This window comes from Hippopotamus amphibius, chromosome 4 (genome assembly GCF_030028045.1).
Source record: "Hippopotamus amphibius kiboko isolate mHipAmp2 chromosome 4, mHipAmp2.hap2, whole genome shotgun sequence".
NCBI lineage: Eukaryota > Metazoa > Chordata > Mammalia > Artiodactyla > Hippopotamidae > Hippopotamus > Hippopotamus amphibius.
In genome coordinates this window covers 132,371,778-132,486,244 of record NC_080189.1, presented here as the reverse complement: position 1 = coordinate 132,486,244, position 114,467 = coordinate 132,371,778, and the positions used below count along the sequence as shown (strand labels likewise).

The window sequence follows — 114,467 nt, the reverse complement described above, 5'->3', positions numbered from 1 at the left end:
TCCATTTGCATGAAATATCTTTTTCCATCCCCTATCTTTCAGTCTATATGTTTCCCTTGGTCTGAAGTGGGTTTCTTGTAGACAGCATATGTAAGGGTCTTGTTTTTGTATCCATTCAACCAGTCTGTGTCTTTTGTTTGAAGCATTTAACCCATTTACATTTAAGGTGGTTATTGACATGTGTGTCCCTATTACCATTTTCTTAATTGTTTTGGGTTTGTTTTTGTAGGTCTTTTCCTCCTCTTGTATTTCCTACTTAGAAAAGTTCCTTTAGCAATTGTAAGGCTGGTTTGGTGGTGCTGAATTCTCTTAACTTTTGCTTGTCTGGAAAGCTTTTGATTTCTCCGTCAAATCTGAATGAGATTCTGGCTGGGTAGAGTATTCTTGGCTGTAGGTTTTTCTCTTTCAGGGCTTTCAGTATATCCTGCCACTCCCTTCTGGCCTGCAGAGTTTCTGCAGAAAGATCAGCTGTTATCCTTATGGGTTTTCCCTTATATGTTATTTGTTGCCTTTCTGTTGCTGCTTTTAATATTTTTTCTTTGTGCTTAATTTTTGTTAGTCTGATTAATATGTGCCTCAATATTTCTCCTTGGGTTTATTCTGTATGGGACTCTCTGTGCTTCTTGGACTTGATTATTTCTTTTCCCATGTTGGGGAAGTTTTCCACTATAAATAGTTTTCCACTCTTCAAATATTTTCTCAGACTCTTCTTTTTTTCTTCTTCTTCTTCTGGGGTGCCTATGATTCGAATGTTGGTGCACTTAATGTTGTCACCAGGGTCTCTGAGACTGTCTTCCATTCTTTTTATTTTATTTTTTCTTTTTCCTGCTCTGTGGCAGTTATTTCCCCCATTCTATCTTCCAACTCACTTATTCATTCTTCTGTCTCAGTTATTCTGCTGTTTATACCATCTAGAGTATTTTTAATTTTGGTTATTTTGTTATTTATTACTGTTTGTTTACTCTTTAGTTCTTCTGAGTCTTTATTAACTGTTTCTTGTATTTTCTCTATTTTCTTATCGAGATTTTGTATCATCTTTACTATCATTACTCTGAATTCTTTTTCAGGCAATTTTCCTATTTCCTCTTCATTTATTTGGTCTTGTGTATTTTTACCTTGTTCCTTCATCTGTGACATATTTTTTTGTCATCTCATTTTCCCCTCACTTTGGATGGGCGTAATTGGCCTAAGGTTTCAAGCACTGGAGTTTGTAGGCTGTTGAGTATAGCTGGGTGTTGGTGTCGAGGTGAGAACCACTGGGAGACCTCACTCTGATGCATATTCCCTGGGATCTGGGTTTCCCTGTTAGTCCAATGTTTTGGACTCAGAGTTCTCACCTCAGGAGCTCAGGCCTGACCATGGGCTTGTGAATCAAGATCCCACACGCTGTGTGGGGCAGTAAAATGAAAAAATTAAATAAAAAAAAAAAAAGATGGAGCAACAACTGGAAGGTAAAACAACTGCAATGGCTGAAGTGAGGAGGTGGGAAGAAAAGAAAAAAAAAAAAAAAGCCAGAAAAGGCATTGGCTCTGGGGTTGGGGCTTAGACAAGGGGGGGTGGGGTTAGGCAGTTGGCAGGGCCTACTCTTAGAAAAGGCCCTGGGGGCGGTGGGGAATGGGGCTTAGGCCAATGAGGCTGAGTGGCCCAGGAATGCCTCTGGTCCTCGGGGCAAAGGACAAGTTCGAGGTACCCAGCAGGCTCCCCTGGCCCGAGTTGGTGGGAGAACTGCTAGGCACCTCCCCTAGTCCTCCAGTCTCAGAGGGTCTCTCCCTCTTGGGTTCTCTTCTTCCTCACCCCCTCCCTCTTATTCCCCTAGGACCCTCACAGCTGCAGGGAGCACTGGAAGGCAGGAGACCAGACTCTGACACCCAGCTGGCTTCCCAGGGCCAACTGGGCTAGGGTAACGCCTGCAGCACTTCCCCAGATCTCCCAGTCTCGTAGGGTCCCTGTCTGCCTCTCCTCCTCTCCCCCGTCCCCACACTCTACTAGGTCCCAAGCAGCTGGAGGGGGCCCTGGAGTGTGAAAGACCAGGTCCGTGAGCCTAGCAGGCTTCCCAGGGCTAGTGGGCAGGGGAAATACTTTCCCTGCCTCCCTTGATCCTCCAATTCCAGAAGGCCCCCTCCCCTGCCCTCCTCTCCTCTTCTCCCCTGCTTTCCTTCTACATCCCCAGGACCAGTGAGACCTAGAGGGGCCCCTGGAGGACTGAAGACCAGGCCTTGGGTGGTGCCAAGTGGGTAGGGAGAGTTCCCGCAGCGTCTCCCCTGATCCTCTGGTCCTGCCAGGTCCCCCCCACCTCTGTCTGCCTCTCTTCCTCTTCTCCTCTCCTCCCTCCTTTCCACGCCTGTAGGACCCACTGAGCCGGAGAGACCCAGGGACCAGACTCAGGAGCCCAGCAGGCCCACCGGGCCCAAGCCGGCAGGGGAAAGGTCCTCCACACCTCCTCTGGTCCTCTGCTCCTGGAACGTCCCACCACCAGTCTGCCTCTCTTCCTCTTCTCCTGTCACAATCCAACGTCCCGAGGACCCACGCATCTGGGAGGGGACCCTGGAGAGTTGGAGACCAGGCCCGGGAGCCCAGCAGACTTCCTGGGCCAGTGGGCAGTGGAAATGCCTTCCCCTCCTCCCCCCATCCTCTGATCGCAGGGGGTCCCTCCCCACTTCCGCCTCCCTTCTTTTCCCCCCACCTCCTCCCTCCTGTACTCCTAGGACCAACGGCCCAGAGGGGCCTTGGAAGGTGGAGGACCCACCCAGAAGAAATATCAGGCGGCGCCTCCCCTATTCTTCTGACCTGGAGAGATCCCTTCCCACTCCCACTGTCTGCCCCTCCCATCCCTCCCCCTCGCTGCCGCGCCCCCAGGATCCTCCGGCCAGAGGGGGGCCCAGAGAGTGAAGGACCAGGCCCCGGAGCCCAGTCGGCCTCCCTGGCCAAGAGGTCAGGCGAAACGCCCTCTCACCTCCCCGTCCCCCAGTCTCAAAGCCCCCACCCCCACCAGTCCGCCTCTCCACCTCCTCGCCCCACCTCCCTCCCTCCCACACCCCCAGGACCCAGGCAGCCCGGAGGGGGCCTTGGAGGGGGGAGGACCCCGCTGGGGAGCCCAGCAGGCCTCCTGGCCTCCCGGGTGGGAGAAACCCAGTTGCGGTTTCCCGATCTCCCCAGCCCCCAACGGTCCTCCAGGCGGGAACCTCCCCCCTCAGCCAGCCACCCCCCAGGGGCGCTGGTCAGTCCCGCTTCCCCTTCCCTGCCCCCTGACTTCCCCAGGTCCTACCCGGTTGCTCCGGGGTTCCTACCGTCTCCTTGGGCCTCAGGTCCCCCGCCGGCCTCCGGCAACCCATCTGTTTGTGGGGAGACGCGATCTCCGCGTCTTCCCCCGCCGCCATCTTGACTCCGCCCCCTAGATTTTTTATTTTACTTCTGGAATGACAGCTTGAACGTCCTCTTGGCTTTGACCCTGTCTGGGTTTAACATGCGGTCCTTGACATAACAGTTCACACTAGGGAACTGGACCCACTGTGTTACACTCTCACACTGGTGAAGAATTATGGCAAGAAAGTCAGTTATTAAGCATGTAAAATATATCGTGTGTGGTAAGCAGAGTCATGACCCTCCAGAGATGTCCTCGTGCTAATCCCAGAACCTGTGAATATGTTACCTTACATGCATAAAGGGATTTTGCAGATGTGATTAAGGTTAAGGACCTTAAAACAGGAGATTAAACTGGATTATCTGAGTGAACGCAGTCTAATTCCATAAACCCTTAAAAGTTCAGACCCTTTCCTGGCTGTGGTCAGAGAGAGAGCGAGAGATGTGACAGCAAAACTAGGATCAGAGAGATGCAGGTTCATGTAGGTGTATGAGAATTGACCCAAAGAGCGTTTGACTCCTGATTATCGCCAAATTATTACCAAGTAAAATAATTAAGCCAATGGTAATGACCACCCCCTATTCCTCTGACTTAAAGAGGAAATAAGTCAGTTTAAGCTGATGTGATAGCTTTAGAGGGGTGGACTGAAGTTGAAGTCTTCATTTGCTCTGTGAATGAATGAAGTTCCAGCTGAGAGGGCAGATGGCCTTCTGGAGGGTCAAGAGAGTGGAGGTGGAGGGAGCTGGGTAGGAACAGGAAGCAGGATGCTGAGCTCTGCTGAGGATACAGCGGAGGTGGGAAACCATAGATATGAGATGTGTTGACGTCAGTCAGGACAGAAAACGGTTCTACTCAGCCTCACGGTTCTGAGGCATGTGACAACTGTGGATATGTTACAGATATGATGAAACTTTGACATACAGTAGTCCTGATGGCCTAGAAATTGCTGCTGATTTACTTAGTACTCTTCTGAGCCTTTTGGTACCTCCTTGATGAGTGTCACCAAGGTTTTACAATACAAAACTGGGCCACAACTACAGAAATGATTGAAGCCCTGAGGCTAGCCTGTTGGAAAGGATATTTACATGAAATTTCCAAGGACAATGTCTAGAGTAGGGGTAGAGGTGATCAGGAATCTAGGAATGAGGGAAGTGGCACAGTATAGTCAGATGGTATGGGTCTCCATAGTGTGTGATTTTTTTTTTTTCCCCACCAGGGTGTAATAGGGAGCTGGGAGATGTTTATTGTTTGCTGGCCCCTTGATATAAGGAACGGTGGAAGAGAATAAATGTTTATTTAATTGTTAGTGAGTCAGAGAGAAAGGAATGCTCTTTGGCGGTTCTCTTTAGCTTCTAAAGAAGTGTCATAATTTCTCCCTGCACTAAGTAGCTTTTTGCTAAGTCAAGAGCCTCAACGATGTAGTATATGGCAGAGAAAGTGAGACACGGGTGAGACGGATTATTCCGTGGGCCCGGGAGGCCATAAAACACATGCTTCCCAGAATTTGCAGAAATCATGGGGAGAGTGTTCAATATTAAGCAAACCTGTGACCCAGAGTTATAGTTTATGCTGAGCTTAATCAACCGAGTGGACGACCTCAGTGGACCCCTGGGTTACTGTCTAAAAGCAGTACATTTTCCATTTGGTAGTTTATTTCTATTCCCGTTCGCATAAATAACCAAGCAGTCCCTCTCTCGCTTTTTCTGCTTCTCTGGTAGAATCTACGCCAGATCATTTTTTCTGTCTTTTAGACAGCGTTTGTCCTCAGAGGTTATCAGATACAGTGTATATATTTTTCTTCATCCTGATGTTTCCCTTTTGATATTGTTTTATGTCATTTCTTTATGTTTTTGTATTTTTATAGTGGGTATGTCTCTCAGCCTATAGTTTAAGGTGTATCAGAAAGTGTTTTCTTTTTTTTTTTTAGCAACTTAATTTTTTGTTTGAGATCCATCCTTTCTGAGTTGTAAATTGCAGCCATTTTTAGGGTTGTGTCAAGGTTCCTGGGGCTCGTTACAAAGTGTAAAGGCTTTGGGTGGAGTCTGACTGGTCTTCAAGCCACTGGTCCACACAGGGTGCCCTGAGGTCCACTGCGTCCCCAGGTGTGTTTTCAGTCCTGGTGCTCTCTGAAGATGTTTGTGCCTCACCTGCACCCAAGACTCGTGTGGGGTGGCCTTGGGTCCTGTCTGCCCAGATGCAGCCTACAGCCACGTGTCTTGAAGATTACTGCCTCTCTGTCCTGCTGTCAGGAATGGGGTCCCAGATGCCCTCTGCTCTCATCCCCCAGCCTGGAGAAATACTGTTCTTTTTTTTTTTAATTTTATTTTTTTAATTGAAGTGTAGTTGATTTACAATGTTGTGTCAATCTCTGCTGTACAGCAAAGTGACTCATATAGACTTTTTTTTTTAAGAAAACTTTATTTATTGGGTTTTTGATGTTTTTTTTTTTGGCTGCCTTGGGTCTTTGTTGCTGGGAGTGGGCTGTCTCTAGTTGCAGAGAGCAGGGACTACTCTTTGGTGGCTTCTCTTGTTGTGGAGCACGGGCTCTAGGCTTGCAGGCTTTCAGTAGTTGCAACTCACTCTAGAACGCAGGCTCAGTAATTGTGGCGCACGGGCTTAGTTGCTCCGCGGCATGTGGGATCTTCCCAGACCAGGGATTGAACCCATGTCCCCTGCATTGGCAGGTGGATTCTCAACTACTGTGCCACCAGGGAAGTCTTCCCTCTCTTTTCTGTATCTCTTTTGTGACTATGGACCTTTAAAGTTCAATAGGTTATCATCCATAACTTTAATTCCTTTTTTTTCTTTCTGTTTCTTTCTTTTTTTTTTTTTTCTCAAATTGTCTCAGATTTGGCTTCTGGCATCTCCTTCAAACTGACTTCTATGTCCCTTTGACATTACCTCATTGGTCTTTTAATCCTTCTCTATTTGGGGAACAAGATTTTGATGTTTCATGTTACCTTGGACTTTCCCTGACTTGGGTTTTGAAATCAGCCAGAGGATTCCAAATTTCCAAAGATCCCGAATTATTTTCAGTGGGCAATGGTATTTAGAAACCAAGAACTAGACGTTAGATATGTTCAGTGTTCTGAAATGTTGTTGTTTTTAGACGCTTTCTATCGACAGAGCTGGGAAATGACACACACATGATCGTGAATGTATACCGACCCACCATTCACACCTTATAGACAGGGGTCTCCTTCACTTTTCCCATTTCATGTCCAGGTACATGAAGGAGTTTAGTTAGTGACAAAGATAGCACTTCAAATCAGTGACGAAGATGTGGTTCATTCCATACGTTGTTTGGGGGACATTTGGGTATCACTTTGAAAACAAACAAGCAAATCCCTACCTAACACAAAACAAATTCCAGAAGAGTTGGTAAAATGAGTATAGAAATATTAGAGAAAGTACTGGAGAAAAAAAACGTATAATCTTGGGAAAGAAAGCCCTTCTTCAGAAAGATGAAACCCAGAAGTCATAAAGGAAAGGCTGACAGGCCTGAGGGTGAAATACCCTGCACAATATTCATGTCTGTGGAGGAAGTGGGATCACTGGGTCGCACTCCTTGTGAGTTTCCGATTTTGAGAGATATTGTCACGTTGGCCGTCTGCAAGTCAGGAAGAAAGCCCTCCCTAGAACCATCCTGGCACCCTGATCTCAGACTTCCAGCCTCCAGAGCCATAAGAAAATCAATGTCTGTTGTATAAGCCATCCAGTCTGTGGTCATTTGTTATGGTGGCCTGAGATGACAAAGACATATGGGATATCTAGGTAGTCAAATTCATAGAGATGGAGAGTAGAAGAGTGGTCACCAGGATTCGGGGGGACCGAGAATGGGAGCTCCTGTTTGATTGGTACAGAGTTTCCGTTTAGGAAGATGAAAAAGTTCTGGAGTTGGATAGTGGTGATGGATGCACCATGTGAATGTCCTTCATGCCACTGAACTGTATGCTTAAAAATTATGAAAACGGTAAATGTTGTCATGTATATGTTACCGCAATTAAAAAAGCAAACAATTTTTAAAATAGGAGGGAAATCTCTAACAACCCTAACAAGTAAAGAAGCTAAGGGGCCTCTTGTGGCCTTTCTAAAACCCTGATTCTACATGATCATCTGAGGCCAAGATGCCATCTCTCCCACGGCCATGGACACAGTGAAGGTGCCCCCCTACCAGGGCCTTTGCAAGGCACACAGCTCAGCAGATAACAAACTGGAGAACATTTCAGATTCTTTCTGAATGGGCTCTGGAGCTCTGCTGTCACTGAACTGAAAAGTCTTTTGCCCAAGAGGGAAAGAAAAATCGAGAAGAAAAATATGTTTGCAGCTGGAGCCTGAATTAGCAGTTTTGTCTCCAAAGACCGGAAGACACCTGGTCCCAGCAGACTTTCTATTGAATTTTATATGGCTTTCAAAAATAGACACATTCTGAGCTGACTGGCAAGATTTCGTTCTGTTTGGTTGTCTAACACAATTTTATCTAAGCTCAAGCAATCACACAACATTTTTTTTATTTTTTAGCAGGGAGAAGACTATACAAAATTACGGTCATAGCTTTCCTAGATCGAGTCGTCGTTTTGAGAACTCAGGAAGCTTAGAACAGCAAAGCACATAGTATCAGAGAACACAGGAGTCAGGGGTACAACTGACCAACACTGCAAACCAGGGAACCCTGCTTCTTTGAGCAGGATCTGGGACTGGCAACATTTGCATATTCTCAGAGCTTGTTGGAAATGCAGGACCTTCCACCACACCAGAATGTGCATTTCAACAAATTCCTAGGAATGCACGTTAAAGTTTGAGAAGCACTGGTACAGAGCACTGCTCCTCAGTGCTCTTCAGACCTCCCTCAGCCAAATTGCCTTGGAATATTTATTAAAAACACATCTTCTGTATACCCGGACAAAACTCTAATTTGAAAAGATCCATGCACCCCAATGCTCACAGCAGCACTATTCACAATATCGAAGACATGGAAACAACCTAAATGTCCATTGACAGATGAGTAGATAAAGAAGATGTGGTACATATATACAATGGAATACTACTCGGGCATAAAAAAGAATGAAATAATGCCATTTGCAGCAACATGGCTGGACCTAGAGATGATCACACTAAGTGAAGTAAGTCAGAGAAAGACAAATATCATGTGATATCACTTATATGTGGAATCTAAAATATGACACAAGTGAACGTATCTACAAAATAGACTCATCCAGAACACTTGTAGTTGTCAAGGGGGAGGGGGTTGGGGGAGGGGAGGCGTGGGAGTTTGGGATGAGCAGATGCAAACTATTATATGTAGGATGGATAAACAACAAGGTCCTGCTTGTAGAGCACAGGGAACTATACTCAATATCCTGTGATCAACCATAATGGAAAAGAATATGAAAAAGAATATATACAATATAACTGAGTCCCTTTGCTGTACAGCAGAGATTGGCGCAACATTGTAAATCAACTATACTTCAATAAAAAAAAAAATGTGTTTTGCATGCATCTTCCTGGGTCCTGCCCAAGACCTGGGAGGATCACTCCCTATGATCCTCAGGCAAAGAAGCACAAGAACTGTTGCTGTAGTTCTCCCCCCAAAAGTAGCTTAGAAACCAGGTCCGGCGATTGGGCTTCCCCTTCTCCCAGCCCAGCCCTCTCCTCTGGGAACCGAGGTGCTAGAATGTGAGGTCTCCCCAGAATCATGGGGCAGGGGGCGGCGGGGACAGAAGGGAAACTCTCTGTGCCAGCGGGATTCCAGGTGGCTCTGACTCTACACACCCAGTTTGGATGGATTTTTAAGGACATTTCTATCTTTCTCATTTCATTCTGAAGGTCTTCTTCACATGCATGTACAAACACACACACACACACACACACACACACACACACACGAGTCACAGCAGTGTTGAGATAAGAAAGGGAGTCGGGAGAGACCTTTGCACTCCAGTCTTTGAGGGATAAACCGTCGTGAGGCTCAGACCTTCCACCCGCTTATCTCCGAGTTGCCGCCTGTGGTCCCCGGGCCCAGGTGTGGCTGTAACCGCGGCCTCCTGCCCGCTTTCTGCAGTGATGGTGTTACTGGCCTGGCAGCTGCTTCCTCAGAGGGTTGGCTTGGAGTAAAGACAAGTGTGTGGTGAGACCTAAGGGGTCCGGAAGGACCTCCCACAGCAGGCAATGGTGTCCGCACTGCCCCGCCGGTAGCGCACCTCGTCGCTGCTCCACGCTGGGCATGTGCAAATGTACTGGGGCCTCCACTGCACAGGCGGCCTAAGCCCCGGCTGCAGAGTGGGCTGGTCCCTTGGGTCCTCTGGGCTGGGCACTACCTGAGAGCGTGATCCTACTGGCTCGAGAGAAAGGCCGGGAGCCTGGGGTTCAGGGAGAGCCTGTGGATAAAGGGGAAAGGAGACAAGGACAGATGCCACTTACCCGGTGGATTCTGAAGACCCACCTTGGTGGGCTTGGATGAAAGCACATCCTGGACCAACTCGCACGCCACCACCCCAGCCACCGCGGGGCCTGGATGACGGTGACGAGAGTGACCTGAACTGGATGCCGGAGCTGGAGCAGTCTCCCTGAGCCCAGGGTGCTGTGGGAGTGTATGGGAGGAGGTCATGGAGAGGACGTGACCGCCAGGTGACCTGCAAGTGGACCGGACAATCGGAGGCCCCTTGCGCCTCGCCTGTCCCAGGACTGTGCCTTCCGCCTCCTCTTCCCCCTTGAGCAGCCGTCTGGAGGAGGCAGCCCTGAGAGAGTAAGGTGGTGTTGAGACCATTTGGCCTGAAAGCATGACTGAATCCCCTTAAGGCCCGGGGATAAACTTTTCAGATTCTGGTGGGTGGGCGTGGAGATCTATTTGACTTTCTACTTGGCTCCAAGACAAGCCTCTATGTAAGCTGTCTTCTTATTGCACCTGATGTCTACCAGTCTAGAGCGGTTGCCTCTTGCTCCGCTTCCACATGTAGCTGATGGAGCCGGTCCCACTTAAAGAAGCAAGGATGTAAAATGTGTGCTTACCAAGTGGGAGACTTACATTTTTTACAACTTTGTAACTTAAAATGTTGAAATAATTTTGTAATTGCAAAAAATTGTGCAAAGAATTCCTAGAGACTCCCTACGCAGATTTCCCAAATGTTAACACTATATACATCTAATCATAGTACAATTATCAAAACAAGGACTTTTTTTTTCTTTTCTGTGCAGTGCTGCATGGCTTGTGGGATCTTAGTTTCCCCACCAGGGATCAAACCCAGGCCCGCTGCTTTGGGAGCAGGGAGTCTTAGCCACTGGACCACCAGGGAAGTCCCCAGAATGTGCATTTTTATCAGAGAGCCAGGGACTCTGATGCAAGTGGTCGGATGGAGGGCCAGACTTTGAGAAACATGCCCGGGTGAGGCTGGCACAACTTCAGTCAACATGTGCTGTGCGATCTCTCCTTCTACAAGGACAAACTGCCTCTATTTCTTAAAAACATTTTCTGAAGCGTTACATTGACTTGGCGCGTGTCTAGAGACAGTGTAGACCAGCTTCCCACCCCTACCCCCTTTCATCACACAAGTGCCAGCATGTTCTGCACTTGGCATTGTCACCTTTCCTTTTCCACATTTTCTGGGCAGTTCTGGGTTCGCTCTTTTGCAAAGTTTGCCACAAGGGGGCACCAGTGACCTCCTCCCAGTGCCAATATAATCATAGTGCTCATTAAAGCTGCCAAATTAGCAAACAATTAGCAAGTGTTTGAAGAAAGAGTCCTAGGATATCTTATCAGCCAGACTTTACCACTATGGCCTCAGCAATCTGGATCTTCTCGCTTTTGGTGGCATTAGGATGAATCCAGAACCACTTGCTTTGGGCCAACTCTCCATTGATAGTAATTAGAGAGATTTATTTGCATAGAGTTGTGGGGTGTGCAAGCCTGGTTTGGATTGCAGGGGCTTGGTCTGGGCTGTCCTGGGCAGTAAGGACACTGAGTAGTGCAGCAGTTGTGTAGAGGCTGAAACACAGAATTGCAGGTTTGACATACTCCCCATCAGGTTCTCGTGACCTTTTTTTTAAATATTTATTTATTTGGCTGTGCCAGGTCTTAGTTGCATCACGCAGGATCTTTAGTTGCGTCATGCGGGATCTTTTGTTGCAGCATGCGGGATCTTTTGTTGCGGCAAGTGGGATCTAGTTCCCAGACCAGGGATTGAACCCCAGGCCCCCTGCACTGGGAGAGCAGAGTCTCAGCCACTGGACCACCAAGGAAGTCCCCCTCGTGATCTTTTTTTACATTCTTTTCTCCTTGGGGCCAGTGGCAGAAGTAAAGCTCTTCACATGCCTCTATACTGACCCTCATTATCCCTAGCACTGAGCCGGTGGTGAGTTTATTGTTCTGTGGCAGACAGGACTCAGAGCCACATCTATGTGAGCCTAGTGGTGGCTGGTAAATGTTCAGCAACCAGCACTCCAAACAAACAACAATTTTTAGCGTTTCCCAATTGCTGTGGGGGTACATACTCCCAACATGGCCAGTTTCAAGCTATCAACATGATACCATTAAACGTTGAGCTGGGAAGTGATGTGCAGATGCCCAGCTGCACGTAGTAGGTCTACCTCATACGCGTAGTAGAAGTAACCTCAGGAGCATAGACTAGACAGAGCAAAGTAACTAGGAAATGATGAGGTCTGAGTGTTTATTATCTTTGATTTTTAAAAAATGTTGTGATAAAACACACGATATAAAATTTACCATCTTAACCATTTTAAGTGTGTATTTCAGTAGTGTTAAGTATATTTACATTGCTGTGCAAGCCTCAGAACTGTTCTCATCTTGTAAAAACCCAGCCTGTGTACCCAAGAAAGAATATCTCCCCATGTCCCCCCTCCCACGCCCCTGACAACCATCATTCTACTTTCTGTTTCTGTGAGCTTAAATACTTTGGGTACTCTACGTAAGTGGAATCATGCTGTATCTTTTTGTGGCTGGTTTATTTCACTTAGCACAATGTCCTCAAGATTCATCCATATTGTAGCGTGTGACAGGATTTCCTACTTTCTAAAGGCTGAATAGTATTTCATTGTATGTATATAGCACGTCTTCTTTATGCATTCATCTGTCGATGAACACGTAGTTTCCACCTCTTGGCTATCGTGAATAATGCTGCTATAAACATGGGTGTACAAATAGCTCTTCTAGACCCTGTTTTCCATTTTTTATACATATATACCCAGAAGTAGAATTGCTGGATCCTATGGTAATTCTATTTTTAATTTTTGGAGGAACTATCTTACTGTTCTCCTTTAGCAGCTGCACCATTTTATATTACCATCAACAGTGCACAAAGTTTCCAATTCCTCCACGTCCTCACCAACACTTATTTTCTGTTTGTTTTTTTTAAAATAGTCATTATTTTAATGAGTGTGAGATGGTATCTCATTGTGGTTTTGGCTTGCATCTCTCATGGTTTGGCATGTTGAGCATCTTTTCATATGCTTGTGGCTATTTGTAATCTTTGGAGAAGTGTCTATTCAAATCATTTACCCATTTTTTTTTTATTGGGTTGTTTTGTTGTTGTTAAATTATAGGAGTTCTTTATATATTCTTTTGTTTAAAAAATTTTTAATTGAAGTATAGTTGTTTTTACAATGTGTTAGTTTCAGGTGTACAGCAAAGCGATTCAGATATATACATATATAGATAGACAGATATGTAAAAATTATGTTTTCAGATTCTTTGCCCATATAGTTTATTACAAAATATTGAGTAGAGTTCCCTGTGCTATACAGAGGTCCTCATTGTTTTCCTATTTTATATATAGTAGTGTGTATATTTTAATCCCAAATTCCTAATTTATCCCTTCCACCTCCGACTTTCTCCTTTGGTAACCACAAGTTTGTTTTCAATGTATGAGTCTGTTACTGTTTTGTAAATAAGTTCATTTGTATCATTTTTTTAGATTCTACATATAAATGATATCATATGATGTTTGTCTTTCTCTGACTTGTTTCACTCAGTATGATAATCTCTAGGTCCACCTATGTTGCTGTAAATGGCATTCTTTCATTCTTTTTATGGTTAATATTGCATTATACACACACACACACACACACCACATCTTCTTTATTCATTCATCTGTCGTTGGACATTTAGGTTGCTTCCATGTTTTGGCTATTGTGAATAGTGCTGCAATTGACACTGGGGTGCATATATCTTTACGAATTATGGTTTTCTCCAGATATATGCCAAGGAGTGCATATATGGTTGCAGGATCATATAGCTTTGAGGTAAGCTTTGAAATCAGGAAGTGTGAGACCTCCAACTTTGTTCAAGATAGTTTTGGCTCTTCAGGGTTCCTTGAGATTCTATATGAATTTTAGGATGGATTTTTCTATTTCTGCAAAAATTGCCATTGGAATTTTGACAAGGATTGCACTGAATCTGTAGATCGTTTGGGGTTGAACTGACATCTTAACAATATTAAGTCTTCCAATCCATGAACACAGGCTCTCTTTCCATTTATTGATGTCTTTCATTTTTTTCAGCAATGTTTTGTAGTTTTCAGTGTATGTCTTTGTTTAGGTTTATTCCTAAGTGTTTTATTCTTTTTGATATTATTGTAAATAGAATTATTTTTTTCAATCTCCTTTTCATATGGTTCATTGTTGGTGTATAAAAACACTACCTATTTTTGTGTTTTGATCTTGTATCATGCAACTTTGCTACTTTTATTAGTTCCAACAGGTTTTTTCTTTCTTTTTGAGAAATTTTTATAGGTTCGTATATATAAGGTCATGTCGTCTGTGAACAGAGATAGTTTTACTATTTCTTTTCCAATTTGCATGTTCCAATTTACTATGTTGAATAGAAGTGGTGAAAGCAGGCGTCCTTGTTGTTTTTGACCTTAGAGGAAAAGCTTGCAGTCTTTCACAACTGAGTATGATGTTAGCTGTGAGATTGTCCTATAGGCCTTTATTATGTTGAGATAGTTTTCTTCTATCCCTAACTTATTGAGTGTTTTTATCATGAAAAGGTGTCAAATTTTGTCAAATACTTTTTCTGCATCAATTGAGATGATCGTGTGGGTTTCTTCTGTCATTTGATTAATGTGGTGCATTATATTGATTGTTTTTTGTACATTAAACCATCATTGCATTTCAGGAATAAATCTCACTTGGTCACAGTGTATAATTCTTTACATGTGCTATTGAATTCTGTTTGCTAGTATTTTGTTGAAGATTTTGCATTAATATTCATCAGGGATATTGCTCTGTAGTTTTCTTGTAGTAGTATCTTTGTTTTTATTCACTTGTAAGTTTGTTTTTGTTCACTTGTAAGTTTATATAATTTACTTTTTAATAATGGCTGTTTAACAACCAGTTCATAAAATTCCCCAAAATTTAACAATTGATTGTCATGAGTATGTGACCTGGCTCCACCATATTACTGTCCAGATTTCTCATGTGTCTTTTCCTTTAGCAATTTGGGCCACAGTAAGTTGAGAAACTTAATTTCTCATAATGATTGGAAGGGCAAGAAACAAAGGGTAGATCTGTGTGTCAACTTATTTGGCAAAAAACCGAAACCAAAACCAAAAAAAAACCCAGAACAAGTATTAAACTGTGAGTTATTTTCCCAGTTCCCACCTGACTGCATCATCTTGACAAAATGGAATTTAATTCTTTTTAGGATAAGGCACTAAATTCTTTTTTTTTTTTTTTAAACATTGGCCTGAGTGAGTACTGTACTTGCAGGCTCTCATTTAAGTCTCCCAACAATGTAGGTGCTATTATTTTCCTCGTTTTAGAGATGAAGACGCTAAAGCCTAAAGAGGTTAAGTAACTTACACAATGTCACACAGTTAGTTAGGGGTACAGCCAGAATTTGAACCAGAGCTGCCTGGGCTTCGGTTGTCATCTGATCACACACTGGCACATGCTAGGATATACACTGCCCCCTCTGATCCTTGGCTGCAGACACATAACTGTGTTCCTTGTCTTCCAGTGCAGAGGCTCTAAGCTCTGGCTCCATCTAAGCTCTATCCACCTCCTTAGAAGCGTGCGGTAAACTTCAGCTGCTTTACGATGCCACTCCTGAACCATGGGAAACTCTGTATCTCAGGCATTAGTCATCTAGATATGCCACACAGTCGTTTTTGATTCTTACTGGTCATGATGTCATATCATTTGCATATATTGTTGCGATTGGCTTGCTAAAACATTTTAAGCATTTTTTTGCATCAATGTTCATGAGACATTAACCTGTAGTTTTGTTGTAGGTTTTTTTTGTTTTTGGGGTTTTTGTTTTTTTTTTTTTTTTGGTTTGGTGTTTTTTCTTTTTTAATCCATTTCTTCTGGAGAGAGTTTTGGTATTTGTGTCTTTTAAGGGATTTCTCCATTTCACCGATGTCAAATTTATTGGCATATAGTTTTAAATATTTCCTTGTATTTTAATTTCAGTAGAATCTGTAGTAATGTTTCCTCTTATACTCCTGATATTGGTAAATTGTATCTTCTTTTTATTCTAATTAGTCTTGCTAGAGATTTATCAATCTTATTGATCTACTCAGAGAACCAGCTTCTGGTTTCATTGGTTTTCTCTATTTCACTCTTTAAATTTCTCTTCCGTTCTGACCTTCATCGTTTCCTCCCGTCTGCTTTAGGTTTAATTTGCACTTATTCTAATTTTGTAAGGAGGTAGTTTAGGTTATTGATTTATTTCTTAATTTTTGGTATAAATTTCCTTTAAGCACTGATTTAGCTAAATCTCACAACTTTCGATACGTGTACTTCCATTTTCCATAGTGTTCCAGCGTCCATAGTTCAAAATATGCTCTAATGTCACTTTTGATTTCTGCTTTGACATATGACATTTAGAAGTTTGTTTTTAGGTTCCAAATATTTAAGGTTTTTCTAGGTCTTTCTGTTAATACTAATTGAATTCTATTGTAGTCAGAGCAAATACGTTGTATGATTTAAATCCTTTTAAATTTATTGAGATTTGCTTTATGGCCTGCAGTATGGTGTATCTTGCTAAACGTGTCATGTGCACTTGAGGCAAATGTGTATTCTGAATTTGTTGGATAGTGTTCTAAAAATGTTAATTAGGGCAACTTAGTTGATGTTGTTCAAGTCCTCACTGATTTTCTGTCTACTGACAAGGGGATACTGAAATCTCTAATTTTAATTGTATATTTCTCCTTTCAATTCCATCTTGTTTATTTCATGTATTTTTGAATTTCTGTAATTAGATGGGTAAATGTTTAGAATGTATGTCTTCTTGATAAAGTGATCCTTTTATCACTATGAAGTGACCTTTTAAAATTCCTGTTAATATTCTTTGCTCTGAAATGTACTGCCTGATATTAATACAGCCACTCTAGATTTCTTATGATGAGTGTTAACATGGTATATCCTTCTCCATCCTTTTACTTTTGTCCTATTTGTGTCTTGAGATTTGCAGTGAGTTTCTTGAAGGCAGCATATAGACAGGTTTTCTTTTTTTTTTTTGTAATACCATCTGACAATCTTTGCCTTTCACTTGGGTTGTTTAGAACATTAGCATTTAATATTATTACTGATGTGGTTTGGTTTAAATCTACCTTGTTCATGTTTGTTTTCTATTTGTCCTGTTTCCTTTTCTTTTTCTGTTTTCTTTTGGGTCAATACAATATTCTGATATTACTTAATTTTCTTTCCTGCTTATTAGGAGTACCTCTTTGTTTTGTTATTTTAGTGGTTGCTTTAGGATTTACAGTATACATCTTTAACTTAGCATAGTCTACCTTCAAGGGATGTTATACCATTTTGAGTATAGGATCAGGCTCTTAGGCCCTCTTCCTCCCTTGACATTTGTGCCCGTTCTCATATATATTCTTTCTCCTTGTATTATAATGCAAAAATACTCATTATTATTGCTTCAAAAAGCCAATTATAGGGCTTCCTAGGTGGCGCAGTGGTTGGGAATCCGCCTGCCAATGCAGAGGACATGAGTGCAATCCCTGCTCCAGGAAGATCCCACATGCCATGGAGCAACTAAGCCTGTGCGCCAAAAAAAAAAAAAAAAAAAAAGCCGATTATATTTTGAAGACTTAAAAAATCAGGAAAAACTTTTTTATACATACGTACATACCATTTCTGATGTCCTTTGTATACATCCAGGTTTCTACCTGATACAGTTTTCATCTGCTTCAAGGTCTTCCTTTAACATTTCTGGTATTGGACATCTGCTTGTGATGAATTCTTTCAGCTTTTGTATGTCTGAAGAAATAGTCTGCCTTCATTTTATTTATTTATTTAATTTATTGGCTGCGTTGAGTCTCCATTGCTGTACACGGGCTTTCTCTAGTTGTGGCAAGCAGGGGCTCCTGTTTGTTGTGATGCTTGGTCTTCTCCTTGCAGTGGCTTCTCTTGTGGAGCACAGGCTCTAGGTGTGTGGGTTTCAGTAGTTGTGGCATATGGGCTCAATAGTTGTGGCTCACAGGCTTAGTTGCTCCGTGACATGTGGAATCTTCCTGAACCAGAGCTCAAACCCATGTGCCCTGCATTGGCAGGCAGACTCTTAGCCACTGTGCCACCAAGGAAGTCCCTTGCCTTCATTTTTCAAAAATAATGTTGCTAGGCTTAGAATTCTAGGTTGGTAGTTTTTTGTTCAGTAAGGATATTGCTCCACTGCCTTTTAGCTTGCACGTCTTCCAATGAATATCTGCTGTCATTCTTATTTTTCTGTTATGTGCCTTTTTAAAAATTATTAAAAGATAGATAAAAATTTCTCTTTATCATTGATATTTAGCAATTTGATTATATGCTTTAACGAACTTTCTTTATGTGTGGGCTTGTGGTTCATTGATTTCCTTAGGTCCATCTACATCATGTCTGGAGAAATTTTGGTCCTTTAAGTGTGTTCTGAACACCAAAGCCAGAGTAAGCCTGTTCTGATCACATCACTCCTCTGCTTCAAAATCCAAAGTCCTCAGAGTCACCCAACAGGCCCCCCACAAGCAGGCTCCCAATGCCCTCTGACCTACCTTCCTCTCCTCTTTGCCTGTGCACCAGCCGCACTGCTGTTCCTTCAGCAAACCAGGCACACCCCACCCTTGTACGTACCCTCTCCGCTTCCCCCCACCCTACTGGAAACTGTAACCCTGCCTCATGCTGGCACTGCTTCTCCCCCTGCCTTGCTCTACTTTCCCCCCAGTACTTACCGTACAATTTAAATTTTACATATTCTTTCTGTTTTTATCAGTCAATGAAATTGTGAATTCCATGAGGGCAGGAATTTTTTCACTGTTTGTAGGACCCAAAACAGTCCCAAGCACAGTAGGGAATCTTTCAACAAGTAACTGCTGAAACACTGAAAAGTAATTGCTCACATTCCCAAGACACCCCTCCCCCACCCACTGAATGATTTTAATTAAAGTCACACAAAAGTTCTTGGGTTGAAAATAAAAGCAAAAGACCACCACACATTAGTTTGTCAACATGTAATGCCCTGGGTTTATTTTGTGAGAATTCTATCACAATTTTTCCAGGTGGGATTAAAAACCTTAAGGATAATGTATGCCATTGGACTGGGCATTCAGACTTCGGTACTGACAAAGCACTAGTAGTAGTCTGTTAAGTACCATTCTCTTCACAGAAGAGAGGTCAAATATTTCCAAAGGAAGGCACCCGATATTTGTGGTTCTGGCCTCGCAGCCTTCTGGAGAATCTTAAAAGGAAAAAAGCTGGCTGGCTGTTTTTAGAAACTGGAATGATGATACACGTACAGCAATTACTGCATTCTTCTCCCTTATATCCTTTTTGTAAGAACAAGTAAAGAATGAAGTCTTTCAAACAATTCGACAATAAAAAAAGTACAATTTTTTTCTTGTGCTAAAAAAAGGGCAAGACAACATAAACTCCAGTTGTAAGGACTCCATTTGCATACTTGATTTAACACTTTTTGGTGTGGAAGGAAATGGGACTACTGGGCTGTTTGCAGAGCAGCAACAGAACATTAGTGCTTTAAGTACCAGAAACTGCCCACAGCTCTGCGGGCAGGTGGGGATGGGAGGATTCAAGAGACTTCATTTTTAGCTTGTTACTTGTCCTAATGATAGTAGACCAGGAAGATCCCCATTTAACAGTACATTCCCCGTTTTTAAAAAACTGATGCCTTTTTTTTTTTTTTTTTTTTTTTGTAAAATTCTGTATGTATGTCACCATTTTTTTTCACATGATACACAGAAAACTCAGGGACCCAGAGGGGAACCAAGTTATGTTATACCATTTACAAAATACCAAGGAGTCCACAGCTACCTAACACATTTACTACAGCACAGGAACCAATGAAGGTACAGTGTACAAAACTGTAAACACGGCACAATAAATAGATAAAACAGCAGGTTCTGCACCATGCACATGATGTGATGACACTTCATCTCTACACACTCTCACATCTCACACTCTTTGTTGCAATTTATTTCCCTCCCACCCCCCACCCCCAAGTGCAAAGCATCACAAATGAACATTTCTGTATTCAAGTAACATATATACAAGGGTATTACAAATATGCAGTACTGTACAGATAATTGCTGTATTCTTAATTTACAGATGTTGATTTTTTTCCTATTAACAGTAAGAAAAGAAAAATTGAAGCATGAGAGATGAGCATTGCTGTCAAGTCCCCACAGCTGCCACAGAAACGCATGTGCTGCATTCCACCATCCCTTGCATTCAGAACGCTACTGATGCATAGCACCGAGTCAAGTCCCCAGGCCGCGGCTCCGCTCCTGCGGGCGCTACGTCACCTCCATCGCTACTGTGTTGTCTGCTATGTTGTTCAGTGCTGGCTTTTCTGATTCATGATTTTCCCTGTGGGAAAAAAGTTCAATCAATTACTCACCTGCAATACACTTAACAAACCAAGATGATCTTCCCAATAATAAGTTCAAATGTTTTTACTAATAGAAAGAGATCTGAGTCTTTTGGGACAGGAGAGCAAGTAGAGGAATATGAACCTTTTCGGTTTATTATCAGGAACACACGACCGGAAGTCAGGCTTGTGTCTGCTACACAGTCCATGGTCAACTACACTACCCACAAAACTGTGGTAGCACCCATGCAACCCAGATGCTACAACCCATAAAGATCACCATGCTCTAGTTAATAGTTTCAATTTCCTCCTCTATCAGACCTTTCCTAAGAGTTTTAAAAAGGAACAACGGAAGGGTCACTCATGTCAGGACTTTAAGTCGGGGTTCTTTCTCTGCATGGAGCTGAGCCATCAGAAGACCGGGGTCTTAGCTGCTCCAGGCCCGCGGCTGCTGATATGCTTGGAGAGCTCAGTTAGCTCCTCTGGATCTTGGTTTCCTCACCTTTAAACAAAAGGGCTAAAATCAGTGATATCAAAGTCTTCCATACATGCCAAGTGTTCCGTGGTTATATAATTCTACAGCAATGAAAACCACATATCATATATTTAAGTAAGAGCCATACTTGAGTGACTAGCGATGCTAGACCCAGAACACTAAGAATGGATGAGCACGGAGCAGATGACAACTGCTAATTAAGTGCAGAAGGGATACACGGGTCCAGAAACTGACAGCCACAGTCTGTTGCTACACTCTCTGCTCTCTGCCCTGGGCCACTCCCAGCTGAGGAAGGCTACACATCAGTCTGGTATCCAAGACGTCCCAAAGTCTGGCTTCCTTCTACCACTCCAACTTCTACTACTACTATTCCCAAATCTCTAGGCAAACTAGTTTACTTGTTAACCTCTGAACACATATGTATTTCCCCAACTCTTTCTCTTTCTCCTCTCTGCACACTCAAGGTGAAATCTGATCTTTTCTGTAGAACATTCCCAGAATATCCCTGGTGTGAAAATACTTCTTATACTGAAATTATAGCCACAATCTATACAGCTAATGTGACAAGCATATAATGCTTTGTGATACCTCTAGAACAATTTTTACCTATTATTTACAGTTAACATCATTTAACTTTCACACTTTCATGCTCATGTTCTAGCTAAACTGACAGCTCCTTGTCTTTCTCATTTTGTTCCCTCTGAAGCAGACAAGAGGATTTAAATTATCATTCATAGTCAAAACAGAATAGAGCCTGAGCAAACATTCTAAATCATCTATTGAAACCTAAGAAAATAAGTTAGCAGAGAAAATAATGGTTTGATTAAAAGCTGACCTGGCATGAATACTGTAACCCTTTACATTACTTACATCATTAAGAGCGGATTAGCATACTAGCCATGGTGGGTTTTATCAATTCTGTCTACATGAGAAGCTGTGGAAGAAATTATAAGCAAAAGAAACATTCTAAAGAGAACTCCTTCGATCCAAAGGTAGAATAAAAAGTGAGAATATAAGCTCTTATTATACTAAGAAAGTGATGTCCCGATCACAGATGCAAGATTCACTATACCCCTTTAAAGTTCAAATTCTCAGCAATTTTGAATTACAACATTTATCTGTTTAGTTCTTACATAAATAAGGAATTCTCATGTATACATTTTTAACGTATATAAGGAACAGAGCAAAAAACACAAAGAAACAAGCAGAGCAACGCCAGAGAATTTAAGTTAGATCTCATATTTTCCTAACATTTTGGGCTTAAATAACTACTCACCGTGGAACTGAATCTACAGAGGACGAAGACGGGACCTTGGAAACTTGACAGTTTGCTGCAGCGGCCAGCTTTAAGGCAGACGATGGGACAGCACTTAAAGTCCTAGGTATGTGTCGTGCATTTATGGGGGCAAGAGAGTTTACAGTGGCGACTGATGAAGGTACAGTTAATCGAATGTTGTTCCCAATCAGAACCTGAGTTGTTGCAGAATTGGCAGCAGTCACCGGGTGACTCGGTGCACCGTGGGAACCCGCCGTCTGGGTCACGTTCGCAGGCTGTAGCAAAGCCGGCCCTGCTGTCGACGGACTCGTGTGGACAAGTGCTGTGGGTGTAGTACTACTGAGGTGTAAGCCCTTGTATACTCCTAGGGAAAAGGAAAGAAGCTTCTAAACAACTGCACCTGTGCTCTTTATTATGGACATACGTTACAAATATTATCAAAGCAAGTTAACCGTCTTTCTCCCTACCTGAGGCTGGAAGGACGCCATTCACCCCAATTCCGAGCACCACATCCTCCTTCATCTTGAATCCCATCAGTTGTTCTGATGTCACCAAAGCAGAAGCAGCAAACTGAGCACTAGCGGAATCCAAAGTCTTGGAAACAAAACCCTAAAAAGAAAATACAAAGCAAATCTAATCAGCATCACTCAGTCTCAAATTAGTATTAAAGCTTACACAGGTTACCAAAATCAATCTGAATATAAATGAAAGTCACAAACCACTGAAATATCTTCATCTCTTCTGACAGTCATAAATTTGATTAATGTTCAAATCATATCATCTTATAACTCAAGCGTTATGAATTTGCATCTTATGTGACAACATGTAATATGGAAGTACCAAAACAAACCTTTCAGAATGTGGAAACAGTAAACATCCAACACAAAGTGTTGGACAAGAGAGTAAATGACAGGTGTCAATGGTAAACATTTCAGTGATTTGCCATGAATCAATGAATGAATTCACATAATTTCAACAAGTACGCTTGTAAAATTTCCTTCATCTAACTTACACATATACACATGTGACCAAAGGCACCTTTGGGACAGTAAGATAACTGTCCCTTCAGAACAGAAGGAATCAAACATCACATCCTAATTCAGCCTAGAAATTAAGAAGCCTCTTAAATTTTTAAAATGGATTTTTCCTCTAAGATGCTTAGAGACACAAATCTTAGCCTTTAATTAAGCCTTAAATGTGTTTAAATGGCAAACATTTATCATGCTTTAAGTTCAAAAGGGATTTCTTTTCATAGCAAAAGAGGGTATTTCAGTATAATTTCTAATACATTTTAATAATAATTAAAATTCTCCATATAATGAGCTGGATGAGGTTGTATATTAAAGAAGTACATTCACAGACTACAGATCAGACTTGAAGACAAGGTCTCCATCTCATTTAACTATGCTTTTTAGTTTTACTTTTTAAAATAGGGAGCAGAGGGCAACAGGTTCTATACTCACCTGTATTGTTCTTTCTAAACCCTGTATAGAATGGCTATGATGCAGATTCAGGTGAAAGCCACTTTTCTGCTGGTTAGATGCAAGGTTCTATGACAACAGTTGGTAATTAGAGATGAACTCTGGTGGGAAACAATGAGGGATAATCATAAGACAGACAAATCCCTCACCTGTGACGTGGTGGTGGAGGAATTACTACTCGCTTGCTGTTGCTGAATTTGTGCAAGCTGCTGTTTCTGCATGAGTGCCAGCTGCTGTTGATGTTGCTGGTATTGTTCGGCTGTAAATGCTGAACATAAAAACGAGAAAACACTTTATAAAAATGCGCAGACATCACACACATCTTACAATACACTAAAACACACTTAAGAAAAAATTTGTGCAAAATTAAAGCATTTTAGCATCCTGTTAAAGATCACTTCCGAATGAAAATTTCAGCATTTTTATAACCACACTTAGCGAGAGTGGCTTGAGTTTAACGAAAAACAAAATGAAACTGTCTGAGTTGCACATAGGAAAGAGAAGGGCTCACTTCCCAAGTCTCAAAACCATTATTTTTGGTAAGCTGTGATACTTGTGCTAGACAGTGTAAAAGGTAATATCAGCTTTTTTCATTTGCATATTGGAAATTCAACTTTGCACTGAGCTTGAGAAGAAATCTGATAATTACCATTTGGTTTCTAGTTTATTTATAATACTACTGTCCCAATGCATTCAGATGAACCTAGCAGTTCTGTGCAGAAATACTAATTATTCTACATATTTTCTAATTTTAGTCATTACAAAAATTTCCTCTATATGAAATATAAGGTTGTTGGTTTATTATCTTTTTTCTTTCTTTTTTTTTTTTAAAGAACCCATTCTTGAAGTTTAACAGGAAGAAAAGAGGCTCCAAAGGTTAATTAATTTTCCCCACCCAATTAACCCACCTGGAAAAAATCCAGTCAATAAGAACGGAGATGTTTATGTTGGTTTACTGTACAGAATGATGTCTGAGGAAAGACACTGTGTTATGCTACTTATGTTTGTCTATGGAGAGCTCAGTTCTAAAAAAAACAAACAAAAAAATGTTCATTTATTACCCCCCCAAAAGTGTGTGCAGTTTTTAAAAAGGAAACCTTTTTCTTTTTTTCTTTTCTTTTTTTTTTTTTGGTGCTGATTTAAAAAAAAAAAAAGAAAGAAAAAAGAAAAAAAAAAGCACATACAATCACAACATCTGACTTTAAGGCTTCTTTAAGAAACCTGTGATGTTTGGGTAAGAAGTATTTAAAACAGAAAAAAAAGGCTTATCATGCATCCCTGGGTACTAGGGAATCTATAAATCATACATATTTCCTCAATCTAAAGTTTAATGTTTTCAAAATACTGTCAGCTAATTTGTTGTTGTTTTTAGTTAAAGACATTTTGATAGTTTAGTTAGAACATTACTTCATCAAGTTTTGCAATTTTCACTTATACCTCATAAGAATCTTTATCCTCCAGGATATAGCTTTTGCCTAGGACAACTACAAAATTCTTAGATAGATGTTTGGTAGAAGTTCTACCATATTTTGAATGAATCAGAGAACCGTGAAATAATATTTAAGAAAACCTCAGAAGTTGTTAGTATTTCCACAGGCTTTTATACTTGAGCTGAACTAATTTCTTGGGTTACAAAGGCAAAATGTAACTTCTTGTTGAAAAAATTGTACTATTCATTTTCTTCTTTGGGGTGTTACAAATCTGTTTAGCTGATATATGTCCTTTCCTACTATGTTTGTAATCCTTAGATCTGAAAAAGCCTTTATTGATAATAGGATAATCTGGGAAATACTGACATAAAAGTAGCTTTCTGTCAACATGACCATTTCCATATAACAGAAATGTGTTAAATCAGAACTTGAAGAAAATTAAAAAATAATAATAATGCTGCCCTGCATGATTATAATTAAAATAATATTTATCTTTATGTTTAAAAAAATCCATACAAAGCAATTGTTTAAAACTAAAGATCCTTGATTTGTTAGATAGGTTTAATATGTTTTTGTGATTGCTACTTTAATTTCCGAAGCTTGAGTGAGTTGCTTAAATCTTCAATTTCCTGGTAGGAGATATTTAATAAACTTGAAAAAAAAAAAAAAAAAAAAAAAAAAGGACCATTTCTGGAAGGTCATGTCATTACACATATAGAAAACAATAATTTAGCATTCACTGTAAAGACCTATATACAAAACTCCATTTATATGAATGAAAATATTCTTTTGCAGAACGTTGCTGGTGTTTGTATGTTTTAATTTAACATTAGCAATATTAAATTGGAAATCGATTTGAATAAAAGTTCCAAATATTTTTGCCCTATTTAAATCAACCTTTCAGTCCTTAGTCTCTGAAGGTTTTGTGAATTTCACTTTTTAAACAACTGTTAACTTCCTCCTAATACAGATTCAGAAATAAAAATGCAACCGACATTTTAGATCACTAATGCTCATCGAGATTTTAAATCCCTATGTTAGCCTATTTCTTACATATCTCTATACTCCAGAGTCTATTATAAAAATTTCCCTGGACATTCTTCATAAATGTTCTAGAAGAGATGCACAGAGTAACATATAAGCTAGAAGTGATGTTAATAAAAACCATGGGTCTAGGGGCCAAGAGATCTTGATTTTTCTTTCATTCTCAGCTCTGTCATAACCAGCTAAGTATACCTGAGCAAGTTACTTAATCTTTGGGGGCTCAGTATGTTCATCTAAAACACACAAGAGACTAAATTAGGTGATCATTAAAGTCCTTTTCATGTCATGAGATGCTAAGATTTTATATTTCTTCTGAGAAATAAAATTCCAATCCAAAGGGGTGTATGAATGAGTAGGAAAGCCTCGGACAAAAGTAAGGCAGTAAATTTGGGCAAATAAAATCTGAACTGGGTTTTATACAATTACTTACACAGGAAACTGAGAAGACCTTGGATGTCATTATAATTCAAAGTGTAACCAAATGCTAAGTGGAAATAAACAAAAATGACCATATTTCCCTAGAGCTCTATTGAGGTCAAGTTTTTAGGTTGTATGTCTACCTCCAGATATGGTGTGGTAGCCAAGTGTGCAATTCACATAAAGATGGACAAGATGGTTTTGTGGACAGATCACCAAACCTAGAATCAGAATCATTTCAGAGAACCAAAAAATTTTAGATCAGGAGGGATTCTTGGTGATTTCCTCCTATAACCTCCTAGTAGAGATGAAGAAACTTTCATCTGAGGTCACAAAGATATTTAGTAGTGGAAGGGGAAACAAAACTACCCCCAAACCAATGAGATTTTAAATGTAAAAAGAAACAGATAAAACTTTGTTTTAGATTTAATATTATTTACAAAAAATAATAAAACGTTTTATGTACGAACAGTGTGCGTGGTGCTTTAAAAGAAATCTCATGTATAGAGCACCTGAGTCATGGGAGGGACAGGATTAAAAGCAGAGAACAGGGAAGAAGCGCGACAGGACTTCAAATATTTGGAGGATGCTATGCTGCTGGGAAGCTAGAAAACTTACTCAGTGAGCTTCCAGGGGCAAACGGGACCTGTGCATTTCAATGTAAGGAGGAAGCTTTTGCTGAACATACGGACAAACTTTCTAAACAAGACTCCCAACTGTAGAATAACCTGATCTAGAAAGTTGCTGAATTTTAATCTGCCCCTGGAGGTGTCGAGGCAGAGGCCAGAAACCACCACTGTTTGGGTAGCTTCTAACAATTCTCTGGGGTAGGAATTTAGATGGGATAATCTAAACTTTACGAGTCCACGTCTTATGCAAGGAACCACCATGTGGTCGGTACACCAGTACTGGGAATGGCCTCGTGTTCAGGCTGCTGGTCTTTATGTTACATTCCTGTGGCTGGAGCAGGTCAATGCAATGATCAAGGGAGGAGAGGGAGGGCGGGAGTGGGGCAGTGACAAGCACTTAAGAGAAAGGAAAACAATTTGAAAATTCAGGGACGTCCCTAGTGACACACTGGTTAAGAATCCGCCTGCCAGTGCAGGGGACAAGGGTTTGATCCCTGGTCCAGGAAGATCCCACATGCCATGGAGCAACAAAGCTCGTGTGCCACAACTACTGAGCCCATGTGCTGCAACTACTGAAGCCTGTGTGCCTAGAGCCCATGCTCTGCAACAAGAGAGGCCACTGCAATGAGAAGCCCATGCACCGCAATGAAGAGTAGCCCCGCTCACCACAACTAGAGAAAGCCTGCACACAGCAACGAAGACTCAATGTGGCCAATCAATCAATCAATCAATAAATAACTTAATAAAAAAGAAAATTCAGTTTGAGAAGATGGATTCTAGATTACCAAAATGTATATATATTTAAAAAAAAAACAAAACAACAAACCCAAACATCTTTTTTAAAAGATACCCCTCATTAGAAATTTCTTTGAGTAGTACACAGGCAGAAAATTATTTTAACACAGGAAAAAAGGGTAACTATAAAGAAAGAAACATACACTGAAATGACTCCAGACAGTGTTACAGGATGACCCCCTAATCAGCAGGCTTGAATTGATAGTCTCGAGGTTCATGAGTATTTATCAGTTACCTAAACTATCCAATCTGAAAACAGGATATATGTATATGTACAACTGAATCACTTTGCTGTACAGCAGAGACTAACACAACACTGTAAATCAACTATATTCCAATAAAAACTAAAAAAAAAAATTACGCTGCAAATAGAAGTCAACTGCCCTGTTGAGCAAGCTACAGATATCGAGACTTAGAACCTATCATTCTAGCTACAATTTCCTACTGACTCAGGAAAATAAACCAAGTCTATACCGTAGCTATGAGAGTTTAGAAAAATGACTTAAAATGTTGATGAAATTTCACTGGGAACTAGGAATTCAAATCCTGAACATATAATAGTTTAAAAATCACTTTTCTGTTTTCAGTCTTTCTGAATTAGAGTCCTTCCTAATTATGAAAAAAAAAAAGGTATTAATTCTGCATCTGATACTCCCTTAAACACATGCAAATGAATACTTAGTCACTGAACAAACACTAAGCTTTCAAAGTTTTTTTTTTTTATAAAGTTTTGTTTTTTTTCTTTTTTCTTTTCCTTTTGGCTGTACCATCCTGCTTGTGCGATTTTAGTTCTCTGACCAGGGAATGAACCCAGGCCCTCAGCAGTGAGAGAGCACAACGTCCTAACCACTGGACTGCCAGGGAATTCCCCAAACATATTTTTGTGGATAAAAAAAATTAGAAAAATGAATTTGGAAACTGTCCAAATCACACATTAACTAAAGATTATTTAAAATACACAATTCACCCTTAAGGACTACAATCTGGTCCTAGAAATTCTAACACTGCGCCATCCTGCTGTGCGGCATCCAGAGGTCCAAGCACGCCAGCCCCGACCAACCAGGCTACCCGGCTGGCCACACCACTGTGCAAAATGGCCACGACTGGGAAGCGAGCAAAAAAGACCCTGAGCAGCTGACACGGAGGCTACGAAAGCAGATGTGTTAGAGCTCATGCCCTTTACCAAAACAATGGCTCCCGACAGCCTCATTTAGAATGTCCTATTTGAGAGTCAGAATAGGCCTTTATAGAGGATTACTTAGAAAAGGGATCATCAGTCCAGAGGGCATCACTATGTCACAGAATACATATAAATATTAATATTTAAAATAATGATAGATTAATAAAAAATGGCTAAATCAAAACCCACATATTTGGCTTAAGCAGCAAGCAAGTGTATCCCCTGACTCGTCTGTCATATAACGACTGGTTAAGTTCCAAAGTCAGTGTGGTAAAAATCAAGCCTTAAAACTTCCTTTAGTGTGTACCACGATGGGTCCATCTCATTCTTTCAATAAGCCCAGTACAGCCCGTTTTTCCTCTGGCATCAGACTAGGTCAGGGTTTCTGTGGCCGAAGACCAGATGGAGTAGTTTGGTTTGTATTTGGGAGCTATGCCAAATGAAGAAAAAAAACATCTTCAAAACTACAATTCCATCAACCAAGGTGAGATGCTTAACACAGCGAAGCAGCAATGCAGGCAATGATGCTGCAAGAGGAACAACAAGAGACTCACATCTCCTGTCCCCAAAGTGGCTCACTCTTAGTTCAGCTGTATTTAGAATCCTGCGTAACATCTGAACTGCTAAAATTTTAACTTTTTCTCCAGGGGCCTATAGTTGAGCTCACTTAAGTTAAAGGTACGCATGATATGAGTCCACCGTTATATACTTTATAGAGCATGAAGAGAAAAGCTTTAGGTTTCTGGAATATTCACAAACATGAAAGAATGAAGCGTTACTCTAAAGCAACCTGCAGGTATCTCTTTTGTATGTATACAGGAAGATCTAGTAAAATTTAAGGGAAAATTGAAAACAATTAAGTGCAACAGAAAAAAATGGGTAGGCCCGTTTAATTTGATCACACATATAGGGGAAGGAAATGATTAAAGAGAAAATTATATAGTTATTAAAGATTTTTTTTCAGCTAAACTTTTGGTAACATTACTGTTCCATGTTCACCTTTTAATACTCTTTGGTGAACACAAATCAAGGAAGCTTTACAACATCCAAGCTGACTTAGGTAGCGCAGTAAAACAGCTCATACAAAACAGACCACTGTAAGATCCTTGGGATAGTTATACAGCTTTAAGAGATGCAGGAGATGAGGAATTGATAGAACAAGCCAATTTTCTAAGTCCAGTCTCAAAGAATTTTAAACGACTTAAAAATCTTTACCAGGGAAACATATTACAAGTTTATACTATTAAAATTTCTACACTCACACCATATAAGTCCTCCTTCATAATGAAAAATTCTTCATTTTGATTTTTAAGACCATAAAAGCAGAGAGAAACTGACTCATCGTGATACAGACTCTGAAATTAACAGGATTGTAAATAATCTGTTAGGTAGGCCTCAGAATATTTTAGATTATCTTCTACTTGATTTCTGAAATGATTATTTTTCTTATGAGCTGAGAGACTTCTGTTTCATAGAAGTACTTTATTTCTAACCACAAGGTAAATTGATTTATGAAATCTTCTCTGAATGTCTTTAAGAATAAGAAGCACATTTTCATATTTATTAGGTTTAACTAGCCTTACCAGATAATTAGGGGGACAGAATAAATATCTTTATAAAAATCTGTAGTAACAATTTTAACAGTGAATTTCTATAACCTATATGCCTCAAACAACAGATATTTGCTTTAAAATAGAAAACTAAAATTTGAGGAATATTTTAAGTAGATAACTTTTATTTTAGACACATTTCACAATGTAGGCATAATACTAAAGAAGGTTTTAACTGAAAATATTTCCAAAATTATTAAAATAATCCTTAAACTTAAATGCTTTTCTTTGAAAAAGTAAGTTTCTCTCTTACAAATTATTCTGAATTCTTGTGTAAGCAGAGAAAGCTCGTATATCTATCAACTTGCTGGCCTACTCTAAAGCAGTCTAAGTAAAAGACCAGAAAAGCGTCCAAATATAAAACACTATCAATTTATGGTCCATTTTCTTTCCATATTATTCGAAAACATAACAGCTGAATCTTGGTGGTTCACGAGGTATATCCAGGAAACAAATGTCACACATTAAATAGCAATAAACGTCTTAATGTATGTGGAAATGTTTAAATGAAGACACATGTATAATCAGGACTCAAATACTTAAACCCAGATTTTAAAAAAATACTATTTTAAGAGAAAAGGACTTTTAGCTGTGAGTATAACACACCACATACGCCAAAAATTGATGAACCTGATGCTTGTACAGAAACACACATCATAGCAAGTGAACATACCAAAGTGTGCTGAACCACTGCTGCTTTTGCTCTGCGTAGAGGTACTGCATGTCTGGGTCCCGGGCTGTGCTGTTCCTGTTCGATTTATACTCCTACATAAGTTCCTACAGGAGAGTTCATCACTGTCACTGTCATGTAGGGATGGTGTCCGAGGCCTAAAATGCCGCCATCTACATGATTTGATATTGACTAGTATCTGACTGAGGTCTTTAGAGAAAGATTTGTCCGAGGTATTTGTTTCTGAGGTATTGGCAAACTGATTGACTGGAGAATGTTGTGGTGAGGAAAGCATTTCCAAATCCAGATGGCGAAACATGCTGTCATAGTCCGAGTGAGCTCTGTCCAGTAAGACCCTATTAAAAACAAGGCAGAAACATATATGTAAAATAGCTACTCCCCCAAGCCCCCAAAAGCCATCTCATACTGAATATTTAAAAGCTATAAATTTGATTATTTCAGTGTTTGGCTCTATGGGCTAAAATCTCAATTTCTGTTAAGTTCTTTGACTTTATAATGATTCGATTACAGAAGAAAGTAATCAGCCGTAAATAAGAAGGTGTACTATCCATTTTACAACAGCAAGAGTCTTCTAACAGTTCTACAGTTGGCCTAACAGTATATTCCAAAACATTTATGAAGTATTGCTAACATCTGTTCTTTAAGCAAAAACTTTTTTTTTTTTTTGGAAGGGGTAGGTAGGAGAAAAGCAGTAAAAGGTGTGTGATCTTTGGATATTTTACACTATTAAAATTTTTTATAGACAAAATGTTTGAAGCCACCACTCAAGAAGATGTATTTTCACTTTTTAATATAAACTTTATAAATGACTCCATCCTAAAATGGTAAAACTGATTAATGCTAGTATAGAATAAAATATAGCCAACATAGAGAATTTTCACTACTATGATGTAGACATAATGACAGGGTTGAAAAAGCACTCCATAAAATGTATTTTAGTGGCTGGATAATTCTAAACTAATGATTAAGTGATAATAACTGCAATTAAGATTCAAAAATGAAAGAAACGTGTATAAGTCATTAATTTACCGTAAATTACACCCTTAGGTTTCTTGCTCAAAGCACCTTGATGGTTTATCTGTTTTGCCTTTTATTTTTCTTAACTAATATTATACACGAGTGTCTTTCTTTTGCTTTTGTGTGTTTTGCAATCCCCCCTCCCTGCCCCCGCACCCCTCCCCCCCAACAACTTCTCATATCAACCCATCTAGACTATGAAGGGCTCCATCAGGTCTAAACAAAGGCAGGCGTCCTGACAAGCTGATGTCAAGATCAGGTCCTGCATGGACCCTGGAGCCTTTCTGCTGCCAAGTTAACTCAGTGTACTAGTTAGTTATATGACATTTCTTAGCCTATTTAATCCTTTTCCTCAATATCTCCCAGAACTCCTAAAACAATTTTTTGTAGTCTCTTTACTGTAATATAATTCATGTAATCCTGATTTACACTTGCCCTCATCTATCTCTGAGGTGTTCAGTCTTGGGAAGAAAAGCAGATTCATTAGGGAACCATTAGCTGTGCATTAAAAGCTGTGGTTGTATAAGAAACAGGTCACAGAGCGGTGAAGTATCTCAGCCAAAAAAATCAGTTAAGAACAGCAGGTGGGAACAAGCGAGCTCTTTGGAAGGATCACCTCCCTTTAAACTTTAGATTCCATCGCCCACCATCTGAAACACCCTCTGCTAGGAACACAGTAACGCCTTACCTTCCACCGCGCCCAACCCGTCTTCGTGCAAATCCAATACACCTCTGGGGCACGGTCAGGGTGGTTAAGCAGTAGCGGTATCGCACATCCCCTAATCCTCCATCGCTAGGACTAGTCCAAGGCCAGTTGCCAGTTTGGTCTAAGTGAGGCTAAAAAGAAAAATCTGAATTATTTTTTTTTGTCAGCTAGAGGTAAACAGTTTGTTATTTAAAAAGAGAACCCGAAACTTACAGCATAGTACTGACAGCCTGCCTTCCTACGGAAGGCAAAAGGACCATCGGGGTCATTCTCTTCCTCAGCTTCCGAAGAGCCAGACAGAACCTTTAAATAAAGGAGGTGAGTCAGAACAGGAGCCTTCCTATGCTTCTCGTCTGTGTTCACGAGAAGCCCTCACACTCACCTGGGAGAGAGGCTCTTCGTCCGAGCTGGGAAAGTCATACTGGTTCAGGTCTTTAGCGTTGAAGACCGGCAGCGCGGCAGGGCTGGCCTGCTGAGGAGCAGCAGCAGCAGCAGACGAAGGTAAGACTTTGGGCTTCTTTTCGTATTTACGTTTAGGTCGGATAAGATCGGCCTTATCTTGCTGCAATACAGTCATGAATTAAACACCAGAAACCATGTGCAACGAACTGAAAGTTTGGGGGAAGTTTTAAAAATAAGTTTACTGTTAAAATGAGGGCATTCCTACTCATAAGAGATACAAGACCCTTATATTCTGTCATCTACTGTAAAGTCTTAGAGGCTGGTCTCTATGAAAACATGAATATGTTCCTACAACCTAAAAACAATTATAGTCAAGTAAAAGAACAGAAGTTCTCCAGCTTCTGAAATCCCTTAACTACAATTAGTATTCACTGCTGGCTCCTGTATCTTTTTCTATGAAAATTCTAGGAGAGAATTTTTAAAAAGGGACGTCTAGTCTTTATTCTAAAGGATTAACAAATCAATACTGGGAACGTAATAATGAAAACATATACACAAAGCAAACTTCAGATAATTGTTCACATAGTGAGAAATAAATCCATAATGCTGAGGTATTAAAAAAATAAAGAGTAGTAAGGACTTGCTAGCTAAACAATGAAAGCAAATTGTGAGCAGTTTTAGATAAAGATATGAAATCATCAAACAGGGAAACGACACAGGAATAAAACACAGAGGCAAGAGTGGCAGAGCGATGAACACAGTGCAAGCTAGCAGTGGCGTGGCAGGCAGGGCAGAGGCTAGGAGAGGTATGAACTTGGGGTGCAGGCAACAGGCAAGAAAGGTCAGAGGCAGAGATGATATTCGTCAGGAAGGAAAAGATCATGGCAAGTATCACGGTTGTGTAAATATGCTAAATATTTATATCAAGTTTTATGCAGTTTACAGCATTATGGTTTTTAAAGAAAAGTTAATTATTAAACTATAAGGTATCTCTCTTTACAATTTCTACTGCTGTATCTACAAGCCAGTCTTAAATCAAAAGTTGGCTTTCATGGTAGGGTTTATATATATGTTTTTTCTTTTTCACTCTGATTCTAATGATAAAATACCACTCCACATTTTTAGCTACTACCATCACAAAACTTTTTATCACCTTATTAACTTTAAACTCCTTCACATCCATGGCTTCCTGGTGTTTGAACTGCCCGCTGTTGGCGAGGGGGGCAATGGGGATGGAGTAGGTGGGCTTCACGGGCTGCCTCTGCGCCATGACCTCAGACATGATCTCCCCACTGTAGTCACCCAGACTATACCTGAAACGGTGCAGAAAGGAGGTTGAAGCAGTTAGTTCTCTAAGTACTCAACCTCATGACGGCTAATAACTAACTGAGCTGTAACTAGAAACCCTGATTAGGCCTCAGGTAAGATGAAAGGAACCTATTTGCTGAATGCTCATTAAAACTAATGATGACATAATTCCTATTGTTTCTTCCTTGTGCTTTTTGGCTTATAGCTTTATCTTGGCACCATTAATAGATAACTGTGGGAAAGAAACCAAAGGTTTACATTTTAACATAGCAATTCTGGTAAAAGATTTGATGGAGACATTGAAATTCATGCCTAAAATGGTGCTTAGGAACCTTCTGCTAATTTGAGTTGCCTGTGCTATAACACTAATTTTTCTGAAATGAGTCACAATACATTGAACAGTGGTTTTCTTTGGGAACAGGGACTAGGAAATAGGGGAGTGAGGCCTGACGTGTTCACTGTGCTCCCTGATGAAGGATTACTTGAGTATTAAGATTACGCCTGCCCCCGCCGTTTATACTGCTCTGTTAAAAAGCTCAGTAAGTGTTAAGAAAAAATTCAGTGTCATCTAGTAAATAAAATAAAAACTTTAGAAGTGTCAAATGTTCTCTCCCTCACAGCCCTGTACACAATTCAAGTAAGGGCAACACAAGGGAAACACATGGCATAATTTAGTTTTACTGAACCCAGTCACTTTAAAAGTGAAAATAAAGAGAGGAAGGCATGTAAACTTATATAAAGCATATCATACCACACATTTCAACAGTCTCTATTATTAAAAGAATATATTCCTGGAGTTACAGATAATTGCTTAGGAAATTAACTCTACACAAAATTCTAATGGTACCACACTTCTAATGCTATTAGAATATACTTTACCTCTTTTCCATAATTTCCAGTGTTAAGTGCAATAGCTCCCTTTTACTCTTTTCTCTTCTTTTTATCATCTCTAGAATGGTAACAGCCCGACTTAGATCTCGACGCAACTTAAGCATTTTTTCATAAGAGGCTTCATCATTTTTGCGATTCTGCAAACATGAATTTGCTTAATGTCAATAAGCATTTCTGACTACTGGCATTCTGAGTATAGCTACTGATATATAAGAACATATATATTTGAAGGCTGAGAATAGAATTTAAAGACACTGAAAGGGAACATGGATCACAAGGAAATCAATTTTGAATATGGTTTTTAGTGGATTAACATTAAAATATAGCATTAATAACTTTGTAATGAATTTTAAGGCCGACTCATTTTAAATTAGTATTTTTCATTAAAACATATAGAAAATCTGTCTAAACACAAATTAAAACACAACCTTCAGATACTGATACTCATAATTATAAATTTTCTTACATCAAAAAAAAATTACAAAAACATTTCCCCAGGTTCCCTTACTTTCCGAGTCTGCATTTTCTCAGTACGTCTTCTAAAAGCCACATAAGGGTCATTTGTGCTGGAACCATCTCGCTTCTCTTGCTTCACTGAGGGGATAAGAGACGGCCCTCGGCAGTTTTTTCTCTTTTTAATCCAGTATTCATAAACTTCTCTAATTAACTCATCGTCTTCTTTCAGCAGCAGCTTGGCTTCCTGCAGACTGACTGGCTAAATGTAAAATCATTATGTCACTTTCACACAATACAAATAAAACGTTCAAAAATACTTCTGAGTTTAAATGACAATAATCAAAATAACAGTATTAACAACAGCAAACATGCTGAGTACCTTGTACATGTCAGACAATGAGCTACACGCTTTACATAAATTATCTTATTTAACTTTCACATCAATCCCGTAACGTTTATCATCTCTATCTTACAGACAGGGAAACAGAGGCGTAGAGAAATTTAAACAAACTGCTGAAGACTACACAGCCAGTAACGGGCAGAGGTGAGACTATTCATGCTTGTCCACAGCCTGCTCGCTTGCCCCCTCCCCAACACTACACCGCTTCCATGTGAGCAGATATCTCTCTGTATGACACACACACACACACAATATACACACTGAAGCTGTACCTGCTGACCACTGCCTTTCTCTAGACGGTCAATCATCTCCTCAAACTGCAGTGGGCAGATGTCCATTTTCTTCTTCAGTTTATTCACAAATACTTCATCTTCAGAATCCAAATCATAATCGGGCTGTTCAGCATCCAAACTGAAAGCTGACAGAAGAAACCACAGCAGTCATTTACTGTGCAAACACAGAGAATACCGTGCACACGTCTAGATAACCTCTAAAGAAAGAGGAAAGGTTTTTTAAAGATTTTGTTTTCAGACTCACAAACACTCTAAGCTTCCCACACTTAAAGTTGAAGAACATCTTTACTGTTAAAAGTGATAAAAGACAACTGATGTGACCCCTTCCCCCACCCCTCAAAGCAAACAAACTAGAAGCCCACTATTAAGAACAGAAAGATTGTTAAATTACTGGTTGAACTCTATGAAAATTTTGTAGCTCAAAAATGATAAACTATCAGCAATTTCATGTAATTTGACATAATAATAGACGGATAAGGTCTTTAAGTAAGATTGTTTCGAGAATATTTAAGTCCTATTTTATAAATTATTGAACTACTTTGCCAAAAGCTCAGGGGTGGTTCTAAAGCTAAAGGGTGAGAAGCCAACTGCTGGTAACAGTCACAGCGTCACTAGGCGAGCGCATTCCTGCTAATAAGGCTTGTTCCCGCATGAGAATCAGTGTCCTGGTCACGGAAATGGGAGGGCAAGAACCACCACTTTATACTATGCCATCAAATGTCACTCAGTTACTTATCACAATTAAGCCAGTTTGATCATAATGTAAGTAACATACTAGGATGCTGGATATCAAATCCGTCTCACAGCTTTTCCTGCATCAACACCTCCTCTGAGCTCCCAGCACCTCCGAACCCAATCCTGGCAACTGTACGAGGCTCTTTCCGACCTGCCTGGCCAGCCTCAGCAGGACGTTATGATCCAGCAGTATTGAATTCCATCTATTTCAAACAGCAGGCTCTTCTTTCCTGTCTTCAGGCCTTTACATTAGCTCTTTTCTGCCTGCCCACCTAGCAAATGACTACTCAATCTTTCCAAAACCCAATCTGACATCAACTCCTGTGGAATCCTTTCTCAATTGCCCCCCACCCAATAAGTGGTTCCTATTTTTATCTTTTTTAGAAGTTATGAACACTATCCCCAGAAAAACAGATGGTGTAAACATACAACATTTTGCATAAATTACAAGCAATGCAAATGTCCCTAAAAGCATGTGGCACCAAGGTCAAAAATGCCTGTTCGATATTACTCCCCTTCTTTTGTACTATTTTTCACACATACTTTACAATCTTGTTTGTTAAGCATTCAAATACGCTTGAGAGGAGGCACTGTGTCTCATTCATCTCCGTACCTAAGCACAGAGACAGTAAACATGTTCACCCTGTATACCAACTCTGCGTGCAGGACTCTACTGAAAAGCATTTGGATTTTGACCCTATTCAAGTGGGAAAAAACCTGAAAAAATCTTCAGTTACCCGTGGTGAGTCTGTGGATAGGTGCAAGGGAAGACCCTGACTGCCCCAAATCTGCCATTCCTGCTTCTAGATTAACATCAGAATACACTATGACACTATGGTTCATTTTCATTTTGACCTATATCACACTTCTATAACATTCCTAATTAAAACAAATGAACATTCAGACTCCATAGAAATCTCTATATGTTACCATCTCCACACACGTTTCCTGAAATGATAGGCCCTTCAACGATTTTCCATCATCTGATTCTGTGTGCTACTGCTATGTAAATAGAGATTTTGGAGATTTCAAACTGGATTAAAACTGACTGTTGGATTAAACACACTTGTTGTTTTGTCCCTAACCAAAAACATCCGTATCTGTGTTGTTCAACAGAGTAACCACGAGCCATGTGTGACTAATTAGATTTAAACTAATTTAATTAAAAATTCAGTACCTCAGTTACAGCACCCACATTTCAAGTGTTAAATATTATGCATGGCTAGTGGTCAGTGCTATACCAGATACCACAGACAACAGAAACATTTCTACCATCACTCAAAGTTCCATTAAAGAGGATGATCCAGATAGTTCAGAAAGCCAGGCTGACAGGGACCAACCATCAACGTTCCGGCTTCTTAAGGGAGTATTTGATTCATTTTTAGGGTCTCATTTACACATTTCTTTGGCAGCCTCCACGATAAAATTTATTTTTCTTTAGGTCAAATCACATTTACAAAGCTTAATTATTCACAAAAACTAAACACGCTTGCCTAGTACCACCTTACTTTTGCATTATCAAAATACACTTGGCATTCTTCTGGCATACCTTATATCACCAAGGACAAGTTACATTCAGTGAATTAGGGAATGGAATGGAGACTGTAAAGGAAGATTCCCACCCTTGGGGGCTCTGTGTCTTTGCCACTGAAGTTAACAAGTACCCAAGAGTCAGGCTGCTATTGCCTCTGCAAGAAGCTTTTCTTTAGTTAGTACAAACTCATCTAAGACCTTCAGATACGAGGAGAACCAAATCTTGTTCAGATATAAAATATTAAAACCCTAGAGAAAAGCTAACATGTAAAACCTCACTTTAGAATTTCATTTGACCAAAACACCACAGCCAATGATTAAAGTGTAATTTGGCTTCAGCCAAACTTGCAGCATCCAACTGACAGCTCAGCTGCAGTTGATAAAGATGTAACATATGTATCACGGTTCTAGAAACAGGAGTATCTTCAAATTTCCTGGGCCATGTTACTGCATAGAAAACAAGGTCTAAAGAGACACAGGCAAATGAGTCGCCTCTTCCAATTGAGTTCTGCCAATTCAAAAAGCCCTAGTTAGCCAATGACTGTTAAACAATGGGAGCCATACTGTAGAAGCTGACTGTTTAAAACATTCTGATAGAGATAAATCCAGATACGTATACGGTTAAACAAAATACAGTATTCTATACAGATGGAGGAGAAAATTCTATGGAAAATAAATCTAAGCAAAAAGAACGTAATAGTTCATATAAATTGATTAGACTATTTTAAAGGAGATACGAAGGGGTACAAACCACTGTGCTTAGAGACCAGTAACAGAGATGAAATGTACATAAATGTCTATGTAACGAGTGCCACATTATGGCTCAGACTAAGGGTACACAGGGGGGTATGTCCATAACTCCAAGCAGCATTTTTAAATTACAGGAAGCAAATAGTGAAAGGGTATTTGGGGCCACAAAATGGCACAAAATGTAGATTACCAATAGAATATAACTCCTGATTGAAAAGAAAGCACACTGTTCAAGGCTGAGGAGAAATTTCTCAGGGCAGGAATGGAACACAGGTTTCAATTCAAGCACTAACTCTCAGGGACTGGTAACATCTACCTGCAAAGACTGTGGAATAAATTCTGGGCAGCAGAAAAGACTATCGTAATAGTGGTATTTACTGTGGGGTGGTAGGTATTTGACATCTTTGCTTAGACCTAAGAAGACAAAAGCTATCACCGGCTAGCTAGATCATGACATTTTTAAACTTCTTTATATTTACAAACTATAGAGCCTGGAGTCACTTCTAGAATGTACTTGGGGAAAGTAAACAGAGAATCCCAGATCTGAAACATTTGAAATCCCAGATATGAAGTCCTTTATAAATAAAGTTCTGTGGTTGATGCTATAGATTTTATCTGTGAGAAAGTAAAACCAAAAGAATAAGGGGAAAGAGTGTATGTTATAGGGGAAGTGGAGGAGGCAAAGAGAAGGAGAAAATACAATCTTTCAGACTCAGGACATAAAGACAGGCTACATCTGTTCTGAGAGGTAATAAAAAAATAGGTTCTACAAGGATCTACTTTTAAAAATCTTATTTATAAATAAATTCAAACTTACAAAAGCCTCAAAATAAAAACAGCACAAGGGACACCTGCTACCCTTTACCCGGATTCCCCTGCTGTTACGTTTACTCTATTTGCTTTATCACCTGCATGTGTGTGTCCTCCCCTGCCATGTACGTACACACACACACACACACACACACACACACACACACAATATTTTTTCAGCCACCAGAGGGTAAATTGCCTTCATAATGGCTCTTTACTGCTAAATACTCCAGTGTGTCTCCTAAGAATAGAGATTCTTTCATGGAATCACAGTAGAGTCATCAACTTTATATTCCAATTTTGCCAGTGGATCCAATAATTCATAATGTCTTCCACTGCAGTACAGACCAGCCTGGGTTCAGGTACTATCTCCATGTTGTCTCTTGGGCCTCGTTTAATTTGGGCCGTCTATCTCCACAGCCCGCCTCTGTCTTGCAGGCTTGTCTCAGCGTGTTACCAGGATTACTGCCAGCACCTTGCTCACTTTGTGTGTGTTGGATTTTCCCCACTGTGCCTGGGGTGTGCACTCTCAGCTGCCACAGTGGATGCTCAGCTTCTCAGCCCCTCCCGGGCCTCACACCTAGAGGCACATGATGTTCATCTGCTTCTCGTAAGTGGTGATAATTTTAATCACCGGTCAAGAAACTGCCCCGTTACTCCACTGTATAACTACCGCGCCCGCACCCCCTCCGCCCCCGAACTAATAAGCAGTTTGTGGGGAGAGTTTAAGGCCATGCAAACATCCTGCTCCTCATCTAAATTTCCTCTTCTATTGAGCACACACTGGTGATTCTTGTGTGATTCAATCTTGATCATGGTAATTGCAAAAATGATTTTCTAACTGCAGCACTCTCTTCCCATGGCACCGCTGAGCTCTCGGCATTCTATACCGCACAACCACGACACTACACTTCTCCACCATTTAGTACGCTATTACCAGTATGGACTCATGAATTCCTGCTTTTTCAGTGGTTTATCATTCATTATTATACTCAATTATTCCACTGCTTACAATGTCCCCACATTAGCCAGTGGAAACTCCTACGTCCCCTTGTGAATATGCCGCAGCCATCTACCTGTGTGAGTTCTTAATTTCTGGCATAACGAGATGTTCTGGGTTTACCTTGTGTTTACCCTGCCCCCGCCCTGGGGTCAGCCATTTCTCCACATACTCCCCCCTATTTGGTGGGGAACGGATCAGGGCATAGGTACCAGGTGTGCTTATTGCTACTGAATATTTTTGCTTCTTGGCTCCACCAGTGGGCAGAACTGGAAATGCCCAGATCTGTATCTCTACACACACACACAAACGTATTCAAATATACACCAAGACTGCCTGTTAAAAAAAGATTTCCTTTGAGGATTAACAGGAGAACCTTGAGACCCAAGTGTAAGGGGAAGGGGGACAGAGACTTGTTCTTGCCTATTCTGATCAGAACTGTTTTGTCCTTTTTGCCAGTATGACCTGGAAAGAAGTCTTAGCTGTACAATCTAGAAGCCTTCCAGATCACCAATCAAGAGAGAAACAACATTAAGACCTGTTGGACAGGAGATGTTAAATAGCACTCAAATAGTTTAGAAAGTAACCACAATTTGGAACTAAGAAGGGGATACTGGTTTTAATATCGGTTTCTTCCTTTACAGCTCTGACAGGATAAAAGACAGAAAATTATGATCTCTTTCCTAAGCCTGTTAAAGATAAGAATAACGTTGAGATTTTCCAAATAAATGTTCAATGAAATGTTAACAGATACATGTAATGAATACTGGGTTGGAGAATGCTGGGTTAGAATACTTTCAACTACAAGATTCCCAGAGCCCGTAAGTAATGTGCATTATAACTCTGGGGGTGAAGGGAGAATATAACATGCAATAATTCTCAAACATGTTTGATCATTACTTTTTTTAGGCAATACTAACTGTCATCTTAAAAACTCCACGGAACAGTTTGTGTAACATTAGTTTCAGAGTTTTACAAAATAAAAATTACAAGAATTGAAATGAACCAGTCTATACACATAATCCGAGGCAATGTACCCTTCATAAGGAATTTATTAGACCACCCGGCATTCAAGATTCAATTTTAACTTTGCAGAAGTTTACAATATAACTAGGCTTTTCTTGTGTATTGTAATATATTAAAAGCTAATACCAATTTCCACCCCCCACCCCCCGCCCCTGGGGATTTCTTTTTCTTTTCTCCCTCCTTGGGGATTTCTTTTTATTTTTTTAAGCTCTTTATTGGAATATAATTGCTTTACACTGTTGTGCCAGTTTTTGCTGTACAACAAAGTGAATCAGCTGTATTTATACATATATCTCCATATCCTCTCCCTCCTGAGACTCCTTCCCACCCTCCCTATCCCATCCCTCTAAGTCACCACCCATCATCGAGTTGATCTCCCTGTGTTATGCAGCAGCTTCCCACTAGCTATCTATTTTATATTTGGTAGTGGACAATACCAATTTTTAAAGAATTAACTTCAATTTTACAAAATCTCTTCCAGAAAATAAGAGGGAATACTTCCTAACTTCTTTTATGAGGCCAATATTAACTCATACCAAAACCTGACAAGACAGAGCACACACATACACACACGACTACCAACCAATATCTTTCATGAACTTAGACGCAAAACTCCTCAATAAAATCCCACCCAACAATGTATGAAAAAAATAAGACACCACAGTCAAGTTGGATTTATTCCAGGTATGCAAGGCTGGTTCAATATTTGAAAACCAACCAGTGCAACCTATCATATCAAAGACTACAGAAGGAAAAAAAAAAAATCACATGACCTTATCAACCGATGCAGAAAAAGCACCTGACAAATTCAAGTCAGGATACAAACTCCCAGTACACTAGGAACAAAGGGGAACTTCCTCAATCTCACAGAAGCACCTATAAAAAAACATCCTACAGGTGACATAATACTTAATGGTGAAAGACTAAATTCTTTCTCTCTAAGATCAGGAACAAGGAAAGGACCTCTGCTCTCACCATTCTTACTTTAACATTGTATTCAAGTTCTAACCAGTATACTAAGGCAGGAAAGAGAAAGTAAAGACATACAAGTTGGAAATGAAAAACAAAACCACTTCTATTTGTAGACTACAACATGATTTTCCATTTAAAAAATCCCAAAGAATCTACAAACATCTCCTAGAACTAATATGTAATTTCAGCTAACACCACAGGACATAAGATCAACACACAATTAAACTCCATTTCTGTATACTGACAATGAACAAGTGGAAACCAAAATCAAAAGTGCAATACCATTCTCAATTGTTCCAAAGAAAACAGGTATAAATCTAAAAAAAAAAAAAAAAAAGTACTAAAAAACCATGGATCTCCATGATGAAAATTATAAAGTGTCAACTAAAGAAATCCAAGACCTAAATACTTGGAGAGTCATACTGTGGTCATGGACTAGAAGATGCGATATAGAAAAGATGCCCATTCTCCCTACAATGATCTATAAGTTTAAATGCAATTCCTATCAAAATCTCAGCAAGTTTCTTTGTAGACACAAACTTATTGTAATATATACAGGGAAAAGCTCTAGAATACCCAAAACAATCTTGAAAAAAAAAAATAAAGGAGGAAGCACTCTCCCTGCTGTTAATGATTATCATATAGCTGCAGTAATCAAGACAGTGGTACTGTCTCAGAATAAACACAGAGATCAATGCAATAGAACACAGAACCCAGAAACAGAGCCACATCAATATGCTCTATTTGCATATTGTAATTAATTTTTTGGCCAAGAAGCAAAAGCAATCACTGGAGGACGGATCACTTTTTCAATAACGGTCCTGGAGCAATTAAGTATCCAGAGTGGGGCCGGGGTTGGGGGGGGTGGGGGGGGTGGGGGGCGGCGGGGAAACACCATAACCTAAACCTCACACTCAAAACTGATCATACACTTAAAGGTAGAACAGTGAAACGTCTAGAACAGGTCATAGGAGAAAATCTTTGGATCCCGGGCAAAACAAAGAGTATTCTTAGAGTTGATACCAAAATCATGATCTACAAGAGGAAAACTGAAAAATGGATCTCATCAAAATCAAAAACTTCTGCTCTGTGAAAAACTATTAAAACAATGAAAAGACAAATTACACACTGGAAGAAAATATTTCCAAATCACACATGACAAAAACTTGTGTCTCAAATATATAAACAAAATAAAATCCTCAAAACCCAACATTAGAATAAATAATCTAATTAGAAAATGGGCAAAAGACACGCATAATCATTTCACCAAAGAGGATATACAGCTGGCAAACACATGAGAAGACGTTTAACATAACAGCCATTTACAAAAGCACAAATTTAAAGGACAACGAGATACCACTGCATACCTACTAGAATGGCTAAAATTAAAAAGTGATAACCTCAAATGCTGGCAAGGATACAGGAGAAACTGGATCACACACGCACTGCTGATGATAATGTAAAACAGTACAGCTACTATGGGATACAGTGTAGACGTTAGGGTCAAACTAAAAATGGATCACCCAGCAACTACACTATTGGTATTTAACCCAGAGAAATAAAAATTTCTGTTCACTCAAAAATCTGTACATGAATGTTCATAGCAGCTTTATTTGAAATATCAATAGTTAAAATCTGGAAACTACCCAAATGTCTTTAAGTGGGTGAGTGGTGGAACACACTCGGAGCACACATTATCATGGAAGACTGCTCAGCAAGAGGAAGGAACTACTGTTACGTGCAACAGCTTGGATGAACGTCAAGGAGCCTGTACTAGGAGGAGAAAGTCAATCTCAAAAGGATATATACTGCATGATTCCATTTATGTTAACTTCATCAACAAACATAATTACAGAGATGGAGAACAGATTAGTGGTTGCCAGGCTGGGGGTGCATTTAAAGGAGCAACAAGGTGGAGTCTTGTGGTGATGGTATGGTTGAGTACCTTAATTATTGTGGTGATTATATAAAAGGCTTCACATATTCTGTGAATCTATAATCATCCAAGACAAAATGTTAAAACAAACGCAAAGGCAGCTAACACTAGTTTAGCTGTCTTTATTAACATTCCAATATAATACATCTTTCCAAATTTGTATTGATGAAAAAAATTTTTTCCCAAATAAGTTACAAATTCTCCCATTTTACTACTAGTTGATTACAGTCTCAGCAAAGTCAATTCCTTTTTTAATGTTGTCCCTTTTGACTCTTCTGACCACAATTCAATCCACGAGCTACCAATAAAATGTGATTTGTGAAGTTTAGTCATCAATAAGCAACTATTTGAAAAACATGCATTTGAAATTTTTTTCTGATAGTGATAATGTAAATTGATTAACGTAATTTTATCTTGCTCAATGATGCTTTAACCTAAAAGCCTGCATTCGTGAGATAATACAGCCTGTAGCTACGGAATGCAATGTGGTTCTAGTTAACATGTATAGGAAGGATCAGCTCTGGAACTTTCATATTGACATGATTTTCCAGAGAACTGATTTTTAGGTCCTAATAGTGGTCATATTTGTTTAGAATGTCTGTGTCTGTGTCTTATATATAATTTAACATGTGAGTGAGCAAGAAAACACATGCCACTTGTTTGGTTCACTTCAGGATAGCCTTTAATAAATTGTAAGCATTTTTTTTTTTCCTAAAGGAAGTCAATAAGGTTAAGTGCAAGTCAGAGGTAAAGATGAAAACACATCACAAATGAAAAATATCCAATGCCAATACAGAACTGATAAGAGTCAATGTGAGCATTATGTTTACTTTTGGTTTTCATAGTCAAGAAACAGTTGGGAAAAAAAATGTTTAGAACCAGGACAGGGACTAGATCACAAGGAGAAAGGTCAAATGAGTCAGAAAAGTAGTTAATAAGTTAGAAACTGGTTAAAGCTAGTTTCTCTATGTCCATAGAAAGAACAATAAAAACCAAACAGATTTATATTGTCCTGAGAAAAGGATTAGACGGGCCCCTGGCAAAGCCTCTTGATCATAAAGGTCAGCAGACAACAGTGAACGCTGTACCAATTTTACCGTAGTAACCTTTCAATTACGTGTTTAAGAGGCCCACTACCTGGGGACTGAGTGAATGAAATACATTCTTCTAAGTCTACAAGCTCTCAGCTGTTCATCGTCAAAAGTGATTAGCTATCCAAGGATCATTTCCAATGAAGAACCTATCAGTACCAAGTCACACAAGTTACCAATTAAAACACTAAATTTAAAAAAATTAGGGGAATTCCCTGGCAGTCCAGTGGTAAGGACGCCGTGCTTTCTGCCAAGGGCCTGGGTTTGACCCCTGGTTGGGAACTAAGATCCCACAAGCCGAGCGGATTGGCCAAAAAAAAAAAAATTAGTAGAAACAAAGACGGGGTTGGCAAACTATGACCCATGAGCCAACAGTGGGTCACTGTCTGTTTTTGTCAACAGAGTTTTACTGGAACACAGCCAGGCCCATTTGCGTGTGTACTGTCTACTGCTGACTCTGTCTCACAACGGCAGAGTAAGATAGCTGGGACAGAGGCTGAACGACCCACAAAGCCCGAAATACTTATAATCTGACCCTTTACAGAGAAGGCTTGCTGACTTCTGACTCTATTAAGAAGTTATTTAAGGCAATTAGTATTACTATTTCTGAACCGTAAGAGAATGATTTCGACATCTAAGGCATATGCTTTATCCTCCTCATCTACAGTAGCGTAAGATCCCATGTTGAGATGAAGCTAAAAATCTAGGATGAAAATGCTATCTTTTCTGCCAGGCAGAAATCTCAAGCATGATTTTTAAAGGTGAAAATGGGTTCTAATAACTCTCAAGCTGATGCTAATGAAATGGGTACTGAAAATGGCCCCTAACTGGTAAAAATCTGTCTAGAGTTACATAAGAAGATAATGCAAAATATAGTGATCAAAAGAGCAGTTACTTACGCTGTATGTGAATGAGCTGCTTTGGCATCTTAAACTCCCCAGGATATATAGACTCATAGTAAGCGATGTTACTCTCTGCCTCTGGGACTGGTATCACCATGTTATCCCTCTTCTCGCCATACACTTGCTGTGCTGAAATTGCCCGCTGAAGATGGTGTTCCTAAAAAGAGTGGAAGGCAGTTAAGTTTATGTATTAAAAAAACTAACAAACAGAACATAGAGCCTTGCAAAGAGGTTTTTATTCATTTGTTTTTAAAATAGAGGAATTTTAGTAGCCTTGCAAGGATGCTAACAATACAGTTGTGGTAAAAACATTTTGAATAGAAACCAGAAGATTTTGTTAGATACACTGTATAATTTCTCAATTTAAGAAAAGGTACTACACCAAAATTGAGTGTTAAATTATACAAAAGATTCCAAAACCTAACTAAAACTGTTACTTAAAGTTTGCATTTTACAGATGAGACTTTTTTTTTTAAGGGTTAAAACAGATGAACTTGTATGAAGAAAGCAGACTATGTACAAAAAACAATTCATGGGCTTCCTAGGTGGCGCAGTGGTTGGGAATCCGCCTGCCAATGCAGAGGTCACGGGTTTGATCCTAGCTCCAGGAAGATCCCACATGCCGCGGAGCAACTAAGCCCGTGTGCCAAAAAAAAAAAAAAAAAAAAAACCAATTCATTAATTCGAATCATTATTCATAGAGTGCCTCACAAATGTCACACAAATCAGTTAATATGATCTTTCCAAAGAAGGGTACAGATTATTTTCTTCACTTTTAGCTCATGAAACTGACACAGATTCAAATCTGGTCTTTGTCTCCAGCAATAACCTTTCTTAGGAATTCCCAGAGCCCTTTCTGAACAGTAGTTAGGTATGGGTATTGAAAGCACAAGCTCCAGAGTGTGTGACTCCTGGCAGGACACTTCATTCTTCTAAATCTGTTTCCTCCAATAAAAGAAAAATAGAATCTTACAGGGTTGGTTGGAGATTTAAGGAAATGTGCATTAAGTGTTTAGTATACTGCCTGGCATGTAACAGGTGCTCACAATAAGCTGTGGTTGAGTCTGCACACAGAAAGGATTTTACCAGCTGCCATAGAAATATGCACTCACCCACCCCTATCATCACTGAATTTTGGTAAACATTTCATTACATGTAAGCCAGTTTTTAAAATACTATATAAAATACAAGTTCAGAGATGAAAAACAGTCCAACAGTATGAAAACAAAAAATTTCAGTTTTCGTTAAGCAGTTTCTGTTAACTTTATATACATGTATATATCAATTCACAGCTAGGGCTCTATGTGAAACACACAGCTTTTATCCCTGGGGCTCTGGTCCCCTGACATATCCTGGAGATTTTCCCACACTGATACTTTTACTACAATGTTTGCCCCAGCTGCACTGTATTCCACTATGCGGATGTACCGTAACTTATTTAACCAGACACTAATTGATAGGGGAAAAAAACCCGGAAAGAACTTAAATGCCAATCCTTCTCCCTGAACGCTGCAAAAACCAATCCTGCACTATTATTTATGTGAGACACCTCTGCGGCCCGTGAAAGCATTTGTAGGGGAGATGGAAGTGCCCAAAGGGTATACGAAGTTACAACACATATTCCTACCACTCCTTGTAGTAACTCCTTAATGTCTCTTTTCAATGTTAAAATCACCCAGCTTGTTATTTTAGTTAATTTCTTTACGAGTTTTTCTCCCCTTAAATGGTGCTGTCTGCTCATTTTCAAGAGTTCTGCTTTCCTTTTTCTCATTGATGTTTAAATATGTGGATTATTTTCCTTTCCAATATTAAGGAAATTAGCCCCCGTGTAATAAAATTGACAAATATTTTTCTGAAGTCTGATTTCTGATTTTAAGTATTTTTTCCACGCAGGAAAGTTCTATCAGCCAAATTTATTAACCTTTTCCTTTATGATTCTGTCATCCTTAGTAACATGTACAGTCACAAACTAGGGTGTGTTAACAAAACCTTTCATTTTTGTAACTCAATTTGATCTCTGATTCAGGCTGCCTTGTGGCTCCTGGGAGCTGGTAGAAACTAAGCGTGAAGGGGGCAGGAGGCGTGACTCGGAATAGTCTGTGGTCATGTGTACTGGCTCTTGTGCCCTCGGACACAGGCCGCTTCTGAGCCCCAGCTGGGAAATCAATCACAGGCGTCCTCTTCTCCTCTCAGATTTCCTCAAGGAGCAAGAGAAATTTTCTGGCCTATGCCCCTCCCCTGCTACTTACATCAAACTCAAGGAGGGAGTGGGGGAGCAAGGCACATTATTCTTAATTTGCATCTTGTTCTTAATCTATTAGCATTTCTCTGTGTAGATGAACATGTGAGAGATGGTTTATTTTTTTGTATAAGGAGAGACAGCAAGCCACCTGTCCTAATGTCATGCATAAAATCATCTATTCCCCTTAATAATTAAAAACGTCCCTTTATCATAAATTCCACTTGCACTTGGGGGTATTTCCAAGCTCTTTCCCCCTACTCAACTGTCTCCTATGCCAGTATTTAACGTGTTTTTAGAAGTGCAGCCTCAGACTACATTTTATTATCTAGTAACTTACTAGATACTAAATTCACTCCTCACAATTCTTTTTCAAAAATTTCCTGGCTATTTCATTCGTTTTTCTAGATGAACCACAATGAAAATTACTTTCTAGGTGTGAAATGGGAGCAGTAAGGGCTTTAGACTCTTTACAGGAACTGTAAACCACTGTATGGTGGTTAAGAGCATGAGCTGCCACCAGGAGTGCTCTGGATGTGAATGTTGGCCTCACGGTTTACTAGCTCTATGACTTTGGGACTTGGGACAAGGTATTCACACCAGCAAGTTTTATCACCTATAAATGTACATTGTGTACCTACCATATGGGATTGTGGTTAAGATAAAATGCCTGAGACATACTAACTACTTAAAACATGGTAGCAAATGTGCACCTTTCATTACTAGAGAAGCTGAAGAGTTTTCCATATGCTTGTTACCATTCATGGTCTCCCTAATGCTAACAGCCTTCTGTAGAAAGACTTCCTTATGTTTGTATCCATTTTTCTGTAACTGCAAAATCAAATTTTTTTCAATACAGTAAATACTGTTTCAAAAAAATCTTATATGTGGTTTTTTGTTTTATAAAATATTTGACAAAATTTCCTCATAAGGAACCTAAGGAACCAAGACGTGTATAATATACAAATATGTTCTTCTAAGCCTGAAAAATCATTCCTCAACACTGGTGTGTAACTATAACCTTAAACTTTCCTATGTACTGTCGCCCTGTGTATGCACGAAGACTGCAGGATGGGAAGGAGACCACACACAGGTGCCCGTGTGGCTGGAGCGTGGTGAGTGAGGGTGCACGGGGGGTCAGCACACAGGGACGTGGGGCTTGTTAAGGATCTGTCCTTCAGTAATAGTGGCTGAAGGGTTTTAGATCACCCTGGTTGCTGTCTAGAAAATGAACCATGTTCTAGAAAATGCAATATGCGTAGCCTTTAAATGGTTCAGAATAATATTTAATGAAATGGAAAAATCCATCAATTTAGTAAGTAAAAAGATCTGAAAATTGTATGTTTAGGATATTTGTATTTAATCTTTTTTAAAAGAAAAAGACATAATTGAACACACAGAAATATAGGGAAAAGTCTAAAAGTAGCCGAACATATACGTAACAATCTTTCTCTCTATGCTCCTTTACTCCTTTCCCGGCTGTATTTTCCATCCTCTGACACGTCATACACTTGGTTTATTTACTGTTACCACCCCTTCCTCCCCACCCCAATCTAAGCACCATGAGGGCAGGGATTTTTGTCTATTTTGTTCACTGCTAAATAGCCACCAAAAAACAGTGCTGGGCACAAAGCATGGTGCTTCAATATCTGTTGAATAAATGGATACGTATGCAGGTGTCTGTGTCTGTACACACAGACAGCACACAGATGCAAGCATGTGCACATTATGTGCCCAGTTTCAAAGTATGTACCTCAAGCAGTTCACAGATCACCTCCAGGGATGCAATTCTCAAATACTCTTCTATAATTTTCTTTATTTCCCTTATTTTCTAAAATTGTAATTCTTTTTGACAAAAATATTTGAGTACATCTCACTACACGATTTTCTAAAACAAAGGTAATTTCTAAAAGACACAATTTTTTTAGTTCAGTAAAACCCTTCCCATGGAAATCAAGTTTAGCTCAAGAGTAAAACATTACACTTGCAGCTTTCCAGGTAAAGAGTTTTTTTTTTAAACCCCAAACTGTACACATCTATTTCTAAGAAAAAAACATTAAATTTTATTAAAGTGACATTAAATTATAAGTGAAAATGAAATTTTTTGCTTGGAGTAGGAAGATGTAAAATGGTGAAGCCAAGTAACACACGAAATAAATTAGAATAAGATGAACTATGAATTCGATAATTATTTACTGAATGCCTGACTAAATGACTAAGATGATCTGATCCTAAATTACAATTATATAAAAAGCTAGATGTTCCTGGAAGATAATACCTGTCAATGAAACTTTTAAATACATCTATTTGCAGCATTGAGTAAGCCAGCCTACCCAAACTGTGTTCACTGGAATACTTAATTTCAAATTATCAACAGGTAGTTCAATAAAGAGTCTGACAATTTAAAAAAAGAGAGAGAGAAAGAGAACACTGGATTTTTACATTTTTGGAATGAAAGCTTTTAACATACTAATGTAAACTGTGGTTGCTCATGAGGGAAGGTTTGGTCATCCCAAATCCATGACCAGAGAATCATTTTTTCAGAAAGTATCTATTAACAGCTCACAGAGAAGTTTTGTGATACAGCTTGGGAAATGCTGGTAGAGGACAACACCTAGAGACACAGGGCAGAGCATCTGGGCTTCAGTTTGCTAATTAACTCAGTCTGTGTTTACTGAGTGCCAACTATGTGTCTCTCCTGGGAACACACAGTAAATAAAAAGGACACGGTTCCTGACATTGTAGTAGGGAGGACAGATACTAATAAAATAGTCCTAAAAATAATTTGTAAAGTGCAATAAGTGCTATGAAGGAAAAGTACAATGTGTTATGGGAAATATAAATAGGAAGGGGATTTCAAGGACAGTATCACTTTCACTAGCGCAAAGTGACATTTAAGCGAAAATCTGTAAGAACAGGACTTAAAAGATTATTTTAAGAAAAGGAAACAGCTGTGTGTGAAGACCGCTTATCTAGTTTGACACCTTGGGAGGGTAAAATTTCTTCATATTATAGAATATTTATAATAATTAGGCTCAGTTGCAATTTAAGAGTTCATCACCAAAACACCAAGATCAATGCCAATTTTTCATAAAATAACAGAGGCATGCCCTCTCAAATAAATCTGATCTTACAGGGAACAAAGTAAATACAATTAAATAATCTAAAGAATTTTTCAATATTCAATCTTACATAAAATGGAATCAGATGAATTGTAACTTATGATTAAGCAAATCACTTTAAAAGCCTCTTGCACTGCAAGTAATTATAGATAATGTTTTCTATACATAGCAGTGTGAACAATAAAACAGAAGATCAGAAACACTGAACAATGTTCTCTGGAAAGCTGAGAGGCACATTTTGTATCTGCATGAACCTTGCAATCGCAGGCTCCATGTACTCACTTGTGTTACTTTAGCCCACCTCCTGCACAGCAGAGCGTGGCTTCAGAGACAGAGACCCAAGCAGGCATCTCAGCTTCCTCCTCAGACCCGAAGTCCTGCAAGTCACTCTGCTACTTGTTTTTATTATTTGTAACATATATGTATCTTTTTTTCCTTACCCATCCTTCCCTCTTTTCTCTCCAGCAGTTAATGTTTTTTCTTTTACTTTCCTCTGTTATTTTTGCTTACCCCTAGAAAATTTCAGGTGGCTTTTAACAGTCTCTTTGATAAATGCATTGGTAGTTAACACGAAATGGTTCGCTGGTTATAAACATGGTATATCACATATTTGAGAAGTCAGAAAAAATCATTAAGAGTGACATGAGGTATCTGTAGGTAAGACCCATCTGAAAGGACAGTACTGTAAATGTGTCTTAAACATCTGTCCTGTGCCTTTGCTGACAGAGATGGACCATGCGCCAGGTGCCACCCCCCCTCCCCCGGCAAGAAAACTCCCGCTTGTTCTTCAAAGTCTGATTTAAACTGATCTTTCCTCTGCTTCCCCATCTGTGCTTTTACAGTACAACATTTTCTACTTAAGAAATCGTGCTGTAATCACTTATTTGTTTATATACTGATCTCCAAAATGTGAGGTCCTTAGGACTAGATGCTATGTCTAACTTTTATATCTTTTCCTTTAAAAGATGTATTCTCTTGTAGTATTGGGGGACTGTAAATTCTTTTAAGGATGAGGGCTAAATAAGATTATCTTCATAATCTACTTAGCCTCTAGAATTATATTTTGCTTTATTGCAGGTACTCAATATTTTATAAAATATCATTATAGAAAAATAAGGGTAAGTCTAAACTGAATGAAAAAAATGAAAAAGGTATTTCTACCTGCTCTATAGTAAGTTCTAATAAATATTACCAAGCCAGAAAGAGTTATTCAAGGTTATACTGTGCAAATTCCTAAACAAAGATTAAACTAAATTCACTTATTCATTTAAGTATTTATTTAAGCAAATAACGGCCTTAACGGTTAGCCATAACAACAATTAAGACCATGTTTAGACCTTTGGGGTTACTGAATTAAAAACATCTTATTAAAAGCAACAATATTGTATGAGCTTTCTTACAGGGAAATAAGTGATGACTAATTTGTAAAAAGCCACTTAAGAAGTTTAAACCCGATTATTTATGCATGGAGAGCTAGACTCCACTGCTACCGGGACAGAAGGGCTGAGCTGACTCATTTTCTCTCCTATTTCCTAATGACATGTCTAAGAATCAGACAGCGATGCCTGTCCAGGAGTAATGCTCCAGCAAGTGTCCCAGGTTTTGCATTCAAACACCCAACTCCTGCCTGGCTCATTACAACAGCCTTCTAACTGGTGCCCCTGCTTCCATTTCTGTCTGTCTTCATGGAATAACCAAAGTAATCTGTTAATAAACAAGTCAGCCCATGCCATTCTTCCATTAGAATATTCCAATGATTTCCCACCTCACTCAGAATAAAAGCCAAAGTTTTTAAAACTGCTTCCAAAGTCCAATAGAATCTGCATTTCTCTTTCCTTGCTGCTCTCGGGCATCGCTTACTTGCATTCACTCACTCTGTCCTTGCCCTACTAGAGTCCTTGCTCTCTGTCAAACTTATAATAGCTTGCTTCCTCACTTTCTTCAGGTCTTTGTTCAAAAGTCCCCTTTGCAGACAGACCATTCCTTCCCGGCTCGGCTCTCCACTCTACACGCCGCAGAATGGCTGCAACTGAAAGGCTGACAACCTGTACGACGGTGAGGAGGAGGGGCAACTTCAACTCTCAGGCACGGTTAGTGAGAAAAAGGGGCGGCAGATCTCATGAAACAAAACACACACGTTCCACACGGCCCAGCAATCCTACTCCCAGGTATTTATTTACCTGCGAGAAATGAAGACACAAGCCCACAAGAAAACCTGGCTAAGAATGTTCATGCGGTCTTATTCACAATAGCCCCAAGTGGAAACAGCCCAAACGGCCATCACAGGAGGACTGGTGTACAAACTGTGATTTAGTAACACAATGGAGGACCATCCAGCAACACTGAGGCTCAAACCACCTACACACAACACGAGTGAGTCCCAAAAGCACTGGGGTGAGGGAAGAGAGCTTTGCACAAGAGTCTGTACTCTTTGAGTCCATTTATGTGACGTTAAAATTAATCTATGCTGAGAAAAAAAATCAAACAGTAGCTGCTGCTGAGGCTGGGGGGCGAGGACTGAATGGGAAGGGAACGAAGGAATTCTCTGGGACTCCGGCCATGCTCCACATCTTGTTGGGGGTTGGGTTATACATGAATTTGTCAAAATCCAGCTAACATACACTAAGTATTTGTGAATTTCTCTGCATGTAAATTTTACCTCAGAGGAAAAAAAAACAGTAAATAAATACTGAACTCTAATCAGTGATATGTATGCCGAAGTATTTACGGAAACATGCACTAATGTCTGTAATTTACTTTGAATGCATCAAAAAATAAGAAGGATTAATAGATGAAGAGATGAACAGATGTGTGATAAAGCAAGTAGAGTAAAATGTGAACGCTGGAAACTAGGTACTGGGTATATGGGTGGTCACTATAAAATCCTTGGAACCTCATTGTATGCTTGAAATTTTTCATAACAAAATGTTGCAAAAAATATGGAATCTCTCCCCCTCAACCCCACTCTACCCCCTACCCTGCTTTATTTTCCTGGATAGCACTTACCTCCTCACAGACTATTGAATTTACTTATTATTTTACTCATTATTTGTTTCTTCTCCCCAGAATATAAGATTCATGAAGCTGGGAATTTGTTTTTTGCTTTGATTACCCCAGATCCAGAATTGTGAGCCAGTGAAATTACACAAGTTATTTAAGGTTTGCAAACTGTTCTGGTCTGGAACAGACTTCATTAAAAAAATAAGATTAAATTTCATAAAAGCAAAAAATAAAAAAGACAAATGCATTTTGCTTTTGTACTTAAAATACTCAGGGTGAACAGTTAAAATAGTTGAAGACAGATTTACTATTTGGCATGAAAAAGAGCAGTTCGATACTTATGTTTTCTACAAGAAATAAATGGTAAAAGATCCTAAGTCTATTACTCTCTACTCCCACTTAAAGCTCAGAACTCTGAAATTACTTTTAGACTTCTAGACTATAAAACAGTAAAGGAAGACCTTTGCTAGGGTACAGGTAAAACAGTCCAGTCTTGCTACTTCTCTTCAGTGAGAGGTATTTGTCAATTTAGTACTTTCCTTATAAAATATTCAGGACTCAACAGTGCTAAGTAGCACAGAAAAGGCAGCCCCAGGCAAAATCCGGTTGAATTTTGATCCTCGCCCTTTCCTGTGCCTTATCTGTACCCCTGACCTCCTCTAGGTGTGGGCTGTAGGTGCTGTGCTTATCAAGAGTCTGCACGCCCAGAGTGTGATGCTTGCCAATGTGAAAGGGAAGGGACTGAAACTAGTTTCTTTCCACTCTCACAAAAGTTATCATCTAATCAGAATGTTCCCCTAAAAATTAAATTTAAAAAAGCTCAAAAAGCTCTTGTTTTTGTTTATAATCTTTATGCTGAGAACTTCTGCACCTCCAATGTACCCCAGAGAGCTAGTCATTTGCCGTTATTTAATACCTTTTCTTCCATGCAGTCAAATAAAACACAAAGATGTTTCTCATTTTGGGGGGTTAGACCCTAAAGCAATAGCACTGAGTAAACACTGAACATCTAGTTCAAACTTATCTAAAACTAAACATGGGGCTTCTTAGGTGGCGCAGCGGTAAAGAATCTGTCTGCCAATGCAGGGCACATGGGTTCGAGCCCGGCCCTGGGAAGATTCCACATGCCACGGAGCAACTAAGCCCGTGCACCACAACCACTGAGCCTGTGCTCTAGAGCCCGTGAGCCACAACTACTGAGCCCATGTGCCGCAACTATTGAAGCCTACGTGCCTAGGGTCCGTGCTCCACAACAAGAGAAGCCACTATAACAAGGAGCCTGCACACCAAAATGAAGAGTAGCCCCCGCTCACAGCAACTAGAGAAAGCCCGTGTGCAGCAATGAAGACCCAACACAGCCAATAAATAAATAAAACAAATAAATAAATTAATAAATAAATAAAACTAAACATGTTTATATAATCTAATGCAAACAAATGCTATATCAAAGCTTAGTCCTTAGCCCTGTACACACACACTCTTGCAATTTCCACTATCATGGCTTTAACCACCATTTGTACGCTGATGACATGATTCAAAATCTTACTCTCTAGCCCAGATTTCTGTTGAACATTAGGCACAGGTATAAAGACCTCTCTATGTTCCACTGATGCATCTCATGTAACATCAGCGTCCCCATGTGCCAACTCTGCATATTGTTCCTCCTCATGGCTTATCAATTTCAGTATCAATTTCAGTGAATCGCACCATCATACATCCAGTCACCCAGTCAGAAGCCTTCATTTTTCCAGCTCCCTTTAGAGATTTCTCCTTCATTTTATGTCTAGAAATTATCCAGTGCTTTCTCATCCCACTGTCACATCCAGGCTGCAATTAACCTTCTCACCTCTAGCACCACACTATTCTTCACTTCCCTTCTGTAGCTACTGCCAGTGGTTTTTCTAAAAAGTATGGGGCTGGGGCAGGGGGGAAGTATGGGGATTTCCCCGGCGGTCCAGCGGTTAGGGCTCTGTGCATCCACCACAGGGGGAAGAGATTCCATCCCTGGTTGGGGAACTAAGATCCTGCAAGCCACATGGTGCAGCCAAAAAATCACGACACTCTCATCCTTAATACCTTACTTGGCTCCCTACTGCCTTACGATCTTGGCATGGCAAACGGGGTCCTTTATGGTTGAGCTCTAGCTGATTCTGTCAGGCCAACACCACTTTCCACCGGGAACATCACACTCCAGCCACAGGAGCATCTAACAGCACTTCCTAGTAACGCCTGTATGAGATGTCTCATGTCTTTAGGTCCATCTAAACCTATCTCTCTTCTTTATAATTCTACTAGGATGCCTACTCCTCTTGTAGAAAGTTTTTGACAACAGTTACATGACACTATTACAATGGTAACGTAGAAAACAGGTACGGGTGATTTTTAAAATGTCTATTCAATTAAGATCTTTATGAAATTGGAAACCAAACAACTCTGAATCCAGAAAAAAAATTTCCTGACAGTGGTTTCACCCTAAACTCCCTGCCTCACATACCAGAGGGGACAGGGTGCAGCAGGCAGGAAAGAACACCAAGATAAAGAACAAGCTCAGGAAGAAGATACTTTAAAAACACATTTACCTTGGATAAAATGTTAACCTTTTTGGAAGAAATGACTTCGGGAAGTCTTTTTTAGCTTTGGGTTATAAAGTCTTAGGCTTTATTACTATGCCTATTTATTCACATTTCCAGAACTAAAATAATAGCTAACATTTGCTGAGCATTTATTACATGCCAGGCCTGAGCTTCACATCTTATTTCATTATTTCATTTAAAGCTCACAGATAGATAGATAGATAGATAGATAATGGCAATTATCTTCAATATTTCACAGATAATAAACTTGCCTAGGTTCATACAGTTAGCTGGATTCAAACCCAGCTATGACAAGTATAAGCTCTTAACAACTTCACTACATCAACTCTCAAAAGGATGTAGATTCCCCACCGATTACTTATTAATTGCAAGGGAAAACTAGCAACTATACAGTGGAGCAACTGGGCCACACCTTGACTAGGTGATCAAAATTTACATTACCAATGAGGGGCAGGTAGATATACGTGCCTCCACACATGATGCCATGAGAATGTAACACCCTGGGCTAGCTGGGAACGCAACACCTGAATCTAACTGAGAAAACATCAGGCAAACCCAAAGTGGGATCACCCTATTCAAAAAAAAAATCAAAGGGACACTAATCTTCAAAAATGTCTACATCATAAAAGATGAAACACTTGCTGAAATATTTAGGGGTAAAGGGCAATGATACAGGCAACTAATCTCAAGTGGTTTGGAAAAAAAAAAGTGTATGTGTGTGTGTGTGAGAGAGAGAGGGAGAGGGAGAGAGAGACAGAATGGGTGTATGGAAAACATAAACAAAGTGAATGGGACACAATGTTACCAATAAGTAGACATGGGTGTACTCCTCTTTTCCTTGCAACTTTCCTGTAAGTTTGAAATTGTTTCCAAATACAGTTGACCCCTAAACAACTCGAGGGTTGGGGCATCGACCCCATCCCCACCTGTCAAAAATCCAAGTATAACCTTACAGTGGACTCCCTGCACCCGCAATTCTGCATCCATGGATTCAACCAACCACGGATCTGCAGTGGTGTAGGTTTTTTTTTTTTGGGGGGGGGGGGGGTGCTGCTCGGCACGGCATGCAAGATCTAGTTCCCGCCCAGGGATTGAACCCATGCCCCTGCATTGGGAGCACAGAGTCTTGACCACTGGACTGCCAGGGAAGTCCTGTAGTAGGTTGTTTTTATAGAAAAAAATCCATGTATAAGTGGAACCGCACAGTTCAAACCTATGTTGTTCAAGGGTCAACTGCAATAGTTGTTTTCTTTAAGCTAAGAGCAAAAGGAAATTGGTGGGGAAAATTAGACTCTGTAAGCAGGAGTAAGAGATTTAAGTTCTTCTTCCAGAATTGCTCCAAGTAACTGCATACTCTCCTAAGTCAGTGAAGACCAGAGAGCCTCAGAATATCATCTTCTGAATAACAGCTTTAGGGACACCATTAGGTGTTATATGAGGAGTTCTGTGATTTAAATAATTTTGGAAAATGCATAGACAGTATTAGACAATGTTGAACAGTTTCATTACAGAAGAATCCTCAGTGGTTTCACATCTGGCCAAAATGCACCATGATTTTCCAAATGAATAACAGACGTCAACATTTCCTAATTATGTACTGACCATAGGTGGTGTGATTTATATAAATGTTTGGTGGGACCGAGTCTTTAATTTTCAGTTTTAAAAAGGTAAACATTAAAGTAAAGTTACAATGCTAAACAGTGGTATACAAAATACATTCTCTTCTACAATAACAGATTTTTATCAGTTGGGGAAACAGAACCTCCTGACTCCACTGCTCAACTCATAGTCAGGTAGTTTTTACTAAATTTATTTTTTAAAAGGAGGGCTGTATTAAGACTATGAAATCCCTGGCAATAGATCTCCCTGGTATGGAAAATAACGCAGATTAGGGGTTGGCAAACTGTGGCCTGAGGGGCAAATCCGGCCCACCACCTGTTTCTGTAAATAGTTTGCTAAAACACAGCCGCACTTGTTCATTTACATATTGCTCTACAAAAGCAGAGGAGTTGTGACAGAGACTGCAAGGCCTGAAATATTTACTACCTGACTCCCTTACAGAGAGCCTGCAGGCTCTTCATATTGATAGTTATTCATGCTCTGTTTAAGTTTTGAGATTCAGCAGTCTGGTGATTACCGGCACACAAAGCATGCTCTACTATGTACACAGCAACTATTTACAAAAAAGAGGGAAGTTTATTAAGTAAAAAATTTATTGCTATATTAGACCCTATATTAGACACAATATCTTCATTCTGAAGGTGTATTATTATAATACCTATTTTACAGGGAAAGTGAAGCTCAGTAAGGTAAGTCACTTGCCCGAAGTGGTGGAAGTAGGATTTGGATTGAGGTCTGACTCCAGAACCCCATGGTCTTTCTACTGTAGTTTAATTCCTCCTTCTTGTCTTCTTTTGCCTTTCCCATGAATGGCTGAGTTCTGGCTGGAACTCAGGGGAGGACTCAATACTAAGAGAGAAGCAGAAAGGACTTTAAACAGCTGAAGAAATGAATGACAGCATCGTGGGTACAAGGATCGTTGGGAAGCTACAACCAGATAAGGAAGTGAGGGCAGATTTCCTCTCTTCTCTTACAGGATTCTCTCCCTAGCGCTTTACTAGATGAGTGCTCACAGAGCAGAATTGCTGACAACACCCTGGTACCTGGATAGGCAGGACAGAGCCGAGGAGGATAAGTCACAGGAGAGCCTAGACCAGGTACATATGTTTCCCTTTGTAACTAACTACTCTTAATCAGAGGTTCACAGTAAAGGGTAAAGTATATTCTGCTCTAATAAGTATTGTTTTATCTTGCTGTATGGGCAACAGAAAACATTAAAATTTGTCACTTCTTCCCCCGGACTTCCAACACTTTGCTTACTGTATCTCTGACACCACATTTACCATATGTGGAGCCAAAATAATCTTTTTATGGAAATAATTAGTAATATGAGTTTCCCTCAAAGAAAGGAAGCAGCTTTTAATTAGAAGGAAATTATGAAGGACTCACCTGGCTTTTAGAAGTACTTTATTTAGGTACTACTATATAATCTACTATAAAAGTAGTAGAGAATTCAAATGATTTACCACCCCAGAGAGCTAAGGACTTTAGGTGATAAACTAAGAAGGGTGAAACAAAGTCACAAATTTAGACTACATTCCACCATCCCCTGTCCTTCTATCAAAAATAACAGATTTCTGTATTGTAGTTTCCTACCAGTCAATGTAGCAATCACAGCTCGGCTGTTGATACACTGCTTTTATTAATCCTTTGTTTTACCCATCAAAACCGTACACCTTTGAGCAGACTCACAGACTTAGAAGACAAACTTATGGTTACTTAGGGGATAGCGGAGAGGGGAGAGAGATACATTAGGAGTTTGGGATTAAAATTTACACACTATATATAAAATATATAAACAAGGTCCTACTTGGGAATTATATTCAATATCTTGTAATAAACTGTAATGGAAAAGAATCTGAAAAAGAATACACACACACACACACAACTGAATCACTCTGCTGTATACCTGAAACTAACACAACATTGTAAATTAACTATACTTCAATTTAAAAAATGGTTAAAATAAAAAAATACATATATTAAACTTCAGGGCTTGTATGAATGCTAAGATTTGTGCAAGTTTAAGGTAACTGTGGAAAATACTATAATATGCTTAGTATGAGAAGAAGTGATAGTTCATACATTGTACTTATTATTCACGTAGGACCAAAGCTAAAACTAATCTTACAAAATTTTCTTCCTTAACTAAAATCAAGTTCCTTGGTTTTACCAAAACCATAAAACTCCCGTGTAATTACTGAAGTTGTGTCTTCTGGAGTGGCTAAAAAATAGAAGGGGGCCTGATAATCCCAAAACTTTTTTGTTTAATTATGTTTGTTGCCCTCACTTAAACTCACTCCTCCTTTATTTAAAGGAACACATTGATAGAGGAAAACAAGTATTTCATAATTTCAAATGATTCTAATTGATTTAATGTTATTTGGTACTATAAATTATTTTCTTGTATAAAACATACTGTACAGGACTTCCTAGGCAGTGCAGCGGTTAAGAATCCGCCTGCCAAAGCAGGGGACACAGGTTCAAGCCCTGCTCTGGGAAGATTCCACATGCCGCGGACCAACTAAGCCCATGCACCACAACTACTGAGCCTGTGCTCTAGAGCCCTTGAGCCACAACTACTGAGCCCATGTGCCGCAACTACTGGAGTCCATACGCCTAGAGCCTGTGCTCCACAAGAGAAGCCACTACAATGAGGAGCCCGTGCACCACAATGAAGAGTAACCCCCACTCTCAGCAACTAGAGAAAGCCCGTGTGCAGCAATGAAGATGCAATGCAGCCAATAAATAAAATAATTTATTAAAAAACAAAAACACATACTGTACAGAAAAAAAAAAATTCTGACTTTATTAGAATACTCTATCAGGATTCCCTGGAGGTCCAGTGGTTTGGACTCGGTGCTTTCACTGCTTGGGGGCGGGGGGGACCTGGTTCAGTCCCTAGTCAGGGAACTGAGATCCTGCAAGCCACACTGCATGACTGGGAAAAAAAAAAAAAAAGAAAAAAAAACTCTATCAAAAAAGAAAACACATAAAAGACTATTTAAGAGCACACATTTTTATATGTCAGAAACTTGGATTAGAATCCCAATTCTGCCCTTTACTAATTGTGACTTAACATCTCTAAATTCTAATTTCCTTATTAGTGAAATGAGGTAACTGCCATTATAAGGATACAATGAGATAAGAAATGCAGGTAAACCTCTTAGCACAATACCCAGCACACACTTATTAGCTCTTTGTAATATAAATAATGAAACCAATTTAACCTTTTCTCCTACTAGTAAAGGGCAGAAAAAGCTACCTAACTTAGGTTGCACTGAGGATTAAATGAAGTTATATCCATAAAGCCCTGGGGCATTATTATTGTAACAGGCAAATTATAATAATAAATTATTAATAGACGTTTTACTGTAGCTATACACATGAATCAGGAAATTAACAATAAGGCTAATTCCAAATTTACCACGTGTTTTCTTTTCTTTCTTTCTCTCTCTCTCTTTTTTAAAATTTGGCCGCATGGCACGGCATGTGGAATCTCAGTTCCATGATCTGGGATCAAACCTGTGCCCCCTGCATTGGAAGTGTGGAGTCTAACCACTCGACCACCAGGGAAGTGCTACCTTGTGTTTTCTTAAAAGAAATTCTAACAATCCTAACATCTGAAGATAATCAAATCTCACTGAAGAACTTAAGGACTTTATGCAACAAATTTAGGCATCATACTATATACAGTGACCATAGTCAGTCACTTTTTCAGCTTTTACAAGAGAATGCGATCTCTCCACATACTTTAAAGTACAAGACAACAGAAAAGAAAGAAAGAAAAAAAAATGCATTGCGGTCTATAAGGAAGCCTGTTCTTACAAGTAAAATGAATGGCAGTAATTCATTTCAAAGATTATCTATACCACCCACTTTGTCTCACAATGGATATGAAATAACTCACTGGACATTTTATAATAAAACTTTTAATGCTACCTGAAACAAATCTGGCTTTCTTTTTCCTATAGAAATGAAAGAAAAATGCATATCAACTTTTATTCGAGGAGGAAGGATAAATGGTTGCAAAACTTGAACATACTTAGAGTGGTTTCAGGTCTAATCCTAATACAATTATTATCTCTTTAGTTGATACTTATAACCATAAGAGAAAGGAAATTGTATTCCTTCTTGCAAAGGTTTTTAGTGCTCACATAAATATCATACAAATTCTCTTGTTTCATAGCAGAAAGAAATGAAATAACAAAATAGAGCAGATAATATTTAAGACAAATTTCCTACAAAAGTAGTAAGTAAACCATGCTAAAAGTTTGTATCACCTCAGGAGTTACACTAGATTTGGTCAGAATGAAAGGTTGATTCCTCTACACCTAAACAAGAATAAGCAATGTACTCTCATGACCTCATTTCAATGAGGCAAACTGTGGCAGACACAGCTAGTCAATTTTTTTTTAAACCCTATAAAGACAAATTAACTTGCCAATAATAAATGGAAGCAGAGGACTGGTGTTTTACCTGAACTTAACTAGGAATTTATGTTTATTTCAATCTGAGGATGACAAGCAAAATATGGCTTTTAGTAAGTAAGATATTTGTATTACAATTTGACCAAACCGTGGTCAGAATAGAGTGAAGGACAGATTAGACCTTAACCTCAGAAGAGATAAAACATGGCCTGCTGAAGTTACACCTGTCTTCACAAATGTCTTCTAAACACGAGAAGCCAGCACATTGCCAAAAATGCAGCAAGTTATAGGATGTAATCTACAATAAATATCCACTTTTATCTTCAAAGGTGAACACTGAACGTGTAATAGCCTGTAGTTTTGGTCATCAAATCATTTCTGGCTGCATGCCAGGCACACAGTAGGCCTGTGCTTTCTGGTCTCCTGCAGAGGCTGGGGCTGGGTGACCAATTCTGGCCACTGAGCTGTGAGTCAAAGCTACTTATGTTGCTTCTGGACCAGAACACTGAACCGCCGGTGGAAAACGCACATTTTTGGAAGCCCTCCTCCCACCTGTCCCCATGTTTGAGATGTCTGCTACCTCATCCTGGTTCCCCAGCTGTTCCATGATAAAACGGGACACAAACAAGGACTAAACTTTTGAGGTTATTTGTACCCACACATCATAACCTGGCTACTCCAACCGACATAAACTGGTCCCAGAAGTGGGGCACTGCTATAACACAAAGACTAAAATATACGCTATTAGCTTGGGGGTCATGCAGCAAGGAAACGTCTCAGGGCTGGAAGGGTGGCATATTCCACAGTAGGCAGTACAAAATATTTGGTATAAGTCAGCTACCGGAACTTGGACAGCAAATCATGTCATTAATAAACCTGTAGTTCTAGAAGAGGTTAAAAAACCTGGACATTAAAATGGTACATTGGTTGCTCTGTGTTTGGTATTACAAGAAAGAAACAAATTTTAAAAACTGACCAGTTTGTAAGCGGGAATGAAAGAGAAGAGGCCAAAAATGTGAGGACTTGCAGTGTTTGAAGACTGCTTCTCAACTCAAACTGTAAATTAGTAAAATCAAGAAGGTGGCCTTTGACTAACAAACAGGGTAAGGTTCAAACCAAAGTATGGCCCTAATACCCAAAATGAAAACATATGAATGGATTAGAGTCTCAGAGCAGAGACCCAGTTACACACAGTAAGTGCTTTCAGCTGAACAAAATGCTCAGAGGAAAAAGAGACAGACACTAGGGATGCAGCTCTTCCAGCAGAAGCTAACAAGCTTCTAGGATTGGCATTTAGGAGACGGACAGACACCTGTAAAGAACTGAGAGGACAGGCCATCCTGCAAACTGAGCTAAACGGAACCAATTACAAGCCTACAACATCGTGCTGCCAACAAACAAGCAAAAATCAAGAGTCCAGACTCATGGAAAAGTACACTCAGGTCTCCTACCTGCTGCAGGCAGGAAGCCAGCTGTGAATGGCTTTGGCCCCCAAAGGGCTTATCTTTCAATCCCTACTTCAGGTGAGGCTGAGGAAGATGATGGAAAGAAAGGAAGTGTCTGCTGGATATCAATGCCAAGAGCCACACAAACCAATGGACTGGGAGCCCCTCCAGGCGCCTGCACTTGGTACCTAAACAAGAACATTCCCCACATCCAGGGGAGGGAGACCCTTATAAAGCCAACCTGGTGGGACTCCTGAGCTGCTACGGATCAGGAACTGCTGTTTCCATTATCCAAAAGGGAGGGTTATTGTGGTGTTCATGCCTCTGTTTTCCAATGTAAACTGGATGTGTTTGGGGGTGGGAGGGTAGTTGCGGATAATATTTTCACTCACAGATCTTCAGGTCAAGGGGAAGAACATCTAAACCCGATCTAGAGAATTATGTGTATCACCTGGAAATCCTAATATTCCAAGCTTGCTGCTGTCTAGCTGGACTTTTTCAGGCGGGGTTTACTGGGGAGGAGGTGAGTATACTTTGTCTGTGGGAAGGAGAGTGATCCAAGCCTTTGGTTGACCAGAAGGGCAGGTCTGTCATTACTACTGTTTACCAAATATTTTTGTTCTTTGCCATCTGGTCATATGGTAGGACTGTATCTCCTGGTCAACCATCCAGTTAGGTAGAGCCATGTAACTTGTTCTGGCCAACAAGCTGTGAGTTGAGGTGACATAGAATCTCACGTCTGGCTTCTGGCCAGAGTATGTGAATAACTGATAAAAGATGTGAGGCCTCCCAGAGCTCTTTCCTCTAGGATAGCGTCCAGCAATGTTCAGAATGGAGGCTGTCCTGTCAGCTGGATCCTGGAATGAGGGCACATAGAACAGAACCCTCAAATCAACCCAGGGGACAGTGTAGAGTTAGAAGGCAATCTTTGTTACAATGCCACTAAGATCTCATGGCTGTGTGTTTACAGTACAACCCTGCCTATCCTGTCTGATAAATGGAGGGAAATCCTTAATGCCACTGAACATGTGAGTCAGAGACAAACTTACAGATCAACTAGTTCAGGTTCCTTCCACAACTGGTAAACATGAGGTCCACAGTTAAGTGACTTGTCTCATCCCATAGTAATCACATGGTAGAACAATTTGACGGAACCATCATTATCCTCATGTAATTCTAAACTACAAGGGGAGTTATGTTCTAATCTCTAAACACAGCTCTGGGATAGACTGAACTAGAAACATATGAATAAATTAGCAACAGGCCAAACCAGTCTCTCGCTCAATAAATAATGGCGGCATTAAGCTCCACCGCTGAAGGTCCCAGGAGCTCTGAGTCATGTGGTAAAGACTAATCAAATATCTGCATACATGGACCAGAAGTTTACAAAAGTAAATTGCTAAGAATGATACTATGGGAGCATGTAACAGACCTATCCTAATGGGTAGATATCTAAGGAAGTGACCTTGAGCTGAGATCTGGGGGATCTGTGGGAGATTACTAAACCAACCCGCAGAGGAATAATGTTTCCGTGCACGGGAACAAATGAGAAATGATCCTGTGGCTGCAGGGACTTGAAGGCTTTGGAGGAACAAAACGGAGGCAGGGGCCGGATTACATAAGGCCTCATATATAAGCCACGTGAAGAGCAATGGAAACCCTTTACACGTCTTTAGCAATAAGTGGCACAATGAGATTTCAGTTTTCAAAGGACCACTGGTTGTGTTTAGTATATTGGGGAAGACTTGTTAGGAAGGTACTGAAATCTGGGCAAGAGATGTTAGTACCCTGCTTTAGGGAAGTGGCACTGAAGATGGTAACACGTGAACTATTTAGGAAATTAAACACCACTACACTGGAATTTTTATTCAAGACATCTTAAACTCTTGGTAGCCTATCTGAACTTTCATCCTAGTTCTCCAACTTCACTCTGATTCACAGTAAATCCAAATACATTAAACTGAGTGAAAGGACAGCATAACATCAATATGATATTGCTAGCATAACATATTTAAATCACAAGATACCTCCCCAACAGGCTCAGCAACACTTAAAAATCAAATGTAAGATTTATTCCAGGGAGGACTTAAAATGGCTAGGCCCAGAAATAAAGGGACATTATAGTTTTAAAACTGGCTTCTTGCTGATGATACAATGTATAAGGCATCCTTGAGAAACAGAGTTTTAGATATGAGTAAGATTTAAGGTTCAACTGAGAAATTTTATGTGGAAAAAAAGCCCTAAAAATAGAAAGACTGGGGAAAAAATGTTAATCCCATCACAAGCATTTCTTTATTCTGTCCATCTTCAAAAAAACAGAAAATGTTTCATGACTACAAAAAGATAGGAGGAATTTCTGAAGTACATTCCATAAAAAATCATAGTATAAATGTTCAGACAATAAAGTAGAACTCAATGGATGTTTTTAAATGGTGTATAGAAAAACTCAAGACAAAGGAATCAAGGAATATATTTTTATGGAATTGATTCTATGATATTTTCTGGTATAAAGAAAAAAAAGACTCCTTTTATTTTATTGGAATTGCATTACAAAGGAAAAATTCACCAAGGCAAAAAAATTCACACAGAATTTTCACAAATAGTGTCAAGATACCACTATGACGGTGAAAGGAAAATTCAGAGGTAATTAAAAAGATAACTGCAAACAAAATTTTGGTTTTCAAGACACTTTCAGATCAGAGAGAGAATTTTAATGTAAAACCTTTACAGTAAAATAATTGATTTTGATTTTTGCATGATTCTACCTATATTTACTTCAAATGGGGGGAAGAAAAAAGAAATCACTTATCAGGAACTCAATGTTAGAAGTTAGCTTACCCAAAGTAAAAATAGATATTTCTGATCTTTACAACAGGGACCTAAAAAGATTGCCTCAGATTATGGTTTATTTACCATATGAACTATAAGCTCCTTAAAGGAAAAGACATATTTAGCATTATACTTTGTAAGTTTAAGTTTACAAATATTTGACACATCAACACCATATAAGTGTTTTTAGCAGAGCATTTCACAAAACTTACTTCTGGAAAGTCATGACATTTTCTCTGGCTTAAAATTTTGGATTATTAGACCGTCTCCTGTCCTTCCCAATCTTAGAGAAAAACACACAAAGCCATAGCTTAAATCCTACTTTTATTAGCCTCCTCCAAAAGCTCAAAGACAGTTAAAGCAGGTATCTGACTACCATTTTAGAATGCAAATCATCATAAAGTACTAGATTTTCCCAGAACTATATAAACAGTAATTAAAGAAACATTTATCCCAGAAAAATATTGTTTTTGAGATACAACATTGTTTCTGCTTTCAAAGGGCTTCAAGTGTAGTGAAAGAAACAATCATGTAAATGAAATTGTCTTCTACAACTCCAGGTGATATCATTTGTGAAGGATAAGTCAAGAAGACCTTCATAAAAGTTGAATAAACACGGGGCCAGGTCAGGCATGTGGGGTCAAGAGGGGTGGAGTGAGCAAAGGCAGACTGGAGGAACTAAGAGAATGTGGAGCACCAGGCTCATGGTGGCCAGACTCCAAGCTGCCTGATGCACCTTCCCCCGGTCCTACAGCCCCTGCCTCCCCCATTCCCCCCACCGTCCCCGTACTAGGGTTGGTCTGTGGGACCCACAGCATGTGGCACAGGTGATGGACGGCAGCCACCTCCAGGACAGGGTTACAAGACAGCGGCTCCCATGTCGGGCGTTCTCCCACCCACCTCGGCACACTGTCTCCTGGCTCATCTGCTCTGGGCAGCCAGATGACAGGCTGTGCGGACACACAGGGAGGCATGGAGAGGCCAGGTGATGACTGCAACCCGAACAGCTTCTGTTGACACCGAGCCAGAGCCCCCGGTGAAGTCGCTCCCAGATTCTGATCCTCAGAAACCAGGATCAGTGTTCGCTGTTGTAAGCGGTTAAATTCTGGATAAGCAGTTACGCAGCAACAGACAACACACACACACGTGTGGGTAGAGAGAGTCCTCACTGAATAACACAAACCTAAACTGCTGGAATGGTCTGGCACTGGACCACGGGCTTCGAGGATAGTTCTAGTGAAGAAGCTGTTAATAAAAGCCCCGTGGTGTTTCACAAGGTGAGGTGAACGTTACTGGAAACCAGAAGAAGGGGTATCCCAGTCAGGAAGGAGCAGAAAGTTTACGGATACCACCCCTTCAGTTATGTGAAACAGAGAAAATTTACCTAATGAACTGGGTGACTTAGCTAAGGAGGTTTTCCACCAGAGAGCTGGAAGTGCTGCCTTGTTCTTCTGCTATATATGGTAAAAAAAAATGAGAAGACTAAATGAAGAACCATTAAAGAGGAGCCAGGACTGGACGATGTGCAGCCTCACCAGATGGCAGACAGTGCTCGAATTCAGAAATGGATTCTCAGCCAAGACCAGATCCAGGGCACTGACAGAAAAATATGGTCCAAAAACCTCGCTGAGGGAGTGACTATAAAACCTTTTGCTAAGACCTCAGAAAGATCAAAGATGTTGTCTCATAGTACTATTCAGTCAGACAGAAGGCCTGCTAAACAGAATTCTGTGCTTCAAAGATTCTTTCAAACAATAAGGCTCTTAGGAAGCTTAAGGGTGTTATTTCTCAGCAGGAGCTCAAGGTAGGAAAAGGCTTATCTCAAAGAGGTTCATGGGTGTGGCTTTCAACTAATGGAATGGAGTCCAATAAAATTCACAGAAGACCCACAAAGTTTTTGAAAGAATTATATAGACAGAAACATTACCAGCTTGAACTAACGGAGATGAGACAATACGAAATGAAAAAAGGCCTTCAAAGTCCCTAAAATTTTGGCAGGAAGCAAGTTAAGAAAACTCAGTAGCATTTTGAGAGTTCCGCAACACTTAAAAAAAATTTAAAAAAAGAAAGAAAACTCCGTAGCAAACATGTTCTACCTTCATGAAAAAGGAAGGGTGAATCAAATGCCCAAAGGGCAAAACTGACAGCTTGTGTGAATCATACCCAGGAGCTGACACCTAACCAAGGAACTGCCATCACCTGCCTGAACGGACTTCAGAAATGCTGCAGACCAAGGACTCCTTGGGCCTCCCACCCCTAGCCTCTGCCTCCCTTTGAATGGGAACACTTTTACAGTGGTTATCCCAAGCCTCACCCAATGCTGTACATTGGTGGTGGCAGAGGGTGGGGAGCCTATATCTCTTTAGCTCCATAGGTTGAGAAGAATTTGTACTTGAGAAGCTATACTTAAGGAACTACATTTGAGACGCCTCAACTATACCTGAAACCAATCGGGATGAGATCCTTATGCTGTAAGGGGATGAGACTTCTGAGGGCTCTGGCAGGGAGTGAGAATATTCTGCATGTGGTCAACTGTGGTAGCCAGCCTGCAATGATCTCCATCTCCTGGTATTCACAGCCTTGTTAGGCTGCCCCTACACTTAGCAGGGTTGGTTTGTGTGACCAACAGCAGGAGACAGAAGTGATGGTGTGTAACTTTCAGAATTAGGTCACAGAAAACTGTGTGTTCGCTCTCTTTCGGACCTATCCCTCTGGGGGAAACCTGCTGCAGCCTTACTGGGCTGCTGTCCCAATAGCTTCACTGGGACTTTGTGAAAGACCTGGAGCCCGTATCACCCAGATAAGCTGCTCCTAAGATTTCTAGCCTTCAGAAATTGTGTGATATAGTAAGTGTTCATTGTTTCAAGCTACTAAGTTTGGGAGTAATTTGTTATGCAGCAATAAATAACTAATACAGGGCTGGAGGAAGGGCAAGGGAAAAGACTGGGAATGGAGACAGCCGTCAGATCATGCAGGGCCGAGGGAATCCCACTAAAAGGTTTTTGCATTTTATTCTATCAGAAAAATTTAAGAATTTTAGATAGCAAAATAACCAGACTCACATTTTAAAATATCACCTTGACAACTCAGGGTCCCGGGGGGGGGGGGGGATGTAAATTTGAAAACTTGAGTAGGGAGACCAGTTAAAAAGCCATTATAAATCTTTCAGAATTAAAGCGCATTCTAATCTTTTAACAGAAATTCTTAGATCCAAATGCATGGATGTACGTGAAGGAGCAGCCTCAAGAACTAAAAATCTATACAGCACAGAGAACTGTATGCAATATCTTATGATAAACCACAACGGGAATATTAAAAAAATGTGTATGTGTATATATATATATACATAACTGAATCACTTTGCTGTACAGCAGAAATTAACACATTGTAAATCAACTATACGTCAATAAAAAATTGATTTAAAAAGTCTAAACATTAAAAAAAAGAACTAAAAATCACTAAAATGTACAGAACCTGTTAAAAAGTACAGAAAACTTTTTTTTTCAGCTGACAAATTCTTCAAAACACATTTTATACATTGGAGGCGGGGAAACCAAGCATGTATTTAAGTTGAGAAAATAATCCATTTGAGTTGACTTCCCTGACACAACTTAAGACCATGCTTCTTGATACCTTGCTTATTATCTCACATTCTACCATAAATACAACTAGATAACGTATAAAAACCATACCCACTCACTATCAAAACATTCCATAACAAAAATCATTTGCTATGATGAAAATCTGTTGAAATTTTAAAATCCTAACTAAAAAACACATTTCCATCCTTTAAGGAAAAAAATTAAACTAAAATAATAAGTAGAAAAGATCTGAGAGCACTTACTATAAGTAAAGCACCCTGCTCTACACTTTACAAACAGGCTCATTTCATTCTCACATCACTTAGAGAGACCTGGAGTAAATGTAAGTAGCACAACCAGAACTTAGCTCGTGTTCTGAACCCAGTAGAACAGTTGTTTTCAGTCCTATCAGAACCAATGCTCCCTCTTTTCAAGTTAATCCACTGTTCCACTTATACATGTTTTTCATTTAATCAATCCAAGGATCTAACTGCAAAACAAAGGAGAAATTAAAGTAATTTATAACAAAATACTGTTTCAACATGTAAATAATTGGGACATGTACCCAGGAAGACAAAATGAAGTAATTACAGAAGCTTACGTGTCTACAGAGAGCTAAAAAACCAGACTTTTTGCAGGCCTGTACTACTGTTGACCTAAATACCACTAACAGTGTTGGTAAAGTTATTACTGAAGTACAACATTCCCTTACTTTATATACTAGCTGCAGCCCTGGAAATTTTAGTATATATCTAAATTACACAAAAAACATTTTACAAGTAAAATGGAATCAGGTTCTAGACTCAGATAATCTGTAAATGGAAATCTCACCAACTGGGATGTTCTGTGGGATAGTCAAAAAAGTTGAAGGGCAAATCTTTGTTTTGCAGGGCTACCCTCTGCTTGCTGGAATCTACATTGTTCCTGGCCGCCACAGCACCTCCCCCAAACCTGTGGTAATCAAAAACACCCCCTTCCCCCCCCCAAATTTTCCAGTGTCCTAAGGGTGAGTAAATGGTACAGTGCTGAGAAGCACTGCAGAGGAGGGAGAGTTCTCAAACATTCAGCAACAACCATAAAGGCCTACTTCCTGGGTCCTGAAACAACTGTGCTGTACAAAAGCCCTTCTTTGTGCAGATCATCACACAACTGTGCAGCAGGAGTGACAGGCCTCGGAGTTCATCGAGCCACCAGGGTCTACCTCGTTGGGCCGGCTCTCCTGTGGGCGTCCACCCCATCTCTAGCTGCAGGAAGGTATTCTCAACTATTTGTGCATCTGAGGTTGGCTGGATAAATCCCATTCTTCACATTCATTACCAAGAGTTCAAGACTGAACAGCATTACTCTAGCTTTCATCACCATTCTGATCGAACATCTCCTAACAGGACCCAATCTTCCGCTCTCCCCCACCCTCCCAAACATTTCTACTCTGTTCTCTAAAATACAGATGTATCAGTAAACTCCTCTTCACAGTCTCCACTTCGGCTTCTTTCACATTCCCTCATCTCCTTGCCCTATTTTAAGCCTGGCAGTGTCTCCAAAAACAGCATTCCCTGGAGCCCTTCCAAGCAGAAGCTGCATTATCTTCCCACATCCCCCACACACATAGACGGGTTAAGTGTGCTCCTTGCCTCCCACTGCCAGGCCACACCATTTCCTCTCCGCTGTCCTTTCAGAAACCGTAACCCCTCCGATGTTCAAACCATCAGTCTCTCTCCCCGGAGCTGCTGTATCCACTCTGTGGCTCAGTCACAGAGTTCACGGTCTTCTTCTCAACCACTCCCACACCTCCAGCATCATCCTTAGTGACAACACCTACATGGAGGATACACCTCATATCACCACCTCCTCTCCCACACTGACCTTTCCTCTACTCCCCCTCAGCCCCTACTCCTGTGGTTACCACCTCTAGACCTGACTTCACTAATAACTGTGTCACTTCTGAAATCTAAATTCAAGCATCTCACTGTAACCGGCACCCTCCTTAGTCTCCCCTGTTCCAGCACCGCACCGCCTCCCCCCAACAAAGCTATTTCAGTGCGTCCCACCACTTCCCCAGTCCACGCCAGCTCCCTGAGGTCCTTTCCCTGCTTAATCAGTTTGGATCCCAGGTGTACTATGATCATCTACTTCACACACATACTTTTAATCCCCCAGCCCGCTTTCCCTCCTTTGTACTGATACTTGTTGGGCAAACCTCAACCCTAGAAAAACCTTACTATATACCTACTTTATTCTTGAACTCAAGTCGAATGCTTGCATTCAACTGCCCAAGTGAGCAGACTGGTCTCACTTTAAATGATCACAAACACTGAGCCCTCAACGAGCCCATCGGTCCTGATACATTTCTTTAGTAGGTGAGCTTCCCACACATACCTTTGTCTCAAGGTCCCCCTGGCTCAGAGGTGATGACATCACCTCATACTTCACAGAGAAAATAGAATCATGGGATCAATGCTCCATCCTGCCATTGCCAACTCCACCACTGGTCATATCATATCCTTCCTTACTTCTAAAAAGTACTTCTGCTTTAATCAGTAACCAACCCCTCTGCGAAATCAATCCAGGAAAAGATAGGAAACAGTTTTTAGGAACAAAGTCCTGAAGTAGAAGAGGAAATAGGATTATTTTATCCTTTTAATGACATCATTCCAACTATTACATTAGTTCTAGTAACTTGTTTATTTATAATAGCTATTTTAACATTTTAATCTACTAATTCTATCACCTGTGTTATTTCTACATCTCTTTCTGTTGATTAACTTTTTCCTTAATTATTAATTAGATTTCCCAGCTTTGCATACCTGGAGATTTGTTTTTTTTTACATTTCCTACATATGTAGTCTTTTTTTTATTTTTATTTTTTTGGGGGTACACCAAGTTCAATCACCTGTTTTTATACACATATCCCCGTATTCCCTCCCTTCCTTGACTCCCCCCCCTCGAATCCCCCCCACCCTCCCCGCCCCAGTCCTCTAAGGCATCTTCCATCCTCGAGTTGGACTCCCTCTGTTATACAACAACTTCCCACTGACTATCTATTTTACAGTTGGTAGTATATATATGTCTGTGCTACTCTCTCGCTTCGTCTCAGTTTCCCCTTCACCCCCCGGCCCCTCCCATACATCGAGTTCTCCAGTCCATTCTCTGTATCTGCGTCCTTGTTCTTGTCACTGAGTTCATCAGTACCATTTTTAGATTCCGTATATGTGAGTTAGCATACAATATTTGTCCTTCTCTTTCTGACTTACTTCACTATGTATGACAGATTGTAGTTCTATCCACCTCATTACATATAGCTCCATCTCATCCCTTTTTATAGCTGAGTAATATTCCATTGTATATATATATGCCACATCTTCTGTATCCATTCATTTGTTGATGGGCATTTTGATTGCTTCCATGTCCTGGCTATTGTAAATAGTGCTGCAATAAACATTATGGTACAAGTGGATGCCAAACACTAAGTTTTATGTTGTAGGATCTTTTACTATTCCTCTAAACACTGTGGGGCTTGACTCTGGGACACAGTTATTCGAAATTAGTTGGCTCCTTTTGAGGCTAGTGTTTAGTCTTTATTAGGGTAAGTTCAGATCAGTTTAGTCCAGAGCTAATTTGGCCCCGCTACCAAGGAAACAACTCTCTGAGAACTCTTATCTGATGCCCTCTGTATTAGGAGATCTTTCTACTCTGGTCACTGAGGACACAACATATTCCCAGCCCTGTGTGAGCTCCCGGGAATGTCCCTCCTACTTCTTTCCAGCTTCAGAAGTTCCCCGTAGATAGGCTCTGATCAGTTTTCGGCTAGAGACTCCAGGGGACCTCTCTGCACACCTCTGTGCATCTCTGGTACCTTGTCCAGTTTGGAGAGGCTGAAGCAACTTCAGCCTCTCCAAACTGAATTCTCTGCCTCTTCAACTCCAGGAGGCTGGTAGGCTCTATCTGGGACCTTCCCTATCTGCGCCTGTAGCCTGGAAACTCTGTAGGTAGTGGCTGGGGCACTGGAGGACTCAGCTTTGCCTCCCTAGTTTGTGTCTGCAGAAAATTTGTAACTCATTTTTAAAAGAAATCATTTGTTGATTCCCCCAACCAGCTCCAGCTATTTTTTCAGCTCCTCTTCATAGCACAACTATTCCAAGGAGTCATCTATACTTACTTGCTCTACCCCTTTATTTATCTTTCAGTATTTCTTCTACTCCAATTGGGCTTTCCTTCCCACCACACACCATCAAAATAGGCCAATGGCACATTTCTAATCAAACTGAACGGTCACTTTCCCCTTACTCATCTTCTCAATGGATGTAGTTAACTGTCCTTCCTTCTTGAGACACCTTTATCCTCACTTTCTTCCTAATTCTCTAATAACTCCTCCTATACTTGAGCCTCACTGCACAACTTTAAAAAACACCTGTATCCCAAAGACTTTCAAATTTATGGTACAGCCCATGACCTCTAAACTGTACACCTCTACTGCAGACTGCTCTAATGTATCACCTTCTCTCATATCCAAATAAATATAAGTGAGAGGCGCTTCAAACCAAGGAAGTCCATCCTTTGTATACCCTCCCTCCTCCAATTTTCCCTACATCAGTAAACAATGGCCTAATCACCCACCCACCCAGCTGCTCAAGGTAAAAAATCAGTGATTAATCCTTGATTCTTTCTCTCCATCTAGTACATTCTAATCTGTCAGCCAAGTTCTGTTGGTTCTACCCTCAGAATATACCTCAAGTCTCCCCATTTCTCTTCTTCCTTACCACCACCCTGGTCAGAGCCACTCTCGCCTGGTATGATCCATTCTGCACATGGTAATGAGAATAACCTTGAAAAAACATAATTCAGATCATGTCACTCCCTTGCCTGAACTTCTCTAAAGGCTTATTATTACTTCATCTCCAAACAACCCAAGCTCTGTGTAGCAGCCTGTAATACCTCACCAGATGCAGACCCCCAACTGAGCCCTCTGGGTCCTCCTACTACTCAGCCCTCTTCACACTCTGCTCCAGCCACACCAGCCTTCTGCTCCTACCTTGTGCTCCCTGCATCTGCAGGCTCTCTGCCCAGAATGTTCCCCATGCAGAGCTTCACAGGGCTGGCTCCTCCCACCTCAAGTTTCAAGGCCAATGTTCCTTGATCCTCTATGCAAAGAAATCTCTACCCTCCTCCTTCCACCTGAAATTCTATACTGTCTTGATCCTCGGCCACTTATATTCATTTGCTTCTTGTCTGTTATCCCCTAGAATTCAGTCATTCAATTAAACAAATATTGAACACTTACTATGTGCCAGGCACTATTTCAGGTGCTGAAAATACATCAGTGAATAAAGCAGACAAAAGTTCTGCCCCCATAAAGCCCAGGTGCTAGAATGTAAGATCCACGAATAAGGGAACTGTTCGTTCACCATCGGATCCACAGGGCCTATAACAGTCCTCAGCTCACTGTAAGTGCACAAGAAATATCTGCTACAAAAGTAAATGAAATTGGATTTATCTATATTTTCTTAGTCTTTGTATAATATACTTCAAAAATCTTCACTTAGCCATTAGAACAATGATCAAATTCTTGCTTTAGACTTCAAAATAGCCATGCTTGTATTCTGTTTGCCCTTCAGACTCTATTATCCTATAGGATAGCAAGAATTTGCAACCATCAATACAATATTCTAATTTTAAACTCTCATAACAATAAAACATTCTGTGACTACTGCACCCACTTATATTCTTTAAGTGCTTTAGTACGCAAGCCTTCCAGACTAAACTGGAACCAATTATCCATGCACCCAGATTACTTTTACTTCTGTGTAAACTGTGTTTATGTGATGTGCAAATGAAGCCATCAACTAATTAAAGATTTAATGATTATTCTATAAACACATAAAATGTATAAGAAAACAGACCTAAATGCACTGGTAACAGAATATACTCATTACTACAGGAAACTATCACAGCCCTACTTCATCTTGCAGTTAAGAAAACCCGGGTGTGTGAGAGCACACAAGCACACACAGTCGGAAGCTGCATGAGGCCTTAGGTCTAATAACTCCCAGCTTCATGCTTTTCCCAGTTAATAATTACCTATGTTTAAAAACAAAACTTTCCACAACTACATCACACAATTCTCTAAGGACAGACAACACATCTAACACATTTATACCAGACAATCCTAAGTACAGGCGATTGTACAAATGTAAGTAGTTTTGAGCAGCAACAAAAAGCAAGGCCACCCTGAACATTCAGCTAGTGTCTGGTAATAATGAAGTGCATGTGTACAGCACTTTCACATACACTGTCTGATTCACTCCCCAGAGCTACCTCCCTCATAAGGTAGGTCAGGAGAGTGTTGGCACATGAAGAAAGTTCCTCCAGTAAGGTTAAGCGGCTTGTCAAAGGCCACAAATGCCAAAGTACATTTTTCTCAGAGGATATACAACTGGTACCTGTGATCCTAAGATAATCAAAATAATTCATCCCAACACAGAAAAAGATTTGAACCTGTATTAAATCATCCACAGGACATTTTAAACCAGCTTATCTTTGCCCCTGGATTTACTCTAAGGCTGCGTCATATTTCTTCAGCCAGTACTTGCTATATTGAAGGAAATTCAACAAAAATGATTTGCTTTAATAATCTGTTGCAAAACTCAGCAAACTGTGCATCCGAAGCTGAACTGCCTTGTTAAAGATAACCTCCATAACAACAAATAAACGAAGCAGGGCTTTATTTTTTAAAGAACTGATTATATCCCTATTCATCATAGACAACTCAGATGGCAGGCTGCAGGGGATTTATTAACTACAAGTTTGTTTTTGGTTTTCATCTACCTACAGTAGCGCTGATGGGTGAAATTCAATTCACATATTTAAAGATGCAAAGTTAAGTATCCCTTCTGCTTGAAATACTGAAATTGCTCAAAATCATCACCTATTATCAGAGGCTTTAATAAACTTGATCAAGAAAATGTGCATAAGTCAACAGTTAGCTTCAAGTAATTCACTTAAAGTAGTTTTGGCAAGTTGTTTAAAACACCTGAATCACCTGTTTTCCTGGTGACTTCCTCATAAATTGATTTATCCTTACAGATGAATTATTGTAACATATTAATAATGTCACACTTTAAGGGTTCAAATGCTTACTTTAAAAGTAAAAGACACACTCTATCTAGTTCTGCCTATGTATTTCATACCTTCATACTACTGCTGTGCTTAGAGACTCAGAATTCATTTTATTCCCAAATTACAATATAAAATTCTCATTTCCTTGTGAGTTGTCTTCTTCCAAGAAACAGAATCAGAAACCATACCATCATTCCATGATATAAAATGCTACCCTCTACTTTAAAATTATGTTTTAACCAATTGCTGATAACAAGTACCCTTAGCCTTTCAGAAAAATGGAATCACGTAGTCAGAATCCACACTTTCATATACACAAACAGACCTCTTGCCACTACGTACGTATGTAGATACACACACACCTTCCATCTGTTTCTTTCCCATCACTACTACTACAGCCCATGATACAGCAGAATGCAATATATAAACTAAGTGAAAACTTAGTCTTAGACAAAATATTAGGAATGGCTAATTTAATATTTCGTCCTAGTCACAAATTCATGACCCTGTAAGCACAGGTTATTATTCCTTATTCAGAAGATGTAAGCCCTCCTTTATTCAGATGGCACTTGTAATTAAGTCCTGTTGATTAACCGAAAGAAAAGGTAGTTCTGCACAAATTCCATTACAGATCACAGGCACCCATAAAACACCACTAGACATATAAGCCCATTAGTTTTCATCATTGTTTTATGAGAGAATGAAGTCTAAGTACAAGTGGTACTAAACCAAAATCTTAAATATCAAATAGCACACTGAAACAAGAGCTAATACTGACACTGTAGGCACCAGGCCCTACAGTTTTCAAGAGGCTCCTTTTGTCACTGAGTCCTCAGTCTTCCCAAGCTGCCGATAGCCTTTAATTTCTCAATTATTCTTCTCTAAGTCTAGGTAATAACTTCCATGCTGATAAAACCAAAATGTTTGAAATTTCTAGAACTGCCTTCTGCCGTTATCAATACCTCGAGAAACTGATGACAAATACGAGTTTTCTCCCAAGGAACATACACTGTCACAAAATTGTGTATGTGTATCATGGGAACTCGCTACTTCTAGCATCGTTTCCATGTAACCCTCAGAACCCAGGCGACACACTCAAAAACATCTTGGGCAGGATAGAAAGCTGAAACTAGACTTTATTATTGCTTCTCAATTATCTTTGATTTTAACTATTTGCTACTTAATGGAAAAATCCCAAATAGCTTCAATTCCTTTCTAGTTCAAACTAGCTGTAAAAACTAAGCTTTGCTCTTCTCGTACAACTGAGATTTCACATATTTCTTTTCACTTCCAATGCAGTGGACAGAATGGAGGAATCTGGGTTAAGGACTAAGAAATGTTGGTTTACAAAATTTTAAAGGAAAAAAAAAGTCTTAGTTTCCTTCAAAAAATGAGAAATCAAACCTTTAAACTTATCAGATTTAAGCTTGTTTTTATAAAACAGAATAACTAGATTTTTATCGTTTTGAAAATGTAGTGCTTAACTACTTTTCCTCTTAACAGAGATATTTACATATTTCTGATTTAACTCCTAATTAAAAACAAACAAAAAACACTTGTCTACTTTATAAACTTAGTTTTAATAACATTGTATACCGGGCCGGTAATAAAGGATAGAGTCTGAAGATAGAAAAGATAGGTGTATGAGACTATTTGGTCTCGTTAGAACCCTGTTAAAACCAAGTGTTGGACTGTGATGGCCAGACCCTATATCTAACAGTCCCAAAGGTGGCTGTGTAGGGCAGTAGCAAGGCGATATCACTATTAACATTGTAATGACATCACACGTCCTGTCCTACCCAAACGGTCTCAGTGACAGAAGAGAGGTGAAGCCTCTACCCTTACAGCAAATGGAGTCACACACTCTGACAGCCCAATGAAAAAGTTAAACTGCTAGAGGAACCAAGCAGCTCCACTTTGTTGAGTACCACTTTAAAAATCAACTTTTCCAGAACGTCTTTCCTAAAGTAAGAAGTATCCATAAAGGAAAATTATAACAACATAAAGCTCCAATTTTAACCAAAATATTATAAGTCAATTTTAGTGAAAATATTTGATAGTACTGATATCTTGGGGAAATTACCCTTTCATTTAAAAGTAAAGCCATGGCACTACATAGTATTCTAACATTTCTAACTTTAAATTTAAGATTATAATCTTATGATGAAAATGTTAAAAAATTATAATGGTGCAACCTCTGCCCCATTTGTTTAAATTTTTGTCCCTTTTAACCCCAAAGGGACTTATTTCATATTTAGAGCTGACAGTCTACTGATTTCCGACGATTTGAAAGCTACTTTTGTTTCATTAAATCAAAGCTTTTTATCAACTGTTACTTTTTGATGTAGCAAGTTACAATGTATCACATTATACCAATTCCGACACTGAGTCTAAGGTATGACTCAGTCAAGTCCTTCAATTTATTACAATCTGGAGTTATTTCTCAATCCTCACCAAAAAAGGACTAACAACTAAGTGCTAAAGTTGAGTAAAATTCATGCTTGGAGAGGAGGGAACCTCTGCTTCAAGTTGTTTCTTTAAAAATTAAGAGGCATGCCTAATTAAGGCAGTGCGTTCGGCTTATAATATTAAAATTAAATGGGAATACATTAATAAGTTATGTTCCCTGTGTTTAGACATAGCATTTCTGCCATGTTTACCACAGAAACAAAACATGGTAACAATTACCAGGTACAGGTCACATGACACTTTTCCAGATACATCTGATCATGAAATGTTTGCTTAATTAGGTAACATATATACAGAACTGTCCTCATCTAATTCTGCCCCATCTTCCATATCAACATAGGATTATACTTTTTCTAACTAGACACTCAATTCAAGTTCTAGATTGCCCCTGACCCTAACTTGTCAATCAGAGGCATAAGTTTGTTTTAACCTTTTACCTTTCTAAGAAGCACACCATTCTTCAGCAAATTATCAAAACAAACAAAAAGTTTATTCTTCTAAGGCTAACTCAGAATTCAATTAACTTTACTTGTGCTTAGTATATGTTTTCAATATTAACATGCTATTTTCAATACTGCGATCTACACAGCCTCCTCTCGCCAGCATGAATCGCAGGACTGGAGAGCAGCTGTTTACCTGGAACTGTTTACATTCTTCTATTCAGTTCAGTATCTATTCCTAATGTCTATGTTTCACTGGTTATAGTTTTGGTTGGATGTGAAGTGAAACAAATTCTAAACGGATGATGGGAAAAGGTAGTCTGAAGGGAAAAAGAAAAATCCCTCAAAAATAGGGACTCCACGTGTTAGAAAACAATACACTAAACACGTCAAAAGTATTTTAGTGAACGCAAATTATCTGTAAAAACTCAAGAAGCCTTAATACTTGAGTTGAACTCAGCTCTGATTTCAGGTTGTGGCTCTTGGGACAGTCCAAAGTGTTCGGAGAAGCCAGACTTCACTAAACTTCTACAGTGTACAGCAGTGCTATCTGTTTTAATCAAGGCTCTCCCCTTCCTTGGCTGCAAAACAAGAGCTACAAATTAACTTCCACGGCAGTATTATCCCAACTTGAAAGTATTATCTGTAAAACTTAGAAACAAAAATAAAACCAAAAGACAAGAGTCTGCAATCACAAGTACTTTAATTTTTAAAAACAAATCACTTATTTAAAAATAAACAAATGGCACCATTCTACTCTAAAATTGATACATGTAAAAGAAATTAAGAGGTTCCGTCTCATAGGTAAGGTGCTAAAAGTCAGGACCGCACTAGACAATCTCAACTACTACACACGCTGACACTACTCTCAGAAGGAACATTCGACTGTCACAACTATTTGACTTTAAAAGGTTAAACAACCCAAACAGTTTAAACAGCTTTATTTTCAAAATCAACATTACAGAGCACAATTTCTACATTAAAAAAAATTCTTACAGTACCAAATAGAGGTATTACAGTACAATTTTCCACCACAAAATTGTAGCACCAATCCAGCGACTCCTCGACTTCCTTGAACTGTCAACACACTGCCCCCTGTTTAAGTGGCTGTACCTGAAAACCAAGGTATGCAGTTCCTTAGAGTTAGAAAGTCATCAAGTGACACTGTCAAGGATCTGGGGGAAACGAGAGGAAGTGTCTATTACACTTGTGTCTGAGCCCAACTTCCACGAGCAGGGAGAGCCACAGCTACCATACAGTGTCTGTGAGCTCTCAACATGTAAGTACCGAAACCCACCCAACTGAAACACCTCCAGGTTAAAATTTCTGTGAAGGAATTCACTTGAGTTCGATGACGGATCAGAAAGAACCCTCTTTCTAAATGTAGATCTGTGAACATCTACTTAAATTGGGTCCTTTCTCCCCTAGGTTGAGAAATCAGCAATCAAGCGAATTTAGATTTTATTAGGAAAAGCAACAATAAAGTTACAGGCTTTGTAAAAGCCACGTAGTCCCCCCCCCCACCCAAATCTGCAACATATTCTCAAGGATCAAAGAAAAGTCGGGAGGGGTAATAGTTAATACCCTCTGACCAAGTAGGACTGGGGAGGAGGGATGGATACAAAAGTCCCAGAAAGAGGACACGGAACGAAAGTCGGCTCCGGGCGGCTCGCGGGCCGGGACCTTTCGCTGCAGGGCGCCCGCCGCCCCCGCCCGGCCCCTCGGCGGCTCCACGTGGGCCGCGCCGACCCCGCCAGCCGCAGGGAGAGCACTGCCCCCAGAGCGCCCGGAACCTGCGCTCCCGGCGCCCGCGGCGCGCGAAGGCCGAGCCGGCCCCACAGCGCCACCCAGCGGCCCGCGGAGAGGCCTGCAGGCGGGGCCTCGGCGGCCGGGCCGCCGCACCCCCCGCCGCCCGCCCGCCCGCTCGCTCCCTCTCCGGATGCACAAGGCCCAGCCCAAGCGCTCCGACCACAAAATGGCTGCCGGCAGCCTCGTCACGTGACCCCTTTGTGCCTTTCGGGCGCCCGAACTCCGCGGGGCCCGGGTCCGAGGGGCCGGGGTCGGCGGGTGGCCCGAGAGGAGGCCCCGCCGGGCCGCGGCGGCCGGCTGGCGAGGCCGGGGGCGGCGAGGTAAAGGCCCGGCCGGCGACGGGAGTCGGCGGCGGAGAGAAGATGGCGGCCATTTTGTGTGGGTCTGCGCTCCGCCGCCGCCGCAGGCAGCGGAGGGAGCGGGGCCCGGCGGCGGGTCGGACAGGGGAGTTAACACGTACCGACTCCTCTTCCTTCTCCATTCCGGTGGGCATCTGCGGCACGGCCCGGTTTATCGAGGCGTATTCGTGCAGGTCGGGCAGATCCTCACAGCGGAAAACCGGCAGCGGCTTCGAGGCGTCTAGCGCCCGCGCCCGAAACGACAGTTTACTCATCTCAGGCGCAGCAGATACCTCTCCGCTCTGGGGAAACGGCCCCGGCCAGCGGGATCATGGAGAACCGGGGGTTCGGTCCCCACTCGCCCGCCGCTGCCGGGGACTGGAGGGGCGGAGCGCGGAGCCCGCCGTCCGGGCACTCGGAGCCGCCGGGAGGTGGGAGGCCGAGCCGCTCCGCTCCTCTCTCGCTCGCTCTCCTCAATACGCCATGGCCAACATGGCGGACATTAAAACTCCACTGTGCGCTCTTCAGCCAACCCCAGCCATTCCCCACACTGCATCGCGCAGCGGCGCGGGCACGCGGGGGGGGGGCGCGGGCTCGAGGCCGGGCGCCGGCACGGAGCGCGCGTCCCGCCAACCCCCGGCGCCCGGCCCCGCTCCCCGCGCCCGGCCGCCCGGCCCCCGCCCCCGCGGCCGCGGGCGGACGGGCAGCAGCGGGGCGCGCGGGGCGCTCGGACGCCGGGGGCCACGGCCGGCCGCCCCGGCCCGCGCGCCCGCCCGCCGCCCGCGCTCGCTCCCGCCCGGCGCCGCTGGCTGACAGGCGAGGGTGCAGGGAAGCTGCCGCCCCCCGCGCGCCGGCTTTAGGCGCGGCGGTGGCGGCGGCGGGAGAGCGGCGCCGGCGGCCGGGGCACCTGTCACCGCCGGCGGCGCGGCCCGGCCCGGCCCGGGAGTCGGGGAGCGGGCGCCCCCAGCACCGGCCGGCGCGGCGTTTCAGGTCTTACGGCGAAAAGACAGACGCCATTCGGGGCAGGATGCTACTTTGCGGGAACTTTTACCAGCCATTATCTTTACGTCTAATGAAACTCGGGGTTGTATTTGACGGGCTTCGCACGGATCCTGGGTCAGCTCCCATCACTGCGCTCCGTGTAAACAGCAGGCGTCCTACGTTGCTCCAAAGTAGGATTTTGGTGTTTTGGGGTTTTTTTTTTCCCATCCTGCATTTTATCGACCATAGTCACTCTTTTATCATCATCGAAGCAAAGGGAATCACTATTATTGGACACCGTAACCGTCAGGGAAAAAATTTAAAGTAAGACCCAGTTCAAAATTTGACAGCCGGATGATTTTTCTGCATTGGAAGAAGATGCTGCCTCAACATTGCCATGGGTTGACACTTACTGTTATCATTTGTCGTCTGAAAAACTTTATGCAATTGAATTATATGAAGACCTATAGTGCTCCTGCCAAACCAAAAAAAAAAAAAGGGAAAGCTGTATTGTTGGAAGAGATTTAGGTGGATGTGTATAAACCACTACCATGTGGTTTATATTACACACGAAAATGAGTATCCAGAGAGCTCTTTCCAGTAGAATATTTTAAAAATCCGAAAGACTGTTGCGGTGGGTTTAATAGGTTTGGCGGCAAGTTTTCAAATATTTGCCGAGATACAAAAACGTCCTGTACCTCTGCTTTTCTCCCCCGGGGGCACATAAATAAAAATAATCACTATTCTTAAATACTGGGTTGGATGGGAACTGTTATTAGCTTAAGGCACAGAAGCAAAGTGCTATCTTTCAGGCTGGCTTAGCTACCACCCTACGGGGTGGGGAGAAGACAAGGAGAAAATGGGTTGCAGTTCCCCAAAATTATCCTCAGACTCACCTGCGAGGGGCACATTCATCTACATGTCCTATACTAAGACAATGCATCTGTTCATTCAATGAGTGAACATTTTTTGAGATCTCCCAGCCCTCTACACATGCTGCTAATTATTCAGCACCCACAGGACTCCCGGAGGAACTTACACGGTGGGAGCAGGACCCGTGGATGGCAACTGGCACACCTGGGGTAAGTGTGCGGCTGAGAGCTCAGGCTATTTGGGACCAGGCAGGACTGGCACCCAACGCTTGGGGCGTGAGTGGCTCTAATGAAGGCATTCAGGGAAGGCTCTTTGAAGATGATATCGGGGTAAAAACTCTGTGGGGTAAGTATGGGTTAAGGTGGCAAAAAATTAAGAGAAGAAAGGTATCTTGGACCCAGGGGAGCAGCACGTGGGAAGATCCAGAGCCCTGAGAGGGTGTGTCACGTTCAGGGATGCTCACCACACATGCCACTTACTTAGCCAGGTTGAACAGTTCTGAAAATACTGGCTGGATACTAGTACAGTCGTCTTCGCCAGCTTACTATATTAGATTTCTGAAAATCCTAGTAGTAAAATCGAGTTAATTAAGGAACCTAAGACCTAAAATACAGTTTTAAGTCATGAGTGAACCACCAAGAAAATGAATATCTATATATCTATATAGAGATGTGTATTTAACCTTCATTAAAACAACATCCTATAGATAACATTTTCCATATCCTACATAAGTAATAATGGGCACTGTACAACTGTTCCTTGTTCTCCAGAAATTCTAGACTCAACCTCCATGGTGGGTTCAGAGAGATGCTTTACCAGTTAAGCTTGCGTTTTGCAGGTGACCTGCCTGCTGAAAGACATTTTCTTTCTGCCACTAGTCCCCATCCAGCTCAGTGCCCTGGATTTCTGACTTGCAGGTCCTGCTTGGTTCCCAAAGACCCAGAGGCTGGATCTCCAAGCTTCTTACTTCCCTCCATCCTAAGGGGCAGGAGCACAGCAACAAAGGCTCCGGTTTAATTTTCCTCAGCTTCCTTCATCCAACCAAAAGGTCCCTTGCAAAAATGGCTCATCCTGCACAGTCTTTCACTTTTTCTCTTCCCAACTCAAAGTTCCCTCTTTTCCTGAGTATCCTCAACAGGAGGGACATGAAATTTGCAGTGTTGCAAAAGATACATGCTCATGTAAAGCTGTATATACTAACCTTTCCCCAAAGGGAAACTTTTGGTCGGGAAGGTATTTGTAGTATTTAAAATAGCTTCGATTCATGCCACAAATCTTTATTGAATAACTAGGCAATACACAGTACCATCATGGTAGGGGATACAATAAGATACTGCTAAAGGGATGCCCAGTTAGCGAGGTGAGCAGCACCACACAGGATGGTGATGTGCAGTGCTCTGGGAGTTCAGAAAGAAGGTGGTCGGTTGCGGGTGGGTTGATCAGACATTGTGGGGAAGATAGTGTGTGATTTGGTTCTGAAGGATGACTAGTATCCCAACTGATAATGGGAGTGAGATGGTAGAAAACAAGGTCTTCACAGGAGAGGGCAACTCTACGGACAGAAAGCGGGGAGGAGGCGACTGCCAGGTGTGTGGGGAGATGAGACGGTTGACTTGGCCAGGGTTTAGTAGGAGATGATAACCATCCAGGTGTAAGATGAAACTGGCAAGAACTTGGGTGGCGGGAGTAAGAGCAGAGAGGAAAGAGGCAGACGTTTTAACAGTAATAATAATCACTGAAAAGATCATCACCTTGAAATGTGATTCATTTCAGTTGGTCTCAAATATGGAATGTCTGCTTAAACAACAAAAATGTGTCAAATGCTGTAGCTCTGATGCTGCACTTTGCTGTGTATAATAAACCTGAAGCACAGCTCCAAATATTAGTTTATGCCCAATAGGTGCCCAAGCCCTATTATCTCCTTGAAATTGTTTCTAGGATTTGCCTCCTTATTTCTTTTCCCATTGTCTGAACCATCATCTTAGCTCTCATCACTTCCCACCTAGAAACAACCTCCAGTCCAAGTCATCCTTGATTAACTCATTCCTTCAATAAGCCTTGATGAAGCTCCTACTTAATAGGAAACGGGGCTGATCCTCTCCTAACGGTGGCTGGTGGGAACCAACAGTGGCTGGTGGAGGCTCTGGGTCCCTGGGGATATGAAGACACAGTACAGATTGCCCTTCAGGGATTCACAGTGCAGTGCAGGCCCCCAAATCAATGTGCCTAAAACCCCACTTCCATCTGTATCCTCCCTTCCCCAAGTCATGTGTTCATCTTGCTCATTAGAGTGAGCTAATTTCTTTTTTCTTTTCTTTCCTTCTTTTTTTTGGCATGGTTGTTGAGGCCTCATAATTTTGCCTCACTCTCTCCAGCATCATTTCTCCTTGCTGCTTAAGACAAATAAGCTCTTCACTCTGGCTGGTACGTCTCCTCACCATCTTCAGAAATCAGCCAGGTCTTTCCTGCCTCCAGGTTTTTCTTTATTCCTTTCTCTCTATTCTCCCTGTCCAGCTTCAGACCATCTACTTCTAGCTACTGAAATGCTACTTCACAGGAATGTTCTGAAGATTAAATAAAACAATCCATCTCAGGCCTTTTTTTTTTTTTTTTGCCCGCACCACGTGGCTTGTGGTATCATAGTTCCCTGACCAGGAATTGCACCTGTCCCCTCAGCAGTGAAAGCACCAAGTCCTAACCACTGGACCACCATGGAATTCCCCATGTCAAGCTTTCATGTGGTCTCTGGCCCACAGTAAGCATTCAATAGATGTAAGCTATTGTTATTATCCTTCAAAATCCAACTCAGATGTTACCTCCTTTGTGAAACTTTGATGACATCACTTCTCTGGGTTCTGATTTCCTAATCTGAAGAATGAATAAGTAGTTAGATAAATTCAAAATAATTCTTAAGCCTACATCTGTCTTTCTCATCTCTGAGCTCCTGTCATCTTGTTCAATCAGTAAGAACAATAACCACCATTTATTGAATGTTTACTATGTGCTGGGCAGTGCAGAAGTACATTTTAAATGCATCATCTCACTTAATTTTCAATATCTATGAGGCGCGTCCTGTTAGAGCTTGCAGGTCCTGCCTATAAGGTCACAAAGATGGTGAGAGGCAATGCTGCAACCAGAATGCCTGGGGTCTGATTCCAGAGTGGCGCCCCAGAAACCAGATGATAAAGTGAAGTGAGGAGTGACCTGGGAGTGAGCTGAGAGAGAGACTTGGCAGTCGGGGGGGAGGGAGAGAGAATTGGGGCAGAGGGGAGGGGAGCATAGCTTTTAGGGCCACTGGTTTTGTTGTTTTTGAAGGTGGGAAAGATGTGGGCATGTTTGTTTTCTGACAGCAAAGAATCATGTAAATGGATTTACTATAGGACATCTTTCTCTGAGGCAGGAGGAAGGAGGGCCAGAATAGTTATCCAAAGAAGTTAAATTCTCAATGATGGGACAATAAGATGAAAATAATAATAATAATAATAATTCCTGATACCAATTTGGGTATCAGGAGTCCAAATGCTTCCCTCCTTCAAGCATTCAACAAATATTTCCTGGATGTTTACTGAGAGCTAGGCAAAGCTGTTCATGCAGGAGACCAATGATAAACAAGGCATGATCCCTGTAGCCTCACAGAGCTGAGAATAAAGTAAGATACTGTGTCTGTATTTACTTGGGAAAATGTGAAAATGTCTTTAAGATGTGTGATGCACAATGATCGCAACATTAAAACAAAATGATACAGTGCTCTGAGAGTATTGTGCAAAAGTACTAAGTACATTTTCACCTGCAGTAATCATTTTCCTTCACTTTTTATTTTCATAATAAGCTATATAAAGAAATGGCGTCAAATAATTCTTCCAAAATAACATTTAGGAAGATAAAAATTGGAAGCCCTTTATGAAGTGTTGTATGTTGGAAAGTAAATGTTGCAATTGCAGCGTATTTAATGGGGTGTCACAGAAACAATATCTGAACTGCTGATTTCTCTACAGAGTTGTTTTATGCATGGAATTCTGTACATAATATTTAACTACATTTTGTATAAAATAAAAAAGTTCAGAGTATATCCAGAAACAGTCTGCCTCTACCTTGAAAGAGTAAAATGCACATTATTAATCCAGCAAACTACAGCAGGACAGATACAAAATTATTTCAATTTAACGGTGTCTCCAATATACAAAACTAAAACCAAACAGGTCTGTCTGAGAATGAGTTAGAATTTTAAACAATCCACAAAATGGCTCCAGCAGTATTGGGGTTAGGAAAAAAAAAGATAATGAAATATGATGTATCCTATCATGTAATGTAAAATCCTAAATTTATAGAAAATCTACTCTGAGCACAGCAAGGATTTTGCCAAAATTTAGACCACCACCCCGCCTGGGGGTGGGGGGTGATCTGTTGTTTGACCATTTTTAGGACTTGCCTTCCTTAATTCCCAGGTCCCCTAAATCATCCGATCTTTTCCTCACCGTCCTGGTGGGCAGTTGATGAGACCTCTGTGGCAACATTTGAATGAGGACACAACTAGATGCAGTTGGGGAAGTGGCAGGAGGCATAAATAGGAAACCATTTGGAACTTGAACAATAACAATTTAGTACTTAAGAGAGGAATGTCATATATTTCAACAATTAATTTTCCAGACGAATAAAAATCCATCTTAGAAAAACTGAAAAACTAAACCACATATATTCAAAATATGTATTTGGTCATATTTATCTAAACTGGATTTTGTTCCATTACTGTTGCCTTATCTAATCCAGTGACTGGCACTTACTGACAGATGCTGTCTGTAGCCTAGGTGTGGGTCCAAGGTCGTCAGGGGCAGAAGCATAAACATGAGGGGAGGGGAGAGGCAAGTGCAGGAAGCTGTAGGTGTCTTACAGTTTTGAGCACATAAAACACTACTTGAGTGTTACATAGATCACTATGGTATAAATGGTACATGAGGGGTGAAGGGATGAAATGCAGAGGAACAAGAGAAAAAGCTGTTTAATGAAGTAGAAATTTATGTTGAAAGGTTGCAGTCAGAGTTTCCAGTGGGTGGTAGACAAGGAAAGATTGACAGGGAAAGGGCTTTGAAGAGAGACTGTGTGAACTGCCATTGCTCCTATGACCCAAGAAAGGAAATTACTTCTATATCCGCCTGAAAAGTAATATTAGTGAAATAAAAGTTTTACTTTCACTATATGTAATCTTCTTTATGATACTTTGAGTAACATTGTGCCGATTGCTTAGGTAAGTGCTCTGGGTCGGGTTCCTCTTCTCTTCCAGAGAAGGGAAGGGAAAGTGAATGATTTCAAACCTGAGCAGTGAGGTTACAGGTGTGAAGAGTGATTCATGGAGTGAGAAGAAGGGGCTGGGGATGGAGTCCTGGGGAACACGGACACCTGGGAGACAGCAGAGGGGGAAGAGCCTGGAGAAGAGCAGAGGAGGCTGGGAGAAGCCAGTTGACTGTTCAAGGAGGTGATCAATGAGGAGAAACAAAAAGGACAAGGAGGTCCCTGGAGACACAGCAACCCCGATTTCTATAGGGCATTGTGGGCGGAAGATTCACCCTGGTGAGTTGAGACGCGAGTTGGAGGAGTCACAAGCTAACTGGTGCCTGAAACGTTCATTAATCATTTACCAGGCAAGTCAAGCCAGGTCAAGCTATGAAGGGCCTTCTTATGAGACTTTTCTAGGTACTCACTCACAGGAGTAGAGCACCTTGAGGGCAAAAAAGTCAGCTTAGCTTCAGGACACAGCCAGGGACACATCATCAGCGCCCTGCCGCCACGGTTTCATAGTAGAAGAGAATATACTGCATTGTTTCTCGAGTCCTCACAAAATCCTGGTGACAGGAGGAAGTAAACCACATCTTCCATCTTTCAAGTTGCAGAAATAGTAAACAAAAGACCAACCTGACTTGTTTAAGTGAGTAACTGACAAGGGTATATGCCATACCCAGATCTTAAAATTTCTTCTGAATTAGGTTTCCCAAACACTAGACTCATTGGCTACAAACAACACAAGGACACTGTGGTAACACATGTATTTGGATATGTATTTTGGTTTTAGTAGATTTAGTCATAAGCCAGTTAACTTTTTGATGTTTTTGATCCTTCCAGTCTTTTCTGGCTTTGTTTTTGTTTTTTACTTTCTTGTTTTATAATGTTGGAATAATACTGTATATTACTTTGTGGTCCTCACTTCTCTATAGAATTTGAGATAGTCCCACCTCATTAAATATTCTTCTCAGATGTTAGCGTAGCAGTTTTCGGAACTATGTTTCATAAGACACTCATCCCAGAAGTTATGTTCTGAGATGAGAGTTCCATAAAGACTTACATATAAAACCAATAAGTCAGGGAAATACCGCCTATTATATCTTTCTCTTTAAAATACATGTAGGCTCACAATGTATAGGCTCAAAGAAGTCCTGCAGAAATTTATTTACTGATGCTTAGAGCAGTATTTTCCAGTTATCTCACCTTGCAACACCTTACCATTTACTATAGATTATTACCTTCAGTTTTATAAAAGCACACTTTGGGAGATTCTAACCCAGGTGGTTCAAGGAAATAGTTTTTTTCTGATTGAGTTATCTAATTACTTAAGAAGTCTGACATGAACTCTGAAAAAGCATAAAGTGCTTATAAATGTAAAAATGTATCTTCATTACCACTTCTTAAGATTTTTATCCTGCTAAAAACAGTGCAAATAAGACAGGAACTAGAATTGAGCAGGTTGCTATACTTCCGGATATATTGGGTGTTTAATACTAAATTAACTAAAATGCTTAGATACATTTGTTTCCAAAAGTTTCTCTACGAAAAGGGCATGTTGAACTTTGATACAGAGACTTTTTTTTCTTACTCTAACTGAAGCTCTTGGAGCTGTAGTTTCTCCAACCATAAAATAGAAATCATGACACAATCTATCACCTACGTTGTTACACTGATTCAATGAAAATATTAATGCAAAGAGTTTAGCATGGACCTGACACAAAAGTCTCACTGAATGCACATGAGCTATTTTTTAAGGATATTTTTCATTCTATTCCTTTAAAGAGATCATTTTACTTTTCCAAGCTTTATTTTTGTACATACAGTATAAAACATGGCAGGCTTCAAAACTCTTAGGTAAGGAAACAAAACTGAGAAATCCTCAGATGAAACCAGAGACCAAGATACATATATAAACTAATCTATATAAACTCTTATACTCATCTTCTAGAATCTTGCTGTTTTGTTTCCATTTCAGAGTTTAGTGTCCTATGTTGAAATCTACAAGGAGCTCTGCTGTACCCCCACCCCCACCCCCACATTGCCAATTGATTCACCCAGTGGTTGCCCAGTGACCGCTTAATCTCCAAATCTGGTCAAGCAAGCTCCCCCAGAGGTCAGGGCCTCTCCTGCACAGGTTGCTGCTGTTTCTCTCAGGGTGAGTGCTTTGTGTAAAAAGAGTCCAATGATATGTAACATTTTGCATTAAAAGTAGCAACACAGTGTAGTGAGACACAGCATTATGTACTGGAAGGAACACTGGCTTCCATGTTGGAGGATCCGGATGCTCATCTAAGGCCTACCATTTACCAGCAGCATGAGCCTGTAGAAATGATTTCATCACTGGGCCTTAAGCATCTCGAATGCTTGGTCTACAGAATACTTTCTCTAGACTTCCCTGGTGGCCCAGTGGTTAAGAATCCCCCTACCAATGCAGGGGACATGGGTTTGATCCCTGGTCGGGGAAGACCCCACATGTCACAGAGCAACTAACCCATGTAGCCACAACTACTGAGCCTGTGGCTCTCCAGCCCACGAGCCACAACTATTGAGCCCCCATGCCACAATTACTGAAGCCTGTGCGCCTACAGCCCATGCTCCAAAACAAGAGAAGCTACCGCAATGAGAAACCCCCGTTCACCACAACTAAAGAAAGTTCATATGCACAGCAACAAAACACAACACGACCAATAAAGAAAGAAAGAATACTTTCTCTCCTCTTAGACCATTGTGAAGAACAAATAAGATATTATGGTGAAAATTTTTTTGACAGTTGCAAAGTGTCATACAAATGTAAGGAAGAATATATTATTTTATTTCAGTTTCACCACAGTGGTTAGGAAGGGCATATGTATATTTGCCCCCACATAACACACTGAAACAGAAGATCTATCAGCCGTTCAAATCATGCAGTTGATCACAGAAGCTTGATTGCTGGTCTAGGGCTCTGTAGACATTTCCATAAATAGGAAATCTTCAAGACAACACCCAATTCACCCACTTTATTTTTCAATACTCTTTCACCGCTTTTAATTTATCTTGCCATTTTTTTCAGTTAGAGTAACTGAGAAAGCGTCTAGCATGATATAAAAATTTAGGAAATCTATGGTGTTTGAATTATTTTGAGATAAGAAATGTACCTGTATTATATTTTTTATGGTTATAAGTTTTCACAGTTTTCTCAAATTTTTCCTTATCTAATATGCTGTTTAGAGAGCTTCCCTGGTGGCTCAGTGGTTCAGAATCCACCTGCCAACGCAGGGGACACAGGTCTGGGAAGACCCCATATGCCACGGAGCAATTAGGTGCAAGTGTGCGCCACAACTACTGAGCCTGTGCTCTAGAGCCTGTGAGTCACAACTAATGGGCCCACGTGCTGCAACTACTGAGCCCTAGTACCACAGCTACTGAAGCCCACACACCTAAAGCCCGTGCTCTGCAACAAGCCACCACAATGAGAAGCCCACCCATCTCAACAAAGAGTAGCCCCCACTCACCACAACTAGAGAAAGCTTGCATGTAGCAATGAAGACCTGACATGGCCATAAATAAATAAAGTAAAAAAGTAAATAAATGAATAAATATTTTAAAAACCCATTTAGAACAGAAAATAAATAAAAACATTTTCTTGACTTTGCTCATTAATTTAACTTTAAAGCAGCATTTAAGGTTTCTAGCCAATGATACACAGGAGCTTTAAGCAAAATTGCTAAAAGAGTGTAATACAGTGATTAAAAGTGCTGATTTGAGTCAGACATGATTTGAGTTTGAATCTCAGCTCTGCTCTTTCCTAGCTCTGTGAACCTGAATAAAAATTCTTACCTTCTACACTATACTGAGATAATGCATACCTCCAAGTATTGTTTGGAATAGGTAAATAAGCCACATAAACACATTTACTGATTTCTCACTTTGGCCTGGGTGCTTTACTTGCATAATCTCATTTAATCCTTACAAAATCTTACAAGATGACTTCAGTGCCTGTCATGATAGTAAGATTTCAATAAGTTGTTCGATATTATTTCACTAAAAAACCTGAGTATTTTTCTTAACGGTTAAGAAATGGTTTCCAATGGAGGGTGGAAAATTGGTTACCCAAGTAGGGTGACCCAGGCCCTAGTTACCTTCATTTTAACATAAACACTACACTGGATTTACACTAGCTGTTTAGTCCTCCTTTCTCAGAAAAACAACAACAACAACAACATTCAAAACCCAAACCTTAAAAAGAAAGAAATGCTATTTGAATAAATGTGTTCCTTCTTGAATAATTTTCCAAACCCCATCTTTTCTCCTTCCCTTCACAAAAATACACACACACACACACACACACCCACACCCACACACACACACACACACACACACTCCTTCACATCAGGCTTGTAGGGGACGCTGTTGCATGTTTCTCCAGCATTTAGTTACCCTTCTTCCATCTTAACAGAATTCTCTTTGCCTTTATTTTCTTGGGTTGTTCTATACTCTGTGCTTTCTTGCAATAACTAAAGTTTCATGCTCTCCCTGAAAAACAATGATTCTTCAGCATTAATTTTTAACAATATTCTGTATAATCATCTTTCTTAATTCTCCATGGGAATAACAAATGAAAGAATTGTAAGTATAGAGAAAATAGTCTAATTTTATAATGATATTGCCTCCATTATGTGAGTTTTTGAAACTAATTTTTTAAAGCAAAGTGCTTTTTAAGCCGTTACATTTTTATAATTGTCATCAATGAATTAAAAAATAATTCATGCAAGCCTATCTCATCTGTATTCAATAGTTACTTATGAGCATTTTAATATAAAAGTGGGAGGCTCCTGACTTCCCTGATGGTGCAGTGGTTAAGAATCCGCCTGCCAGTGCAGAGGACATGGATTCGATCCCTGGTCCAGAAAGATCCCACATGCCTCAGAGCAACTAAGTCTGTGCACCACAACTACTGAGACTGCATGCCACAACTACTGAAGCCTGTGAGCCTAGAGCCTGTGCTTCGAAACAAGAGAAGCCACTGCAATGAGAAGGCCGCACACCACAACAAAGAGTAGCCCCAGCTCACTACAATTAGAGAAAGCCTGCAGGCAGCAACTAAGACCCAACGCAGCCAAAAATAAATAAATAAACAAATAAATAAATAAATTTTAAAAATAAAAAATAGAAGCTGGAGGCTCCAGTCCTGGCTTTGCCACCAACTAGCTATGTGATCTTGATCTTCATCTCCCTGGACCTCAGTATCTTCAACTTTGAAAAGAAGGACTAAGACTTAATGATCCCTCTCAATGCTTCCAATTCTCAAATTTTATGATTATCTTCCCATTTCTATAGTTGGTAGAAAAAATAGGGACACATGAAATTTTCTAAATGCAAAAAGCTAAGAAAAAATTAAATTTGAGATATGTGATTTCTATGGAAACTATGCCTTTGGCGTTTCCTGACTATATGTTTACGTAGTATAGAAGACCCTTAAGAAGGGTATGAGAGCAAATGAAGTCCTAGAAGATATGCCTTAGGGAGAGTAATTTCAATGAGTGAGTCAAGATGTTATACTGTATTAGCTGATAATTAGCAACACTTGATGATTAAACAAAAAGTTCTTAAAGGATGCTTAGTAGAAGTAGCCTTGCCGTAAGTGTGGTCAAATGTGACCTGAGAGATCCACGTGCCTAACAAACATATCATTAAAACCGAAAAATAAAGATTCAGAATTAATATGGAAAGAAAGATACAAACTTTGAAACAAAAGCTGAAGCAGAAATGGGCAAAATAATTCAGTCTGGTAATAAAAGATCTGCAATTAGTCTGATATTCTTACTGAAAAAGTGCAGGGAATTTCTGTGTAATAAGAAAATGATTAGCACAATATCATTGTCCAAGCACTGAAAAAAAATACCAAGCAGCAGCAACAACAATAGTAACAATGTAACCGATGTAACAATTTGAAAAGTATGATGAAAGTATAAAGAGTACATTTCAATCTTACACCAAAAAACAGGTTATGTTTTATATACTTTAATAAGTTTTCCTATCATTGTTCATTTATTGGGCCTCATCTCTGTGCAAGCATTGTAATTATGAACCATGGGAAATACAAAAGAAAAAGATGTCATTGCGCTTAACGAACCTAATTCCTGTAAAAACAAACAGGGTATGTCCTGTGTGAATATTCTGGAATATCCTGGTTTGAAGGGAACATTTAAAATAAATTTATTTCTTTATATTTTCAGGCATAAATGATTGAAATAAAATATATAATGCTTCATAAATTTACTTTACAAAGTGGTTTATTTTCATCTCTTTTCATGATATTTAAGAACTAATTTTCAGATTAACTATCTGAAACCGAAAGTTTATTCATCGTTTCGGATTTTCCACAATGAAGTGGCAATCAATATTCAACAATCATGGAATAGTCATCAGTCAATTTATGTGGCTATTTAAAGTGACAAGTAAAGGGTGTTACAGCAATACATGGAAAGAAGCACATACAACAAGGTGAAATGAGGAAGGAAAGAGCAGTGCATGAAGGACCCACATAGGAATCACGATCTCCTAAACATGTATGATGGACAATGAGAGAATCATACAAAGGAACAGAGGGAGAGAGAGACAGAAGAAAGTTCCTCCCTAGGTGTGCAGTGTGGGAAACAGTGTGATACCATCTTCCTCACACACTTGAGAGAGAGAGGGAAGTTCTCTGCTGGGTTTAACATAGCATTCACAATGGTAAATTCCAGGGCTACAAAGAATCTACCTGGAAATTTCCAATTTTCCGCTCTTAACATCACTAACCACTCAAACTTTTAAAAAGGTCAGTAAGAAGTGAATTGCACCAGAAAAGTCTTATGAAATTTAGTGTAGCTAGTCTTGAATTTTAGATATAAAGGAAAAAGATTTTAAATAATTTAATAATCATAAAAAACCAAATTTGAAATTCCATATATTTGGTATGTAAAATAGAATATATATTGAAAATTCTATTCATTATTTAACTCAGATTTTATTTTCAAGATTTCCCCCACTATTTCACTAATTCCTTTAATGTAGTGTAGCTGAACAAGTGTGCATCCAAAAAAGTGCAAAATCTTAAAATCATATAAAGATGTGTTTCCAATTGAAATGAATACTTTTAAATTTTATACAAAATCTGAGTTCCTATGCATTTGAAAGGAAATAATACATAGACAACTGTCTATTTTTATTCTCTCAAATGAACAGCAATGTCATTTTGCCATTAGCCAGTCTCTTATTTCTCTTCTTTTCTCTGTAAATTGCTATTTATTTTGGGGAAAAGAATACTAAGTGATTATCAATACAAGTAGCCTTATAGATATAAATTCATAATTGCCAAGAAATAGTAAACAAAAGCAAGTAAACCCCTTATGCATTCTTTCCACTCTTCAGTGCCCTCATGCTGCCCCCTGCTGCCCAGCGTCCACATGTAACTGAAAATTGTCCCAAACTTTCAACCTTTTTTCCTTCTCTTTACTCTTCCCATCAAAACTTATCTAGCCAGAGATCCAGACCACTGGAGTTTTCTTCTACCAGGCTAATGGGTAAACAGGTTAATATCAAAGGGGTAGTTCCTCCCTATTTATCCCATCACCATTTTCTGGCCAGTTACAAGCATTTGAACTGATGTTAGACGGGCAACGACTGACATCCAGGTTCCCGAGCTTGGGATTCCAAGTTCTCCGTGTGCTGATTCCAAGCTCCCACCATGGGCCTATCTCCCCCCAGTCTCTAGCCCCCATGCATTACAGCTTACTCTCTTTCCACCCTGGACTTCTAGCTGGTATTCGCAAGTGCCGGTGTGTTTTCTCTCCTCCTTGCCTGTGTTCACACTGCTCTCTTCGCCTAGATGTCTCCTCTCAATGTCCACATGTTGAAAGCCTAGCCCATCTTCCAAGGCTCTGGTCAAAAGTACCTGCTCCACGAAGTTTACCCCAATTCCCAAATGCTTCTCTTCTGTTCTCCCTTTGGCCCTTTAAAGCTCTGTACGTTATACTGTTTTGTTTGTCTGTTTGTTTTCTCACACTAGTTGTTGTTTTACTGTAGTAGAAGCTCCATAAGGATTTATTTAATGAGTGAAGAGCAGTTAATGAAGGAACCTTATTTCTTGGAGAGGCTAGCTGACTGACTTTTCATAGAGTATCTGGGGAGGACAAGGGGAGCCTCTCTAATATTACAACAACCTTACATCTGAGTGGGGTGATCTTTTAAATTCCCATTATACTGTGTAAGGCCTATTTTGATCCCTAAAATCAGGAGTATCAATGAAAAAATGCATTTAAAGCACATACTGAGTGCTTATGTCATGGCAGGCACTATTCTAGGTGCTTTAGATGCATGACCCCATCGTGAACAGGTAATATTACTTTGATTCATAGAAGAGGAAACTGGGGGTCTGGACAGTTAAGTAACTGGCCGAAGGTTATGCATGTAGTAAAGGGCAGGTCGAGGAACTGAGATCAGTCAAAGCTGTGTACTTAAAATGTTCTCGTGATGTCTTCAACAGAAATGTGCATGGAGAGGCTTCTAATCAGCTATCTGGAAGTTAAAAAAAAACCTTGTCAATAGAATCACCTTGGAAATTGTGGCCACACAGTCAGACAAAAGCCATGAGAGAGATTCAATGTCTATTAAGTATCTGTTAATATCTGCGAGAGTTGATTGTCCTACAAGACAGAACATGAAGGAATATAGGAGCCTGCCAAGTTCAAGGGTCTCTAAAGGACAGTAATATATTTTTAAAAATTAAGAAATGCAAAATCGAAATATTTGTCAGTTGATATAGCCACTTGTGTGGGGACCAATGATTCTAACTTGACTTGAAAAAAAGGTAAAGATATGACAGTCTCTCAGGAAAGTAGGCTTTAAGAACACTTTTTTTTTTTTTGATACAGTGAACATAAACAAGGCTCATTATGTCACAGTGTCTCAGACAGGGATCAAATTGTGTTCTAATCAAAACCTCTGCTCATCAAGAAACTTCAATATGCTGAGAAGGCAGACAAAAACAAACAAACAAAGAAACAAAAAAAATCTTAAGGCAACACCCCACATTTTTTGGTAGGGCATAACTTTTTTCTTAGTAAGTAAGAATCTTTGATCTTTTAACTTCAGAAAGGTTTAGAATAAGTACAGACATGTTTTTTAGTCTAAGTAATTGTTCTGTTTCAGAACATTTGACCTAATGGAGTAAGAGGTCAGCTTAGTACACTTTTAAGTAGAACTCCTACTAAGTTATATGCAGTGTCGAAACATTAAAGAAAACTTAAGAATCACCATATTTAGAAGTTAAATTTATGAGATGGGTAAGACTTTCTTAAAGATGTCTGCTAAACTACCAAAGTAGGCAATCAGATGTGGTAAATGTATAAATGTATATAAAAAGTTGGGAGGTGTTAAATAATGCTATAAATGAGACCAAATTTTAAAGGACCATGACTTCTAAAATTTGCAGGATTTATAAATATGATAAGATTTGTAAGCTAAATTTAAAAACATAAGGAAGAACTACCTTTGGGTATGTAACTTTAATCTATTTCGTATTATTTTTCAAAAACTCAATTTCAGCATAGCCTTTCAATATACAAGACTCACTCTTGAAGTCATCAAGTAACTTGTACCTGAAGAGTGTCAGCTGGTCTGTTTTTCTTCCAGCTAGAGTTGGTGCTTACCAGGCAATGAGCATATGCTGACAGGACTGGTTTGACTGTCCAGTTATTCTTTCAGTTCGAACCTTTCTCACTTCCTATGACATGGATTGTAGCTTTTGAAAGATTGAGATGAGAAGTAGCAACATGATCTACTGACCTCCCCAACTTTTGGCTTAGTGGTTGTCTTCCATAGTGTCACTCAGCAATTCTCAACCCCAGCTGCGTATTATTGATAGAATCCCATAGACAGCCTTTGGAAAATACTTGTGCCCAGATTCCACCCAGATCAGCTAGAACCTCTGGGGGTAGGGTGCAGGCATTTTAAAGTGTCTGGGTGATTCTAAGTGCAGACAGAGTTGAGACCCACTGGTCCACAGTGTAAGCCTACAGTGGTCTGAAGTTCTAATAGAAATGTCCGAAATTATGGATATCGCTATAGACTAAATGTTTACATGTCTCCCCCACTCCCCATTCATATATTGAAATCCTAGCCCCTAATGTGATGGTATTTGGAGGTGGGGCCTTAGGGAGGTGATTAGGTCATGAGGGTGCAGCCTTCATGAATGGGATTAGTGCCCTTGTAAAAGAGACCCCAGAGAACTCCCTCTCTGCTTCCACCGTGTAAGGGCACATCTATGAAACAAGAAGTGGATCCTCACCAGACACAGAATCTGCCAGCACCTTGATCTTGGACTTCCAGCTTCCAGAACTCTGAGAAATGAATTTCTGTTGTTTATAAGCCACCCAGTTTATGGTATCCTGTTATGGCAACTTGAACGACCAAGACAGAAACATTCCATAAATCTGTTGTCCAATACAGTAACCACCAGCCAGGTGTAACTATTGAATGTTTAATTTTAATTAATTCAAATTTACATAGCCACATGTGACTAGTGACCGCTGTCCTGGACAGCACAGTTCTGGCAGTTTTAGGCCATTTTAAAGACCTGAGTCTGTAATTACATAGGTGCTAAGTGACGTTTTTTGCATCTGGGCGAAACAAGTCCAAACTTGCCTCTTCAGGGTACTTCATCCCAGCTTCCTGACGAGGCCTCCAGTGGATACAAGGATAGCTCAGCACTTATACAGGCTTCTGAGAATGTAAAGGACACTGAATTGGCTGATTGTTTTTTACTCATTTATCTTGGAGGTTTGTTTCTTGGACTTTATGAAAAATGAGCAAAAGCCTTCAGAACTAAATGATTTCTTAAGTCTCAAAGCAGTGAAGCAATTAAACTCTTGGAAAGGTCCTCTTGGCTCCTTGGCAGATAAGAGTGTTTTCTGTGGGAGGTTGTGACCTCTGTCTCGGGGGATGGAGAGTTTCCACTGGATGGGGGCAGTGGCCTGAGTTTCAGAGCTAAATATAGGTCATTAGCATGACGGCCTCTCTTTCTCAGTCTCATTGAAACTGTGTCCTTTCAATGAATGTGGGGCTTTAGTGGCTGATGGGATAAAATCTTGAGAAAAACCAGCAAAATGCCGCAGATACAGAAGTCTTTTTCAGATGTAACTTGCTACCAAGCACAACTAAGTTCTATTTTTACTTGCTTTTAAAAATAATTGGTAAATTATAGATTACTATTTTTTTTAAAGTTAAAAATGCACACATATATGAATTGCTGGAAAAATAAATCTCAAATGTGATGTTCATGCTGAGGCTTAAGTTAGATCCTCCTTCAAGTCATTGCTCAGCTCTCAAGGAGGCTGTCCTGACCATCCATTCAATCCTGTATATGTATTTATTCATATATTCACCAATTATGAAATGACATCCTTTACAGTTTGGCATATTTCGAAGCCAAAATATTTACCATGGCAGCTACCATCTGATCCTCTAGAGCAATGGCTCAAAGGGTGGTCCCTGGACCAGCAGCATCTGGGGGCCGGCAGCTTCTTAGGCCTCCCCCCAGACCCACTGATCCAGGAATCCCAGCTATGGGTCCAGCCACCTGTGTTTTAGATGATTCTGGTGCACACTCAAGTTTGAGATCCACTGATCTAAAGTACACTGAATCCCCCAAAAATGTCCCACAGGGGTAAACCTCCATATATTCCAAAGATGGAAAAGATGGAAACATTTTGTACATAAAATTGACCTTGTAAGTTGTGAAATAGAAGCCAATATTCTCTTTCGACCTAGTGTCATGAATCATGAATTTACCCACTTCAACAAAGCCTCACTGACTCTCTACTCTCTGATCTTTTTTCCCAATAGAAATGCAACTTCTAAAGAATTTCACGAGATGTTCCTGAAGAGATGAGATGCAGTACGTGTTTCTTCAGCAAATTCAACATACAAAAATCCAGATATGGACAGCTGATAAATTAGGTAAGCATTCCTCATTTTAAGAAAAGGTTATTGGATTTATAAAATTAGTCACTAGAATATTCGTTTAAACAGGGATATCATTCAGTGCATTTAAAATATGCCAATTTACAGAACATAAATTCACAAAAATTGGATGTGACAGTATAGAAGAATAGGTAGGTACACAGGGTCTGATTTCAGACTTCCCAGGTTCAAACTCCAGTCTTTTCATTTGCTGTGTAACTTGGGCCAAACCTCTCTAAGCCTGTTTCCTATCTGTAAAATGGGTATGATAATTATCCTGTCACCAAAGTTTGTGTGAGGATTTCAGGAAATGTTTAATAAAGGTAGCATTTAACCTAGAGGCTAGGACATAATAAGCTCTAATTAAATGTTTATTTTTTTTTAATTAGCTGCATCCATGACCAGATGGATCTGGTCTCTGTGAAAACAGATATTCATGTTTTATCACTGAAGAATGTTTCTACAAAGCTGTTAAAGTTTATAAAAAGCAAATGGGAGCTAGCCACGTTGAGCACTGGATACTCAGTAGGTGTTCACCTTTCCAAGAGCTCCTCTCTAGCAAAACCAGTTAAGGTAACTTCAATCTCCTGGTCAGTGATAGGGTTTAGGTATGAGCACTTCCTACAAACCCGGCAAAAGAACTGTAAGAAGCATTGTGCTGTGGGGCTCTGCGAAAGAATTTCTTCCCTTCTAAAAAGAGGCATAAGAGAAACTCTCCTCCCTCTGGAAACTGTAATATCAGGATATGATGCTTGGAGCCACAGCAGCCATCTTGTGACTATGATGAAAAACATTGCTGACATTATGGCAATGTAAAAGAATGGAACCTACCAAGGAATTTGATAACATTGTTGAGCTACTGAACCAAACCCAGAACTGGCTTGCCTCCTGATTATTAATTTAGTTGAAATAATAAATGTCCTCATTTTTTTAACACCATTATCAGTAGGATCCTATGTTAGTAAAAAAGCAAACTGTATGATGTAATACGTTTAGTATCTTAATTGGCTGTATGACAAAATAGTTTGGTGACTTTACTCTGGAGGTCATCTTAAACCACACATAGAGATTTCTTAATGAATAGTTCCTTCCCTTCCAATTCATCTGTATATAATAGCAGTCCTACTTTCTTGCTCCATATCTGACGTACGTAACTAATTAACCATTAGCTAAATGTCTAATCATATTACCTTTGTAAGTTAAAATACAAATAGTTATTATAAAAATTTCTGTTAAATATCATTAAAATTATTTCAGATTTCAAAATAAAAATAAATTTTTTAATTCTGATGTAATTCTTTAACACTATAATTGTATTTCCAAGCTTCATTTCACAATTTTTATTGACATTGACATTTATTTCATGACAAGCAGAGCAAAATGTACAAAATGAGGCTTTACCACATTAAAATTTTTTTTTCATTAAATGGGCCTCACAAGGATACACCCAAAATTCCTACTACCAGAGTGATCCCTGCCTCCTTTCTTCTCAAGTGAATAAGTTAATGTTTTATTTCTCACTTTGCACTAGGAATTTGCATTAGGTAACCAGCTATTTATATAGCATCTATTTGGGCTCTGTCTAAAATGTGAGGGCTATCTTCCCCTTACTGTGTCCCAAGTAAGGGTCCTTCAATAGAAGGACAGAGGATACTTGTTAAATCCTATATAAATAGATTTAAATTTTAAAAAAAGTTTTACCCCAGAGATCTTATTTTGCCTTTATTCTCAGATGAGACCCTCCCACATCTAAGACCTTAGATTTAAGTATCTTTAAAATGTTGAACCATATTGGACTGTAAACTCCCTGAGAGCAAGGATCCTTGCCTCTTTGTCTGAATGTGGTATCCTAGCACTTTAGCATCATAGCACATAATAGGAGGAAATCTAGAACAGACTAACCCCCCAAAAGAAATAAATGTTGAATAAATCAAATATAAAGGATACTCCTTTCATCTTTTTCTTCAAGAAATCATTATCTTTGCTTTACTTTCCACTAAGAGAAAGATTCTCCATTTGAGAATCTTTTTTGGAAAGATAAAAAACAAAGTCATAACACAAACACCCATTTGATCTCTTATTTTCTTTCCCCGTCTCTTCCTTTGCAAAACATGTGATAATATGTCCAAGAAATAACACAGGTAAGTACGCACAAAAAGAGGGTGGAATTAGAAATATATACAGTTTCAGGTCTGTATTGAACTTGGTTTTCAGAGAGCAAAATTTTTCACTATTTTTCCTTCTTCTAAAAAAGTTTATTCCATGGTATGTTAGATTGGTTCTGGTTAATACTGATATTTTCAGCATTTTATGATGTCATCTTAACATCACTGTAAATGTTTCTTCCCTTTGTTACTTCATCCTTCCTATTAGGCTTGCTAACCTGAAAATTTCCCCAATCTTTAGCAATACTAATGGATACAAATTAATAAATTAGAAAATTATGTTGGTTCACTACATGAAGTCTTAATAAAATTTTCAGTTTATTTCCATTATTGACCCAGCTCATAATTTCAAGTTCATATTTCTGAGGTTTATTGTTTGGAATTTGATTTACAGATTTTCTGGGTCTTTGGGATCATTTATTTCTTCTTTCTGCTAACTATGTTTGGGCCATTTACTACTCATTGACCCCTCCCCTCCGTCAGAGGGATGGGCAGGGTGAAAAAAATGATAACGATATTTTAACATAGTCAATTTGCTACTATCTCTGATAAAAGGTGTGCAAGAAAAAAATAAGTGTGTAATTGTTGACTGAAATGACATTTCAAGATTAAAAACAATAATTCTTTGTTGTTCATGATCTAGCAACTGTTACTATGAAAAACTGAGTTAGTTCTCTATACACTACATCTAACAAATATTTTTTATGATAAAACATAGTTTATTATAATTATTTTAATCATAATCTCACCAAACTCATAAACTAAATGCCTACAAAATGTTATCAATAAAAAAAAAATTAACATCCAAAGAATCAAGAGCTAAAATGAAGCACAAGGTGGATTTAAAAATGGAGAATAATATAAAACAATGAATTGTTTTTGCCTCATAGATTTAAACCTCCTTACTTAGTGATGTAAGAATCACAGATAGAAGAATATCGTTAACATAAATATCTATGGGTGATTTTAAAAAGTGAAGATGTAACTATAATGGTTACTCATAATCAATGATGTAATAGTCGATGATATAGGAGAACAAAGAACATTGCATAGCTACATATGGACTTCACAGCATCAGTTTGTTTTTAAAAGAGGGGCTACATTATATAAACATTTTTAGTTTTCACAAATTAAAATGAAAAAACTCACCAGCTGAATAACAGAATATTTTAGCAATAAACATATTGGGAAGTATATTTTATTCAGTAGATTAACTTTAGAGAACTAAACTCTCCAGCAGAATCAGAGGGTTAGATAATATATTTATACCTGTAGTATTTCATTCTATAAATAATCTATAATGTCAAAACCAGTCTTTATGGGAGCACTTAAATTTTACGAAGAGATAAAATGTTACAGTGAACATTTTCAAATTTTTATAGCAGAGTATAAACAAAATATAGGCATAATGTATAATTATTTTTGAAGTTCAAGGAAAGAGTCCTACACAGATAAATAAATTATAAGGATACAAAAATCAGAAATACTACTCCTAGTCCTTATCACACATTCTTCTACTTCAAAATTTTAATGATTAGTGAAATGAACATTTACATATTTCAAAGTTAATAAAAACAATAATAACTCCAGAAATTTTTACTCTCTCAAGAAATTGTCTATTCAATCATATGAAAAGGTGGTCTAGGATACTATTTCAGTTTTTTTGTTTGTTTTATTTGGCAAAATAATGTGTTTCTAGGTACAATTACTGATTTCCTCCACTTTCTTTTTCAATTAAGGACATACTTACTATCTTCATAAACAACTAAAATGTTCACAGAGACCAGTAAAAACTATGTCATATCGTAATACACATTTTTGTTCTTGGGAGGCTTTGGGCCTAAATCCCATATTCTCTAGTCAGATAACTCCCAATAAGAACAAAGATGGAAAAGATTCACCCTGCATTTAGATATACAAATACCAATATTTTTAAAGTTAAAAGCAGTACTATCCATATTCTTAAAAAATTATCTTATTCCAAAATATTTGCTCTTTTTATAACAAGGATATATATAAATTCAACTGACGTATCACTTCAAAATAAAACTAACAACAATGTAGGCCTTATTATATGTCAAACTCCTAGAAAATCCCTAGGAGAAACTTAGAATAGTTATTTAAGAAATTCCCAGGTTCAAAATGAAATTCAACTTTTACAACGTTCAGTGAACTAAAACTCAAAACGTTTTGTTAAATTGAAGACATTAGCATGGATGATATTGTAATAGAAGGAGAATGCAAAATGTTACTGAGGAAAGAGAGGGTAAACTGACAGCTTATTATTGAAAATTTTCTGATTCTAGAGATAATCAGATCAGATAAAACACAACTGCAAACTGCATGCTCGGCCCTGCTGCTCCCTGGATGGGTTGTGACGACGTGTCTGTTCTCACCCACAGTTCACAGTTCACAGAAAACATTAAAATAATACAACTGAATAATTTCCTCCGACCAAATCAAACTTTCTTTAAGGAAATAAAGGGAGAAGATAATAGATCAAATCTTGCCCCACCTCTTTTTTTTTTTCCTCCTTTTTTCTTTTAGTGAAACTGACATAAATTGTTGAGGAGAGCTACAGCGCCACCAACACAGATCAATGCAAAACAAAAAAGATCTCCCACCGTGTGCAAAAACGAAAAAAAAATTAGAAAAATGCCAAAAATTACAAAATGTCTCCCAAATGTACCTTTTTGGAGAAAAACGAGATGGATCTGCAAAGATTATCTAATGAGGAGCCTCAGAGAATTACGATCATGGAACTCAAGTTTAGATCTGATCAGCAAATAAAAGATCCACTATTTAGTAACAGCCATAACTTAATATAAACCCGGTTATGTCAATCTCCACCTTCATTATACCAAGGGCAGCTTTTCTGTAGTTTGTACCCAAGTAATCCGTCAAGAAAACCACAATAGGCCTATTTCAAACCAAACCCAGCAAACTACATCCATAGTTTGCCTGCTGATCATTTAGTCTGAACAAATTAGGTAATACATAATTTTTATAAAGAGGATATGCACATATTTGGCATTACCAACATTGCTGCCACAAAACAAGTCCATCTTGAAACAGCTGAGTTTCCCTTAGCTCACAGTAATTAAAGTATAATTTATATCCTAAATATTTAGCTTTAATCATGGGAAACAAACAAACAAACAAACAAAAACACCCCAAACCTATTTTTTTTTCCTTTGGGTAAAAATTAGCCAGACAAGATTAGCTGGAAATGTGCAGAGATCAAAGCTAAAGAAAAATACAAAGATTGGTTTTGTTAGAAGAAACACAATGAAAATTCTTCTTAGCTGGAGGCTCATTCAAAGATGTAATGACATCAATGTTTAAAATTACAAACTTACCATTAGCGGAGGCAAAGAAGAAGCCAGTTCTGGAAAAAGAATTGTAACAATATAGGCTGGATACTTGTGTCCCTAGAAACAACAGCCTCCAGGCAGCATATGGCTCTTCCAACATCTTTAAAATATTTGGTAAATAAAAAGTCCTACTTTCTTCCATGATCGGTGGCTGCATGGGGTGGCTTCCCCAGGATCTGTGGGCGTTTGGGAAAAATCGGAGAAATATCCACGGAAGATTAAAAAGCAGAGGAGGCAGCGGCAGCGAGAAGACTCTGGGGTTAACAACTTTGCGATGGCAAGCAGGCGGGCTCTGATTGGCTGGGAGGCCAGTGTCCCTACAGTCTGCACTATCCCCCGCTCCCCCCGCCTCCTGCAGCTCGGAAAAAAATGCAGTGTGAGTGCCATTTTACACTGGGCTTTTAAAAACACAGCCACCCAAATGAAAAGTCTGGGCTCGCTACGAAGTGACACTGCAAAACAATAGCGCCCACGACTGCCCCGTGAGCTCAGGAAAATGCCCCTTTGGCGAATCTGGCAACACGCTTCTCTCTCGCATGTGGGTTTTTAGGGAATAGCACGCTTTTCTTAAGCAGATGGCCATTCACCAACGTCGATGTCTAATTTGGATACCAACGTGGCCAGTGAAAAATGATTCCCATCAAAACATTTTTTTTTAAATTGGACATCCTGAAGGTACCTAAAGAAGCCCTGCACAAAATTCACGTCGTTTGCAGCTCAGAGAGCTTTAAATCTTTGAGAAAAAAAAAATTAGAATTGGTTCGCCACAACAACTTCGTTTGTGCAGAAAATAAAAATAAAATAGTGATTTTTAGCGGCTCCATTACAAACAATAGGCATACTTTTTTTTTCCTTCTTAAAAATTGTTTCAGAAACCTTTGCTGGCTGATAGAATTCTACCAGCCTGCCTTACAAACAAAATGGCTGTGGTACTGAGTTTTTTTGGATCCACCCACTGTGACTCTTCCAGGCCTCCAGGAAGTGGTAAAAAATCCAAAATAAATACAGTACTAAAAGTACATTGTCCAGGCTGAACTCGGGTGAAGCCTTGGGTAAAGGGGGAGGGGGGTGTCTTTAAAATGTGCTGCTTTTTATCAGTTTTTTTTTAAATGTTTTGAAAAGAACATCAATCACTAGAGATTTACTTGACTGTAATTTGAACTTCCTGTTTTACATATTTATAAGGTCTTTCACCTATCTTGGCAAGCTTTCAAATTAAGTGGGCTGGGAAATTTGATGTTCTGTGTCTAGTTGTGAGCTGAGTCAGGTATTCGGTGGCTGCAACTGGGCTTTTATATAATAAAAACGAAGTCGAAAACTTAAGAAAAGGATTAACGTTAACTGAACGCTACAGTATGATTGATTGCAAATGTAAAGCTACATAAGTCAGCAAATATGGAAATATGTCAGATAGTACATACAGGTGTTAATTGAACACATTCAGGATAAAATTCTTTGCCAGCTAAATTTCTAGTGAGCCAAGGGTGGAACAGGCTTTAAAGAAATCGGATGCAAAAAGGAGTGGGCAAGTGCTTGCATTCTACAAACCCCTCCCCCCACCCCCTCCCCACACACACACGGTCTGGTATCCCTATCCCCGACCTGCATTTAATAGGTAACATTCTCAGGGAGCTGTAGCTAGGGTGACTATACAATTTATTGTCTAAACCAGGACATTTTTTGAGAGTCAGCGTTTTATTTTGTAGTTTCATCAGTAGTTACCTGATGAGAATACATTTCAATGACATTTATATGATTATAATCAGGGAAACATCCTTAAGATGTCATCTAATGATGAAAGTAGACTAAAATTCTTGAGAAATTTTTAAGCAGTTCTCCTTCCAACAGAAAAAAATTGCTAGGGGCCATTTTCACTATATTCTATTTTGTCTTTCCACCTCCCCAGCCCTGTCCTTTTCTCTCCCATCCCTTCCCCCACATGTGACTACACACAGATTCATATATGTATACATACATACAGTTGTACATATAGAATTATATGTGTTCATCCATATATACATATACAGATATGCACGTGTGTATATACTTTCATTATCTGTAAATTAGAATATTCTGTGCATTTTCCACAATATGCATATTTCTAGTTATATACTTCCCAATGGCAGAATTTTCTTGAGAGTTTTTGAGACAATATTCATGATATACACAATTTGAACATCTTTTGTTTTGGTAAAGGTAAAATATAGAGTGAAATGTTTTGGAAAAATAATCATTGAAAGACATAAGATAAATAATTCTCATGTTGTTTATTCAAATATTTCTTGAGAGCTTAGGGTGTGCCAGGCATGATGCTTGGTGCTACATACACATTAATGGACAAGCAGGAAGTTTCTCTGCTTCATGAAGCTCATGGTCTCGTGGGAAGACAGAGAAACAAGCAAGTAAACAAATGTATAATTACAAATTATAATTGCTACTAAGAAATAAACAGAGTGTAGTCTTCCAGAATAACAGCGAAGGAAAGACAGATAAGCGGGTAAGGAAAGTTGTTTCTAAGCACGTGGCATTGATGCTAGATTTGAAGGATGAGAGGAGCCAAACTTGAAAAATAAATGAGAAATAGCAGACCAGGAAGTGGTTACATGCGTGCAAAGGCCCTGAGGCAGAATGGAGCTTGGCGTATTCCAGGAAGTAAAATGAGCTCAGTGGCCCTGGAGCATATGGAGAGAAAGGGAAAATGACATTGGAGGTCAGAAGTGTGGTGAAGGAGTTCCATATCTAAGCAAGTGAACCCTATTCAGAAAGTAAAATGTTGGTATTTGAAAGTTTGGAGGCTTCAGTGTGGGTAAGATCCAGGGAAGCTGTGGTGAAGAGGAGAAAAATACTCCACACTAATTTTGAATTTACATAGCTGCTTCAGAGTGTTTGGTATTATATTCTTAAAAATCCACATTTCATCTGCATTGTTGCAGCCATTTATTATGACTATGTTCATAAATAAATATGAGCAATGAACAAATATCCAAGATCACACACATTACTAGTAAAACCAAAAGCAAGAATTCAGGAGACTGTTTGCCTCAGTTTCGTGCTTCTCTTCAGTAGTGTCCATTCTGGTATTTTTAATTTAAAAAACCTCACATTTCATATCAGTTGAACAAAGCTCAATTAACACTTTTTTTAAACAAATGAGGCAAAGCATTATTAAAGCTATAATGTAACTCATAATTGGAATAAAAACAGTTATTCTTTTTGAATTTACTAACTGGTTGTTAGCAAACAAAATCCTATGCACACATGGGTAGAAACAATGTGTTCAATTCTTAGACTCTAAGACAGAAAAATTGAAAAAGCAGACCAAATCAATGATGTGTAATCCCTTGAATGAGTTTTGATGGTAATAGGAATCTCTAAACAAATCAAATTGTGAACCAATTAGGTAATGCAGTTTTTTTAAAATTAATGAATTAATTTTTGCTGTGTTGGGTCTTTGTTGCTGCACGCTGACTTTCTCTAGTTGTGGTGAATGGGGGCTCCTCTTCGTTGAGATGGGCAGGCTTCTCAGTGCAGTGGCTTCTCTTGTTGCGGAGCACAGGCTCTAGGCGTGCAGGCTTCAGTAGTTGCAGCACGTGGACTCAGTAGTTGTGGTTCATGGGCTTAGTTGCTCTTTGGCATGTGGGATCTTCCCGGACCAGGAATCAAATCTGTGTCCCCTGCAGGCGGATTCTTAACCACCGCACCACCAGGAAAGTTCAGTAATGCAGTTTTTAAGATCTTTACCTCTCAGAACAGTGGGGAAGGAAGATTTGTTTTGGAATTCAGATTTTTAAAGTAATTAAAAAATAGTAATATGATGCATTATCATAATCACCCCATAATCAAATACAATAATATATTGTAATGAAATATATGATCAGTCTCACTAAATGGGGTAAAGACAGACCATAAGAAGCCCCATATCAGTTCAGGTCAGCTTTTGTCACCAAACAAATTGTATAACTTTTGAGGAAGCTTTCAGCTTTCAAAGATTTGGAGAATTCATAATTGTGGGTAAGGGACTGTGCAACCTTGGACTTTAATCCCATTCCAGTTTTTTCTTAAAAAAGTATTCCTAGCATAAATCAAAGCTCATAATCCTAAAGATTATAAACAGAGTTACAAATCAACAAGGTCCTACTGTATAGCACAGGGAACTATATTCAATAAAAAGAAAGTCACACTTTGGAAATGGCCAGATTTCCATTTGTGGGCCCTAATACATGAATGTATGTCTTACTAACAAATTTCTGTAGTTATTTGTGCAGTCTTGGACAAATCCCTTAAATGTTGCCCCCTACAATTTTCCCCATATTTTCCCTCTTAAGAATAGTGAGATTCACTGTGCTGTACACCTGAAACTAACACAACATTGTAAATCAACTATATACCAATGAAAATTAAAAAAAAAAGAATAGTGAAAGTTATGCTTTTTTTAGCAAAGTATTTTAAAGCAGCACCTCACCAGACTGTTTCTTTCCCAAATGTTTGACTATTATGTCTTTGGCAGAGATGCTACGAGCGCTTACTTCAGATCTCTTTACCCACTGTGGGATGACTTTAGATCGCATTCATCCACGGCAGGCCAAGTGACCTTTTCAAGAAGTGACCATCAGTGTGGCTGAGACTGCTCGCTGACTAACTAATATCCTTCCTCCCTTTCTTTCTTCCTAATAAATTTGGATTTTATATTGGGTTTACCACCCAGGTTTAAACAGAGAGGTTTAATCAGATGTCCATTGGTCGAGCTTCCTAGGAAGCCTGTGAAGGCGCCTGACTCAGCGGGAGGTGCCTTTTTCTCCTCACCTTTGCCCTCTTCCTGCTGGGAATGTGGTCACGACACCTGGGTGGAGTCAGGAGCTCTATTTTGACAACTGGGAGGAGAGCTCAAGGCCAAGGGTAGCTGAGCAGAAAGAAGGAAGCTAGGCTCTCTAGAGCCTCCCTACCACCTGAATCTTTTTTTTACATGAGAGAAAAAATAGCAAACCACCAATTTGCTTAAAGCACTGTTTTGTGGGGTCTCTTCCTCATAAGTAAATGCAATTCTTATACAATTAGTGTGAGTAACCTTCAAAGTATTTTCTCTGTTAAATTCATCTACTTTTTTCTTTTTTTTCTTTTTCCATTTTTTAGACTGTGCCGCATAGCATGTGGGATCTCAGTTCCCAGACCAGGGGTCGAACCCACACCCCCTGAAGTGGGAGGTGGGTTCTTTACCACTGGACCACCAGGGATGTCCCAATTCATGTACTTTTTAATTGCTTTGTAATACTAGGATGAAAAGGAGAATGAGGGGACTTTATGGAATGCAAGAGATCTGTCTTAACCT

The 114,467-nt window shown here is 39.8% G+C and overlaps 1 protein-coding gene and 1 long non-coding RNA gene across 5 annotated transcripts; one reads left to right on the top strand and one right to left on the bottom strand.

Moving 5' to 3' along the window:
• Positions 1-18,756: 18,756 nt before the first annotated feature.
• On the bottom strand, positions 18,757-109,409 carry EPC1 (enhancer of polycomb homolog 1). 4 transcript variants are annotated; one of them, XM_057731167.1, is made up of 15 exons: positions 109,127-109,409; positions 47,458-47,617; positions 36,685-36,830; positions 36,065-36,271; positions 35,545-35,693; positions 34,511-34,670; positions 33,338-33,517; positions 33,169-33,258; positions 32,938-33,086; positions 31,215-31,567; positions 23,586-23,704; positions 23,419-23,505; positions 22,423-22,564; positions 21,956-22,319; positions 18,757-20,182 (listed from the first exon to the last, which is right to left on the bottom strand). In XM_057731167.1, the coding sequence occupies exons 1-15, from the start codon at positions 109,127-109,129 to the stop codon at positions 20,110-20,112; spliced, it is 2,382 nt and encodes a 793-aa protein (XP_057587150.1). In that variant the 5' UTR covers positions 109,130-109,409; the 3' UTR covers positions 18,757-20,109. The 4 variants fall into 4 exon arrangements, with proteins under 4 accessions (XP_057587150.1, XP_057587147.1, XP_057587146.1 ...); XM_057731164.1 differs by lacking the exon at positions 109,127-109,409 and adding an exon at positions 84,612-85,126 and having other exon boundaries at positions 18,757-20,685; XM_057731163.1 differs by lacking the exon at positions 109,127-109,409 and adding an exon at positions 84,612-85,124.
• Positions 85,405-106,015, top strand: LOC130851200 (uncharacterized). The gene is made up of 3 exons (XR_009053143.1): positions 85,405-86,552; positions 103,486-103,599; positions 103,992-106,015. It is a non-coding gene; the product is annotated as an uncharacterized LOC130851200 (long non-coding RNA).
• Positions 109,410-114,467: the final 5,058 nt, after the last annotated feature.

What these genes read in the sequence shown, in the direction of transcription:
- EPC1 (XM_057731163.1), bottom strand. Translation starts at nt 84,764, where the DNA reads ATGAGTAAACTGTCGTTTCGGGCGCGGGCGCTAGACGCCTCGAAGCCG. An exon ending in AGGAGTTTAAAGTTAATAAG is followed by an intron (nt 33,518 to 34,510) that starts GTGATAAAAAGT and finishes ACTGTATTGCAG; the next exon opens with CAAGATAAGGCCGATCTTAT. An exon ending in CGGGTTGGGCGCGGTGGAAG is followed by an intron (nt 31,568 to 32,937) that starts GTAAGGCGTTAC and finishes TGTTTTTAATAG; the next exon opens with GGTCTTACTGGACAGAGCTC.